Source organism: Rhineura floridana, chromosome 20 (assembly GCF_030035675.1).
Source record: "Rhineura floridana isolate rRhiFlo1 chromosome 20, rRhiFlo1.hap2, whole genome shotgun sequence".
NCBI lineage: Eukaryota > Metazoa > Chordata > Lepidosauria > Squamata > Rhineuridae > Rhineura > Rhineura floridana.
Genome location: NC_084499.1, coordinates 550,817 through 672,712, shown reverse-complemented (window position 1 = coordinate 672,712; position 121,896 = coordinate 550,817). Strand labels below are relative to the sequence as shown.

At 47.9% G+C, this 121,896-nt stretch overlaps 1 protein-coding gene across 15 annotated transcripts; it reads right to left on the bottom strand.

Annotated features, from left to right (window-relative positions):
- Positions 1-4,003: 4,003 nt before the first annotated feature.
- ZNF618 (zinc finger protein 618) lies at positions 4,004-116,217 on the bottom strand. 15 transcript variants are annotated; one of them, XM_061604556.1, is made up of 14 exons: positions 115,779-116,217; positions 66,970-67,013; positions 59,900-60,177; positions 44,563-44,640; positions 43,345-43,383; positions 41,164-41,253; positions 37,361-37,465; positions 34,274-34,363; positions 25,943-26,137; positions 20,450-20,533; positions 15,003-15,047; positions 11,111-11,188; positions 7,587-7,688; positions 4,004-5,737 (listed from the first exon to the last, which is right to left on the bottom strand). In XM_061604556.1, the coding sequence occupies exons 1-14, from the start codon at positions 116,133-116,135 to the stop codon at positions 4,224-4,226; spliced, it is 3,099 nt and encodes a 1,032-aa protein (XP_061460540.1). In that variant the 5' UTR covers positions 116,136-116,217; the 3' UTR covers positions 4,004-4,223. The 15 variants fall into 15 exon arrangements, with proteins under 15 accessions (XP_061460540.1, XP_061460541.1, XP_061460545.1 ...); XM_061604557.1 differs by having other exon boundaries at positions 20,450-20,530; XM_061604561.1 differs by having other exon boundaries at positions 37,388-37,465.
- Positions 116,218-121,896: the final 5,679 nt, after the last annotated feature.

The following is a 121,896-nucleotide window of genomic DNA, read 5'->3' as shown; positions in this document are numbered from 1 at the left end:
TAGTGCATGTCATCTTGTGGCCTTGTATACACTGGAGGAATTAGTGAACATAAAAGTAAGGTTAGAAGAACACTGGCGGCTCCATCAACATCTCACTTCCTGGAATATAATCATACACCAGAGGCTTGAAAGTTCACAGCTATTACACACGTTCACATATCTACTCCTAGAGGGCAAGATTCACCCCCCACCCTCATTGTACCTTGTCAGCCAGAAGCCTATTTTGTTTATTTTATTTAACAAAATTTACATACCACTCAATTTTAGAAAACCTCTTAAGCAGTTTACAAAAAAAATAAAAAATACATTAGATTTTTACCTTGACACTAACTCTTAATGGTCCGTATGAAAAATTACATTTGTCAGCATATTTAGAAGGTCACTGATATTGTAGCAGGATTTGTTTCCAATTTAAAGGATTGTGTTTTCCAGTTTTGACTTTGCCCTTTAAGGGACTGGGTGTTGCAGTTGCCATAAATTCAGTTCAGTTCAGGGCTGCATTTATTCTGCCCTTGGGTTTACGCGAGAGGAGTTGGATGGCCAGATGTTTGGATCTTGATAAAAATCTATTTGACCCTCAGATGGCAAGAGTGACATGTATTTGGTTCTGATTGCAATTTAGTGGGATACGTCTTAAGGACCATGTAGTTCCTTGTCAGAGGTTTATCTTGTAATGGGGGGGGGGGATCTCTCTTTTCTCTGGAGTGGAAAGATTTTGACCTGGCAATGACGCTGTTGTGGCTCAGCAGAAAAAACAACTTTCCTAAGGACTTCATCACACAGTCTCAAAAAAGACTGCACCCAGTTGAAACAGATTTTTATTGGTACTCAGTTGTGGTTTCAGGAACACTGACGCACATACTGTATATGCTTTGGTTGTCTATTGCATGCATAGGGTGAGAAATTATATGCATTTGGTCTTGTTTGTTTGTGGTTGAATAGTTTTCTGTGAAGACAACTGGCAACCCAAGAGCCAGGGAAGGTGTAACTCCACTCAAGGAAGGGATGGAGGAAAGGGGTCCTCAGACAGCATCTCCCTTTGGCTTGCTGATGCTCTTCTTGGCTTCCCTGGGGTGGGGAGAGGCAGAACAAAGCCACTTGCAGCCCTGCCGTCCATTTGTCTGTTTCAATGTCTCAACCTGCTTGCTTTGAGCCAATGCAGAAAAGACACTTTCCCTTAGCTACTCTTTTCTCTCTGCAGTGGGACTCCAGCATGTTAAAGGCTGCTGGGAATGCCTCTACCCCACCCTTGCAGGAGAAAGCACCTTGGCTACCGCAGGCACACCCAACCATGGGGAGGTAGGGAGACTTTTTAAACGCGATTGCTGCTTGGTTTTAAGGATGCTCCAATTAATCAAAATGAATTATTTCAACAGAAGTACTTTCAAAAGAGTTGGCCAACGGTGCTTCCTGTGTATGTGCCCCTTCCAATACTCTCACAGGCATCACCTAAACTCTTGCAGGATACTACCCTTCTCCCTGCCCTTCAGCAGATTAAATTTATTTGGTAAGACTAAGCCAAGGTTACTTTACAAGTATACACCGCCAGCCCACACAAGGGGCACAAGTCCCAGTCGGGGGCAGGGGGGTTGCTCCCCTAATGTACGACTTGCGTGGAGCTGTGAAAAGGTTGCGCTGGAACTGCTGCTCTCAAACTTTGCCCACTCTGGGGGAAGAAGCCCTTCAGCTCAGCAGTTCCCAAACTCCCTGCCCCGCCTCAGGACAACCTGAAAGTTGCTCAGCTTTTATGTTATAACAATTTTAATGTGCCGTGCTAGGTATGATTTTTAACTGTATTTTTACAGACATACCACAGACCACCTTTTGGGAATCCTTGCTCCAGAAGGCCAGGCCATTCATCCAGATGCTGTAGCACTGAGCAGCTTGCTAGAAGTGAGAAGGGATCCCACTTCGGTCGAAACAATCCAGGCAGAATAATCCCAGTCTACTAGGGCCATCATGGGGAAGGGGGGTGTCTTCCACCTATGACCCAGACCAATGGCAACCTATGAGCTATGCTCCCCCGCAGTGGGTCAGTGCATCACAGCATTAAGAGGGAACGCCAGCATCTTGCGTATTCAGGGATGGGGAATTTCCTTCCGCACAATCTGCACTTCCTGCTCTGTTTCTGGGACCTGTAAAGCCTGGGGATAGAAGGTGGGATGGTCCCTCTGAGGGCTCTCCCCAAAGCCATCGCAGTTCAGCTGGAGACAGGTGCAGTCCCCTGTTCACCAGTGGAAGAGGTCTGAAGGCAAGGGGGGGACAGGGCGGCCATGTTCAGCAGCGGCACCGGGGGACTTGGAGGGCAGGGTGAAGTGTCTGTCTTCCTTGAAGGGAGAGAGGACCTATACAGGGGACAGAGAAGTGAGGAACCTGTAGACCGCAGGGAGGAAGAAGCTGATTCCCCTCAAGCTGCCAGCGGCAATGGGTTCTTGTTCTGAAGAACCTCTCCAGAAGGGTGGATGGGCTGGTAAAACAGCCGGCTCAAAAGAGGGCCTCTTTCCCTTATGGTGTGAACTGACAGGACCCTCTGCTAAATCTCTCTCCTATGAAGGACGCCAGGCGAGAAACAGGCAGGAGCAATGAAGGCAGAGGGACTGTGCCAGGGCAAGCAGCCCCAACAGGCAAACGGCTCGAGGCCTTAGATGCCGGAACCACGCGAGGCCACAGCAAAGATTTTAGGCGTTTTCTTATGGGAGATCCCCTCCAAGGCCGCTTTAACCCACAGGCCACAATCAGTCTGACACAGCTCTTTCCTCAGGCTTGAAATATCGCCAAGAGGTCACTTTAACACACACCCCCGGCCAATTGAACTAGCCACTTTCCCGACTGCAGAAAGAGCCAGAGATCACTCAGACTTGCCGCCCGTACCCCTCGCATCTGCCAAATCGTGGCTGCAATTACAATTTGTTCAGAGCTGTCTATCCAGAAGTCCACCACTTGTATGTGCCCACATGTGGCAAAAAGGAAATGGGACTAAGTGTGAAAATAGACAGGCGGGGCAGTTGGGGGCCTCAGTGCCCACTGAGTGCCTTCCTTCTCGAGAAGAGTGAAGTCAGAAACGTCTGTTTGCTGCTTTGATTGAGGCGGTCAGCTATTGCTTTGAATGTGGATATTGTACAGGAATAGAAAAGTAAAAGTTGCAAAGTGTTTGTTGGAGGCCACAGAGGAGGAGGGGGGTGTTTAGAGGTGCAGCTGTAGGCCACTTTGAGGGCAAGGTATTCCCACTGATGAAGGTCCACTCCTGTAATGTGATCTCACCTTGAGCAAGACTGTTAGGACCCACCCTCCAACCCCCCCCCCCTTTTCTTGACTGTGGAATCTACTTGCTCAGAAGCAAATGGTGATCATTTGCGATATACCAGTGAACCGAGAGAGGGGACAGCTGGGGGGGGGGGAATACCTTACTGAATAAACCCAAATTAGTTATATTATTTGCTGCAATAAATTCTCCCAGGATTAAACCACTTTTTTAAAAAAAGGAAATTGCTAGCTATTGAGCTCAAAGAGAGAAGAGTGAGATGAGACAGGAAAAGGGACTGCTCTCTCTTGAAAACAAAAAATCTTCTTTAACAAAATAGTTCCTTCAAGTCTCCCTTCCTGTTCTTTAAGCGCTATTGGTTTTCTGAGACACAGCTGCCTGTGAACTTGCAACATTTTAGGTTCAGAAGGCAGAGAAGGAAAAATGCTCTCGTGGCATACAATTTACTCGTAGGAGCGAGGTCCAGTGTGGATCGGGCCCTGCAGAAAACAGGTTCAATTGTCCCTGGCAGGAGGGCCCAGGAGAGTAGAGGGAGTGGGGGAGAGAAGAAGAGAAAATAACAAAAACTAAAGGGATAACGAGAAACGAGGCATTCAAGTCAACTGAGAAACAGAGCTGCCTGAAGAAGACACCAGAGTGTGAGCATCCAATTGATTTGCCCTCCGGAAAAATGCGAGTGTGTTGTGTCAGGTTCACACACAAATCTGTTGCTAGCACAGAATGACTCTGACCTAGCACTCCTTCCAAACACAGCTTTTTATATACATATTAATATCTATAATATCTATATATCTATAAAAAGCACTTTCCTTTTTTGTTTCCCAGGGCATTCAGAATGAGGTCCACAGTGTTTAGAACTTAAAACTGGATTCTTTGTTTGGAACAGTGTTTTGAGCACGCACGGTGGGGTGGGGGCTTGTTTCAGAGGGCCGTCGCTCCTGCCCGCCCGCCCCACTGAGTTTTAAAGCATGTTGGACTTCAGGAACATAAGCTTGTTCATATCCTCTGGGCTGAGCAGCCGCCGCCTCTTGATCAAGAGGGCTTGTTCGCACATATTTACACAATTGCTTCTGGCCCCAACAGCAGGCACTGCCAGGAGCCAGAAGGCCAGCTTGGCCAGTTTGGTGTGCTTCTGCGTCACACAGGACCAGTACTGAAAGAGGTCAGGGGGGGCTTGGAAGAGGGGCTCCTGCAAATAATCGTAGACTTCGTTTTTGCCCGAGCGGTCTTCCTCCTGCGTCGGGGAGCTCTCACTCGATGTCCGTGTTTTTTTGGCAGACGGCTCGAACTCTGCCTCTTCTGCCCAGGATTCCTTCACCTCGTTGATCAACTCGCACACCTTGCCGATGATCTCCTCATGCTGGTACGGCGGGACTGGGCGCAGCTTCTGCTGGGGGTCCAGGATCATGGCGACTTTGTGTGCTGAGTGGACCTTGAAGTTTTCCTTCAGAGCCTCCAGGAAGAGGTGGCACAGCTTGCTGACAATGCCTGCGTCGTTGGCCTTGGAGGTGAAGAGCTTCTCCAGTTTCACGTAGGTGGGCAGCACTAGCTGCAAGGTTGGCCGGCTCTCACTGCTCAGCTCAATGACCGCTTGCTTCACAGGAGCCAGGATAGCCGCCAGGTTGCTAAGCAGGTGCTTGTTGAGGTTCTGGATGAGGTTCATTTTCTTGGCCCGGCTGTAGAACTCACAGATCTGCTCGTAGCGCTCATGGACAAGCAGTAAAGAGTCAGTGACCGAGTTCCAGCAGGGCGGAGGGGATGTCTCCTCCAGGGAGCCAAAGGTCTCCTTGGAGATGCCTGCCGACCCTGCCAGGTCCTCACAAACGTTCAGCAGCTCAATGACCTCGTGCATGTTGCGTGCCTGGAGAGTCCGCTTGTTGAGCACGCTCTGCACGACCGAATTCAAGGCACAGGCTGAGCAACGCAAGCACATCCCCGCCTTAGAGAACGCTGAAGAGTTCACTTTGCAGTCTGTGACGTACACCGTTCGGATCTCCGACATCACAAACTCGGAGAGCACGTTCTGCACCCAGTGGTGGACCAGGTCTCCGTTATCACGAATGTCCACCCCCTTAATGCCCAGGACGTAACTCTTAATGCTGTTCCCTTCTGCCTGGTATGCTGTCAGGATGTAGCAGGAGTCAGGGCCGATGCTCTGCGAGTGGCAGGTGACCCCGATGCCCAGGCAAGCATTGCTGCCGAGAGCACAGGTAACCTTCACCTTCACCTGGTTATACATCCGGGGCAAATGCTTGAGGGCCAGTGTGTTGAAGTTGCCAAGGATCTCCGTCACTGAGAAAGCACCATAGCGGGCACCGCTGTCAACAAGAGTTTGTGCCAGCTTGATGAACTCCTTGCCACTCACAACGCTCAGCGTCCCCAGGTCAGCACACATCACCCGCAGCAGCCTCTCTGCGATATTCTGCCTCTCCTTCTCAGGGATTGCGCTGTTTGCCAGTGAGCTGCTAGTTGATGCTGCGGGAAAGCAAGAGGTGGGGAGAGGAGTCGTCATTAATCATTCAAAAACTATTATCTACTTTTATGAGAGCTGCGCGTCAGTTAAATCTGCCTGTCCACAAAAACATTATTTCTGAAGCAAGCAATGTAACTCCTTTGTTTTTAGCAGATGAACGTATGGGTTGCAGCATCACCTTGGAAGAGGCACGGGGCCCCTCCAGCGTGAGAGAGAGAGAAGGAAGGGGACACACACGCCTCTCCTAAGTGGTGCCTGCCCAACGCCTACAGGTTTCTGTATAAACCAGATGTTGCAATAATCAGTCTTTTACAATACCTGCCCGATTACTCACGGAAACATCCAAGAGTGCAACCAATTTAATGAGGCAGCCCTCATTTGTCTCCCATCTGCCCCCCGAGGAACTCTGGAACACCACCCACAGCCCTCTTCCTTCATATTTATTATTATTATTATTGTTATTGTTATTGTTGTTGTTATTATTATTATTGGAGCCCAGGGTAGCAAACAAAAACACTAAAAACACTCTAAAACATCTTAAAAACAGACTTTAAAATATATTAAAACAAAACATCTTTAAAACATCTTTTAAAAAATATTTTAAAACATCTTAAACAGCAATTCCAACACAGATGCAGACGGGGATAAAGTCTCTACTCAAGAGGCTTGTTGAAAGAGGAAGGTTTAACACACACACACCCCACAAGGTCCGGAGAAGGAGTTGAGGACAGGAGCAAGGGTGAGTCTCGGCCTAAACCAAAGCTTCCTGGGAATTTGAGCCCGTCACAGACATTTTTTGGCCATGAAATTTTAGCTGCAAAAAAGCAAATGTTTGCAGTGGTGCAGTAAAAGGAAGGCCTGAGATGCTTCATGGGGATGACTCTCTCCCCACCCCACCCCCAGTGACTTTACAGCTCTGAGGTGCGCCTGGCCCTAGCGAGCGCGACCACAGCCAGCTGCGTCAGCCTCCCTTGATGGGCTGGCTGTGCCTGGGCCAGCACTTCCCTCACAGTACGTAGGGTGTTTTGTTCATTTAGTATGCACAAGCAGATCCCTGTGGAAATGTGTGTGCAGAGGTTGTGTGTGTGTATGGGGGGTGGATTGGAATCTGACCTCTCGCTCTGCTCCTCTTCCAGCAACAGCATCTCTGCCCACGGGACTGTCCAGGCACAAGCTGTATGGGCAGCCAACCATCTGTTGGGGATGAGCCCTCTGGCACGCATGGTCACCCAAAGGTGCTATTGAGGAGGAGGAGAGAGATGGTATCTAGGAACTGGCCTGGGACAGGGTTGCACAGCAAGTCACCCACTGTTTCCTGCAGCAGGGAAATTCATTTCAGCACACAGCGCTTCCATTTTTGTTCCTTGGTGCATTGCAATCTCTCCCTCCGCAACTGTTCTATGGCCCACTCTGGAGGGTGAGATTCTGTGGCTGAAAGGACCCCTGCTAGCCCTTTCCTATTCCTCCTCTGAGTGAACAGCAACAGGAGTATTGGCAGAGTGCTACCCTTGCTGCCACTTTACATGTGAGGTGCAAGGATTACTCGGCAAGCCTCTGCTCACTGTAGGCCGGGGATGGGGGTGATGCTGCTGGGCTCTGGCTCCCACAGCCTTAGCAGCTGTCAGGGCCAGTGGTCAGGGAGGGCAGGAGGTGGGAGTCCAGCACACCTGGAAGGCCACAGATGCCCCCCCCCCGCCCCAGGCTTTAGGGTTTAAAAGGGCCTTTTCCCCAGTCTAATTTGCATAGGTAAATGCAGACAGCCTCTGAAGTACCTAGTGGGGGGGGGCAAAGACCAGGGTGAGCCCCTAGGCTGCTGGCCAGTTGCCAGTTCCAAGGCCCACAGGTACCTACTGTTGTTGGCATTGTTCCTTTGGGGCTGGGGCTTCCACTTCTCCTCCACCGTGGCCAGAGGCGAACGGGGCTGGTTCGAGGCAATGCAGTTCTCGTTATCAGCTGAGGGGGAGAAAACAGACCTTGTTTAGGCAGGCCGGAGGATTCAGCTCATTGCACTCATTGTTAAATTTACTTTGGATGTGTCGTTACTGCAAAGAGAGACAGAAGAGCAATATTCCTGCTTCATCCAGCATGCAAAATCCTGGAAATGGATCTCCAAAACAATAACAATCAAAATCTGGGTCAAGTGGGATTCCCTAAGCATCCCTACAACTGACACAAAAAGGGCCCAGGAACCTAGTTCAGTATTGTCTGCACTGGCCGGCAGCAGCTACCTGATCCTTTTACCTAGAAAGCCAAGGATTGAACCTGGAACCTTCTGCATGCAAACCAGGTGTTCTGTGGCTGAGATATTTCCCCCCCGCCCCCCCCCCCAAATGTGTGTATCTTCCCTTTCCAATGGCTGGTCAGGAAGTGAGGCACTGCCCTCGTCTTCACAGTTGCCTGGCACAATTCCCAGAACTCACGCAGACAAATCTGGGGCAACCCATTTACTGCCCAAGTAAGGGCCAAACCCCCACCTGAATTGGGGGAGGGGGGAGCCACTAGGCAGGGAAGTGCCCCCCCTTTCTGGCACACTGACCACACCGGTGACAATTCACACACGCTTGCACATCGCTTACACATTGGCTGCCGATGTTCAGGCAAGGGAAGAGAGAGGTGGGGGCACTCTGCTGATGGGCCCCTGCCCTGGGGGGCCAGCAGCACCAAGGACAAATGTCCCCAAGAGGCTGTGGGTCTGGAGGCACTTCCCCCACCAGACCCCATCTTGTGATCTCAGACCCATTTTTAATTTTTTTTTAATTGAAAGCATTCCAAAGTTACACAGTTTAGAATGTAAACAACGCCCTCTCCTCCCAGCTGTGGCTAACTTTGTTCCGCTGACACCCACCAAGCGAATCCCTTGCACATGCCACACGGTACACATGTAATTTAAAGTCAAAGGAAAGCAGGGAAGGAAGGGGGGAAACGGGGTCCTCTGGGGTCCCCCTGCCCTACAACCTCATTCTGATTGCCAGTTTGAATCTCCACCTAGCTCTAACCCTGCCTTGTTTCCCAGAGATGCCCTTTGGGGTCCCTTTCTCCTCAACAGACACCTCCGCTCACAACTCTTCAATTCTGGGGCTTCACCTCCTTCCTTTTTAACCAGAGGAGGTGGCCAGCGTGGCCACAGAGCTTCCAGCAGCACCCAGGTGGTTGTCAATGGAGACAAAATGCTGCACCGGACAGATGCTGGTCTGGCTCAGCGGAGGCTACTGCGCTGGTCTTACTCCCACCTGCGAGCCACACTCAGAGATGTCCTGCCATACACTTCTTGGCGGCATTACTGGACTCAAATTCCTTGAAACAGTTATGCAGGCCTTTCCCGGGAGAAAACCCCACCCATGGAAGAAGACACCCACCCCACCCCCGCCACAGACCTTTGCAGGAAGCCCCATGACAATCGCTCCATTCCAACTACATGTTCCTATGATCCTTCCCTGAGCACAGTCCCAGCACACGCACTCCACACCAGACATACTATTCATTGTGCATTCATGATGATTTCTGCTCATGATGATATCAGGGCAGTTATACACAATCACCCTTGCAATACTGTTTGCCCCTGCAAAGTTTCTGGGTGGACCCTGGGTGCCCCCACACTGTCAGTGGTTTGCAGGAGGCATTCATGCAGTTACCAGAACTTTGGGTTTGCACTATGAAAAGCGGAAGGAAGCACTCGGTTGCTTTAGCTCAACAAATCCACTTTTTAAAAAACCCAGGGGCAAGGAAATTTCACTGAGAAGTGTGCACATCGCCATACTACCTCCCTGCAAACAAAGCAGAGCAAGTTCTCCATGAAGACTAGAAACAGCCTCGGGTCTGCGTAAACGCTGTGCCAGCCAATCAGGACTACTGCTCAACAGACAGGTTGCCTGGAAGGGCCCATATGGCTTCCTTTCCAGCAGGGCATGCCCGCAGCTTCCTGCTGAAGTCCTGTGATTTTTCATACCACAAATGTTCTACGGCAGCGGTTCCCAACCTTTATGAGTACAGGCCCCCCCGTAACCTCAAAACATTTCATGACCCCCACGTTAATTGTTGCTCCTCCTTGTGATGCCACTCTGGATTTGCACGCAGGCGGAGAACCAGAGGCGGAAGAGAGAGTGAAATCTGCCTGGCAGGAAATTAAAGCCCAATAAATATATAATAAATTTAAATACATGGATCACGCAAGCCTATAAGCAAAATCAAAATAAGAGCAAGGTTGGGCACCGGGGGTGGGGGCAGGTGAGTGCGAGTGGGCAGAGATAGACGAGAAGTCATGCGAAGGGAGAGGGCGGGGAGAGAGGCAGGGGATGGTGTCAAGTTGTGGGTGGGGGAGTGGTCCGGTGGGCTAAGAAAAGGCAGCAATTTAAGAGGTTCAGTAGAAGAGCGAAGAGGAGCAGCCACGTGGGCAGGAGGGAGGGATGGTTGGAGTAAAGTGGGCTGTGTGTCCATTCTAGGTGCTTCCTTTCTTGGTGTAACCTGTGGTGGGAGTGAGACCTCAAAACAGACACACATGGCCCCCTCCCCCCGTCCCGCAGGAGGGAGAAGAGGGAAGTAGATGGTGAGCGCGAGGGTGGAATCCTCCTCAGGCACAGCCTCCTCTCTCTCCTTCCCTTTCTGAGGAAAAGGGGTGAGGAGTGACCTCCCCCTCTTCTGTTCTCTCCCTCACCCCCCCTTCCCCGTAGCCTGGTAATGGCCTGTGTGGGACGGGGAGAGTGTGCCACTGCTGCTGCGTGCCTCTTTCTGTGCTGTTCACATTGCAGGAGTCTGGTGGGTTGTGGGAAGGGGTTGCGAGAAGGCCAGAGAACCCCCCTCCCCCCCACAAGTTGGCCCCCATGCCTGCACTCTCCTCCTCCTGCCATTGCTGCTGCTGCCACTGGTCCAAGCAGCATGCAAGGGCCACCCTTCCCCATAAGGGGTTATGGAGCTGGGAGCCCAGGAACAGCAGTGAGCAGCTGGTCTCCTGGGGGGGGGGCAGGGTGAGGACCTGGGGATTAAAGTCACTCGCAGTTACTCAAGTTTGTTTCAGCCGTCCTGAAAACTTTCTTAAAAAAGGAATATATAACTCCTCTCTTGGCTCTTTGCGGCCCCCAGGATGACTGCCTGGCCCCCCTGGGGGTCACTGTTCTACGACGTTTGTTTTTGGTCCTGCTTTGGTCGTGCCACAGCACAAGAGTTGCCCCTCTGTGCGGCAATAATGCAGCAGCGCTAGAAAAGCATCGCAGAACAACTAATATAAAGTGGCGTGTTGTGTGAATGGTCCAGTGCATTACGGTGTTAATGAGTTGCTGCAGAAGCGCCATGCCTGTCTGGAGGGGCCCAGAGAGAGAAACAAGCTTGTGCCACTGGCGCAGAGCTCCCTCCCTCCTCTCAAGAACCATCTGCCGATTTACCTGCGTGGGACTGCATATGTTCCAGGAGGTTGTTGTAGAACTGGAACTGGATGCCACATGCCCCACAAGTGTACGGCTCTGAAAGAAGGAAAGCAAGAGAGAGTTAGACACAGCCAGGAGCAGGCGGCCCACGTCGGGGCCAAGCCCAGAGAGCCTCGTGGCAGCATCTCCGAGTGCTGCCACTCGCTGCGGCCAACCCCATTTGGAGAAGGGGGGATCTGGACGTGTAGATCTGGCCACCTAGCCGTTTAGGAAGAAAACTCTAGCTAAAGTTCTTCCTGTTTCTCCAACACTGCAGGCTGGGGTTGCCTTTGCCAGCCTCCCAGAGAAATCCAGAACACTGAGGGAGGGAGGATTGGTGAGAAATAATGCTCCACCCCCACCCAGTAGATAACTGGAGATTTGTGAAATGATGAGCATGTGTGGGAGGGAGGGAGAGAGAGAGAGACGGGGGGAGGGAGGAGGGGCGGGCAGGGCGGGAGAGAAGGTTATCTATGATGGTGATGGAGGGAGATGCGGCACCCTCTCCCCACACACTATGCCTAGAGCTCTTTTGCAGAAGAGGCAAGTGATCCCAACTCTCCTGCCTTCTTCATCATCTCCAGCTCAAAACCCATCTCTGTTGCTTTTTGTAATCTACCCACTCCCAACTGAAAGATAACAATTCTTTGGGCTTCACAAGAATGTGAGAGCAGCCATGGATGAGGCAAAACGGGCCCCCCTCCTAGTTGAGCATCCTGTTCCAACAAGATACCCCCTTGGATAGCCCACAAGCAAGACAGGAAGAAGGCAACTGGTATTCAGAGGTAGACTGCCTCAGGACATGGAGGTTCTATTTAGTTATCATGGCTAGCCCCACCACCTCCTCCTCCATGAACTCTTATTCCCCCTTTAAAACCATCTTTTAAAACCCTGCCTCATTCATCATATCTTGTAGCAGTGAGTTCTACAAAGCATGCAGTTGCAAATCTTCATCCTTTGTTCAAAGTTTTGACTCTCACTCCCCTCCCTATTGCTCCCATAGAGCTAAAATTCCCAGAGTTCTCTAGGAGGGGAGACTGGCTGTTAAACTACTCAGGGAATTGTAGCTTTGCGAGGGGAATAGGGGGTCTTCTGACATGTGTCAGCACCCCTTGACAAACCACACTTCCCAGGACAGCCATGGCTGTTTAACGTGGAATAAATGTCTGGTGGGCAGCCCAAACAATCAAGTGGATCGAGCAGCTCCCCTGTGAGGAATGGTTGAGGCATTTAGGACTTCTTTGTTTGGAAAAAAGGCAAATAAGGGACCGCACCCCCACCCCCCCAGAAGATGGTGAAGGTGTATAAAATTATACACGGTGTGGGGGGAAAGGACAGAGAGGTTTTTCTCCTTCTCATATAATACTGGAAATATTCTCATAATCCAGTGAAGCTAAACCGTCAGGACCAACAAAAGAAAGGACTTCTTCATACCCAGTGCATAGCGAAGCTATGGAACTCCCTCCCACAAGAGGCAGCGATGGCCACCAATCTGGATGGCTTTAAAAGGGATCAGACAAATGTAGGGAGGAGGCGGTGGCTATCCATGGCTTCTGGCCACGATGACCAAGCGCTACTTCCAGGGCTGGAGGCAGAACGCCGCTCACTCCCAGTTGCTGGGAATCGCAAGTGGGGAGAAGGGCTGTTCTGCTGCTCTTGCGCGCAGGTCCTGCTTCTGGGCTTCCCACTGGGGCATCTGGTTGGCCCCTGTGAGAACTGGATGGGTCTTCCATACAATGCATAAATATATATAATGCAAGATTTAAGAGCATTTGAGTATTTTAATTCATTTATAATCTCTTTATATGCCTACCTTGTTTTGTCAGGATTTATTGTCAAGGCAATAAGCCACTCATTCACACGTGCAAATAAGCATTTAAAAACAAAAGCACCCCACTCAACAGTCAAAAGGGAAAACAAAACAAAGCAACATGTATATTTTGGTGTACCAAATCACAGCAGCTTTTAGAACAACCCTCAGTTTTACCAAATGTGACTTCCTACCCACGGCGGCTGTTTTCAGGAGCACCCGTCCTGCCCAGTGCCTGGCTACACTGAAGAATGTCAGGTATGGCTACATCTTGCCTTGTTAAACAGTCTTCATAAAGTCAAGGGTGGGACAAGTAGGGAAGCCCACCCAAAAGAGAAAGAAATTCATGAAGAAAGGAAACTCGAGATTCTGAAGAGTGGTGGGATTTGCCTGTCACAAAACAACACCAGGTCAAGGGATGGAATTCAGGAAACCCCAGAACTGAACATTCAGCCATTTGGGAAAAAGTCTTAGGTTGAAGTCTGATTTATGGGTCCATGGTCCATCTGTTAGACGGTAAATTGGAATACAGGATAAAAATGAAAGTGGCTCTCAGCAGGGTCAGTCTTAGTTCCAGCAAAGGTTGAACAACTTTCCAGCTATACTATATTTTCCTGGAGTTGCGAAACATAGCCCAAGTCTATTCAATAGATCTCGTACAGAGGAAGGCGTTTTGCTACCAATTCTGTAGTTCAAGAGAGATGCCAACAAGTCTGAGTGGGACACCGAAATGTGCTACACTGCTTCTAGAAGGGAGAAGTCCTGCATGGTCAGGCTGAAGGAACTGGGGAGGTTCAGTAGGAAAGAAGATGAGAGAGTGCTTTTGCAAACCTTCAGAAGGAAGATACTTTCTTATGATACCCTTTTAAGCAAAGCAATGATTTGACTTGGGGATTTATCTTACGTGTGTGTGTGAGTGTAGAGGGGACAACTCACCACAAGGCTACAGTTCAGTGCGGCACATCTACATGCTGGTGCAAATGTTAGCATTTGGGGCTGTGCCAAAGACAACCTTTCCATAAACAAACACACAACTACCCAACCTGCTGAGACCTAATAAGCGTGCATGAAGACCCACATGCCTTCAAGTTCTGCAATGCCTTCCTAGCAACACACGGAAGCCTGGCGAGAGCAGAGGTTATGCTCTTGGAAAAGATGCAGCCAAGGAGCAGCTGCTTGCCTTGATCGCACCCGATTCCTTCTGAATAATGTTGCCCTTGTGCAAATGATGGTGCCTGCGCATGGCTCTTCTCCAGCAAATTCCCCCTATTTAAATGCAAGGTGTTTTTTAAACCAGGGAAAGCATAAAAAAGCAGCCTGGAGGAATGATGGAAAGAAGTGCTGGAGGAAAAGAAGCATGAAAAGGATGCAAGTAAATTAATTCTTGCGCATTCCTGCGTACCACTGATTAAGGCCATAAACTAATGGAGCTAAAGCAACAGCAATGCCTAGCTGACTGTCTTGCCAATAACTAGCTAACCAAAGATGCTAATTTTCCTACAGATCTGCATAACTTATTTAATGCTATTCCATCAGCTGATGATGTGTGATTTTGTCCAGAACCTCTAACACCTTCTGCATCATGTTGAATCCCCAGCAACACTTACAGGCACAACCTGGTACAGAGGCCCATGATGAAGTTTAGCAACAGAAACAAATACTGGCCTCCCTTACAGGGCTATAGTAATTGTCACAACAAAATCACATATGTTAAGTGCTCTGAAACTTAATTATAATCAATATCACAACACAATCAATCATGCTTGGATTAAACTACTCCTTTAAAACAGAAGGGGGTGCAGGCCAACCATTCAAGGCGTGCTACTAAGCGAGTGTGGCTAAACAGACGGGCAGGGGCTCCACCACGGATGCTGAAAGGCCTAACAAGTGGATTCTTTTCTACTTACACCACTGCTCAAAAAAAAACAACCCACCAACACGAGTGAAACTGATCCTTGACATTACATAAATGAGAAGCAGCAAAAGGCTCTCTGAGTGAGATTTAAGGCTGGATGTAAACAGCCCCTTAGATGCAGCACTATAGACATCCATCACACTTACTTTGCAAAAGCGGTAAAGGATTTGAAACCAGAGGACTGGCGGTTTCTGAAAAAAAGAAAGAGATTCAGAGATTGAGACCAAGGAGAGAGGAAGGGAGAGACAGAGAGAGAGAGAGAGCAGCTCTGCCATCCACAACCACTCCGGGCCCTGCTTATGTGCTCAGCCACACTGGCAGGAAAAGATGAAGTTTAGAGCTGTGGTTGCAGCAGTGCAGCATGTGGGCTGGGCTTTAAAAAAAATAGATGGTTTGCCACTATTCTTATGGTTGGATTCATTTTATTTTATTTTTAGGATGCTGCTTTGAACCTACTTGGTGCAAGGAGGTGTCTGCATCTGATGAATAAAGTCAGGAAGTGCTCGAGCGGCTTGCTGGCCACCCACCCAGGTGGTGCCAGAGCAAGAGAAGAGGAAGCTATTTAAGGGGCATAACTTGTCCTCCTGCAATCCTGGCATCACTTTGATTCAGCACTACTTCTGGCTGGGCTGAGCCAATTGCACTTTTGTGCACTTCCAAAGCTCCATCCTCCTCCTGTTTCTGCACGAGGACCTCCCCTCCGCCTTCCTCCCTGGCAAAGCTTCCTCCTCTTGTAGATGCACAAATGTGTGTGTGCTGATGGTGGGGGAGCACAGTGGCAGATGATCCTGGGGGCGTTCTCTGGGGCACCCTGAAAAGGAGCCGTCTCCTCAGTTAACTGGCCAGCCAAGGAAGTAAGGCAGATGTCCCAAAGAAAGGCAGAATCCAAGAACAGCCCCGCAGGCCAGACTCTTGATTTACCCAGCAGAGACTTCTGAGGGAAATCCTTCAAGCAGGGCATGAAGGCAGCAGCTTCACTACCACCACCACACACATTGCGTGGATCGCTAGCACTTGATATTCCAAAGTAGACTGCTTCTGCACATGGAGGTTTCATTTTGCTAACGTGGTTAAATAGCTGTTGACAGATTTCTCCCCCCCCACACACACACCTATGAATTTATCTGCTCCTCCTTTAAAGGTGCCTCAGCCAGCTGCCATCACCACAGCTTGTGACAGCAAACTCCATAGATTGGGGGAGGGGGAAGATTCTGGTAGCCCCCAAGATATTCCTGGACTGCGACTCCCATAATAGTCTCTAACCATTGGCCATGCTGGCTCCTGGGATTGATGGGAGCTGGGAGTCTAACAACCTCTGGAGGCCCCCACATCAGGCTCCTGCCTCTGCACTAGGCCGCAGTTTGGTCTCGGCAAATAAACTGTTTTACTTGCTTCATAGTTTTGAGGAATTAATTGCAGCTTAATCCTGTTACTTAAAATGCAGAATTATTGCTACTACCGCTGGAAGTTACAGCAGCATTGTTTAGTTGAATGCAGGTTTTGTATTGTGCTTTTCAAATTGATTCTTTTTTGTTGGGTTAGGTAAACAGCCTGGACTTTTCTGTTGAAATACGAATCAGCATATAAGTTACATCAATGAATAAAATGATAAAGACAAAAGGATTGCTAGGACTCCACCAGGGGCCAAGGTGAAGGGCAGGCCCCATGCCGTCTTCCAGGCGTCCCTGGGCCCCACGGCCCCTCGCCACCCCTGGCGCTTGGCCATGCTGCTCCTGGGGCTGATGGGAGCTGCAAGTCCTGCAGCATCCAGAGGGCTCCTTGCAGGCGCTCCATCACTGCCACAAATGAATAGAAGTTGCATGTGAAGAAACACTTCCTTCCCTCCAACCGCTTATGAATTGAGATCCCTAAAACAATCTGCAAACTGCGCCCAGCCCCAAATGGAGCCCTGACAACGGAGAGAGCTGCTTTTTGTTTGAGAATTGTGGAGAGTATTTCATGGGGCCAAGAATCACAAGCAGGACAGCAATGTTGGCAAAGAGGGGGAAAAAAGAAGTTTGGGGGTAGCACGCCTTTGGCAAGGGGGGATATCAAACAAGTTTTTCATCAGGAGAGCTTCAAGAGACGATTAAGCATGTAGATGGCATAAATGGATGGGTGGGTTGGTGGGTCAGCAAGGATCATACGGGTGCCACCCTGGGCTCTTGTTGGGAGGAAGGGCGGGATATAAATCAAATAAAAAATGAAATAAGGCTGCTGACTACAAAAGCCCAGGACTGATCTTGGACTCCAGAGAGGAACCTCTTCTGCGTGCTGCAGGCAGAAAAAGATTCACGCCACTTGACATTTGCACAGTCCTCATCTCACACATGGCACCAGGATAAGCCCACCCATTCATCCCAGCACTGCCTACCCTGGTTGGCAGCCTCTCGCCAGGGCTCCAAAGAGAGGCGCTTTCTGGGACCACCCGTGCAGCTGCCCCTGGGCTGGTGAGAAATCCCTTTGTCTCCCACAGATGAAAAATTAAGGACAAGGAAACGAAGCCCCTTCTAATTTGTTTCACTGCCTCTCCCTAGTTCAGAAGCTTTGGATTTAAGATGCTCTCTTAGGGAAGGACATAAGGCAGCGAACTGTCTTTAACAACTCCTTTTGTCTCTCCCACCAAGACATACGGATCAGCTGCACAGAAGCCCAGACCCAAACCGCTTTGGCTCACTGGCCAAAACAGGCCCGGTAGGGATCTTCATTTGGCTCACACGATGGTTTCCCCAAAACAGTCAGCTGTGGAGCAGGTAAGGATGTGGCTGCAAACAAACAATTGGGAGTTTAAAGTGAGTTCCTGACTGTACCTTTTACAAGTGGGGCTCAACAGTGAGCCCCACCAGGATCAGCCCCACTAGGGAGCTCCACATCGGGGGAAAGGGGTTCGTTGTCAGCGCCAATCAGCTGATGGTTGCTGACAGTGAGCCCCTTTGATGTTACCTGGCCTCCTAATGATGTCAGGTGCTTGACAGGTGGGAGACCCTCCCCGCCTGTCAAAATGGCCCACACAGATGGGGCAGGAGAGGTTGAGATCTGCACAGACCCTTGGGCCTCCCACTCACCCACTTCAGCTGGAGCGGTCCACCCACATTCAAGACTCTTTTTGCACTCATAAGGGCTAGAAACTTGCTTTGGAAAAGAGTGAAACAGAGATTCTCAGGTTGTATGGTGCAACTGAGAATACATGGACCCCTCCTCATGCCTGTGTCATGAGCAGCAATATTTTCCAGTTTGCTTATACAGACATGGAGAAAATGTTAACTTCCTGTGTTTTGGTTCTATCTAGTATAACTGGACTTCTTTTTAAAATAAGGAACAGCTGCCACAACACGCAAATGAATCAACCTGCCAAACAGTTAGCAGCCTCTCTGCCCATGTAGCCCTGTATCCAGCATCTCTGGGACCTCCTGCAGCCCCCGTTATAAATGCACAGAGCGCCACGGAGCGGCATGTGGCAGAGGTTTTTGCAGAAGGAAGTTTGGAGGTTCCAAAAGGATTGGTTAGCAGGGAGTTGGGAGGAGTGGGTGCTCTTCTTCCATACATTGTTTAAAACCAGAGCAGCAAAGTTTGGCTGATTAACTGGCTAAATTAACTGATTCAAAAGTTTTAGTTTTGCTTATCAACCTGAAATATCCTCCTGATTAATTTCAAGAAGCACAAAGAAAACATTATGGTGCAATCCTAAAAAAGAACATCCCAGTGGGGATGTGTTTAGAATTGCTGCCTGAACTATTCTGATCCAAGAACTTATACAAACTGGAGGAAGGAGGCGCCATCTTAGGAGAGTCACCCACCTCCTCTTCTCACATGGCAGAGGAACGCCTCTCTCACATGGCAAGCCTGCTTGCCGTAGCTCATCTATGCATCCCCAGTGGGCCACTGGTGCCATTCTAAGGTATGCCAAAGACTGGAGTTAGGCGCCTCTTCTACGACGGTGCCTCTGCTGCAACACAAGGTGTGCAGTGTGAAAAAAAAGGAAAAGTTTGTCATTCAGAACTGTTTCATTCGTAGGCAAATTGAACCTGATCAGTTCAGAGTTACAGGATTAATCTGGCGACAGGTGTGCCGAAGACCGGACGGTGATGGCAGTGACCTCTGCCGCTGCTTGTGACCTCTGCCAGATGCATCCCTCCATCCAACCCCCACATTCGGACTCCCATTCTTTCAAGCCTTGTCACTCGCACACTTAGCCCCCACCCCAAAAGTCACTGCAAAGGCCATCTCTGTTCCACTCCCTCCCCCACCAGGAGATGCAAGCGGGAGGGAGCCACACTTTCCCCAACGCCTAATGAGGAGATGGAGGTGCATCTTGATCTGCTTCCTCAAAATGCTTTGTCTGCCACTAATGAGCACAAGGAGCCAGACAGGAGTCCCTTGGGGGAGGGATAGTTGCAGGAGACACCCCCACACCCGTGCCAGCCCCACCAACGTTTGGAATAGGCAGAGACGGTGCTGACGTGTGGGAACACTGCATGTGCCCAACCCCCCTGGGCCCCTCCCAAGAAGGAGGCTCACTCTTGCTGCTGCCTCCTGTAAGGGCACCTATACCCCAGCCCCAGCCTGCCCCCATTGGTTGCTGTGGGCCAACAGCGCTGGCTCTCAGGGATCGCCCACCCCAGAGGTGCAGATGTCACTTGCTGGGCTCCACCTGCCACTCACCCCTGCCCACTGGCCGTGCTGGCTGTTGGGAGGTGGGGTCCAGCAACACTTGGGGGGAAGTGGCCACAGGCGTTTCCCTGCTCTGAACTACACATTCAGCAAATGTGCATGGTAGAGCCAGCCCTTCCAGGGCTATACCGCGTCCAAATGAAAGAGAAGTGCATCACTCTCAATGGCCACTAGTCATTCTGGCAACATGCTGCCTCCGGGGTCAGGGGCAATGTCCTGGCACAACACCCCTTGGCTCAGAAACAAACAGAGAAGGGGGGGCGAGGGACTGTGGGCTTTCTGGAGGCCCCTGTGGGGGGAGGGGTATGCTGGCCTTTGGTCTGATCCAGCAGGATTATTTTTATGTCTCCCCCCCGCCATGGAAAGGTAGGGTGCATCAGGGGAAAGTGTTCTAGCCCAGCTTTTCCCCTGACTTGCTAGTCTTCTGTGTGCGGGGAGCTTTCCATGATGTGGCTTTCCCTGCCTGTGTTCTGAGATGCAGGGCTGTACCACGTACTTTCCCAAAGTCCTGTGCTCTCCCAGGCCTCCAGTTGCAGCAAAGTCTCACACTGACCCACATTGCCTGCCAAGCAAGAGTTCAGAAATATCCATATTGAAGGCAAAACACCCTTAACTGAGGCAGGTGCACTAGGAGACTTTCCTCTGCCAGACATAAACCCTGTGCCACCTCCCACAGGCTGCCGTCTGGCGAGATTTACACGCTGAGCCAGTTTAGGAGGCAAGACCAAGCTGGGCCAATTTGCAAAGCTGAAGCAGAAGCAGGATTTTTGGAAAACAACAGCCACTTCGCACGGGCCTCACATTCCCTTCCCAACCCCAGACAATTGCTGCATGCTCCATCAGCAAGACACACACACACCCTGGCAAAAGGTGATGCAGCAGCAGCAGCAGCAGCTGCCAGGTAGGGCGCAGAGGTACTTACCACTAGAGTTTTGGGAGCTGCTGTTAGTTTCTTCAAAGTTGTTTTGCATTTTGCTTTCCATTCTCCGACTGAAAGCACTCTCTGCTGGGTGGGAGAATAAGGGAAGACACAGAGGGGCTGGTGAGTACTGATCCAGGACAAAGTCTCATGGGGGTGGGGGGCGCGAGGGACAGCGATCTCCCTTGGGCCATTAAGACGCACATGAAATTTTGCCTCCCTGTGCTGGAGCTGTTACCGGAGCTTGGAGAGATGGATGATCCCCAGGCAGACCTGGGAAAAAGAGAGGCACACGCACGAGGCACTGGATCTACTTGCCCAGCAGAATGAAGTGGTAGAGTCCTCCCATGCTAGAACAGACTTTACCACTTTCACACACAGGCAAGAGTGACAATATTTATATAAAATCAGTCTTATAAGTCTTGCACAGAGCATGGGTGGGGAACATCCGCAGGCCTCCCAAAGTTGTCAGGCAACAATTCCCATCACTCCTGCCTCCTGATTGGCCTGGCTGGAGCTGACGGGAGCTCGATTCCAACATCATCTGGAGGACCACAGGTGCTCCCCAGCCTTGGCACAGAGTAGGAGCTGATCAGAATTAATGTTTTAAAGATAGCGTATACCTAATACAATGTCAATAATACTGAAACACACAAGTAAATTTACACCCAAATTTAGATTCCCCCCCTCCGTAATAACACCCCTCATCATTTAATTAGAGGGACACTATTTTTTAATATTAAACATAAAACACTTAGGTAGCATAGCCGGGAGAAAAATTCCTCATCCGTCCTTCCCTGCAGGCTACTTTTTAATTAGAATGTCCTATCATTGTTACTAAACTACCACTACCCCAAAAAATCCCCTTCCTTTGCCTTCTCAAGCGATACAGACAATCTGCTCTCTCTGGGGCAGGACTCTACCACTTCATTCTGCTGTGCGTGGCCAGAGGTCCAGCCCAAATGACAGTGGTCCCTGGGCTCCAGCAACTGACTGCCAGTCCATCAAAAGCAAACCCTCCTCCACTTGGGATTAAATGCATAACAAAATAGTTGCCATCCCCCTCCCTTTAAATCCTCTCTCAGTCCTAAAAGCAGATCCTTCCTTCTGAGAAGGGCCTAGCAACGACAACAGTTTTCTGCAATCCTGCCCCAGAGACAAACCGTGTGCCGCAGCAAAGACCTCTCCTGCCCCCAATCTAACGCCTCCCCCATTCTTAGTCTAAGGTTTGCTGAGGTGCCGCCTTCCAGATGCTGTTGGGCCTCAACTCTTGTTGCCATAGCTGATTTTGGCCATGTTAGCTGGGACTGATGGGAGCTGGGAGTTCAGCAACATTGGGGGGGGGCATCATTGTGGCAACTCCTGCCTCAGATGGTCCCCTCCTCCCTCCAACTGACTGCCAGAGTCCTTAGGGAAGTGGGATTTCTAAAGCTGAAGACTGCAAAAGTTGCTCCCTGAAATCATTCACTTAGGAACTCACCAGGTCCAGACCAATAAATGCAAACTCTTCATACATTTCAAAGGGTGCCACCCTGCCGTTTTAGAGGGTTTTAGATGACCCAAGACTTCATGAATTTCCATCTCCCTAAGGGTGAGAATCTTCCCCACTATTTATTTGATTGTCTACATGCAGAGAAAAATGTCCAACTCTTCAAAGCCATGTGGTAAATGGCCTGTTTTTCAGAAGATAATTACTTGTCTTTTAATAAAAACTCCAGCATAATGAAAAGGGAGTTGTAATTTCTTTTCTTTTTTTAAAAAAGCTTAATAAATTTCATTAGTGCCAAATCCAATTGTTTCACAGACTTCTGAATGTCATCAAAGCAATTCTATTGTCAGACTTTGTTTTCAAACTTTTTTTCCTGAGGTTTTCCTAATGGCTAAGCAATAAACAAAACTGGGATCTTAAGGAAAGCAACCGCCTCACACCACCACCCTAAGTCAGCACCCATGAGGGGTCCCCACCATCCCTCCAGCCTCCGGCTAGACCAGGGTGATGGGTCCCCAGCAAGGCAGACCTATCAACAGTTGTTACCGATGAGGGAACAGCCCTTTCCCAAAACTGGTTTACGGCCGAATGTCAGAGGTCCGGGGATTAATGACCAGAGAAGGGTCTCTTCTGCCCCCCATGCCCAGCTTCTGAACATCTGGCTAACCGCTGCCCAGAAGGTATGACACAGGCAGTTTAACTCTTCACTGCTTCTCTCAGCAGGACCACTCAGCACTTCAAAGCCACCAGGGATCTGATGCACTGCTATACATGGCTATACTGCTTTGATGCGTTGATGCTTGTATCTCTTGCTCTGGATAATTATTTGTAATATAATCAAAGCGTGGTTTGTTTCTTGAAGCTAACCCATCCCCTGCAGCTTCCCCCCTCCCAGGCCATTCCTTTTTATTTCGTCTTTATTGCATCCTCGCCACCTCCTCTTCTCTTCGCTCTCCATCCCGCTGGTACTCTATGCTGATCCTTTCCACAGTGCCTCCAGGCCAGCCCCAAGAGGCGAAATCTGGCTGAAAAGGTTCTGGTCCCCCCAGGCACGCCCCGCCCTCGCCAAGCCTGCTTTTCAGGAGGGCCCACCTCCTCGGAAGGAACACAGACTGCGTCTCTGCTAGCCACAGAGACACCAGGAGTTGCCTTGGAGCCCAGCCAGTATTTGGCCCGTCTCACCTGGTACCACCTGCTCTGGATTGGGAACAGCACCCCAGTCCCCATCAGAGACTGGGCGGAGGGGGGCCTTTCCAAACACCTGCTCCTTCACGCTTTGTTGAAAACTGGAGATGCCGCCACTGGGGACGGGGTGGGGGCTTTCTGCACGCAAAGCAGGTGCTGCTCTGCTCCCAGCGATGAGCCCTCCCTGGACAAGCAGCCTGACTGCGGCATGCCCGGCACAGGTAGTTCTGGGAAGAGTGAGAAAAATGCAGAGGGGAACCCACAAGCAAGAAGAGGGTTGGGCATCCGGGAGGCGGTAGCTCGCCACAAGTTCAGCAGACGCAACATCCCCCTGCGAGGGTTGCTCAGGACCTTCCTGAATGAAGCCATTCTGGATGCACAACACCCTGATCGCCCACAGAAGAAGCAGCCTGAAACTGTACAGTTGGAAGGGTCCTGTAAGGCCATGAAGTCCAGCCCCCTGCTCAGAGTGGGAATGCAACTTAAAGAGTGCATGGGGTGGGGTGTGCGAGGGTCTCCAACAGTCTCCCAAGCCAGACCCTCTCTCACACACACATGCCTGCTCAGCTTCAACGAGGCGGCTCCATCATGTGCCCAATTATCGGGGAGGAAGCGTCTGCTGTGGGAGTCATCAGGTCTTACAATATTTATAAGTATGACAATAAAAGCAAAGCTTTGAATTTGTTTGAACATTCAAACATTGTTTGAACATTATATGAAGTGCCTTTATTGAATTATTTTCCCTAATCAAATATTTCAGCTCAACTACTACTTTTTTGGTGAGGGGCTTTTCGGATATTTATACAGTGTGCAAAACTGAAACGACTATTTTTTAGTTTTCTTTACTAAATGTGTACCAAGTAACCGTGCTAAATCAGATTTCCATTTATTAAGAATTCACTCATTTAAAATTTCCTGGAAAACCCACATCACTACCAATAATGGATATTATGGTTGCTTAAACCTTAATTAAGGTTGCTAGTCCACTTGCTCCTATGCATTACACATGGAGAATGACAACCCAGAGGCCCGGCAGGATGACCCCTCTCCAATTTTTAATAGTTCCCCCTCCCACCTCTCTCCTATTTCGTCCTTGAACCACAAAGCACAAGGAAGAGAGTCTGGCTCCTACCCACGTGCAAGGTTGCCAAGTGATTCTCTCCATGAAAGTTCTTTTGCCCTTGTTTGTTCCTCCTCAGACTTGCAGGGCCATGGCCTGCCACTTTGGGAGTGGTCTTAGGCAACTTGGCCATGGGCTCCTCAGCTGTCCCAGGGTGATGGGGGCCCTCAGCACGCTGCTGTACCATGGTGGAGGCAGTGACTACCGCCTCTTGCCTTTAAAGGGGGATAAAACAAAGCTCTCCCTCTTCCATGGATTGATCAGAGGCAAAAGGGGATGACACTAAATGGAACTTCCAGCTATCATGCCTTTAACTCTCAACTCTTTCACTGCCACACTCGACTTTAGTCAAATTTTTTGTAATTCTCTTTATCTGCTGTGTTCGACTTTAATCTGAATTGTTAAAAAAACATTTTCTTTGGTATGGTGACTAAAGTTTAAAAGTTTGAAGGTGTCAGACATAGATCTAGAGTTCAGTATGTTTGACTGTCTTACCAATGTTTTTTCTGAGTGAATTTCAGTGTTTTTCTAATCATTATAAATATATATATATTAGGTGATATACAGTGGAAAGGGCTGTTGGTGTTACACCCTGCCTACCTGTGGGCTTCCTGAGGGCATCTGATTGGCCAATGAGTAGTCAGGTTCCACCTGTAGCAACCAGGGTCCAGCCAGTGGATGGCCTTGCCATCCCCAGCACCAGCTACGGATCCGGTTCCCGTGACTCCTCCTTACTCGACTCTGTTGGAAGTGTCATTACTTTGGCAGGTCATCATCACACACACCCCGGCTGACCCACTACAAGCATTTCTTTTAGAGGATCAGGAATATAAGCCAAGATTCAAGACACTGCTCCAGAGTGCGAACCTCTCTCTAAGTCGCATTATCTGGTGGAACACAGGATGAGGCCCTGAAACACCCAACAAAAGCACGTAGAGGCTTCTCCCCAGTGAAAATAGGCCAACAAGGAGTCTCCCTGCCCCCCTATGCTTGCCCCCCAGCCACTGGCCTGCACCAGACAATGGAGGATGGGTTAAGGGAAAGTCTTAGATATCCCTGGAACTGGGAAAGGTGCCTTCCCCAGCCCCTGACAAAAGTGGCATGTGGGGCTTTGAATTTTCCATTTTTTAAAAAAAATATGACATTCAAATTTGTTTCTTTTTAAGCTAAAGATTATCCTGAGGTCTGGACAATTTCAAAACAAAAAAAGAAAAATCAAGTGATACCTTGGTCCCTTTTTTTAATCTGAAAATTAAATAAATTTAAGGGATTTCCCTCCCCTCCCCTTAAGTTTCTTGTGTAAGATTTTATAAAGGAGCTTATAAAATATTAACAACCTGCATTGCATGATCAACTTAAAAACACTTCCTAACGCCATCCTTGAGCTGGGCTTTTTGACACTGGACGCCCTGCTTTCCTCTCTCCCCTAAAATCGCCTTGGTGGTCCTGGGGAGTCTGCTGCTTGCGTTCCAAGAGCTTTGGGCAGGGAGGGGAATTGACCAGCCTCTTGCTTTTTTCAAGCCACCCCCTGTCCTAGGAAGGGGTCCCTCCCCAACACACAGTCACAGACAGCAAGAACCCTGGGAACAGCCGGGGGGGGGGGGTCACCCCTTTTGGGCACAGCAATTCATGGAAATAGGTGGAGGGGGGGCAAGGGCAGTTATGCAAATTCAGAAAAAAAGAGAGAAAGCGCATCCGGTACCTGTGGTGGCCTTGCTTCCTGGGGATCCGGAATTTGGAGTGCGGAACATCTGTGACTGGGATGCTGGTGGGACCCCGGAGGAGGGAGTGCGGTGGAGGAGGGTGGAGCAGCGGATTATGGACCCTGCCGGCGTTTTTTTGCCCGACTGGCTCGCTTGTGTCTTCACGGCCACGAAGAGTGGAGATCGAGAGTACTCTGGATATGAACACTTAGAACTAGTGCTGGGATAGACAAGTCAATGCCCAGAACCTATGCTCCCCCCAAACCCATCTCTCTGAACTAGGACCCCCACTCTGGCTGCTCCTGTTCTCTGGCATCACCCAACACATCCGAACTTTTCACCTGCTCTGAGGGGCAAATCCCGGCGGCCTTTGAGTTAGCACTCTAGTTCCCTGACATCCACCCACGGGCCATTTGGCTCACACAAGTGGGCCTGGGCACGGCTCTGGGGTGGACTGGCCGACAGTCTCTGAGCAAAGGGAAATGCCCTCTAAGTGGGGCCTTGTTGGCCACACGCCTGGCACAGAGTCCTCTACTCCTGACTTGCAGCTGGAGATGGATGGAGAAAAATCTGTGGGGACCCTCCCAGATCTTGTTGGACCCCAACTGCCATCAGCCCCGACCCCTGGCAATGACCCGTGGGCGCTAGAAGATGGCAGATGCTGCCCACTCATGAGCCTCAGAAATAGCCAAGATGTCAACCTTTAACTGGCTAATCGGCAAGATAAACAGATTAAAAGGTTTTTTAACAGGTTAAACAGGCATCACAGATTAACTGTTTTTAATACATAAAAACTGCAGGGGGCAAGAAGCTGCTTCACCCTCCCCTAGGAAGGAAGGTCACTCCTCAGACATGGCGCTTGCTGCAGCACTGACCCTTCACCATCGCAAAAATAAGAAAGCAATTATTCATTCAAAGCTGCTTTAGTCCTGCGCAGATCTATGCAGATTTAACCACTTAATTCATCAATTAAAACTAATTTGATCAGCCAAGTTTTTTCTTTTTTAATGAGACAAGAGGCCTAAAAAAGTGGCTCCACCTTGATTTCAAATGAAGGAATGCAGAGAGGAGGAGGAAGCCCTCTAAGCCTTTGGGAAGGCCAATGCCTTCCGCCATCCTAGATACTTTTAGATCCTGTAAAGACAGGCTGGAGAGGGCAGAATGTGTCCGGAGGGCGGAGCTCGTGGGAACGGAAGGTCACCAGCAATTCCAAGTGACAAATTCTCATGGAGGCAGATAAAATTACATTAAAACATTTTCCCTTCCTGAGGCAACATTTGGACATAGGTCTCCTGAAGTAAAAAAATCCCAGGAGCCGGGCTCCACTGAGTTCACAATCTGAGCAACAGGCTGCGTCTACCTGTGAGCTAGAACTATCCTGTTCTGCAAGGAAAGGCTGTCCCATGGAGACAGTCTCCTCTTCATGCTTCTGTCCTTAGTTGCCAAAACACCCCCCAACTGATGAAAATCAAGGCAACACACCTGTAAAATTCAACCCCTGAAAATGTAAGCAACATCTTGGAGTTTTTCACTGTCTCTAGAGAAACAATACAAGGCAAGGAACAAATCATCTCATATGTGCATCTGTGAGCTTCCCTGGTTTTTTTTTTTTTTAAGTAACCTGATTGTATAAATGGAACATAACTTCCCAAAACTGAGGAGTTGTGGAAAATCTGCACCATGAAGAGGCCAAAGATTTTATTGTATTTATTTATTAAATTTATATATCTTGCCCTTCCTCCCAGTAGGAGCCCACGGTGGCTGCCCTCCTGTTGCCGGCCCCCCATCCCAGAAGACACGCTTCTGCCCAGCAGGCAGGCTCCTTTCCCTTCGCTGCTTTTTCCGCACCAGCAGCTGGAAAACAAACCTGCAGAGGGACCCTGGGGTGGGGGGCTCTCAGGTGCGCAACATGGCTCACTAAAAAAGTGCACTTTGCTAATCCTGGGGATGAACCATGTGGGGATTTTCAGTTTTGGTGGGGAAAAGGAAACTTAGGGTCCAGTCATATGCCCAATGACCTGGGAGAAAGCCCCAGTGAACTCAATGGGACTTACTTCTGAGTAGACACTTGCAGGAGTTATTTATTTATTTATTATTTGATTTATATCCCGCCCTTCCTCCCAGCAGGAGCCCAGGGCGGCAAACAAAAGCACTAAAAACACTTTAAAACATCATAAAAACAGACTTTAAAATACATTAAAACAAAACACCTTTAAAAACTTAAAAAAAAAAAAAAGAAAACGGTTAAAAACATATTAAAAAGCAATTCCAACACAGACGCAGACTGGGATAAGGTCTCAACTTAAAAGACTTGTTGAAAGAGGAAGGTCGTCAATAGGCCCCCAAAAGATAACAGATATGGCGCCTGCTTAAAATTTAAGGGAAGGGAATTCCACAGGGTAGGTGCCACCACACTAAAGGTCCGTTTCCTCTGTTGTGCAGAATGGACCTCCTGATAAGATGGTATCGGCAGGAGGCCCACACCTGCAGAGCGCAGTGATCGACTGGGTATATAAGGGATAAGACGGTCTTTCAGGTATCTTGGTCCCAAGCTGTATAGGGCTTTGTACACCAGAACTAGAACCTTGAACTTGGCCCGGTAGCGAATGGGCAGCCAGTGCAATTCTTTCAGCAGCAGGGTGATGTGTTGGCGATACCCTGCCCCAGTGAGCAGTCTTTTGCATTTTGCACCAACTGCAGCTTCCAGACCAACCTCAAGGGCAGCCCAACATAGAGTGCATTACAGTAATTGAGCCTAGAGTTTACCAGTGTGTGGTCAACAGTGGTCAGGCTACCCTGGTCCAGAAATGGCTGCAACTGTCTTACCAGCTGAAGCTGGTAAAAGGCACTACTAGCCATGGAGGTCACCTGGGCCTCTAGCGACAAAGATGGATCCAGGTGCACCACAGACTACGGACCTGCTCTTTCCAGGGAGTACAACCCCATCCAAAGCAGGCAATGGACCAATATCTGAACTCAGGAACCACCAACCCACAGCGCCTCCGTCTTGCTAGGATCCACAGTCAGTTTATTGGCCCTCATCCAGCCGCCACTGAGTCCAGGCAGCGGTCAAAGGCTTGCATGGCCTCTCCCGATTCAGATGTTACAGAGCAACAGAGCTGGGTATCATCAGTGTACTGCTGACACCTCGCCCCAAATCTGCTGATGACCGCTCCCATGGGCTTCATATAGATGTTAAACAGCATGGGGGGCAAAATGGTACCCTGCGGCACCCCACACCACAACTGCCAGAGGGCCAAAAGACAATTATGTTTACTGTTGGTAGGTTGACTTTATTGTGATATTCTGTATTTTAATCTTTTGTACACCGCCCAGAGAGCCACTCACTATGGGCGGTTTAAAAATGAAACAAATAAAAAATAAAAAAAAATCACCCAATGCTATTATCTGGAAACGACCTTGGAGATAGGATTGGAACCACTGTAAAACAGTGCCTCCAATACCCATCTCACCAAGTTGGTCCAGAAGGATACCATGGTCAATGGTATCAAAAACCACTGAGAAATCAAGTACCCTGTGGCACCCCACAGCACAACTGCCAGGGGATGAAGTGACAACCACTCAATGCTATTCTCTGAAAACAACTCTAGTCAAACAGTGCCTTCGATACCCATCTCACCAAGTCAGCCCAGAAGGATTCCATGGTCAATGGTATCAAAAGCTGCTGAGAGATCAAGTAAGAATAACAGGGTTGCACTCCCCCTGTCCTTCTCCCGATAAAGGTCATCCATCAGGGCAACCAAGGCCGATTCAGTCCCATAACCAGGCCTGAACCCAGACTGGAACGGGTTGATATAATCTGTTTCATCCAAGAGTACTTGCAACTGCTGCACCACAACCCTCTCCATCAACTTCCCTAAAAAGGGGGTATTTGCGACTGGTCGGTAGTTGTCACAAACCAATGGGTCCAGAGTGGGCTTTTTATTTATTTATTTATTTGTTTTTCAGGAGTGGTCAGATCACCGCCTCTTTCAAGGCAGCTGGAACCACTCCCTCCCACAATGATGTGTTACCCACCCCCTGGATCCACTCGGTCAAATCCCCTCTGCAAGCTTTAATAAGCCAAGAAGGGCAAGGGTCAAGAGGACATGTTGCTGGCCACATCAACACAAGCACCTTGTCTACATCATCAGGTCGCATCAACTGAAACCGTTCCCAAGAAGCTGTAGAAGATATTGCACTGGACACCTCATTGGGGACTAACCCTAACCCTAACCCTAACCCTAACACTACAGTAGATGTAGATGGGGCATCAAGACTGCTATGGAGGCGAGCAACTTTACCCTCAAAGTGCTTGCAAACAATTCACAGTTGGCCTCCGAAGGGTCTAAAACTCCATTTCCTGGAGTTGATGTCAACAGACCCCAGACAATACAGAAAACTCCACTGGACGGCTACTTGAGGATGCGATGGAGGCAGAGAAGTGGGCCTTCTTCACAGCCCTCACCACCACACTGTAGGCACAGTTACGATGTTTTACTTGTGCCCCATCAGCCTCACAGCACATCTTTCACCACTTGCACTCTAGCCATCGTCTAGCCTGTTTCATTGCCCTTAACTCACTGGTGTACCAAGGTGCAAACCAGGCTCCACAATGCCGGAGTGGGCACTCGGGGGCAACAGTGTCAAGAGCCCGATGCACCTCACTGTTCCACAGCTTGACAAGGGCTTCAACCAGGTCACCTACTCTATGTACCGGGAACTCCCCCAGGGCATTCAGGAATCCAGTGGATTCCATTACTCTCCGGAGGTGGACCATCTTAATCTGTCCACCACCCCTGCAGGGAAGGATCAGAGCCGTAAGTCTAACCTTCACTAGAAGTGGTCTGACCAGGACAATGGGATGACATCCACCACCACCCCCATCTGCAGACCACCCCTTCCTCCATCTGGAGCAACTGCCCTATGTGTTGGGCCAGTGACAACTTGAGACAGCCCCATGGTAGTCATGGAGGCCATGAAGTCCCGAGCCGGAACACTAGAGGCAGCCTCAGCACGGACATTGAAATCACCCAGCACTATCGTTCTGGGCTCCTCCAACACCACAGCCGAGATGACCTCTGCCAGCTCAATCAGAGAAGCTGCCGGGCAGCAGGGTGGACAGTACACCAGCAGCAACCCTAGTTTACTGTCTCCTTGGCCCAACACCAGGTGCAGGCCCTCACAGCCAGCTCCAAGACACAGTGGTTTCCTAGTGACAGAGATGGAAGTTCTGTAGACCACAGCAACTCCTCCCCCCCCCGTCCCTGCAGCCTGTGCTGAAGTTGCACCGAGTATCCAGGTGGGCAAAGTTGGGTCAGATCAACTCCTCCCAGCTCACCCACCCAGGTCTCAGTAATGCACACCAAATTAGCACCTTCATCCACGATCAAATCATGGAGGACAGTGGTCTTATTGTGTACCGATCTGGCGTTAAACAACACACACAGGCCAGTGGGCACAACAGATGGGCAACGAGGAACCCATCCATGAGAGGAGTGGCAGCAAGGAACAAGGCGCAGATAGCCTTGCCCTCATCTTCTATGGTAATTCACCACCTCCAATTTGCACCGTAAAGGGGGGGGGCTCGTGTGATAGAGGTGTAACAAAATAATGCACTGGCCGGAGAACACGAGGAGGGTGAAGCTTCTCTCCTCTCTCTCTCTCAACACTTTCTAATGGAAGCAGGCGGGAGACTCAGGACCGATCAGAGAATGGATTGATGGCATTCGCGGCCTGGCTTGGGGGCCTCCCCAGAGACCTCTGATTGGCCACTGTGGGGAGCAGGGTGCTAGACAAGAAGGATCTTCATTTTTACCATCCTACCTCTCAAATCACAAGTGACTCATCGTCTTGCACCCATTGCTTGCCTTCCTTCCTTCTCCCAATCAGACTTACTAGTTTTGCCGCCGCCCCGATGCCTGCAACTCCCCCTCAACGCGAGAACACGACAGCAACACCTCCGCAACCAGTGCATTAACCACCCTCTACCAACCCCCCCAAGTGAACGGCCCACCCCTCAAATCCACACAGGCCTACCACAAAATCAAAATCTAAAACAAACGAAAGCTAAAGTTCTATTGGCCGACATGCATCCCTCCCTGGAGACATGAGCCTGGAGATTGCCTGCCGGCTGGTTGCCTCCAACTCTCCATGGCAGCCTCCTGCAACCTGGTGGAGCCCGGCTCTTTGGGGCCAAAAGTCCAACAGAGCGAGGAAGGCCATGGACCTGCTGGGGGGAGGAGGAGGATGTTTCCGGTGCACTTTGCCTGCCGCCTGGAGGGACTCTTTTCTGGCCTGGCCCCGCTCCTGCTGCCCACTCCTCCCAGCTAGAGTTACCCTGGCCCACCAGCTCGGGCACAGGGGGTAGCCAACCTGACACCCTCCAGATGTTGCTGGACTCCAACTCTGAGCGGTCCCACAGCCTGCGGTCAGGGACAGTGTTGATGGCCGGAGTTGGAGTCCAACAACATCGTCCGCATGAATTGCCCTCTCACTTGTGAAGATCTCTGAAGCCGGCTCAGGTGTCTCTGGCCCAGGACAGCCTTTTGTGCCTGGCAGGGCTCTCTGGCCCCTCAGGTAGAGTGCAGCTCCTTGAGACCCATTTCAGCTACAGAAAGAAAGAGGGGATTGAACCAGGGGGCACTGTGCACGCGAAACAGGGGATCCCCCTGCTGATGCATGGGCACCCCTTGAGAGCCCGCAAGGCCGAGGGCCCTCAATGGCTTCCTCAAGGGGCAGGGCTGGGCTTTCCTGCCCCACTCCTTTTAGCCTTCTGGGAGCCACGGACAGCTCACAGTGGGTTTTTAAAAAGGTAGGGGGTTAGGGGCCGATGCGACCAGTAGTTAGGACCACTTTCCACCCTGTGTGACTTTTCCTGTTGATATTTAGGATGCTGCACTTTTTTAAAAAAAAAACTTTGCTTGATGGGCTGTTTGTCAGTTGCCCCAAGTACTTGGAGCGGTGTAATCCTGATTTAAACAAGTTCATCAGCAACAGGCAAAGGGAATGTGCAGCAGCCTCTCCCCCTGCCCCACCCACCCCGCCTCTTTGGGGTCTGCCTCGCAGCCATGCTATGTGGTGATCACACAAATAAGAGCTGCTTGTAGGCAACCGACACGAGGGCCAGCAAGCCAAGCAGGTGGACCTCAGGGGCCTGAATGGAAGGAGCCTTTGTGGCTGCTAATGGCTGAAACGAGCCAAGTGAAGCCGCCTGGCCCCAGCGTGAAGCCACTAGAGTTAAGATCAGGACAAATGAAGCTGCCCCCCCAAGGCTCCACAGCAAGCACAGCAGCCATGGGATAAAGGGATGGGTACTCTTATGGGTCAGCCATTGGTTACAGAACAGGTGTAGAGAGCAAGGAAACAAACGGGCTGCTCTCACTGGAGGGACAAGGGCTCCCCCAGAGATCTATACAGGGACCAGCCCCCTTCCGCTTGCTCACCCATGGCCTGGAGTCGGGGCAAGCAGTGAGGCGGCCAGGGTTGCCGATGACACCACATTGCTCACGGGAGTTAAAACAAGAAGGGATTAGGGGGAGCTCCAAGGGGCGAATGAGCCACAAAACAGCAAAGCAAGCGCACCTGCCACTGAGCAACGGCGCCCTCCTCTCTTGGGATGAATTAATGCCAATGTGGTCCAGATCTCTATACACACGCCCTATGCACATACACAGACACACACTGGAGTGAGGAAAGCAAGAGACCAGCTGCAGAAGGGGTGAGCCCAGGGCTACAGCCCCACCTTTCCATACTTCCTGGATGGAGATTGCCTCTGGGAACCTTGCACAGAGGAAGCCCCATGGAAACCTCTACCATCAGACACATCAAAGCCTCACCACCAGAGACAGTAAGCCTAAGGACACATAGCTTCAAGCCTGCCCATCATTCCTCCTCTGCTAGCCTGGATTCTGCCCTCTGGCTCCCCACCCCACCCACTTTGGGCCAAATTTAGACTGTAAGACCTGACATTTTGCTTATGTTGTTCTGAAAAAGGTACCTTGTAAACTGAAGGCACAGTAATATTTCATTAATGCTAATACTAAGTAGTCACAGCCAATGAGGGTTGACATTTGCATGTAAATGCAAGCAAGCACATATGTCAAAGTATACTCAAAAGGCACCAACAATTTAGGGTCACGAAAGGCAATGCAGATTTTGGCCTTCTAGAATTCTGCCCGCCCGCCCGCCCGCCCTTCTACGGCCTGTTCTGCCACAGCTTTGCCTTCTCCTGGTCAGCTCATCCCCGCTAACATCCACAGCTTCAAATCCCATCATAGACACTGGGTCCCAGGCCTCCTCCACAGGATATGCCACAGCCAGATACTCACTGATTGGAGCGTGAAGGGCCACGTGCTCCTGATAGGGCGTGTAGTACTTGTACTGCTTGCCACAGAATTCACATGTATAGTTGCCCGTTTCTGCAAAGGAAACACACAAGGACAGACTTTCTGAGAAAGAACTTAAGCCTCATCGCTTTGTCACCCAGACACAGACCGCACTTGGTGACAGTGGCATGGGGTGGAAAAACTTCCACAAACATTAAGGGGCTGGTTGGCAGATAGAAGCTGAGGACTATAATCTGCTTTGCCCTGAAAAGCTGAAAAGCAGCAGCTGCCTTCACGCAACTGCCAAAGGATGGCCGTCAAAGGGACAGCACCTTTTGCAGGGGCCCTTCGGTGGAAGCCAAGGCCTAGACGCTCTGTTTGGCTGATGGCGTATCAGTGCTTTCTGAATCTGAATACCATTCCAGCCAAATGTTGCCACTGCAAAGTTTGAATTGATTTCCCTCCCAAATGACAACACCTTAGCATTCTCTCTCTTCAGGAGTGCTAAAATTAGCATATTAAACAATCTTCAGTGCCTTCACGTTTAACAATTTTAAATAAATTGGAACAATGTAAAGGAAGCACATGCCACTGAACTGTCCTTTCTTTAAATATGTACAAACAATCTGATAAAAAATAAACTTTCAAGTAGCCCTCTGTATGCAGCTGCCCCTCCCCCCATTTCAATCAAATATTTCAGTTCAACTGTTTGACTAATTGGGAAAATGTTTTTGATATATTTATACAATCACAAAAAATTAAACATAGCATACTCCCCACACATTGGGGATGTGCTCAAATTTCACAAAATTTGAATGTGACATCAGATTTCCGATTTATTTGCTTTTTTTGTCCTTTTTGTACTTGCAAATCAGTTTTTTCCAGGTTTTCCACAGATGAAGCAGATTTTTTAAAAGAAAATGCCTCAAAAATATCAATATTAATATCAGCATTTCCCTCAAAATATACATATTAATACTGATATTTCCCTCAAAATATCAATATTGATATTTTGAGGAAAATATCAATCTTTTAAAAAAAATCTATGAAAAAGATTTTTTTGAAAATCGGTATTAATATCCATATTTTTGCAGAAAAAAAACAAATCAGTATTTATCGCAAATAGCGAACATTGATTTCTTACAAAGTAGTACTGGAAGTTCGATGGAGTGAAAATCAAACCGGCACTGAAATGCGGAGCCCAGCCGTACCCCACACGCTGTTTTGGTCACCAACATGCTAAATCAGATTCCGATTGATTCAGGGCCATCTTAGCATTTTGCAAAAATCCCACCTCAGCAGCACCCAGATGGTGGGACTTCCTCCTTGGGTAAATTCTGGCATTTTTCCCCCATCCAGAAGGACCTTTCAAAATTAATTTTATGTCTATAGGTTGAGCAGCTGCAGCGGCTCAGTGGCAGAATCCTTGCTTTGCACGCGGAAGGTCCCAGGTTCAGCCCCTGCTGGCATCTCCAGGTGGGGCTACGGAAGAGAGCGAGAGAGTGCACGCACATGCGCGCGCGGAAATCCTGCCTCAAGACCCTGCAGAGCTGCTGCCAGTCCGTGCAGACAAGGCTGAGCTAAAGGAGCCAAGGTTCAGACTTGTGACAAGGAAGCATCTTATGTTCCTAGGATCCGTGCTGCTGGCTATGCAGCTCTACTTTTTTACTGTCTATTTTCATGATGGTTCTATTGTTTTCACATAATTTTGCAAGCCATTGCATGAGGACATTTCTCTGAAAAGCAAGATGTACATCTATAAAACAATTATTAAAAACACATCACTGTTGATAACTGGCAGACGTACACATGAACAAATGAGCTCTGTAAAAAGTGGGCGGGGGGGACACTTTGGGGAAGGGGTGTGGCTCAGGGGCGCAGGACCTGCTTTGCAGGCAAACGGCCCCATCTTCAATGCCTGGCATCTCTAGGAAGAGCTAGGAAAGAGGCTTCTCTGCCGGAAATCCTGGAGAGCTGCTGACAGTCAGTGTCAACAATACTGAACTAGGTGAACCCATGCTCTGGCATGGGATGTGGCTGCTTCCCACACTGCGGTGCAGGAAGGTTCGAGTGTGGCTGCATTTCAAAACAAGCGGGTGCGAGAACCGGCCCTTCACCTACACCAGCCGTCCTCTACCTGGTGTCACGTGGCTACAAATCCCACCCGATTCAGTCTCCTTCGCCACTGATGGGGCCTGCAGTCCAGCAACACCTGGAAGGCACTGGACTGGGAAGGCTGGCCTACTCTAAAGAAACTCTGGCGCGGTTCAACACAGGAGGGTACTGGACGATTCACCGATCAGAGATAATGTCACTATCCCTGCATGGATTTTCTGCACAGAGTGGGGTAGGGGGGTTAGACTAGAAGACCTTTGATGTCCCTTCCAACTCTATGGCTCTATGTTTTCACAAGAGCAGGAGAATTATCACTCAGCTATAAACATCAGAAACGCTCTTAAAAAAAGAAAAGAAAAAAGATGGAAAGCAAAAGATTAGGATCCGGTCATCCTGAAGGGTCAGGATCCTAGTCTGCCATATCCCACACCAGCAGATCTCCTCCCAAGACGCAACTTTGCTTAACGCCTTTAGGATCAGGAAGATATCCATCTATGGTATGTTGTATTTTCAGCCAGGTATTGCACAAGCAAGTCACGAATACTGGCATAAATACAAACATATGCATATACACAAACACCAATTTTCTTTATAAAATAAACTCAGTGGCTGACAACCCTGCCCCCCCCAGAATATGACATTTCTTGAAGCCGAGACGTCTCTTCCAACCTGCACTCCGGGGCACCTTTCCCAGCCCTGACACCAGAGTGCTGTGGATCGACCCTGGGACCTTTCGTGTGGAAAGTGGGTGCTCTACCAGTGGGCTACCACCTTTTCCCTAAATTACATTATTCTGCCTACATTTGCAACAGACGTAAACTCTGATTCATAAAGACTCACACAGAATCCAGGCACAGATCCCTCCCTTGGCCACAGCCCCAAGATTTCTGAATAGGCCAATCCCTTGCACATAACTTTGGCAGATGAACCAGGCTCGAAACCCCACCCTGTAGACCTCGAAAGCTGGTTAATTACTTAGGTTGCAAACTCGGTAAGTCATACTTGGACCAATCTTCTGAAATGACTCTGGTTCCTCTTCTTTCACTTCTTCCTTGGCAATCATTGCTTGGTCATAAGGGTCTGCAAAAGAAGAGCTGACAGTGACCCGACCGCCGAGTCGCCCAGAGGGAAACCAATGCGGCCCCCGCGTGCCCCAGAGGGGAGCAAAGCCCCTTTCAGCTCTGGTTCTCGAGAATGGACTGAATCTTCAGCAGAATTGGTTAAGGGTCAAGAACGAGAGAAATGCAGGACACTCACTCAAGGAATGCTCAAGTCCCCCCTCTCTCTCCTGCGTGGCCCATGCTGACTGCACCTTTTTTAAAAAAACTTGGACAATCAACCAATTACAAGCAAAAAAGGCATCTGGTAGCCCCTGAAAAGACAAACTAATTTATTGCAAAATATGTTTCCATGGGGAAGAGATCACCTTCATTGGACACAAACTGTTTCATGCCGATTAGGGAATTTGCAGATGATCAATCAGCTGCATGTTAGCCAATTAAATGGGCCAATTTAAATTTAAGTAAAACTTGAATATCCCCAGGGCAAGACATTACCATTTACGTCAACTGAATGATGCCTTTTAAAAAAATGCTGAAGGAAGAGTGGGAAGTCTTCTAAAACCACACAAAAGCTTGCAGTCATTGTTCAAAAGAAAAACCTTGAATATTTTCTCTCTCCTTTCCTAGCCCAGTAACTCACTGGTATCAAAACAGTTTCACAAAAGTAACAAACAAACAATGCTTGCTGCTAATTCTCCACACTGAATAACTCTCATCAGACACAAACTTGCTCTAAATCACAGTCTAACATGGGGCATCAAGACGGGCTTTGCCACCTGCCTGATGAAGCTGTTCTAGTTGCAATGAATCCCCCCCCAAATACCCACAACAGAACCTGATCGTCCAAGAGGACTGACCACCTAGCTGCTGGTCGTATGTAGACGGTCCGAGGGGGGACCACTTCTGCCCATGGAGTCATGCCCATGCTCAGCCAATGCTCCCACTGTGCAGGGGGGGGAGAGGGAGGGAGAGAGAGAGGGAGAGAGAGATAGCTCCTCTCAACAAGAGCTATCTTGGGTGATGCAGCCCTCACAGGAGAAGACATGCAACAGAGAGGGAGAGGGAGGGGGGGAGGGAGGGAGGGAGCTAGCTCCTCTCAACAACAGCACGGCTAAAGGTGATGCAGCCCTCACAGGAGAAGGCACGCAACAGAGAGAGTGCTCCCCACAAATGCCTCAATGGGGCCAAGGATCAGCACTCTCCCAAGAAATGCTAGACCTCCTCAGCCTTGTCGGGCAAGAGCCAGCCCCTCCTGAATGCTTGGCTAAGTGTGTAAATGAAGGAGACAACAAGCTTACCCCCCCCACTAACCCTAACCCAGCTGTCTGAGGCCTCATCCACACTGAAAGCTTGCACAGGACAGGTAAGGGGAGAGAGAGGGAGAAGTGAGGAGTGACATCCTGGCCAACAATTGTGCAGGAATTCCTTACACCCCACTGGAACAAAACATCTCCTATAAAGTGGCTTTAGGGGTATATCTAGTACCCCTTCAAGTACCAAAAAATCAAGCCACTCCCTGGGCTGAGGACCAGCAGGAGTAATTAGACCCCCAAAGCAAAACGAACAGGTAGCTGACCCCGGAAGCAGAGGCTTGTTTAACAGCCACGGTCAACTCCGACAACTACATCAAACAACAGCAGCATTCAGTTCCGTGAAGTCACAACTGAACATCCGGCACAGCTAGGACCCTGGTTGCTATGGCCACGGGGGCTGGAGGTCTGCTTTGACGACCAACACTGCACAGTGGGCTTCCCCTTCTAGATCGGGGGTGGGGGACCTTTTGGACTTCCTGGGCCAAATCCTTCTCAGAGTCTACCTAGCCCTGTGGGCCAAAGTTAACTGCGCACCTGTCAATCACCTGATGTCGAAGACCACAAGTCTTCCAAGCACCACACACAGCAGAGCCAACGCCTGCTTTTCCTTGCCAATGCACCTGTGGGAGCAGCTGATCCAAATGGGGCATCTCTACCAGCCCCACACCTGCCGCCATGCACATCACTGGGTGTGGGGCAGGTGAGTGTGGCTTGGAGGAAACACCCTTGTGAACCCCATTTGAACCCATGGCAGGTCAAGTCTGGCCTATGGGCTGGAGATTCCCACCCCTGTCCAAGATCCAGGTCTCACTGCAGAACACTTCTAGGCTTGGACATTTGCATGAAGAGAACTGCTCCATGTAGGATAAGGTGGTTGAGAACCATTTCCAACCACCAGGAGGCACTTCCTGGTTCATCTGCACCACGGCAAGGTGCTCAAGCACACCCCGCCTGCCTCCTCGCCTACTCTCCCCATTCGCCTGGATAACACACCCTGGCTAAGAGAAGCCTGCAGAAAGGTCATCTCAAAATGTCGCCAGAAAGTACAAATGGATGCTTGCAATTACATTCCCCAGGTCTTATGGGTTAATATCTCTTATGCCATAATCCAAAGAAGAAACTAGCCCTGACACATCGGCCTGCCTTCTGCCAAAATCCACGTTTTCATGGCACGTTAAGGGTCCCTCCCCCCCCCAATCTGGCTCAGACATGGTCAATGACGGGCACCTGCCAAGCATTCCTTCATCCAAAGTTCTTCCTGAATTTTGGGGTTTCTAATTACCTGCCTGTCAACACTCAAGGGGTTCCCCCACCCCACAGCATTCTAATTCTCAGACTTGATACACAGTGCAGCTTGGAGATCCTTTATGTCTCCCCTCCATACATTAATGAGGCACAGTAACAAAGCAAAAAGCAACTTTGCACAAGGATTTTGCACAAGGGTTGCATGAAGGTCCTTTCCATCCAATGTTTTACCCAAGCTCAGGAGCACAGGAGGGCGTCAGGCATGCATTGCGCAAAGCATCCCCCTCAGCGGATGCCAAATACTGGGCTGGTTTGGACAGAAGGGGAAGCCGGCATGGGGAACTGGCAGGGCTCCTATGCAGAGGCTCTCTTCCCTACCCTGTGCCCTCCTGCGACACACCGGATGTCACATGCAACATCAGGTATGGGGGAGGGAGCAGGAAGTGACATAGCTGCACTAGGGACGGAAGGAGGGAGGGAGTTCCACACTGGATCTGCACTCAGTGCTGACCCACTGCTACACAAATTGCACCTGCGAACGGACACTTTGCCTCTGCTAGTCTGCAGAGAAAGAGTGGCTGAATTCAAGCCCCACCTGCTGTCAGACTGCAAAGGGGCTCCCTCTCTGCTCCCTCTCTGCAGGTGATCAGCGCAGAGCACAAGCCCCTTTAAAGCTGTCACCTAACAGCATTATGGCGTCACGTGACTGACAGGATTCAGCACACCAGCCCATCCATTTCCCACTCCTGTGCAAAACCCTAGTTTAGTGGTATACAAACAAATCTGGGTGAGCCTTGGGTTCATGCATGATACCCTCTCTTCTCATCCAGTGTAACCACGAGGAGGAGACTGGAAGTGTCTGCTTCCTGATTTAAAGTAGCTGCAGTTTACCATTACATCCAAACTGGGCCAAACTGTACAGTATTGTGTTTAAACTATGGTTTATTGATCAAACTGTGGTTTCTGATTCTAGTTTGTTTCAATACACCATAGTTTACAGCTAAGCATGAATACTCATGACCGCACTGGAAGAGGGCGTGAGATCAAAGCTTACCCAGGCTCGTTTGTGTAACACTAAACTATGGTGAAAGCCTACATCCAAACCGGGCTGCTACCTTCATCCTTCACTTGCCAAGCAGCCCAAGGGAGCAATACTCACCGTCCACAGCGTGCAGATCTCTGTGCTCTTGGAAACAACTGTAATATTTGTACTTCTTCCCACAAATGTCGCACGTGTACCTAAAATTATCTGTAAGGAGGAGAGAGAGAGAGAGTGTGCAAGGTCTGAGAAACTCTGTGGAAGAACCAAATTCTTCCCCAAGATGTCCCCACGTCACAGACCCTCTCAGAGCCTCCATACTTGCTACACATTATACAGATCTGTCCAGGCACATCTCACCTCAGCCAGAGTACAGCACCAGGGAAAATACCACCAGGAAATATTCCAAGTGGCTAAAAATCTGATTCTACCATTGACAGATCATTTTTCCTAACCTTGCCAGGGTGGGTGGAATTTGTAACTCTTGATGCCTAGAGATCAGAGGTGGAAACCCTTTTTCTTTCCTTTCATTACTGGCCAGGGTGGAACGAGCAGGGATTTGAACCTGGCTCTTCCCCCCCGGGGCTAACACCACAACTGCCCCACCAAACCAGCAAAGTGCCCATTTGCTTTGCACTCGTTTTGGAAGCTCCCTCAGATGCTGTAGTGGTGAAAAGGCAGAATGCGTTACTATTTTTAAAAAATCCATCAACCCATTGTGAGGGACAGAGGGCACTTATGAGGCTCCCAGCAACAATTTATGCCTCCGCCAAAATGCGGGATGGGGGTGGCTGCAGCAGGGCTGCAAACTGCAACACGTCTCTTGGCTCACCCACATTCCTTGCAGGCCTTGGAACATGGCTAACCTTCCTTCCTTCCTGGTATTTATATACCACTTGAGCACACAAAGTGGTTTACATAAAAATAAAAACAACTGAAACAATCACCAACAAAAACAATCAGGTGCAGCCATGGAAAAAGCAAAGCCAAATACAAAACTATTCTTCCCACTAAAACAAACTAAAATCCTGGACAAATAGTCCCGAAACGAGGGCAGAGAAAACACCAGGAAACCTTCCCCAAGTGCATTACGCACTTGTCATTATTTATATGGTACCAGCAATGCACAAGGTGCATCACAGAGTAAACAACAAGCCAAGGGGCTCAGCAGGTGATGTATCTGACCCACAACTTTGGACAGAAAGAGGTGGGGGAGCTCCCCTTCAGCAGCTCACGCCGTGCTCTTGGCCATGACTGTGCTGCCCCCCCCCGTCACCCACTTCAACGCACAGAAAGCTGGCCTGAAACCAAGCCAGACAATCACCCCTTCTAGCCCAGCGTTGTCTAGTGACTCGCAGCAGTTTTAATCAAAGTGCAAGTAGGAGCAAGGAATAAGTTTTTCAACTAGGTTTCTAATTCATAAAATTTCAATGAATAATTTATTAATAAGTTGGCTTGACTAAAGACATTGGGTCACCCAGCAAATGCAATGAGAGAGCCCTCTTATCAACATCCATGCAAGTATTGGGAGTTCTGGAATTAGCCACAGGAGGGACTTCTGCCTGCTGGGCCAAATCAAACCGTAAATTTGCATCTTGTACATTGGTGGGATCAGCAGTCCTCAAACACCACAACAGGCTCAACAGACCAGTTAGGATCAGTAGATTGTGCGCAGGAGAGACCAGCTTCTTACTTTACAAACCTGACGTTAGAACTAATACAATCTTAGTTTGCTTAAAAACAAATGGAGACTCCAATTCTGCATACTTCTTTCAAAAACAGCCGCTGCTTATGAGTACAAAACATCATTCTGATTAAATACTAAAAGGTATTTAAAATTAACACACGTGCAACCCCGGGACAAAAAAGAGCAAACGTGAACACTAGCACGGCACTTTCCTAGTTTGCCCCCAGATCAGCCCCAAGCGCCCCTGATGTGCACACGCCAGAGGACAGGCCTCAGACTGCTGTGGCTGAAGACAATGGCACCTCACAGGAAGCAAGGCGATGGAAAGGTCAGAGCGCGCCGATGATCTGCCTAGGTAGTCTTCACCTGGATGACTCCCAGCGAGAGGCAGAAGTTCTCCTTGGGAGTAAGGAGGGCTGACTGGGTGTGGGGGGAAGCCTTTTCCTTCCCCCAGTTTCTGGACTGACAGCAGCAAGCCAGATCTTTCCCTGAAATCTTTTGACGTTGGAGAAGCCAGCAGGGATTGAACCAGGGACCTTCTGTAAGGCAAACAGGTGCTCCGCCACTGAGCTACACCCCCCCTCGACACATACAGGAAGTTGGTTTGTACTTACTGCCCTGGGAGGCTCCTTCACCCGACGCAGCTTCCGTGTCTATGCAGAAAGAAAGCCCGACTTTAGACATTGCATCAAAAGTCTCCACAGCAGATCACTAAGAGAGCAGGCGCCAAATCCTCGCCTTGTCTCACATGACATATAACAAAAGCCTCCTTATTCAGCACCAGCACCGACACAAGGCTGGCAGAAATCTTGCACTGTCTGGACTCAACTGGGTACCACATGCAGATCACCTGGAGCCAGCCTCTCTTCCAGGGAGCACACCTCTTCCTAAAGGGCATCCTTCCCATTGCCCCTTCCTCTGCCGCACCCAAAGTGTCAAACACCCCCTGGCAAGATTAGGGTTTCCTAACCAGATCTGTATTTATGCTGTGTTGCTGTGGAGGGAATGTGCCATTTCAGGCCCAGAACTGAGCTTGCTTTTCCTTTTAAAGTAAGTTGCTCGTCCTCAACGTTACAAAGACATGTTCTGAAATGAAGAGCAATGCTTGCTGAAATCTCTAGGAGCCAGAGAAGTGGTTAAGATTTCCAATGACAGGTGGGGGGGGGCATAACAGTATCACTGCCCTTCCCCATGAGTAGTAAAACCAACATCAATTGGGCAATCTAGTTGTAATGGCAGATTTATGCCAACAGTGATTATGCAACTGTGCACAATTCATACAGGTGGCAGAATTTAGCGTTTACCAGCACCGAATTTCAACAACCTCAGTGCAAAAATGTTATTTCTTTGTTAGCTTTGGAGTAACTGCCGCTCTCATTTCTTTGAGACACCCCCACCCAAAACTGGGTGCACTTGGAGCTCTCTCAGGCGTCTACAGCATGGCCTCATTCAACTGCACCTCCCAAACTCCTTCTGCCATTTTAAGAGTCTGGCTGGCTGCAGATTTTGGGGCTTTGCTACAAAGCTCAGCAGCCTCTCTTGCCCTCCTCCCTCCCTTTTGTAGCTTTGGTTAATATCCAGCCTGAAGTTGGAAGTTTGTGGACTATTGTGTGATGTGCTCAGCTGGTTCTGATAAATGTCCTGACACCATCTCAATGGTTTTTAAGCAGAGGTGTGTTTGCTAGAGGGACATTCTGGAGCTCCTGATGGTGAACACAAGTCCTGTCTCAGGAGGACCTCTAGATCCTGGGTGTATCACTGTGTTCTTGGGGGAGGAACTGCAATAATTTGAGCTGCATATACTGCTCAACTGGAGAGTAGGCGACCAATACCTCTGTGCGCGCGGACGTGGGTCTGGAAACAATTGTAGTACTTGTACTTCTTCCCACATATTCCACACTCATAAGATCCTGAAAAAGACACACATGGACACATTAGATACAAGCAGACAGAACTCTCCATGCCCCCTGAGCCATGTTGCCCAAAAGCTAAAGCATGCTTACAAGCTGTCACAACCCTGGAGGACTCCAGCAGCAATCAAGACACAGCATCAGAAGCTGCAGAACCTCCAGCTCAGGAGCTGCACAAGGTTTACGGCTCTGCGCCTGGTGGTGCTCCTGATCAGAAGACACCAAGCCAGAGGCTGGGAGACAAAAGCCCACAGAAAAGCCTCCCCCAGGACCAGGGCCTGTACAAGCAGAGTCCCTTGAGAAACCACATGCCTCCCACAGAACCTCACTGGCCCAGTAGCGCAGGGAGTGCATGTCTGCAGGCCAGAGGGCTGGTCCTTTAACTAACGACGTTCTCCATGATGAGGCAGAACCTGGGAGAGGTGGATGGCAGAGGTTGAAAAAGGCTCTGGTTGCTTTTGATCTTTGTTGGAGCGGTCTGTGGTTCTGCCTTGCGCCTAAACCTCTTGGGCTCTTCTGCAGGACATAACCCTTAAGAAAACGGACACCACAAAGTGTGTGGGGGGGAGGACGTGCCTGGAGTGCTATGAGAAACGTCTGTCACATGTGGGGATTTTTGGCTTGGGATGTGAGAGCGATGGGGGGTGGGGGAAGCGGGGAGAGAAACGATCACCTTCTCTGCTACATATAACACTTGGAGGCGTCAATGAGGGTGAGTGGCAGAGGCTTCAGGACAGACAAGAGAAAGGGCTTCTTCAGAAAACACACGACTGTGTAACTCATTGCCTCAAGATGTGGGGACGGCCACCAGCTTAGACCACTTCCAAAGTGAATTTGACACGTTCGTGGAGGGAAAGTCTACCGACAGCTACTGATCATGATGGGTGCGTACCATCCTGCAGGCCCAGAGGGAGGATGCACCCCTGCATATCAGTCCCTGGAGCTCACAAGTGCAAGAGGGCTACTGCGCCCTCTTTCCCATTGTGGCACCTGGTTGGCTGTTCTGGGAAGCAGGAGGCGGGACTAGATGGGCCCACTTGGCCCCGATCCGGCTGCAGCTGCGGCACAGCTCCTCTTGTGCTCTGAGATCCTTCCATATGAACAACAGAGACCTTTCACAGGATGCATTTAACACTAAAGCTAGGAGGTGGATCCCAGCAATGTGGAAAAGTTCCTCTCAAAATAGTCTTTATTTTCTATTAACTATTAAGACTGTTAAAAAGATTCAACCATCTTTCTTATCTTCAAACATTTTTACACAACAAAATTATCAGAACATCTTAAAAATATTATCTAACATCTTTAAAAATAAATCAACAGTTGACTTATTAACTTGCAGCTTTTTCCATTTCTATGGCCATAAACTAAATTTAATTAATTAAGTAAATAAAAGTGATATAGTGAAAACTTATAGTTTAAGCAAAATGGTGATATTTATTACAGTAGGGCCCCACTCATACGGCGGGTTACATTCCGGACCCCCGCTGAAAAGCGAGAACTCATTGAATAGAATGGCGTGCGGCGTCCGAAAACCACCGTAAAAGCGGAACAAGCACCATATGAGTGGGGCTTTAGTCTAATTGGATCTAATTGAGACTGCGGCATCAGCGAAGTGCTGTAAAGCGGGGCCCTACTGTATATCAAAGTGATCCAATGATTCCTTTGGCAATATTGTATAAAAGGAATTTATTGTATATTGTTTTTCTAAATTTATCACTTTCATCTCCTGTTATTCTTGTTTGTGTGTTAGTTTGGCCATAACAACCAAAATTCCCAGAGTTTGTTAAGCCATTCTTGATTATATGGTAGTACTAAGGTTTTTCATTTTGAAGCAATGAAAAAATGCAGCTTGTTATAAAGCACAGGCAGGCTTTCATAAATTAATTCTTGGCTTTCTGTTGTTCCAAATGAAATGCAACAGAAAATGGTCACTTTTTAATTTGTATGTATGTTAGTTTTATTGGGAGCACTTATTTGTGACAGCTCTACAATTTTTATAGTAGAAATTCAACCAAAAAAAGATAATTTTGGCTTCTCCTGTTGCAAGTTCCTCACTCTTTATAGAAAAATTCATAGTAACTCTTACACAAATCATCTAATTAATCTGTCACTTTGATCCCTAAATATTGCATCACTTTTTGCTTCCAATTATATCCAAACATTTCTCCGCCCCCCCCCCATTTTTGTGTTATGTTAATGCCCATTATTCCTGTTTTATCTGTATTAATTTTCTATGTGGACACTATTCCATAATTATTTAAAAGTTTTTCAAGTTCATGCAGTGATTGTTTGGGGTTTGTTATTAACAAAACAGTATCTTTCGCATATAATTTGATTTTTTCATTATTTGTTTTGTTCTTTATAGATAAGGATTCCAATGCAAGGACAAGTAATGAGGCTGACCAAGGACAGCCTTCTCTGGTACCCTTATTTAAACTGGAACCAGAAGTCATATTTCCATTTATTAATCTCTTAGCCTACTGATTTGTGTAAACTGCCTGCTTTCAATGTTCTGAAAGAAAGACGGAAAGGAGACCCATTCCAGATTATCAAGAGCCTTTTTGGCATCAAGAAATGTTAAGACATAATGTTTCTTCTCCGATACTGGAAGAAGCTATTACATGTATGAATCTTCTGATGTCATCACTCCTGCCTTTCTTTAAGAAACTCTGCCTGATCATGGTGTATATATAAATCAACACTTAATTGTGATGTAAACGGTAAGAGATTACCTATGCTGCATCCTTTCCTTCCTTAGAGATAGATACAGTTTGCTTCTTACCATCAATCTGGCATCTTATTAATCACTAATGTTTCATTAATGTATGTATGTATGTCAGCCCTTCCTCCCAGTAGGAGTCCAGGGCGTATTCTTTGAACGTACTACCAAGATATTTAAGAACACTTTAAAGCAGTGGTTCCCAACCTTTATGAGTGCAGGACCCCCTTTGTAAGGCTCAAAAGATTTTGTGACATCCCCCACGCTAATTATTTTAGTCTCTTTTAATTGAAAAAATGGTGCGTGGCAAAAATCACATCTCCAAATATCTCTTTCCATAAAAAGCTCCCTGCCAACAGGGAGGTGTTGCTTTCTTTTCTTAATGTAAAGGTCCAATCAAATTTGTATCCCCCCCCCCGTCTGAAGATGTACGGTGGCGTCCCCAACACCAGTGGATTACAGTGTTGGACGAAGATCCAGGTTCAAATCCCCACCCAGCCAGGTAGCCCACTGGGTGACCTTGGGCCAGACACAGTCTCTCAGTCTGACCTACCTCACAGGGTTGGTGTAAGGATAAAATGGAAGGGAGGGGACCATGTGCGCCACTGTGAGCAACTTGGAGGAAAGGTGGGATATAAATGCAATAATAATTAAATAAATGCATTTCAGCTGCAGTATGTGGACCCCAGCCTCAGCCAACCTACTGAGCTTTTTAATCATCATCAAGAAGCGGCAGTGTGGTAGTGGTGGTGATGCTAAATTGTGAAGACAAGAGGATGGATAGGTTGAGGAGGGGGGTTAGTGCTTTCAGGCCTTGGGATGATCATCAGAACTGATGGCTTGGTTAGCGTGCACTTGGGGAATGAGAGTGGAAAAGACAAATCAGCACATGCACATGCATAGACACACCTGCCCCTCCTACAGGCGTGCATGCATTTGGGCACATGGGAGCAAGGAAGCCCTCAACTGCTGTAGCATCTTGGAGAGATTGGGGGGGACGGAATGTAGGTGGAAGAAAGGGGAGACACTGGCACACACAGCCTCAGAGATGGGGGTTGAGCAAGCCGAGCTTCCTTGCTGCTCCTTGGCTGTTTGGGCCAAAGGTGAGATCTGGGCAGCCTTGTAAATAAGAATAATTTTTAAAAGAAGGTGACAGCGAAGCCGGAGTCAGGAAAGGCAGGCAGGCTGGCAGCCAGGAAGGAAGGGGGAAAGCAGCCTTTCCTTGCAGCCTTGCTTCTTTTTGCTTCACAAAAAGCCCTCTCCTCCTGTTCTGAGTAAGGGTGCCATCATCAGTGACAGCGTGAGGAGATGGGAGTCGGTGACAGTAATCCCCTCTTCTTCCTGGTAGCTCCACCCTCAGCCACCTTTGGCATCTGCCACGTGTTTTATAGGCAGATGCCTGCCCTCAGTGAGCTTGAAAGATGCTCTGGCACATCAGCAAAAGTCCTCCCCTCCTGTTTGGAGCAAGAGGGAGGTGTTATCTGCAGCGGCAGTGGGGAGCAGACAGCATCCAGGTAGTGAAGACTTAAAAAAAAAATCTTTAGTGTTTGCGGCCCCCTCTGAATTATTTTGCAGCCCTCCTGGGAACCACTGCTTTGCAGGATTCCGCTGTTAGACCATATGCAGCAAGCTTTGGAATATGAATCAGAATTAAAAATTCCTTTATTTTTACATTATCTAGATTATTCAATTTATGTGTAATATTTTTAAAAATTACTCTATTATTTCATCTGACATTCTTGCTAAACCATCTTTTTTTAATTAGAGGAATGTGTCTCTTCTGTGGTTTCTTTTTTAATAGGTGTGCTAAAAGCTTCTTTGATTAACTGCCCCATTCAAAAGTTTTAGCAACATTTATAACCTGACAGATCTTTGTTTCAAGTAAGTCTAACTACATTTTAAAAAAAAGTTCAATCTTTCATATATCTCAACTGAAGGAGAGTTTCATATATCTCGACTGAAGGACAGTTTATGCGTCATTTAATAATTACTAATCTCTGATAATAGCTCCCATTTTTGTTGTTCTTGCAACCTCTTGCAGATTATATTAACTATCATGATCCCTTCTGAGTGCTCTGATTCAGACCAGGAAAGGCAAGCACTAAAGGAACAAGGAGATGCATGGGGAGAAGGGAGAGGAGGATGAGATGATGGAACAGCCCCCCTGCCTCTGGATGCGCCTGGCTCTGCTGTTGAAGAGGAGCTCCGGAGGTCACTTCCCCACTGGAGGAAGGGAGGACTCCCAGGTGTGGTCTGATGTGAGTGGGACGATTCGGGGGGGGGGTCCTGGCGTTGTCTCCCAGGGAGAGAAAAAGGGGGGTGCATCCCTCTAGTCATAGCACCTGCCTTCAGGCCACAAATGCCTCTGGGTAAAAAGCTCAGCAGGCAGGCAAGGAAACTTGTTGGAACAACTTCACAGCTCCCAGGCAGCCCTGGAGCCCTTGTTACTGGTCTTGGACTTGAGAGCCTGGGCCCTCGCTCCTAGACCGGGCTAGTTCCTGCTAACCCTTTGCCTTGCAAGAGCTCTCTGGCTGTATCTGGCTCTTCCATGCCGTGTGTCTGTACCGTGAATCCGCTTTGAGAACGCATCGCTTCCTTGCTTGTTATATCTATATCTAACCTGCTGTTGTGTTTTGGATAGGAGCCAGGACATTAACAGGCCTCTCATAAAAGCTTTACTTGTATCCCACAGTCACACTAGAGGTATCATTTATAGCGGGGGGCAGGGAGACACCTTAATTCTTCATTACATTTTTGTACTATTTCAGGGTTTAACAATAGTTTCACCTTATTTCATTACTTTTTTCTCGTATGTAATTCTAATACCATTATATAGCAGGGAGTGGACCAGATCATATCAATCTTTATATCTATATCTATATATTGTTTTCTCCAAGTATCTTTTAACAATAATACTTCCATGTAAGATTTTGTTCTTTTAATCAATGCTATAGAATGTCTGTGACCTTGTCTACTGTCAGATTTATCTAGAATTGGATCCAAAACTGCATGCATGTATCCTACTATGATTACTTATTTGCAAAATCAACTAAAATTTTAAAGATTTTTTTATAGAATTCTGACTGATTTTCATTTGGAGCACATGTGTTACCAGTGGTAAGTTCTCCTACTGGTCCACTTACATTTAATAATATGAACCTCCCACCCAAATCTTTTATTTGGTCTTCTACTACCCATTCCTTTCCTTTTTAAATGTATTCTTATTTTGAAAAGAACTCATGCTTATATGGATATGTAACTTGAAACATGATAACAAATTGCTATTCTATTCTAATAACATAAACAAACTGTAGGGATATATATTTCAATACATAATACACAATACTATCTGTTTGTCCATTCTGCCATATGTACGTTTTGATAGTGTTACAATATCCCAGATTCTTTCAAACCATTCTCAGACTGGAGGCGCTGCGCTTCCCCCTCCCCCAAAACTTTTGCAATGCTTATTTCTGAAGCAACTAATAAATTAAATATTACTTCCACATCCTCCTCTAATACCATACCTTTAAAATGGTTTAATAATTATATTTTGGGATCATTTGATAACCAGTTATCTCAAAAGATGAGATTATAGATTGTAGTCCGATACATCTGGATTGTTGGGCAACTCCACAGAATATGAACATAAAATCTCCAACAGTTACGTTCTACTGTTGGATATAGCTTGCTAACTCTATGGAGGAAATACCACTGATACAGATTTTTTTTAAAAAATAGCTCTACTGATGTAATTCACGGCAACATTCAAACCCAAACTCAATTCCATTCCTCCAAACTAAGCTCCTGTTGTAGATCTCTAGCCCATTTCAAACATTCTAGAGTATGACAGGTAGAACATGCCGGTTGTTCAACAGCTGGTAACTTCTGGATTTTTAGAAGTACTGCACCCCACTTCCAGAGGCTGGGGTCCATCTTTCACCCCACAGCTTTGTCTACTGGTAAGAGATGAATGATAAACTTAAAATAATCAAGCCCTTAACTGGAGATGCTGGGATGGGCAGGTGGGCGGCAAAGATTTGTTTGTCCACTGCTACACAGCAGCCTCTTGGACAATGGGGGGAAACCAAGAAACAAAATGTTAAGTTCTAGATTCTTCCACTGGGTCCTAAAGACACAGGACAAAAATCTTTCTGGTGCCTTAAATATGCCAGATAAATATGCCAGGTTTGCATTCCTGTTTCCAACCATGGTGGTTTTGATCAATAAAGTCATAAACAGCCCAGGACTGGGGCATATGAAGGGAGCTAGTGGGATGTAGAGCTGGATCCTGACTGCCAACACCCTCCTCTGCTGATAAGGGAGGCTGCCCCCCAACTTCCGTGGAAGGGTCAAATTCTCTCCTGGGAGAATGGGACTATTGGTCCCACCCTGGAATGCCTTGCTGGCAGTCCACGACTTAGCACTGTAAATAAAAAAAATGAGTCAACATCGGGGTGTGACCTGGTAGCACCAGAGGGCACAGCCAGAGATACTGCTTTGGCAAAAGCAAGCCTGCAAGAAAATGTTGCTATTCCTTGAATATGTTGATTTTGGACTGAGAAATAGTTGAACTGGGATATTTTGAACTATAATTAAGGAAATTACTTAATTGCTGCAGAAAGAATCGATTGTGACCTTCACGAAGGACACCAAAGCCAGCTTAAAGAATTTCAGTTGAGGTCTCTTACTTAGTACTGACGAAATCATCTTATTTGAAGAACTGACTTTTGGGGCTGAGTAAAACTGATTATTGAGCCATCTGAACTGACTGAATTTAATCAATATTAGATGATATATTAAATGAACTAAATGTTTTTTTAAAAAACTGGACAAATTGCAGTAGGATAAGTTGTGGATGAACTGATTCTGGGTAACTTGATGAAGTATTAAATTAATTAAACTCATTGTTGATATCACTAACTGAATAACAATCATTACAAGCTTCAGACCAATAAAGAATTAATACTGAGCATTGGAATTAAATGTAGATATTAAATCATAAGAAATTCTATATGAAACTTAGGTAACTGATTATAAGTAATTAATTGCTCGAACTTGACCTTGAATGAATTGCTTAACTAAATGAAAAGCAATATATTGAACAGTAAACTAAACTTAACTGGCTGGATGTAATTAACCTCAATTTTAAATGAGCTGTCTAATTCAGGGCTTTCTAAATTATGGTCTGTGGACCACCAGCGGTCCACAAGCTTCAATCAGGTGGTCCATAGATTTGTGGCTGAAGACAGGAGACAGCATATCCATTGTATTAAATATTCATAATGATTTTTAATTGTATTTGTACTGCTTCCTTAATTTCTTACATTTTATTTTATGGTGTAACAATTTCAGTTGTATGGAATTCAAATTGCAATATAATTAAATACAATATACACAAAATAAAAGAAGCAAAATAAATCAAAATCAAAATAAATTAAAAATCATACAGCATCTGGCTGCACCAGGCCAAAGTATCATTAAATGGTCTGCCAAGACCCTCAGTCATTTTCAGCTGGCCCATGGGTAAAAAAGTATGGGAACCACTGGTCACATTTACTGCTTGGATGTGATCTTGAATAGATTATTTTAATTTATTTAAAGAATTATTCTAAACTGTTTGTCTGACAGAATTATTTCAACTTAAATATTGAATTGAAACCAGTCTGTGGAGAAATTGCCAAAACAGAACTGCTTGAATATTGTCTAATAATTAATTGACAAACCAGTTTCCCAATAACTGATAATTATTAGTTATGCGGTACTCCAAATTTAGAGTATCGTCTATAACAGAGCTGATAACCCAATGTAAATATTAAAAAAAACCTAGATTATCATTTATGAGCAATAAGTGAAGAGCAACAAGAAAGCCAAGTGAAGATGGCAGAATATTTTGAGGAAACGTGTGCCAGGAAACATCCAAAGGGGCAAGATTCCAAGGGAGCCAGATAATGGAGAACAAAACCCATTTCCCGTAGACAAAATTCAACAAGCCTCTGCTAGAGAAATAAAATTATCTAAAGAGAGAATGGCTCTGGGTCAACTAGTCAAGGATAACAAAACTGGAGGATGGGATGAATGGGATGACAGGATCATAAAAAAAATCAGGAATTTTATGAGTGATTTACAGGGGAAAATAGAAAAATGGTATTTGAAACTGCAAAAACAACTCACAGTGGTTCTAGAACAAGCAAAGATGCTTGAAAAGTCAATAGGGGAATTAGAGGGGGAAATAAACATACATATTGGTAAATTAATTAACAAAAGAAATGTACATGAAGAATTCAGAAACATTCTAGGAGAAACAAAAGCTAAAAACAGAGAAACGGAAACAGAATTGGAAGCAAGTAAAGCTAAACTAGAGGAAATAATGGAGGGATTATCAAGAACAATATTAAACTAAGAGCCAGATGCACCGAAGGGGGAAATGAGAACATAAGAAGAGCCCCATGGCTGGATCAGGCCCAAAGAGGCCCAATGTAGTTCTCACAGGGGGCAGAGGCAGGAACTCTGCGGGCAGGACCAGAGCACAAGGGCTTTCGCCACTCCTGCGGTTCCCAGCAATCCGTATTCGGGAGCCGACTGTTCCAACCATGGGATCAGAACACAGCCCTCATGGCTAGTAGCCACTGATAGCCTTTATCCACCCTCCATGAATTTGTCTAACCCTCTAAATCCAGTTATCTGAGTATATTCAGCTAGCTAGCTATCTGTATACTGCAAGAATCAAGGCAGCATTTAGACTAGAAGACAAAGTAAGTTCTAATACAACAACAGGAATAGGCTACCTGCAGATGTCTTAATTAAGTTTATACGCTTAAGGATGAAAGACGCAATGGGCTCTAGATACTGGGCAGGAGAAAAACTGATTATCAATGGACATCAGATTGAGGTTTTGGCAGCTAGTCTCCCAGATATATTACAAAAAAGAGAGAAAAAGACCACTCACATTTTTGACATTAATGTTAAGGCAATAAATAAATTACAGATAAGGTGTACCATTCAAGGTATTAGTTTTTATATAAGGGGAATAGATTCCGGTTATGTCGAGAAAGTCAGCTGAAGAACAGAAGAGAGTTTAGCAAAGCATAATCAGAAGAGGAAATCATCCACAAGTGCCACTCCTACAACATAACCAAATCGCCAAAAGAGAAGTCTGAAACGGACAAAAGAACTAATGAAGGCTGCAACCCAGTGGTGCTTACTTCTGAGAAGGCATGTTGGATTGCAGCCTAATAGTACCATCCAATACATGTCTACTCAGAAGTAAGCTCCACTGCGTTAAATGTGACTTACTACTGGATTGCAGCCTAAGTTATCAAGAGCAACAAAACTTTATAAAATAATAATTCTACGAAAATCAAAGTTATTTCTGGTTACGTTTAAACATAAACAAGAGCTGACCAAAATAACATTAACAAGATTCTCCAAGAGATTAATAGTGCAAGGGTGGGAAATGGGATCTGGCACTAGGGCCTGATAGGTTCTCAGCAGAATTCTATAAAACATTTCTCAACGAAACAGAACAATCTCTATTACAGTCTGTCAATGAGCAGTATGCCTAGAGTTATTAACTCCTGGAATCAAGTAAAAATCATAGTGATACCGAAGCCAAATAAATAGCCAACAACTTCAGGCTCAGGAAGACAGAAATTGCCTTTAAATCAAGATTTTAAAATATGGTCTTTGATTACAGCGGAAAGGTTAAATGATGTCACTGAATTAACAAACTGATAAATGTGATAAGAAATGCTCAGGAAGGCAAACTGAGTTGTGCTGTGTTGTTCCTAGACACACAAAAAGCATTCAACAGTATCAAATTATTGTATCTGATGAAGGTCTTGGGATGTTGTAATTTAGGGGACCAATTTAAAATATGGGCATACCTTTCGTATGTTAAACCGAATGCACAAGTATTTGCAAATGGATACCTATCGAATCACCAGACAAGGATGCCCTCTCTTCTCCAGTGTGATTTGCACCTGAACCATGAGCTCTAGCAACAAAACGAGACAGAAGCCCAGGGAGAGGATATGGCTCCGTCAGCACCAAAATATGACTGTATGCAGACAACATAGTATTAACATTAATCAATCAATATTAATTAATCAAACATTAAAATCCTCTCAATTCCTATAGGGAGGTAGCAGGTCTATTAGATAAATATGGCAAAATATATATCTACAAAATAATTACTGTTTTTTGCCCCAATGTGCATCACTTTACACTTGCTTACATTCAACTGCATTTGCCATTTGGCTGCCCACTCCCAATTTGGAGAGATCCTTTTGGGAGTCTTCGCAATCCCTTTTTGTTTTAACCACTCTCATCAATTTAGTATATTCAGCAAACTTGGCTGCCTCACTGCTCACCCCTAATTCTAGATAGTCTATGAACAACGTTAAAAGCACAGGTCCCAAAACTGATCCTTGAGAGATGTCACTTTCAACATCCCTCCATTGGAACAACTGTCCATCTATTCCTACTCTGTTCCTATTCTCCTACTCTCTGTTTCCTAGCCAATTCCTGATTCACAAGAGGACCCCTCTTCTTATTCCATGGGTGCCAAATATTCTTGGGAATCTTTGGTGAGGGACCTCTGGTAAAGTCTACGTACAAGTGTCCACTGGGTCACCTCTATCTACATGCTTGTTGACACCCAAGATTGGTGAGACAGGACTTCCCCTTGCAGGAGCCATGCTGGTTCTGCTTCAGCAAGGCTCACTCTTCTGTATGCTTGGTTATTTTATCTTTAACAATACTTTTCACCAGTCTCCCTGGAACAGAAGTTAAACTAAAAACAGCCTGTATTTTCCAGGATCGCTCCTGGATCCCTTTTAAAAAATTGGTGTTACATTGGCCACTTTCCAGTCCTCAGGTATTATAGCTGATTTTAGGGACATTACATGTTTTTGTTAGAAGATCAGCAATTTCACATCTGAGTTCTTTAAGAACTCTCGGGTGAATGTCATCTGGACCCGGTGATTTGTCAGTTTGCATTTTGTCTAATATGTCTAGACCTTTGTCTCTCATCATCACTGTCTGCCTCAGTTTCTCAGACTCCCTCCCTACAAACATTAGTCCAGGCACAGGGATCTGCTGTCCCACATATTTTGCTGTGAAGAGGAATGCAAAGGATTCATTCAGCTTCTCTGCAATCTCCTTATCTCCCTTTAGCACCCTTTTAACTCCCTTGTCATCCAAGGGGTCAACCACCCCCCTAGACAGTCTCCTGCTACTAATGTATTTAAAGAATTTTTAGCAATGTGCTCCTTGTATTCTTTTTGGCATCCCTTATGCTCTGCACTTCTTTTGTCTCATTTTGTTCTCCACATCTGGACAAGATTTCCATTTTCTAAAGGAAGCTCAGGCCCAGGGGACAGAGGCGGCCCTATATGCCTCCCCTCAGCCCTGCTCCGTGCCTTTTTTTTAGTGCTTTTGCCTGGAATAAATAACCTACTTCACAGGGTTGTTGAGAGGATAAAATGGGAGGAGGGGAGATAGCCGTCTATGCCACCCTGAGCTCCTTGGGAGAAGAGTGGGATATACACTTTGGGGACGGCCCAACGTAGTGCAGCGGACGAACCCCCACTTTGCATGCAGAAGGTCCCAGGTTCAATCCCTGATGGCCCCTCCGGGTAGAGCTGGGTGAGACCCTGCAGGGCCACTGTTTTGCCGGTCCGTGTAGGCAGTGCTGAGCTGAATGGGCCAAGGGCCTGACTTAGTAGACAGCAGACTCCTAGGATGCTATGCTACAATAAAGAAAGCTAGAGCCCCAAAAATATGTGGGGGGAGGGGAATGGAGAAGGAAATAATTTTTAGAAAGGACCGAATATTAATTGGGCCCAGAGAAGCAAGGGAGGCCCAAGACTGTGAACAAGAGCTTGGCTGCTGGGTCTGGCCAAGGGTCCTGGTCTCACAGAAATAAATAAGCCCCACAGAGTGTTTGGGAGGAGAAACAGGAGAGGACTACAAGCCAGGAAGCCAAGAGCACCAGGAAGCGGCGTGGTTGTCCCCCTCGGTGAAGGACAAAATCTCACTTGCTCTTTCATGCTGCCTGCCACATCAGACTTCTTTGGTGGTGGCTGTTTTATGTCCGTGGTTTGCTTTGGGTTTTTTTTGAGGTACCTAGTTATATTCAGGTGGGTGCTTCGTATCTGCTGGGGCACGTGCATGCTGCATTTTGAAACTGTAGATCTATGCCCAAGAATCAGCTCTCAGTGTGATGGTGGGAGGCTTCCCTTAGGCTGGCTCTGCCCTTCCATCTCTCGCCCACAATTTGCGTGCTCCCTGCAGGAAGCTGTGGACTGTCCTCTTAGCCCTGAACTTCGGACAACAGCATGTTGTCATCATTTGGAGGCATGGCCAAATCCAGTGCACATGGCACACACATGCATAATTGCTTTACAAGCTAGAATCCCTGCAATAGTCATCAGATCCCGGTAATCTCCAGCTTTGCACCTGATGAAACTGCTCCAGAAGAGGGAACTCATGTGCAGCTTTGAGACCCAAAATATTACAGAGTCCGCCACACAAACGTTATTGCGATAAGCAGGACCTCTGCAAACACACATATAAGCAGCTTTTTCCAAGCTTTTAAATCAAATTCAAGAAAGATAGCCATGGTTGAACATGGTGCAGCCACATGGAGACAGATTCATCACAGGCTTAGCTATCAAAAGCGACTGCCGCCATCTTCAGGTCTTCTCACCATTTAACATAAACTGCAGGGTTGGAACATCATTTCAGATTTCTAGCTCCTGGCATCCTGCCCCGTGGGAATGTTCAAGCCCTGCGTGTGTGACGTTTTGGAAGTATTGATTTCTCGAATTTTCTTGCTCATTCCCAAGATTCACATCCTGTCCAAGCCTAGCAGAGAGGGCAGTAGTGCCTGCTAAAATCAAATGAAAACATTGAAAGCCCCCTCCCCACAATGGCTGCAAGTTGCCTAGGTTAGCAACACATGGGGTGGGGTGGGGGTTGCAAGAGTTCACTCAAGTCTTAAAACTAAACATAAACATTGTTGAAAAAGATGACAAATCTTACAGGTACCTAAACTATTGTGTTGTTGTTGAATTTTAAATCTATTTTTACATTCTGTTTTAATAGTTTGCTCTACCTGAGAAGAAACATTTACAAGGCAAAGGAGGAAAAGTATATTGGCTTAATTTGCCAGATTCCCTAAGAATATACACCCTCAGCACTTGAATGTTGAAGGTAGACTGCCTCTGAACAGTCATCCAGGTTCATAACCATTGTTAGGCACACCTTCCATGAATTTGTCTAGTTATCTTTGAAAATCTCCTCCACATCTTGTGGCAGAAAGTTCCATAAGTTAATTGCCCCTTTGTCTGCCCTAAACGTACACTCCGGGCCGTTTTGCCTGAATCCTGGCAGAACTCCATCAGGGCTCCTGTTGATGTTTGCACCTGGGGGCGGAGAGAGAGAGGGAAGCATTACAGAGCTCCCCTGCCTTTGTCCTCAGCAGCAGGGGCCATTTTTAAAACCAGCCAGGAAGCTCCCTAGAGGCCAGATGAGGCTCTGGGACCTCCTCCAGAGGCCTATCGTCCACATTTTTCCTTGGGGGGATATAAAGTGAAGGAGCAAAGCACGATCAGGGGAACAAGCATGCCTGGAGCGTCCCCCCTCGCCTTTTATCTGGAAATGCCGGTGCAGCTGGTTTTGGACTGAGCTGAGGATTTCAGGGGGCAGGAAAGTGGGGTGCCGAACCCTTTGCAGGCTCAAAAGCCCCCAGCACCCTGACCACCCCCGCTGTTTTTCTTCCCTAGGGATGAAATATGCTGTTCCCTGCACAGCTAGGGGGGAGGGGTGGCTTTCAACAAAACGACGGGAAGGAACATGACTCCCCAGCCCCTCCTGCACACACGCACACAAGTGAGCATGCACAGCAGCGACATCGTCCCCCCTCCCCCACCCGCTGGAGTTGCCTCACCTGAGAAACGAGTGGGGCTTCAGGTGAAAAGGATCAGAGTGACAGTAAATGTCTAATTCAATCCTATCGAGGAAGCAAATGAGAGAAAGCCTCTCGTTCCCCCTAATAAAAAGCATCAGGATTGAAACTAAGGCTGTAAGCTTAAAATCAGTTAGATTAAAACTGATTAAAATATTTTAATTAACTAAAAAGGCATCCCCAATTAATATTTTAAAAGAAATGTTAAGTTTTCATACAAGCGCTTATAAAACCTACTGATGGTCGAGGTGGTGCTGCTTCTCCCCAAACGGCGCCCGCTGTGGCGCTTTCCCCTCCCCCTTCAAATACGCCATTTTAGTCATATGCATATTCCTTAACTGACTGATTAAGGAAATCTGCATTGATTAATCAAATGAGCTTCAGCCTATTAACTGGGCAACAGCCATACACAGAAACATTCACGCCCCTTAACTGTTTTCATGCACTCAGCCCCCCTCTGCAGCTGACAGTCCCTTGACTTGGTCCCCCAAGCCTAAAGGGTGCTCCCCATCCTCTGCCCAGGGGCCCCAAGCCCACCCCTTTTGAGAAAAAGCCAGTTGGCCACCGACCTAGCTTACCGAGCGTCTGCTGGTTGCGGACACCGCCAATCACCACACAGATCTCTGCTGGTGCTCCACTGCCACCGCCGCTGCCACCATCTTTCACGTTTTTCTTGGGCTCTTTGGTGTCATCCTGCCAGATCACCTCCTCAATGTAATCATCTGGGATCTCCGTCTTCACCTTCACCTCGGTCATGGCCGCCATCTCCTCGCTTGGCACAGACTGAGAGGCTGCCGAATCAGAGCCTTCAGCCTTCATGCTTTTCTGACTCCTCTTTAGGCGCTCCCTTGGTTGGAAAAACAAAACACCATGTTACCAAATGCCAAAGCCAAGAGCCGCTTCGCATTATGAAAAGAAAACTTGAGTTATGAACTGCAGCCAAGCAACAGGGCAGGCAGAACCAAGCCAATGCCGGATATCGCTGCCATGTCTGCGAAAAGTGGCACTCGCAAGAGAGAGGGCGACTCCCGAGGGCAATTTGCCAGGCAGCCCAGGACACCCCTCTGCTTCAGTTGCCTGAAAAAGCACAGGGGGCACCTCTCCCCCCCTTCATCAGCTGAGACAGGAAACGTCCCACTCAAAGTCTTTGGAGGCTTCTCCACCCTGATACACCCCAAATGTTCTGGAGTGCAACAGCCGTGCTGGCTGGGGCTGATGGGAGATGGGGGCACCCAGCTGGGGAAGGCTGCTCTAGAGAGTGCAGGCTGCAGGTCGGAAAGTGTGCAACAGCCCCAAGGCCCTGGACCTCTGTTGAGCCCACCCTTTGGTGAGTGAATGTGTGATGCCTCAAACTGGGAGTCCCCTCGGCACACCAGCAATGGTTCCACTACATGCCTGGTAGTACCAGCCTACCTGGGCATCCTGTTAGCTGACACTCATGGGCCAATCCTGGCATGCCTGGCACTATAAAGCTCCAGCTCCAAAGGCAGCCCTCAGTACAAGCAACTCACCCAGAAAAGCTACCGAAGTGCTGGTGCCCTTTCCTTGGTGGCCACCGCCTGGGATCTACCTCCACCCCCTTTGACCCTCATCTGCTGCTCTGGATTTCAACCTGTGCCCACGAAGGACCAAGACCCACCTCCCCCAGATGCCAGATCCTGAGGGGGACCAGCCTAGGCCCAATGGGGATGCTGCCTGGGGCCCTGCCCTTGTCACATTTAATAAACACCAACGTGAAAGAGGGTGAAACAATCGCCAATGGATGCCACTCAAGGAGGAACAAGGACAGAAAGACTGAGGAAGAAGAGACGAAGGCTGTGTTTCAGAGAAGGGCTCTGAGTGTGTGTGTGTGTTACATCTGACCTGTGTATTATTATCACACATCCCTCCTTGCTTAAGACTAGCCTGAAAAATGAAGCAGCTCACGTGTAGATGCAAAATTTTATTTTAAAAAATACAGAAAGAGCACTCAATTAACAGCCTGAGCTGCTGTAATAACAGCAAGTTGTACAAGTTGGTTTGGCATAAAATTATCACATTTGGTATATTAAAAATACATTTTATTCAAACAATTATTACAAATTGAATTTACTTTTTAAAATTTTTACTTTTTTTGTAACAAATGGATCTACAAGATGCTGAACTATAAGGAACCTCTTTTGTTTTGCCAGTTTATGAGGAACAGGCAAAAACAATTTAGAAAAAAACAGAAGAAACCATCAACTTTAATAACAAAGAAAATTCTTTATGTCTCCACTAGTCCTCCGCAGTGTCAAGCAGACATAAAGCATCCATTCCCATACAAAGAACTGAGAAAAAGTGGGGGGACCAAGATTCAATGAAACATTTTATTCATCATGCTAAAATAAAACATTCCATAATCCATTTTTTTTTCAATTTTCCGGGAAAAAAGCAAAAACGGCTTTGGAAAAAACCCAGAAAAAAACTGTTTTCCCCCCGAATTTTTCTTTTCCCCGGGCCTTCACATCTCTGCTTATAACATCCAAGAGTGGTAAGAAAGGTCAGCTTTATATGGGTCCATTTCCTGGCCATATAAATGCTTTGGCCATTTCCAAGTATACAAGTTGAGCAGGCAGGAAAGAGCGCAATCAGGCTGTGCCCTGCAATACCAAGATCACCTTTCCGCTCACATTGTCTCATTTTGGGAAGGGCCAAAGCTAAACGGCATGCAAATGGTCCCAGATTGGCGTCTCCAAGCAGGGTTGGAAAAGATTCCTTGCCTGAGACCCAAGAGAGCCACTGTCAGTCAGTGTAGACAGTACTAGCTACATGTACAAATTGGTCCGCCTAGGTGTATGCCACCTTCCTATGCTATGAACGGAAGAGAGCCGTTTTCTAAAATTCATCCGTGTGGCTCCGTTGCTGAATCTAAAGAAACACGATATTCAAACTCAGTGCTTCACGTAGCTGGTAAGAGAAGAAGCATTTCCCACTTCCTCCAGGAATCATTCTGGGCTCCTTCCAATTACAAGGAAAAGAAACAGCCGCAACAGAGCACACATCAAATCCATGGGCAACACTGGCATCTGGCGTTTGCATTTTTCAGATGCAAAGCAACATTCCATGAATAATAAAACAAGGAACTAAAAGCTGTTTAGCTACACACATCCCTCCCCCTTTTGAAAAAGAGAAGGGCAGGGGGGGAACCTAATTATAAGAGGATGTTTCTTCCAGCTAGGAATAATTTGTCATGCGGTTCTCAGAAGACAGCAACAGAAGCAACACAGACACACACACTCCCTTCTCCCCAATAGATCCATGATTTTATCTGCAGTCAAATTCAGGCTGGGGGAGAAATAGTTTAGAAGTTCCCAGGCAGGGCATCACATATCTGGGAATTCTATTGACTTAAAAACAATTCTTTTTCTGCCTCTCAAGCACCTCACAAAATTCTACGCAGGAGCAAAACAGCCAGATTCTAAAAGTGACAAGACTCCTCTTAAAAACTAACAAAACAAAACAAGACAGTAGCAAAACCAGGCAGAGAATCACAGCAGCAGCAGCAAAGAAAGAGCAAAAAACAACTGGATCCTGCCTTTCCTTTTTCAGTCACAAAAGGCCCAAGAGAAAAGGTGGAACTTGCATTTGGAAAGATACTAATTACAGAAAGCCAACAAGGAATGGGAACTGATGAACCTCACTGGCCCCCATGGCCAAAGATATTGGCTCAATTTCCACAACGCTAAGCCAAACCATGCTTTAAGTTTGACCGTGCAGGCTCCCAGAGGGGTGCTGCTTCTTCTAGTTTAAGCGTAGGATGTTGTCTGAACCTGGGCTCACTCTAGACCAGCCTTTCCCAACTAGTGGGCCACCAGATGTTGCTGGACCAAAATTCCCATCTTTCCTGATCATTGGCAATGCTGGCTGAGGCTGATGGAAGTTGTGGTCCAACAACATCTGGTGGCCCACTAGTTGGGAAAGGCTGGTCTAGACAAACCATGAGTTGTAAACGAAGGAAAAACCTTGAGTTATATTCAACTAAGTGCTACTCAGAGTAGATTCACTGAAATTAATGACTCTAAGTTAGTTATGTCCATTACCTGAAGGGTCTACTCTGAATAGACCTAGTGCTGAATACCACCCCTTGGTTAAAGCGCATGGTTTATTTGGGGAAGCCCAGGTTTGAGACAACATGCTAGGCCAAACCATGGCTTAGCTCACAGCAGAAGGATCACAAGAGGGCACAGCAGTGATGATCTCCTCTCCAGGAATCTGCAAACTGGAGCTAAGCCAGAGGTGGGGAACCTCTGACCTGCCAGGCCGTTTCCCCAAAACATGGCCACCTGCCCCACAACTGACAACTTATGTGGGACAGGTACAGACATGGCTAGATCAGCTCTGCAATTCATGCCAAAAGGAGTACTGAACTCCCTGTGCATCACCTGATGGATGGGGATTTGAATCCTGCTTGGGGCTTCAACGAAACGCCTTCTGATCACCAGGGGGCTTCTGTTGAAACCCCCGCTAAAATGGAGGGGGAAAATCTTCGTTTTAGCCAAGATTCAACGCAATCCCTGCATGAAGCAGCTGTTTCGGTAGAACCCACTTCTCCTTCCCAGAACAAGGCACACACTCAGGGAAAAAAAACTTGCTGCCTGCGAGGTGCTTTGAAGTCCCAAATTCAAAGTGCCCAGTCGCTGACATCAAGCTGACAAGAGCTGATTGACAGGTGGGTGGACCCATCCACCTGTCAAATTTGGCCTGCGGAGCCAAAAGGATCCTCAGCCTGTACTAAGCCACCGTTTGGTTTCACGTTGAAGTGCCGTTCAGGTCATTACAGAAACGATCCTGCTCCTTTTAGACAGACTGGTGGCTTCTCACTGTGTCCAGAGAGGCAGGGAAGCTGGTTCCATGGGCAGGTGGGGGGCCTGCTCTGCCCCCAGGTCCCCGGTTCAGCCTCCAGCATATCCAGTTTGGCAGATCTGATCGCAGAGGATGGATAAGGCCCGTTCCCTGCATGAGGTCTGTCGGAGAGCTACTGCCGGTCAGAGCCGATGAGACAAACGCCCATTTCTCTGCCTTATCTTATCCAAGGAAGCAGATGGACACAAGAGTTTGACGGTTTCCTTGGACTCCAAGAGGCTTTTCCTTCATTATACCTGAAAGCCCATCTTACCCCTTATATACCCAGCCAGTCCCTGCACTCTGCAGATTAGGCCTCGTGCAGATGCCATCTCATCCGGAGGTCCATTCTGGACAACATAGGAAAAGGACCTTTAGCGTTGTGGCACCTACTCTGTGGAATTCCCTCCCCTTAAATATTAGACAGGCGCCATCTCTGTTATCTTTTTGGCACCTATTGAAGACATTCCTCTTTCAACAAGCCTTTTAAGTAGAGATCTTATACCAGTCTGCGCCCGTGTTGGAATTGCTTTTTAAGATGTTTTTAAGATGTTTTTGTGATTTTTTACTATGATATATTGTATTTTATCTTGTTTGTTCACCGCCCTGAGAGCTATTCTGCTAAGGGCGGTATATAAATTGAAATAAATAAATAAATAAATAAATAAATAAAGCTGGTTTTTTTAAGAGACATTTCCAATATTTTTTAATTTTTAAAAAGTCTTTTGTTTTTAAGATTTTTAAAGTGCTTTTAGTTTTTTGTTTGCTGCCCTGGGCTCCTTCTGGGAGGAAGAGCAGGATATACATTTAATACATAAATAAATAAATAAATAAATAAATAAATAAATAAATAAATAATCATACTAGAACCGAGCTGGGGTCAATCCAAGGAAACGCTGGGAGATTCAGGAGAGAAAAAAGAAAGGACTTCTTCACACGGCGCACAGTTAAACTACGGAAATGGCTCCCACAAGGTGTGTTGAGGGCCATCAACTTGGATGGCTTCAAAAGAGGATTAGACAAATGCATGGAGGATCAAGCTAACCCTATCTTTGATGGGTGTGCTCTGCCTCCACAGTCAGGAGCAACATGCTTCCAAATACCAACTGCTGGAAACCGCAGGAGGGGAGAGTCGCTGTTGCTCTCGGATCCTGCTTGCCACTTCCCTTGGGAGCATCTGCCTGGCCCCTGTGACCCCAGGAGGCTGAACTAGATGGGCTCTCTTTGGCATGACCCGGCTGCCGCAGGGCTCTACTGAGGTTCTGCCCGTCCCACTTGTTGCTTTCTTTATTGTCAGTATTGTCAAGGAAGAGAGGACGTGACAGAGGTGTGTATAATTACATGTGGTGTGGAGAAAGTGGGTAGCAAGAAGATTATCTCCCTCCCTCATAAGACTAGAAGCTGAATGGTGGAAGATTCAGGACAGACAAAAAAGGACTTCTTCACACAGCGCAGAGTTAAAACTATGGAATTTGGTCCCACAGGAGCGGTGGCCTCCAACGTGGACGGATCATACAAATCCATGGAGGAGGAGAAGGCTATCAATGGCTACCAGCCACAATGGCTTATCTGTATTCTACCTCCTCTGTTGGAGGCAGGTCGCCTCTGTACACCGGGGCATACATTTACCAGGGATCATCCGTGAGAAGGTCAGTAACTGCAGACAAGCTGAAGGCCACCAGTCTGGCTGCCAGTGGTCGTGGCTCTGACAACCCCCCCTGCCAGAGGAGGAAGCAGAGATCAACCCAGAGTACCTTTCAGAGCAGAGCGTTTCTCACTCTGAACTGGCTTCCGTCTTTGGGGGCCCCTCAAAGGCAGCCTGCCCGCCACAGCTCACGTTGCTCACTTGCTGCAATCTGTCCCTGTAGGCACGTGTCAGGAGAAGGGGTTGAGGGGGCTGGTCAGAACTCTATGGGGTTCAGAGTGTGTACCGCAAAACTCTCCCCACCAAACTCTTACAATGTCCAGGCGGTCCTCGGCAGACTCCAGAGGGGCGACTCAGGGTCCTTCTTAGGCTGACAGTTTGGAGAAGCAGAGCAGGGAAGAAAAGGAGGCAGTGTGGTGCAGTGGGCCTTCTGCCCCTTGCCTGAGGCAACTGGCTCCCAAAAGAATCAGGAGAGGGCCAGACGTTGTTGTACTGCTTCACCGATAAGCAGAGTCTCCCAAGTGGGGTCCCAGGGCAGGGCACAGGATCTGAAGGGGAAAGGACTTCCCACAGCAGCAATGTCCTGCCCTGAGCCAGGGTTGTGCAGTGGTTAGATTACACCCTGGGGAACATAAGAACATAAGAACATCAGAAGAGCCCTGCAGAAGAGCATCCGGAAAGGGCACTCGCAGCAACAGCAAAGCCCTCTCCATTTGCAGCTCCCAGGGGCTGGTATTCGGGACATTTACTGCCTCCGACGGTTGAGACAGAACATAGCCATTGTGGCTAGTAGCCACTGAGAACTATGCTCAGCTTTGAAACTCATCTCTTGACCTTGGGAAAGTTGCACTCTTCTCAGGCTAACCTACCTCACAAGGTTGCTATGAGGATAAGATGAGAGAGCAAGGAAATTTGTACCCGATCCTGCATAATTTTGGAGAAGGGGCAGAATCAAAATGTAATCAATCAATCAATCAGTCATTCTCTTCTTTTCCACAACTGTTCCTGGGAGGATCCAATATTGACAATTTTGACCAAATTAGTACAGAACCAATAGGAGAAAGTTGCCATCCTCTCCCAACAGTCACGCCATTCACTGTCAGGTGAGATGAGAGGAATCCAGCTACCTACCTGCTGGTGGAGGCCCGGGTACCAACACTGCTGCTCCCCTCAGCCTGAGAAAGAGAGAGAAAGAAAGAAAGATTAGATTTCCTGAGAACTTCCTCTTTTGCAAAAAAGAAAAAAAAACTGTTTAAAGATTTTGAAACGTTGCAGAGAATGCAACACCCACATTTCAAATGCACAAAGGCCATTCAGGAGGACTGCCACAAGTGGCCACTCCCTCCTAGGGAAGCAGCAAGTGCCCCCCCCTTCCATGGGGTGTGCTTTTAGAACAGGAGAGAAAATCCGCAGCCTTTATTTTGAGAGAGAGAACACATGCAGCCTTCTCAAGGGCCCCAGGAAGTCCCAATATGACAAAGCGCTGGTGATAGCTGGTGAAATTTCATATGCTGGGGTTGAGGGCTGACCAAGATATCCATCGGTCAGGTCGTGGGGTCTCAGCCCTCTGCATAAGCACTTCGTCCACATGAGGGAAAAAACCTAACAGAATATATGCTCCCCTCCTCCCCCAAAAAAACTCCAGGTAGGAGAGCCTTGCTAGAATTTGGGGGGGGGGGCTTGCGCAGATCTGCCTTGCAAATCAGTACACAAAATGTTACTATCCCACTAAAATGTCCACAGGCGAAACTGTCCATACATACGCATGCAAGTCATTTGTACTTGCCACAAAGGGAAAAGGATTTGCCCCAAAGTAAATCAAGTAATTGCAAGAAAAGCAGAACTCAACAGCACTGAAATATGCTAAACATACAGAAAGATGTGCGCTCGCGTGTGCCAAAGGGCAGCAATATTTGGGGAAAGGGCAGGGCTGTCGCTCAGTGACAGAGGAGCGAGCACAGGCTTTGCCCACAGAGGGGCCTGGTCCCAATCCCTGGCAGCATCTCCCGGTAGAGCTCAGGAAGACCCCTGGCCGCTGCCCGAGATCCCAGAGAGCTGCTGCCAGCCAGTGTAGGGAATATCAAGCAAGACAGACCAAGTCCAAGTGTTGGGCTAAGGCAGATTCCTACTAACATGACCTCTCCCCTCCCCCCCGAGCTTCAGATGCTCTTCCAAGCAAGAATAGCCTTCCAGGAGGGCCAAAGCTCTCCAACTGTGGGGCAAGGGACCCCTGCTGGTGTGCAACACATTTTTTGGGGGGGGGACTGAGGTTCCAGGGAGCAAGAGGGTTGCACAGGAGGCAACACCAGGAGCCCCTCGCCTGCCTGCCTTCCTCCCTTCTCTGGCTGAGGTGGCCAGGATGCCCTCCCACAGCTCTCTTCTGACACCAGCGCTGCACCTGCCACCAGTAGCACAGATTGCCCTGCATCCAACTGTGGGCTAAGCAACTTCAGCAATCTCCACACAGGATGCAAACTCACAGCGCCAAAGAAGAGGTGGGATGCTCTGGGGGCAGAAGGAGTGCATGGGAGCAACTAGTCAGCAACGCCCTGCCTGCAGGAGGATCCACCTGGCTGCCCTGGGGGAGTTGCCGAAACAGCCGCGACAGAGAAGCTGCCAGGAGGGCTGGAGAGGGTGTCCAGGGAAGTCCTGGTGAGGCAGGGCACGCCTACCACTTGTGTTCGGCTAGTTAAGGCCAGCATGTCCACAGAACCAACCCCAGGAGGGTGGCAGGAGGAAGTGGAGTGAGGAGAAGAGCCAGCCTTCAGGGGATAGGAAGGTAGCCGTAAGCGAGATGTCAAAGTGAGCCAGAGGACACCCCCCCCCCAGCAGACAACCAGTTTCTGAGATTATACAAGCCTATCTTTGCAAATCATAAAGGCTAGAAAGTTTACAATTAAAGTTGAGCATTTCAGGATGAGGCACTCTCGTGGCCAATACCCAGTTCAGCACTTGTGGGTTAAAACCTCTAACGTGCTGAAGGATGCGCATTTTGAACCTCCATCAAAAGGTTCATTCTGCGCACGAAGAACCAAGAACAGTCCAATCCGTGTCGGATCCTGACGAAACCTAGCTCACCACTGCTGTTCCCTTCTGCCGCCCTCAAAAGAATAACCTGTGCTGCTTCTTTCCAAAATTTAGGAAGCCCCATCTCAGCCCCTCTTACTGCCTCAACTCCACACCTTTTCGTTGATAAAACTGGAATTTCAAATAGCTGCCTATAATGTGAAATTCCCTCCTTTCAAAGTTACTAGATAAAGTGCCCTTAAAAAAAACACGTAAAGAAAGAGGCTTTTCTCAAAAACACAGTATTATTTCAAACCTTGATTTTTTTTTCCATTTCAGAATTTGTGTAAATGTACATTAGGAGACTTCGACTGCATTTCATTTTTTCTTTTTTTGCATGGACAGCAGAAACCAGCCAATTCAGAGACTGCAGGGAAAGAGTTCGATAAAATAACCCCCTTTTTTAATTTAAATGCTAATGCACTGAATTAAAATTTAATAACTGAGGAAATTGAAAAGCCAAGCAGGAATATTGGAAATAAATCCAAGCAGAAACAGCTAAAATTAAAAATTCTAGAGAGTGCGAGGATGGAAGCTAAGCTCCTTTATACGATTGCATTCTCCCACCCACCCCAACACACACATGCACAGAGAGAATGAAGGGGGGGAGAGAGAAATCCTATCTCTGGCTGGCCTTAAGGCAGTAAATCGAAAGCTGGGTGATTTATTGTTCAATTTTCCTGAGGGGGAAAAAGGCTCTCTTTCATGCTGAAATATTTCATAAATTTCAAGCCAGCATAAATTCTTAATTTATGGAGGTCATATTCAGTGCATCAGCACAATTCTGAAATCTTAAAGGAATAATGACAACAGAAAATGAAATTGCAATTTTAGCTATTATTTTTAATTCATCACGTGAAAAACTTCCCAAGCACAGATTTTCCAGCTAGAAAATAACAGAGGCCAGGCTGGAACATATGGAGAGGGAAAGATTAAGAATTCATAATTACAAAGTGACTCTCCTCCTTTTTTCCACTTAAATAAGTTTTTGGTTAAAAATTCCCTCTCATTCCCTGCTCAGAAGAAAGTGGAACAGCTCAGCTAAGAAGGCAATTGCTTCAGTTGGTTCACCAGCCTTTCGCCATCACTGATATGCTTATTTCTTATATACTCTTATACAGCTGTTAGGCTGCAGAGAGGCCATCACAGGACCCATAACGCATAGCAATCCATCAACAACTAATGATTTGTCATGCGTCCACAATGGAGGAGGAAAGTGGGGGTCTGGGGGCTCTTAATACTGGTAGACTGCCCAAAACTTGAGGACATTCTGTGCAAAATTACGACACGTGCATAAAAATGAAGCCTTGAGCAAGGACCGCTGGCCACCCCCACCCCCACCCCGTGACATGATGGGATGGGAAGTGGCAACAGGTAAGAGGGAGCCCCAAAATGGGGGACCAGCTACCTTTGACACTCCCTCAGCCACTGCTCTGCTGCATTTTAATGTAATAATTGTATGGCTGTTATTTCTTTTAGATGATTATTTAACAGTTTCTTATTTAAAGCTGCCCTGTGTTGCAGACTGGAGGAAGGGCGTGACAGAATATCACCTAGTAAATGAAAATAAACTAAATATTGTTCATCCCAGCAGGTTGTTAAGAGAACTTTGCCACTTTAAAAAACCTGGTACCTCAGTTTGCTCAATCTCTCCTCCCCTCGCCACCCTTTTTTCCTTTTGTGTCATTTTTTTAGATCGTAAGCCTAAAGGCACGGACTGTCTTCTTGTTGCTTTTTAACTTATCTTTAAGTGGGGTAAAAAATTTTAAAACAAACAAGGCTACCTAGAGAGGGACTGGAAGGGCATTTGGGTGAGGGTACCCTTAGCATTTTTGCTTAAATAAATTAAAATAAAAATGGAAGGACCCAGTTCCCATGCAAAACTAAGCCAAACCATTGCTTAGTGCAGATTTCCAGAGTGAAAACCCCAGCTGCAGGCCTCCTACCTTGCTCCTGCGCTACCTGAAACTAAGCCCTGGTTTGGCTTACAAACAAACATGGCCTCGTTGTTTAGCTCCAGGCAAGCTATGAGCTGAAACCAAGTTTTGTTCTTGGTTTACTACTTGTGGTTTGTCTGGGGGAGACAAACCATGGCTTAGCTGTGGGTAGCATGGCAACAGCAGGATCTAGGGAGAAGCAGTGTAACTGTGATTCTTGCTCTAGAAACCCACGCACTGTCATGAGCCCCATGGGGAACTCTTGGGAGGACTGGTCTGAGGAGGAGGAGGAGGCAACAGCTTGGGATGTAGGGGAGGGGCCCAGTGGTCTGCCCGCTGACAGCCCTGCCCCTCAGCTGCCAGCTGAGCTCCTGGCCCCTCTGAGTGAGCTGCCCACAGCGGCTGATCCACAGCCAGGTCTGCCTCCTGTGGTGGGTCTGTCCACAGGCCAGGAGGGTATGCCAGAGTTTGGGGGAGACCTGGCAGAGTCATCCCCGCCTCTGTTGCTACAGATGTGCCGTCAGCGGCGCAGGGACAAGCAAACCAAGCCCATTTGCCAGCCTAGCCATAGGAGTGCCCACCTGTTTGCCCAGTCCAAGCTGAGAGAACCTCCCCTGCAAAAGTAGCCGTGCCTACCCCACCCTCTCTTAAGGGGATTCAGGGGGCGTGTCAAGTAGCCACCAAGTAGCCATGCTGCGTAATGCCTTGCAGTGATGCTAGACTCTGCAAGCTGGATCTTGACTGATGTTCAAGTCGTGTGCTAAGCTACGGATTAAAGCCCTTGGCAAAGCTGAGATGAGAGTTCCACGTCTGAGTCTGTTGGTGGGAGACGGACAACACATTTGCTTGTTCACAGTAAACCATGGTTTGGCTTAAGCGTTACCTGAGAATTGGGTTGACGTGTGGAGGGAGAAATAAATTATTTACAGCCTCTAGTCAAGAAGGGGTGCTTTTGGGGGGGGGTCTTTTATGGTATATTACTGATTTTAGTTATTACTGTATTTTCAATATTTTCTTGTAAGCTACCGAGGGAATCTTTTCTGATGGGTTGCTATATAAATCTTGTTTATTTTATAGGTGAATTTCCCAAATAAAATTACATAGCTAAAATTTGGTGACAGCGGAAATCTGTGGCTGCCAACTGTTTGGTTTGGGAAGGAAAGTAGTGCTTGCCCACACACGTCCCGGTGAACGTCCAATGGCTGCGACTGCAAAGAGACACCCTTGCCTCATCCTCCACTCTGACCTACATAGCCAGCCAAGTCTGAAAGGGAACCTGCCTTGGGAAACGTCAAGCAAAAATGCTTTAAAACAGCTTGGCCTTAGAGAGAGAAAGAGAGAGAGAGACCCTCTTGTCAAACATACAGTTCTTGGGAACTGTAATTTGTTTTTGACCGTTGACAATTACTTGCAAACTTTCTGCTATGTAGCCATCACCAGCGACTGGGGGATTTGGACCAGGACCAGGACCCTCAGGAGTGGCAACTAAGGTGGTCTCCTTCAGATGGTTCTGACCTCTGACTCTCGTTGCCCTAACCAATCTGGAGGCCACCCCCTTGGCTCTGGCTGCCTGGCCCTAAAAGTCTCCTGCTTCAAATCCTTCGGAGGACGGAGTTCAACTCAAGGGGCAGCCTGGAGACCTACTACAGAGGCCTGGGGGCTTCTTCCGGCACAGAAGCAAATGTGTGCTTCTCACGCCATTGTGACGCTCTGGATGACGGGAGAGGCCCAGGAGACACACAAGACTCCTGACCTGCTCAGCTCTCTTCTCCCCTAGGAAGCAGGGCAGCACATGCCGCCACCGCCCTGCAGGCTCCTTCAGCTACAGCAGCTGACCTCAGGATTTGGGGACAGGGGACACCCTTCCCGCTCTAAATCACCCCCAGGCATCCCCAATTAGCAGAGCACTTTGCAAAGGACAGTGAAGCGCATATTTCTGCCTAACTAGCCATAGGCCTCAAACCTTCCTGAGGAACAGTTATTTACGGATTCATTAACTACTTTCCCATAAAATGTGCAAAGCAGTGTAGAAAGTTGAAAACCACAGAAAACCACTGCAGTTAAAAAAAATCACTAGAAAAAACACCACTAACAAAGCCAATAATGGGGGACGGGGACGGTTGTGCTAGATAAGACAGGTGGGAGTGGCGGTCCAAAGCACCAACGGGCACAAGGGTGGCCAAGGCAAGCTGGTCTAGGCAAGAGCCTTCCTCCTCCTCAGCTGGCAGCCTGCGGCACTCTGGGCCCCTGAACTGAGGAGGTTCCACACAGCCCCCCCGCCTTAACAGCTGTTGGAGAGGCCTCTTCTCTCCTGTGCATTTGTTTAACCCCCCCCTTTAAGTCATCACCACATCCTGCAACAGCTTCATAAATTAATCATGCATTTTGCAGCCACAATTCCTGCATCTGCAAGTCTTCACAGCAACAACTGAAAAGCCAGACAAGGCAACCTTCCCCAACCTAGCGCCCTCCAAATGTTTTGGACCACAACTCCCAGAAGCACCAGCCAACATGCCTAGGCCAAACAGGTGCCGGTTTTAACAACTCCAATTCTGTACTCATGCCCCCAAGTCACATGTTAACAGGATTCACGAAATGTAAACCTTTCTGATGTGCTTTGAGATGCATTGCTCCAAACTGTGCTTCCCCCCACCAAAAAATATCTTGATAATATTGTAATCCAACACCAAGGAAAATTGAATATGGTCACCTATATACATGATGTAAACCAAGCCAATACAGGCAAATTTATTTTACATAATTCTACCAGAGCATTCTACTCTGGGCCCCACTCTGGACATGGAGAGCTGCTTTTGACCAGGACTCTGCCTCACAATTCTATGAATCAAACTGCTCAGGAACAGACAGTGGCACTGGATGCAGAATCCCCACACAGCCACAAATCTCCCTGGGTGACCTTGAGCCAGTCCCTGCCTCTCAGCCTCAGGAGGCGGTAATGGTAAACCCCCTCTGAATACTGCTTACCATGAAAACCCTGTCGGAATTGACTTGAAGGCAGTCTGTTTCCATTTCCAAGGACTCCCATTCACACCGCCAATAAAATCAGCTGGATTCATCCAAGCAACAAAGGCGTCTAAACGAGGAGGTGCTTCTCAGTGGCAGGACACATAACGTTGCAACCAGGAAGTCCCAGGTTCACTCCACAGCATATTTGGAACGGCACAAAGCCCAGTGCAGCCAAGGTCCCAGGCTCAATCCCCGCCAGCATCTCCAGGTCAGGCTGGACGAGATCTCCTGCCGGGAACCCTGAAGAGCCGCCACCAGTCAGTGTAGTGACCGGATTAAGTTAGACGGATCCCACTTGGGATAAGGCAGCTGCTCATGTTCCTCAGAGCCCCAGCAGATGGCGATGCACTGGCACAACGGCGGCCCCTTGCAGGATGTCTAGGCTCAAGCTAAGCTCACTCGAGTTTCCCAGCATCAGGGCTGGAGGTCTGGAATACCAAAGGGCTCACGCTGCACCTCACAAGCAGCAGGGGGCACCTCAAAGCTGTTGTGTCACACTCCAAACCTTGTGCCCAAATTGCAGCGAGCTGTGTTATGCCACTCTTAGCTCCTTTTTAGCCATCACATCACAGTGCCGTGTAAAAAACTTCTAGGGCAGCCCTACTGCTGGAGCAGGCCAAAGGGGCTGCTGCCCGTCCAGCCTGCGGCTTCGCACAGTGGCCAACCAGATGCCCCAATGGGAAGACCTCCAGCAGCGCATGCACACAGCAGCAGCAGCAGCAGCAGGGCTCTCCCAACATGGGATCCCCAAACCACTGGCGCCCAGAAGTGCAGTGGCCCCAATACTGGAGGTGGCTGACACAACGGTCATGGCCAGAAGCCGGCTGAAGCCTTATCCTCCATTAAGGCAATGACAGCCTTACAACCACTTCCGGAGAGGCTGCTGTGCTAGTTCACTCGACTCTACTCTGGCCTTTGACACCTGAGACGTACATTGTTAGGATCCACCCTATTTTGTGATTCTAGCTGTTTTTAATGCTGTATTTTAAAACTGTTGTAGCCCGCCCTGGGACCTTTGGGTGAAGGGCGGGTAATAAATGTTGTTCATCATCATCATCACTTGACGAAGGACTAGAGTCCATGAAAGCTCATGCGTTAATAAATTTGTTAGTCTTTAAGGTGTCACAAGATTGTTGTTTTCATTAGATCATTGATTTTGCTATTCAAAATGAAGATAAAACCCCAATATTCCCAAACATCCACCCATCACATCCCCAAAAGAACCACCAGTTTTTAGGCAAAAACACAAACTAATTTGAACCTGGGCGAGCTCTACAGTAAATCTACCGTGCTGCTGCCAAGAAGGTATCGAAAGAGAAACACCATCCTCAAGACTTAACAGAAAGATAGCACAGGGGCAGCAGGGGCAATCAGGTACAGAAGGAAGGTTGGGAAATTGCAGAAAAGCAAACTGAATCCCTTGCCAAGCAGTCTCTCGATGCAGAAGATGTTGCAGGAAAATTCCACACCTGAGCAGGTGTTTGTAGTTTCCTCTCTTCCCCTGCCCCGCGGTGGAGCATCTGCAGAGCTTTGCCAAAATATGTGACGGAAGATGAAGTTTTAGATCTGACAAGTTAAAAAGTAACTGTCCCCAGGGCAAGATGGCATCCACCACAAGAGCTCTTAAAGAACTCCAATGTGAAACTGCTGAACTATTAACTGAAATATGTAGCTTATCACCAAAACCAGCCTTGCTGCCAGAGGGATGGAACGTAGCCAATTTTAACACCCATTTCCAACCCTTCAAATGGCCAAGGAAGTTGTAGACATCGCAGTCTAAGCTCTGACACAATCCCGTGAGGTGGAAAGGAGAGCAAGACTGGGACTGAACCCCACACAGCCTTCGCCAAGCGGGTGACGCTGGGGCTGGTGAGAGCTGGAGTCCAAAGCATTTGCAGGAGGCTCTTCTTGCCCAATGCTACGCAGTCTCTTAGGTATCCTGTGGAATGTCAGAAAGGGTGCCAACAGTGGGAGGCAAGAGAGGGGCGCCACAAACCTGCCACCGGTGGCACAAGGGCACCCTTCAAGTCTCCTCTGGTGCCCACAGATCCTCTGATCCCACCCCAGCCATGAGGTGGTGACTTCTGTCTCCCTTGCAAAGTACACAGAGGTGAAGGGGGTAGATGTTGTCCCCCCAGTTCCCCTCGGCTAATCGGGGGGCAGAGAGGGCTCTAGGACTGCAGAGCAGCTCTGTTGTTGCATCAGCCAGAAACAAACTCAGGCTGAGCTTTGCTGCCCCCTCCCCAGTCATTAGCCCCACCTGCACTGGAAGAAGCTCCTTGAATGAGAGGGGCCCAACCCAGTCCGACTGGGATGGAGCGTCTGGCCTCACTGGGTCTTCTGCAATGGAGTCCTCAGAGCCTTAGGGTAGCAGGGCCACCTTCGTGAGTTGGAAGGGCATTCTCCTGACAGGCTCTTCCTGTGGAAGGGCTCCTGCAGCTCGCCTTGCCTGCCATTCCCCTCCTGGTCTGCAGCCCTCAGCCGCATCACCAGAAGAAGGGGGCCAGACTGCTGCCCCTGCCTGCCTCCTGCAACTCCAGGCGCTTCCTCAAAGCTCAGGCTAATCCCACCAGATGCAGCTTTTCCCCAGATCCCTTGGAAAAGCAAAGCGTGCACGGCACACTCAGACTCGCTCCTCCACCCCACCCCAAGTCTCTGTATGGGGGTGCAGATCTGAGGAGGAGGGAAGAAGCAACCAGGGTGGGCGGCATCCATGGCACTCCCTCAAAAGCCCAAATGTGCCCACAGGGCGAAAAAGGCCAGCACATTCCTTTTCATTCCTAAAAGCCCCTAGGGAAAAGCCCCCTCCCCAAAGGCCCTACAAGAAGCCTCTGGACTGAAGAGGTCACGTCTTCCTGCAGTTTCCGGGGGCGGGTTGACCTATGTAACTGCCAGTGAAATCATGATTTAAAACGGAGAATTCTTTTTCAAATTTTAACTAAAAGTTTCTCATTTTGAAATTCATATACTGCCTAATCAAGCAGGGATGCTCGGTGGCTCCTATAACAACGGACACACCATGGTTTGCAATGAGGAGGGGCCTTTGTATCAATGAGGGCCCTAGAAGACAACACCTCCAGCACTGCAGCCCTCGCACACTGCAGGGTCGGTGTTTCCACACAGGATCTTTACTCCTGCAGAGACAGGAAGGTTCTTCTGAGCTCCTCTAAAGAAGAGGATGGGTCAAGAGAGTCATGAAGCCACCTGCAAGGTGACTTGGACGTTCCTCTGAGGAGGAGGAAGGTAGCACGGCCTCAGTTCCCAAGGGACTTCCAATTTCCTGGCTATAAACATCAGGACAAGGGAAATCTGCCATCGGCCTGGTCGGTGCCTTCTTGTTTTAACCTTTAAATGCCTGCTAAAATATTTTCTATGCCAACAAGCTTAGGAAGGCAATTAAGAAGATATTTATAGTTCCATAATTGCTGATGATTTCTGATTTTCATTTTTTACATGGTTTTTATTGGTTTATATATGTATGGTTGTTCTAAACTGCTCTGGTTTTTTTTTAATGAAGGGTGATATGCAAATGCTTTATAAATAAATCTGTGGCCCTCCCAGCATTGCTGGGCTCCAATTCCCATCAGCCCCTGCCAGCATGGCCAGCGACGGTGAGAACTGTAGTTCAGCAACATCTGGAGGGCCAGAGGTTCTCTCCCCCCCAAGCTCCATGATCCAAAATATATTGCAAACAAAATGTTAACAATTTATATTTTTTAATGCAGTTTTTAAGAACAGGGAAAGCAGCAGAGGAACAAACTAAGCCAATCTCAAAATAAGAGACCAGAAAGTAGAACATTTTTTCCTCCCCCAAAATCTCAAGATGGAACAATAATTATAGGGCAAAAGACAGTCTAAGATAGCCTTTTAAAAAAAGAGTACGGAAAAAAAGCCAAGCTTAATGTGGAAATCTTAGAAATTCTTGTTGCAAAATAACTCCCATCAGCCGACCACAAAGGCTATAAATACCCTACGATTAATTTCCCAGGCGGGTATAAAAATAAACAAACTCCAAGTTTACCAAAAGGGGGGGGGAATCAGAATTCTGTTTTATTTCGAGAAAGGGCGAGTTTGTCTGTATCCTAGACTGGTTAGTGGAATGTGAAAAATTAGCACAGTAGTGCACAAAAATCGGGAGGGCGGAGAGAAAGAACTGTGTGAGGAGTTTTAGTCTAGACCAGCTAAACCCAACGGGTGTTATCCATGCTTGTTTTTGTAATCTACCCACCACCTTCCCAGGACCCTCATGGCAGCTACAAGCAAGGCACACTTCTGGTCTTCCTGGACCAGCCGGAACGGAGCCAGCGCAGCAAGATCTCTCTGCTACGGAGGCTTGAGGTGAGCAGCACAATAAGCAGAGTTTCTACAATGGGGCCCACCAACACTCTTGCATGGGGGTTCCCAAACTGTGCTCTGTGGACCGCCAATGGTCTGTGAGCTTCATCCAGGTGGGTCCACAGTGTGTCGGTGGATTTGTAGTGGCAGGTGGCACATCTACGACATGAAACGGTCATACTGATTTTTAATTTTGTACTTTTGTTGCTTCTTTCACTTCTTGTATTGAACGTTATTATATTTATTTTTTATTTATTGTATTTATTTATTATTAGATTTATATCCCACCTTTCCTCCCAGTAACAGTCTAGGGCGGCAATTACAGGGCGGTATTACAATTTGATATCTATGGAGTGCAATAAAATACAATATATAGAAGTAACAATACAAACACAATTAAAAACCAGACAGTATCAGACACACTGTGGCATTACAATTACTACAACAGGCAGAAAAACCATCAGGTGGTCCGCCAAGACCCTCAGAAATTTTCTAGTGGTTCTGTGGGGCAGAGGAGTCTGGGGGCTGCTACTCCAGCCCACCACGGGAAGCACTGGCTCATTGCAGCCGCACACACTCCAGGCCAGGGTACTAGTGTGGTGTTCTGCTTTATAGTATTAACAATTTCCAGACAATGGCAGAGTTGCTGGCTTTGGGTTTGATCACTGACGCAGGGCCACCTGAGTAAATGGCAGAGCAAAACAGTTCCAACACAAGGCCAAGTCATGGTTTGTAGAGATGTCTTAACAAACACTGCCTGATGAACTATGGTTTTCGGATGGCTGAAGTGCTGACTTTGTCTTCCTAAAACTCTGACAGGTGCTCTGCCTCAGGACTCCAGACACCAATACCAATAACCAACCCACATTCCACTCACCCAGAGGTGCAGCCACGGAGCACCAGGAATGCAGGGACACCAAGCGAGGCAGGGTCCATACCCCAAAGTGGCACAAGGGTGGCCATGCACCCTCCCTCAAGCAAGCGCAAGCAGGGAGAGTGCCGTGGCCCTCTTTCTAAATTCACTGGAAGAGCACCTGAGTGGTCCCCCCCTTCCCCTGCCCTGTCCTCATAAATGCCTACCCACGGTGCCTCCATGAGGGGGCAGCAACCGTGGAGGTGCCGCCGGCTGCCTGTCATGGAACAGACACAGGATCGATGCAGCTCTTGACTTGCACTCCCCCCTTGTTCCAGACAATGTTGGGTGCTGGTCCTGGTATACCAAGCCCCAAATGACCTGGGATCCGAACGCCTTTCTCTAGCTTATGATCGGAGGCCCCACTTGCTGTATCCCCACTGCAGGCAAGACGGAGGGAGCAAAGGCGAGCGGCCTGCTGCTTCTGGAACTCCCTCCTCCCAAGGGATTTCAGGTCGTTCCCTTCCCTGGCCGTGTTTAGGTGGAACCTGGAGACATTTATATTGCCCCAGACCTTTGGAAGAAGATAAGCACAGGCAGTTCTTATAACTGTCATTTTAATTATTGTATATTGGGTAAGACTTTATATTGCTAGCCCCTGGGCACCTTTTGAGGAAGAAGGGCAGGGTACACATAAATAAAGGCTGCCATCCTTGCCACTCATGTTGCCTCCTCCTTGCTGGTGTGAGAGGGACGTACCTGGTCCACCAGGCTCCAGCTGGCCTCAAGATGAGGTTCTGATGGGGGGGGGGCAGCATGGAGCTTGTGGCAATCTGGGGCTCTGTGGGACTGAAGGGATCCCCATTTGGGATGGATATGGCCACCGTGGCCCCCGAGGCAGTTGGGGGCGGTGGCAGGGAGAACAATGAGGATCTGCTGTGAAGATGCCCAGCAGACAAGTCTGGCAGGCAAAAGAGGGGGGGAGTCGTCTCAAGGGGCTGGCTAGCACATGCAGAATCCTGGCTATTTGCTCACACAGTGCACACCCCATACATACATAAATTGCTTCAGGCACACACTCTCGTAGTGTGTTGGGGCTTGGGGGGGCTCCCCGCCATCCTGAGACCTCCTGCATGTGACACTAGAGCTGTTCCTGTGGGGGTGGGAACAAAGAGGGCCCCCGTCATGTGTAGGTTTTCAGTCATCATTGAAAGGGTGGAGAGATGCCACTTTTAATCAATTAAACTGGTAAGATTAACTGACTAAAACTATTTTAGTCAAATAAAAAGACACCCTCCCCCCCAAAAACAATAGTTGGTCAACAATTTGTATTTTCTAAAAAGTTAATTATTTTAACAGCCTACGAACAGGTGCTCTAAGGAAAGAGGCACTCCTGTGCAAGAGGGCAGGCCTCTTCCAAGGTGGCACCTATGCCCATAAATAGCGAATAGCGAGCTCTCTCCCCCCTCACTACACATCTAATATATTAGTCCTGTGTAGATTTAATTCATTGATTAGGAAGATACAAACTTACAGCAGCTTCAGGAAACGATGACGATCTTGGCCTCGACTGGAACTAAGTCCTGAAGTTATCAAAGCCCCCCAGGCACGAAACTCCGGGAAAACCGTCCTTCAAGGTTTTGCCACATTTTCCTGTTCAGCCCTGACATTGGCACATCAAGTAAGATGGAGTTTGGGGTGGTGGAGGAGATAAATTCCATCACTACCTTTAGGCCTTGCAGCATGTGATTTATCCGGGGGGGGGGGCTGGAAAGTTCAGGAAACAAATGCAACAAAACAGCCTGTGGGTGAGGGCAGAACTCTCCTGCACTCAGAGACAGAGTGTGATCATCTGTCCAGAAAGGGGAAAGCAAGTCCCCATTTTGTCAAGGAAAAAAGAAGAAAGTAGCAAGTAAAAAAGGAGGGCAAAGCAAGAAGCAGGTAGGAGCAGCCCTGCAGCAGGATGAGACCCACAAGGGTCCCTCTGCTCCAGCCCCCGGCTGCTTCCCACAGCAGCCAGCCAGATGCCCTGCCCAAGAAGCCCACGGGCAGGCCACAGCCCTTCCCTATCATCTGTCCCCAGGATCTGGCATTCTGAGGTACACTCCCTCTGACCATGGAGGTTCTACTTTGCTTTCATGGCTTAAAAACATTAATAGAGAAAAGCTCAAGAGTGACCTTTACTCAACAAGACCAAAAGGGCTGTCTAGCATCCAGCATCCCGATTTCCACACTGGCCAACCAAATGCCTCACAAGCCGGGCTTGGAAGGTGACCCCCCCTCTTCCCTCCCCCAAGTGTTGCTTCTCCCCAACTGGGACGGACATGAAGCAGGATGGCCAACCTGTGCCCATGCAGGTGGTAAAAGGGGGGTTCACTCACTTTGGGCTTCCTACCCCCACTGCAGCCTCAGATAAATGACCCCTGCGGGAATGTGGCTCTCATCAGAAAAAAGACTGGCCACTTTTGAAGTCAGAAGCCCAACCAAAAATTAAATGCTTCCACTCCTTACCCTGTCAAATACTGACTCTAAAAAAGATAAAATGTTTTGAGAGCGTCATTTTTAAAGGAAAATATTATTTTCCAAACAAGGCAAGAAAACAAGTCACCCACATGAGCAGATGCTGTTTTTGCATCTCCGCCCAATGCCCTAGGTACAGCACTGCATCTGATAAAACAGTTTGGAATTGTTAGAAGCAGGCAATGCTTGGCTTCTAAAAAATAAATAAAATACAATTAAACACTAGAAAGGAAAAATATCCTAAACAAAGATGTGCTGATTGCAAAGGAAATTAGTTTTATGTCATGATGGACAGTCACCCATCACCCATCACAGAACTAAACTTATGTGATTTTATTGCCATAGGGATGCTGCAATCGGCCCCAGAGCAAACTGACTTTAAAAGGGATTAAGACACATTTACGGAGGAGGGGGTCTACTGCCAGCTATAAGCCATATGGAACCTCCATGCTTAGAGGCAGTCCATCTCTAGAACCCAGATGCTGGAGGGATGCTACCTTCAAGCCCTGCTTGTGCTTTCCCTGGGCCTCTAGCCGGCCTCTGCTGAAGAAGGGGACTCAATGTGAAATGGTCCAATCTTAGGGCCAAGAGCCATTTCCGTAATATTTGACGGTACGGTATGCTTGACAACCTTAAAAAGGCTTTGTTCTCTTCAGGTAAAGCAAGCCCACAATAACGGATGGTAAAGGACACATTGGGGCTTGCTCGAAAGTCCTGGGGCCAATCACCCAGGCTCCAGGGAGCCAATACAGCGGCCACACTGAGCCACTCAGCCAAATATAGCCTGCTCCACCGCTGGAAGTAGGGGGCCATGACCTCCATCACCCCAGCCAGCACAGCCGTGCTGGGCAGCCACAGTCCAAAGCTGGAGGGGGGGCAGGAGCAGCGGCCCCTCCTCATGGTCCGGGCGCTCAGGTCAGAATTCAAGCCCGCCCCAAACCCTTTCTACATCCCCCATACAGCCTCCACTCAGGGATCTTCCCAACTCCCCACTGGTTCTTGCCAACCAGTAAAAACAACCTTTTGGGGAGGATTAAAGGAAAAGGCCCAAACATCTTTTGTTCCTTCCACTTAACAAAAGTCTGGCCCACAAACCCGTCCGTCCTGTTCTCCCCCCCCCCCGACCTCCGTCTGCAAAGCTTGGGGGGGGGGGAGGGAACTGAGAACGTTCCAAAACAATAAAAGGCAGCTGCAGAAACCAAGAAGCCCAAGAGAGAAGCCACCACCACTGGGGTCCAGAGAAAAGTGGCTGTGCCCACTGGGGCTGGCAAGGCGGAAGGCAACGGCAGGGAGCCCAATGACCAGCAGGAAGGCACGTGAGGGGGTGGCTGAGGCTGCTAGAGCAGGGCCCGTCCTCCAATTAGGCCAGCCGCCACTGTTAAATGTAGGGACTGCTTGTGGTGGAGCAGGCCAGGCCCTGGCCCCTGGAAATTCACACACGGCTTCGCTCCTGAGGGGGTGTCCCGCTGAAGGCACCTCCGGGCCTCTGAAGCAGGACATTTTCCACTCACTGCTCCCGGCGCCTCCTCTGGGTCAAGACCGGGATTGCACTGGGGCACCTGTCTGGTCGGCCTCTCCTTCCACTGATCTGGGGGGGGGGGGCTCCTAGGCAGAGGCTGGTCCGCTTCCCCTCCCCAACTTGTTCGGTTCAGGGAGGAAAGAGACACTCTTTCCCCCTCCCCCTTTCCAGTCGGGGCACCCCCTCTGCAGCCTGGTGGTACTTCTCACGAGTCACTGCATCTTTCTTTGGCCTCTGGGCATGTGGCTCTTCTTGAGAAATAAGGGGTGGGAGTTTCACCCCTTCTGCTCTCTTCCCTGAGCCAACGTCATCTTCCTGGAGGCTCCCAGGCTCTCCTCCACGCCCCCCCACCTACCTCAGGACTGGGTTGCAGCCAGAAACATCTGGGCTCTGCAGGGGTGACAGCGCCCCACTCCCACTGCGGAGCATCTGTGGCAGCCTTCCTGAGCCTTTGCACTCCCCACGATAGAGGTGGATTCCACCGCCATGGATTTCTTTCCAAGGCTTCTGGCTTCTAGGGCAGCCACCCCTTGCCCCCTCTAGACCACTGGCATAACTCTCACGGCCACCTCATTTTCCTCATCTACAGGCAGCCCCTTGGCTAGGGCACTCTTCCATCCCTAGTACTACACTCGGGGTCAAATATCCTACCATTTTCTAACCTGTTCCTATTTCTGTACACCCAAAAAGAAATGTGAAGGCCTGGAAAAATTCAGAGGGAAAAGTGGTGGTGGTGGTGTTTTCCCAATTTTTCAGGGGGGAAAAAAAGCTTTGGTGATTGAATTTTTCCAGATTTTCCCCAGGCTTTCACATATCTAAATAAAACAAAACACTTTTGCTAGAATGGGGCGGGCAGGGAATAAAACTTTTCCAGATTTTCAAAAATGTCAATCCAGGTCCACCATTTCCTAGGACCACAATATTCTCAAAAACACACCAAGATTTAGAGCCCGCTGCTTTGCCACCATGTGTGATGGCCACACCCAGCCCCTCTGGCTGCCGGGGGAAGGGGGATCCAGCCGCACCCCTCCAATCACCCCCCCTTTAAGAACATGCTGCCACCAAGTTGCTTTGTTTTTAAGATGATTTATTGATGTTTTTAGTGTTTTACTGCCTGTCTGCTGCCCTGGGCTCCTTTTGGGAGGAAGTGCGAGATAGAAATTTAATAATGAATAAATAATAAGGGGGATTTCAGTAAAAGGGTGCCCCTTATTAATCAGCCCAGTAACAAAAGCAATAAAAACCTTCCTGGCATCTCCCCGAAGGCTCTCAATCGCAATTTGGCTTCAGGAGTGGATGGTGAAAAGAGAGAGACAGACCATGCCAGGTTTATAAAACAAATAGTTTACTAAAACAGAAAGAAAAACGTGAGGACAGATATGCAATACAGAAAAAAATTACAGGAAAACTGTATATTCCCTTTTGGAGCAAATTAACAAAATGGATTAAAACACCATCCTCTGTCCCTAGTCTAAAACAATCCCTCAACTCACCAGGCTCTAGGGAGAATCTTACTCTCGAGTAGCTGCCTTTCCTCTTGGCTGTTGCCTCTATCTCCCAGGCTTACAGAGCTTTTCATTATCACCCTGAGATCCACCTTGGTCTAAAGGCTTGTTAGAGCTATAACCCTCCAGGATGGTTGCTCCTTGATGAAGACTCCCCCACCCCTTGACAATCATACGCCCCACCCGAGCAGGACAGGAGGGGATGTGACTTCCCACACAGAGACAATGGTGGCTACAACGCCTAGATAGTGGTGTCCCCAGGGCAGGTCATGTGATCAGCCAGACCTGGTAATCTGGGCAGGTTAACCCTATAATCCCCCATGATTATAAAAGCATGCACCCCCAGGCACCTGGTTGGCCACTGTGAGAACAGGATGCTGGACTAGATGGACCACTGGCCTGATCCAGCAGGCTCTTCTTATGTTCTTATGTTATGTTCTTATTATATTCCACAAAAAGGCATAGTCCGTATCAACAGTGCAGGACAGCCAAACGGGTAGAGGCGTCTTGCTGCTAGTGCAGCAGTTCCCAAAGTTTTTTCCTCACGGACTACTTGAAAATTGCTGATGGTCTTCGCAGACCACTTAACGATTTTTCTGCCTGTTGTAGCAACTGTAATGTGCTGTCCTGGATGCTGTATGGATTTTCATTCTATTTTAATAGCTTCTTTTGTTTCTTATGTTGTATTTTATTGCATTACAATTTGCATTCCACAGAATTAAATTAAAAATTAGCATGGATATTTAATGTGGACATGCTGTGGACGACCGGTGTCCATGGACCATAGTTTGGGATCCTCTGCCCTAGTGTGGATGCACATGAAAAGGGAGGCGCCACACAATGCCACAGCCTGCAGCTGCTCCAGAGGGACAGTCTGAGGTGCTGATGATGGACTGCAGGATAAATTTGTTTTCCTAACACATATTTTGCCAAAGGGTTATCCTCGCAGAGTTTAAACCAGCAAAGGCCCAAGCTACTGCCCAATAAATGGACACAGCCTACAAGGGAGGCCACAGCACTGCTCAGCAAGGTGCCAGCGAGGGTGGGAGGCGACTTGTGGGTAGCGGGTGCCCCTAAGCCTGGAAACACAGGAGTCTGGCCAAGTGAAGGGGGGCTTCCTGGCTCAGCCCCTTGGCCACAAGACCAGCTCTCGGCTCACACAAACACCAGCCCAGGCAGAATCCATGCTCAAGCTATAGCCCATTTTAGCCCCAATGAGAAAGACAAGTTAGTTTGTTTGCTTGCTTTTTTGTTTGTATCCCGCCCTTCCTCCCAGAAGGAGCCCAGGGCGGCATACCATTCTAACCTTGCACTTCAGAGTTGATAGTAGTAGTAGTAGTATATAAGATAGATGCATCTCTTTGTGATGTGACTGACATGGTCTTGTAGACCCAGGCGAAAATATTTGCTCTGTGGCATCTTCTACAATGGAAGCAGGTGCAAAAATAAAATAAAAACACACACACCATTTTGCTTTTCCACAATTTTCCTGGCTTCCTCAAAGCTCTTTTTACACCTCTGGAATCAAACAAGTCCCGTAGTCTCCCTCGATCTCTACAGCTGATGTACATTAATAATTTTTTAAAATTATTCTTAGGGATGCATCTTTAGCAGTTCCAATCTTCAAAATCCCTCCTTTGCTTGACTTGCCGTAGGTTTACATGCAATGCTAATGTTGTGAGGAGTGTTGCAGAGGAAAGGCTGGGACTGAGCAGAACTTGAGGGGTCAAAAGTTGCGATTTTGAAGCTCAGCCCTTTCCCCCATCAGGGCTTGAGGTCTGGAGCTGAGCAGGCAAGCCGGCACTCAGAGGACAGCGGAGACCATTGTTTAGCAGCTTTCACAGGGCTGGCTGGAGTCCTACTGGCTCCTCCTTGTGTCACTGGATTTTGCTAAATGGGCAGCTGCAACACACATGCTGGCCACCTGCAGTGGGGGTGCCAAAGAGCAGCAGCTCCCTCCTCAGGAGAGTTAAAGGCCCCGGATGCCACTGCCAGAGTCCCTGGGTTGAGAACCCTTGTGGTTAAGAGAGCCTTAGACTCCTGCAGGCAATTTGCAGGAACGCTGCCAGCTGCCTTAGATGGGTCAAACTCATTGTCTCTCCAGTCAACTACTGTGGACTCAAGAGCAGCTCCAGCTCTTAGGAAGAGGCATTTTTAAACTGGGATTGAACTTGGCCCTTTTTAAACTGGGATTGAACTGGGGATCTTCTGCAGCAAAGTGTCCTGGCTACCCCCTTAGGAACCAGATTCAGGATCACTGACGCACTTTTCTCCATCACCTTTAATGCACAAGTGGTACAAAGATCAGACTAACTCCGCTAGGCATTACTGAACACAGCTACTCAAGTGGAGAAGTTGCCATAATAATCTGACTCGCCCCCAAAGACCCCTTAAATAGGATCGGGATGGGACCACTACTTGAGCAGGAACTGTCTCTCGCATCCAGACTGGGCAAGCAACTGGGCGCCCCTGCGAGTGGGCTGCAGGCCAGACTCAATCTGTTCCTGCCCATGCAGGCAATGGCACATCCTTGGCGAAGGAGGCGGAGACGCCTTGGCCAGCTTATCCTCAGGACCCTCCTCCTCCTCCTCCTCGCACTCATCTATGGTGGGAGGGGGGACTGGAAGTGGTTCAGGAGACAGCAGACACTCTGGAGGCGAGACAGCTGGGGGTTCACCTGGTAAGCCTGCCTCACCCGCGCAGCTGCACCTCGGAGATCTTCTCCAGCATCACCGGGACCCCTGCAGACCACCAGGCCCCTTCCCTTGGACCCCGTCCTCCTCTCTGGAGCTGCGTGGCCAAGAGTGCTCCACAGCCTCATGAGACCAACCAGCTGCTCTGCCACTGATCTGCAGGCTCTCCCCAATTAATTAACTAATTAATATTATTCAAGGCAGCCAAGCAGCCTCCCATCCAGGCAGCAGCCGGATGAGAGCAGGCCCTCCTCAGCCCCAGACAGGCCGCTGCATCATCTGCTTTCAGGTCAGGAACACGATTATGCTGCCTGCCCAAACATAAGGCAATGTGGAGTTGGAGAAACCTTGGTGCATCAAGTGTGGCTTTTAAAGGCCAGCCCTGCTCTCCAGGAAGCCCCCCGAGAGAGAAAATCCTCCCCGTTTCCCAACTGGATAAAAGAGAGTTAAGATTCAGTGGCAGCAGAAGGCCTTGGAAAGAAAAGGCCACTGTCTCCCCCCCTGCACCCCCAATACACACCCCAGACTTGTCTTTATCAAAGGAGTAACCCCTCAGGAGTCCTGCTAAAACTGGCCAAATCCCCACAGAGGAGCAGGCAGAGGTGGTCCTTCTGGAGTTTACACCCGGACCCCAACTAGCTCCTCCACGGCTGCTACATTTCTGCGCTTCCTGTCTGCCCCTGCCCTGCTTTTCACTCTTTGCCAGGAGCTCTAATTTAAGCCCATTGAAATGAACACATTTAACCTTTCAGAGAGTTGCTTTCTCTTAATGAATACACAGCAGCTCCCTATTCATTACAGCCAGGAGGAAAAAACAGCAAATCTGATTGGGCTGCATTAAGCCAACAGAAGGAGCCCAGTAAAAGCCACAAGGGGGAAGAGGTGACCCTCACCCCCTAAAATGGCCAGATTATCTGTGGTTCATCCAAACGACATTAAATCTCAGGAAGATGCCAGGTGATTGGACACGAGTTTTGATTGCTGTTTGGGGGGATCAATTGCCTGTTGATCAATTGCCTGTGCACCAGCCATGGAGTTCTGCAGATTCAGGCCCACAGTAAGGCAGACTCCCAAGAGATTCAGCCAGCGAACCTCTGACTTGGCCCAGGACAGCAACATCTGACGCAGCCAAGAAGCCATTCTACATCCACTACACACCCTTTGGCCTCTGCTTGCTCCAAACCCTGCTTGCTCTGGCACAGGTCAAGGGCACCCTCTCTAGGCAAGAGTTCCTGTGGCCCAGACCTCCAGGTGGGAAGTGCAGCTCTGCTGAACAGGTGACGTCACAAGGACAGGATCCTCACCTGGCCTATGCAGAGGCCTCCAATTGCCTGCACACTTACAGGGCCCAACACCTTGTTGTTTTCTGTGTCTCCAAAGGGCTTTGAGATAACTACTTCCTTACAGGCCGAACCACCTAAACAAGCCTTTCCCAACTGGGTGCCCTCCAGATGTTTCGGGCGACCTCGCATCAGGCCAAGGCAGTACAGCTGTATGGTGATGGGGCTGATGGGAATTGTCGTCCAAAAGATCTGGAGGACACTAAGTTTTATCACCCTATTTATTTAATCTGTACGCAGAACATAGCATACGGAAAGCGGAATTGGACCAAGATGGAGGAGGTGTGAAAATTGGAGGGAGAAATATCAATAATTTAAGATATGCAGACGATACCATACTACTAGCAGAAACCAGTAATGATTTGAAAAGAATGCTGATGAAAGTTAAAGAGGAAAGCACAAAAGCAGGACTACAGCTGAACGTCAAAAAGACTAAAGTAATCACAACAGAAGATTTATGTAACTTTACAGTGGACAATGAGGACATTGAACTTGTCAAGGATTATCAATATCTTGGCACAATCATTAACCAAAATGGAGACAATAGTCAAGAAATCAGAAGAAGGCTAGGACTGGGGAGGGCAGCTGTGAGAGAACTAGAAAAGGTCCTCAAATGTAAAGATGTATCACTGAACACCAAAGTTAGGATCATTCAGACCATGGTATTTCCAATCTCTATGTATGGATGTGAAAAAAAGCTGATAAGAGAAAAATCAACGCATTTGAAATGTGGTGTTGGAGAAGAGCTTTGCGGGTACCATGGACTGCAAAAAGGACAAATAATTGGATGTTAGAACAAATCAAACCAGAACTATCACTAGAAGCTAAAATGATGAAACTGAGGTTATCATACTTTGGACACATAATGAGAAGATGTGATTCATTAGAAAAGATAATAATGCTGGGAAAAACAGAAGGGAGTAGAAAAAGAGGAAGGCCAAACAAGAGATGGATTGATTCCATAAAGGAAGCTACAGACCTGAACTTACAAGATCTGAACAGGGTGGTTCATGACAGATGCTCTTGGAGGTCACTGATTCATAGGGTCGCCATAAGTCGTAGTCGACTTGGAGGCACATAACAACAAAAGTTTGGGAAGACTGCCTAAATGAATCCAAACAGCAGTTAAGGAGCCGCCAGCAGGGAAGACTCCACCCCACACACAGACCAGGCAAGAGACGAAAGAAGAACCTAGGAGAACTCGCACAGCTACGGCAGCGTGACAAGCGTGGCAAGAGTTACATCTGTGCATGCTGTTTGCCAATCTCGTGGCTGCGTGATCATACCTACCCAGCCTGTTCAGACACCTTACACAAAGTAATAATGGATGTTGTTTGGTTATTTTATTGTTTGTTTGTTTTGTTTTCTTGATTTATTGTATTGTATTTATACATTGCTTGTTTTTTATCTTTTTGTACACCGCCCAGAGAGCCTTCGGGCTTAGGGCGGTATATAAATTAAATAAAATAAATAAAATAAAAATAAATTCTTACAAACACAACTCACTCATTTTCACACAGCCCTTCAAGACCTCGGCCACAACATTCTCCTTATTGGAACTGCACACCAGGCTGCACTTCCAAGAGCAGGAACATATGCTACTATCCCAGCTCCTGGGTGTACATATACATTTTTAACATTTATAGTGCCCTCGTATCAGAATCATTCCAAAATAAACCGCACATAGTGTAATCAAAAGGCCAAGAGGACAGCAGGCTTGTGATATTTCTATGTAAAATTCAGACAGACACCATCCTTCTCCAATGTATGACCACTCAGGGGTTGCTGAGCTCCAACTCCCTTTTGCAGCCAGCAGGATCAATGGTCATGAATTATTTATTTATTAATTTATTTAATTATCCTGCCTTTCCTCCCAGCAGGAGCCCAGGGCGGCAACAAGGCACTAAAAACACTAAAACATTATAAAAACAAATCTTAAAATACATTAAGACAAAACAGAGTTAAAAACATTTTATAAAAGGGTTAAAAACATTATTAAAAAACATGAATGAGCGGAGTTACGATCCAGCAACACCCCAAAGGTGTCTACAAACGAAACACAAGTGAGACACCCTCTAGAATTCATGGCAAGTATCATTTATTGGGGTTTGTGTCATAACCAGGCAGCAGGCAGAGAGTCCTTAGAGAACAAGCCAGACACCCCACAGGTCTGGGACCTTGAGAAGCAGGCAGGGCCCCCTGGATCCAATGTTGGGGATTCCCTTGAGGAGCCCTCCAGGTTGATACCTGATGAAGAACCTCTGGAAACATCAAAGGAGGAGGAGGAGCCGCCCCCCAGTCCTCAAGTGCACCGGCGCCAAAAGCTTTGGGTCAAGACTGAAGAGCGACTCCACAGTATGTGTCTTATGACCCAGAGTCACCGGTTCACTCGTGACATAAGGGGTTCCTGATACTCCTTCACTGCCAGCAGCTGTGGGGTGGTGTAGGAGGCCAGAGTATATCAAGCCTCCCTCTTGAGACTTCTAGTTGTCGGAAATAACCCTGGTCTCTGGCCCCGTTTCTTTCTCCCTGCCTTGCCGTGCTGCACCTTGCCTGAACTCCCGGTGACCTTGGCCATGGACTGTCTCTGGATCACGTTTGCACCTAAACTGATCCTCTGTGCTTGACTTTGGCTGCTTTGGACTGTGCTGCACCTGCAACCCTGCCCTCCTTAGTGGATAGTACTTTGGTGAAGGCTTGGATCTCCTGTGACTGGGCCCTGAGCCCGAGGGCATCTCCTGGAACATGACAGTTTCCGTGCAACTTCCTCCACTAAAATTATAAAGGAGTATTGTGCCATTTCTAATCCCTGGTTTTTCCACAGTGAATCTGTGCTGCTACCTGGTCCACACACTGACAACCAGCCTGTACTGTCCTCTGAAACCAGGAGATCTTCTTCTCCCTGACCAAAGTTACTGTCAACTTTCCATAACTTTTCAGATCAAGGAACTCTTACATGCTACAGGCAAACCCTCTAGTTTTAAGCCTGAACTGGGCAGCCTGGCACAGCTAGCGAGGGGGGCTTTCCAGAAAGATTTCCAATGAAAATAGAATACTTAATGTGCTTTAAATGTTGTATTATTGGAATGCTTGCAAAAATGTAAAGACAGTAGCATGTACTTCCCTTGCCTTGTTTAAATTTAAAGGTCAAAAAAGGTAGTGCAAAATGTTGACACTAATAAAGAATATTAGTGAAACATCCATAAATCTTAGGAATCCAAAAAAACTGCTTATCGCCAAGAAACATTATTTACAACTTAATGTAATAACACTGTATTTGCTTTGATTCCATTGACAGATTCCATAAAGGAAGCCACAGACCTGAACTTACAAGATCTGAACAGGGTGGTTCATGACAGATGCTCTTGGAGGTCGCTGATTCATAGGGTCACCATAAGTCGTGATCGACTTGAAGGCACATAACAACAACAACAAAACTGTATTTGCATTTTGTTACTAATGAACTTACAAAATGGAAAGATTTCTGTGGAAAAATAAAGCACTTTATTTTTCCACAAGTTTTCTGTTGAAAAATAAAGCACTGGAAAATTTTCTGCAGATGTTTTTCTGACCCACAACAAACTTTCCCCACAACAAACTTTCCCCACCTCCCACCTGCAATATGGGTAAACAACAATGTGGGCAGACTGGGACAGAGAGCAGACTGGGACAGGAAATTTCCTGCAATGCACAAAATGCAGTTTCACAAAATTAATCAGCAACAAAATATGTATAAAAGTGCAGTAAATTGGGCAGTTTCAAAGTTGTACTTGACTATTGCTTGAAAGCAACTCATCCTCTCACACACATATACCCCATTATTATTATTATTATTAATATTATTATTAGTATTATTATTATGCAGCGGCTGCCATGCACAGAACACTTTTAGCAAGTGAAAGGGCAGCTCCGACTCAACAGGCCCACAGTGTGGAAATGAAACAAGAGTGATCACAGAGGAAGGAAGCGAGGGGGGGCGCAATACACAGTTACTTCAGTTACACATCCTTCAACTTAAACCTTTTAAGTAGATGCCTTTAGCCCAGTCTGCATCTGTACTAGAATAGTTCTAAGATGTTTTCTTTTTCTTGCATTTGCACTTGTCATCTGCTCCTTTTGGGAGGAGGGTGGGATACAAATTTAATAGCTAAAGGATATGTTAGGGAAGGCTGCCCAGTATACCTGGAGCCCTCCAGATGTTGCTGGATGCCAGCGCCAATGATCAGAGATGACATGGGGCATTTGAGTCCAGTGAACCTTGGAGGCTGGTTTTGGGTCTCGGGGGCTGAGCTCCAGGTAGGAAAGGAGGGGTGAGGAGATTATGAAGGGGGTGAGAGCCGGCATCCCGCAGACTTCCTGGGATGCTGTTCAAATACAGCTTGTTTGTTCGCTTGCTGGAATTTGGCATTCTGCTCTGGAGTATGACTGACAGTCCTCCTGTGTGTTTTGCACAGGAGGACTGTCAGTCATACTCCAGAGCAGAATGGGATTTCTGAAAGGAGACTTAGATCTCTTCTGGAAATGACAAAATGCATGCTTGCTGACGCTGATCTACCCATATATATATGTCCACTCAGCCTTCCATCTATCCGTGGTCGGTAAAATGAGTACCCGGCATATGCTGGGGGTAAAGAAAGGCCAGGGACAGAACTGGCAATCCCACCCCATATATATGGTCTGCCTAGTAAACGTCGCAAGACGTCACCCTAAGAGTTAGAAACGACTCAAGTGCAGGGACACCTATACCTTTAAGTGTGCTTTGTTCGAAATCCCCCACTCCAAATATTTCTGTGCAACTACCCTTTCAACTAATGGGGAAAAATCTGCAATATATCTACAGCATGGCAAATTAACACGGCACACTTTTTAAAATCTCATTTACTAATTCAAGCAACAAAACATGCAGGGGCGACAGCTGCCTTGAGAATCGATTAAAAGGCAGGATTGTAAATGTTTCAAATCAAACTATTAATAAGTAAATAATCAGATCCCAATGGATTGAAGGCTTTGGAGAAATGTTCCCAACACTTTGTGAGAACGTAACATTGCTACTTCCAGGGTGGCTGTGTGGCTTGAGATGTGGTACATAACATGTTTTTGGTGACCTCTGTGGGGGAGGGCCAGGTCAGCCCCATGGCAGGTCAGAAGGGCGAACTTGTCTAAGGAAACATTGCACCAGATAAACCCCAAGGCATCTTAGGGACGCTCCCCTTGCACAGACAGGAAAAGGATCAAGGAAAAGTCCAGGTAGGTGGAATCTAATTGTCGCTGGATAATTTGCAGCACTTTCAGTTCCTTTTCTGTTGACTGTGTAATTCTCCCTTCTCAATCCGCCCTCAGGGAGGATGCACTGAGGGGCTCCCCAACCCCAACCCACCCATGTCCACCTGCAGGCAATCCAAGGATAGAGGCAAGGTCTCCCCTTGGGGGCAGCCTGTCTTCCCCTGGTGGCGAGTGGAGTTGTCTGCTTCTCTTTCTTTTCCCATGTCAGCACCCCAGGGCAGTCACTGAGGGCCCAGCGGAAGCATAGCTATGGTGGTGCCTGTCGTTGCGGCCTTCTTAAGAGCACAGATGGAATGTATGCACAGGAGCCCCCCCCCAGAATAATTTGAATTTTAGCCATTAAAAAGTGACACAATCTGCAGAATCTTCCACCAAACACATTCTGACTTTTGAAAACGGAATGCAGAGATCACAAGCGAGCATCCGCTGGCTGGCCGACCACAGGGAAGGGCCCAATGCTCAGATTCTGGAATATTCTGCCCCGCTCCTCCACTTACTGTGAAAGGCCAAAGTGTCGCTGGGTACCCAAAGCACATCCCAGCAATTACCATTTTTTTTATTTTCATGGGAACAGCGGCAACGAGAACAGAAATAATCCACTGAGGAGATCGTGACAGGAGGCACAACTATTTTGCAGTCTCTGCAAACCTGAAAATTGGATATGGCACCTTTGCAATAAATATGTTTTTAAAATGCGAAAAAGCAGCTCAAAATCTGTTTTCTGCCCACATCAGCCCCCTTGAGCTTCAGCAAGCGTGAAACAAAAAGTGATAATAGCACAGAGGTTGCCTCAGATATTGAAGCACCCAGGAGCTACAGACCACCAAAGTCTGTGGGGGGGCTAGGGGAAGCCTCTACCCCAGTGGAACCTTTGGTGGCCTCCAGATGTTGTTGGACTCCAACTCCCAGCAACCAGCATAGCCAATGGTCAGGGATGATGATGGGAGATGGGCTGGCGAGGGGGGGCAGAGCCCCCCTAGCAGTACATATTATGGCAACAGGAATAAAGAGCCGAGAAGCAATCACTACAAAAGCAAATATGACCAACGCTTACATACAGCTAAAGTAATCATTCTGCAGGGCGATGGAAGGACACACCATCCTTGTTTAGAGATGGTGTTTGTGCTGCAGTGTGCACCATCACCCCTGCCCCCTGTGTGTGAGAGAGAAAGGGGAGGCCAAGGAGTGGTGAGAGCAGAATTATTGTTTATTAATTTATTTATTTATTAATTAAGCTTATAAACCGCCCGACTAGCAATAGCTCTCTGGGCAGTGAACAAAGTACAGTAAAATCATAATACAATACCACAGGACAGAAGAACCCTGCTGGGCGAGACCATCTACCCCAGCAACCTGTTTCCAACAAGGATGGGCTGATGCCTCTGGAAGATCACAAGCCTGCCATGAAGGAATCTGCCCCCGCCCCCAACGTCCCGTGCTCAAAGGTACACTGCATCTGAACATGGAGGTTCCTTTCAAGTGTCATGTGCCATCGCCTCTGAATACACACGCAGCTGGGTCCCAACTCCCCAGGTCCCTGGCTGTTGGGGCTGGCGTGACCTGGAGGGCCCCAGATGTTCCCCAGCCATGGCACAGGCTGTCTCTTCAAAGAGCCCCCCAATCCTTTTCTTCAGAGCACAGCCTAAGGCAATTGTGGGGACCCTTCAGCCCTCCAGATGTGGCTGAACTGCAGCTCACATCATCATCTGTGGCCATTGGCCGTGCTTGCTGCAAGGGCTGATGAGAGTTGTGGTTCAGCAATATCTGGAGGGCCAAAGGTGCCCCACACCTGACCCAAGCCACATCTTCTGGGTCTCTGCAAAGCTCTGGAGCCATAATGGTGCATGGGAAAGAAATGGAAGGTTCAGAACTCCACCTGCTGAGCTCACCAGGGGAAACACACTTGCCCTGAAGTCAGGGCTGTGGAGTCCGAGTCAGGAGCAATTTCGGGAGGAGTCGGAGTCAGTAGCAATGTACTGACTCTGACTTCCAAATAAATTTTGATTGACAAGAAGCAATTTTGGGTGGAGTTGGAGTTGGACAGTAGAAAAATAGAGGAGTCAGAGTTGAAGGTTTGGTGTACCAACTCCACAGCCCTGCCTGAAGTCATCGGAAGGAGCCGATGGCAGCACAGAGTGGATCATGGAGCATGGAGGAAGAGTCCTATGGTACATTTCCACCTCGGGCAAAGAGTTTCTGCTGTAACCTGCAGAGCAGAGCTGAGGCCGCTGACCTCTTGGCCAGCAGAGGATGGCGACAGAGCTGTCCTTGGTGAGCCAGCAGCATCAGGCCACAGAATCTGGGACCAGGACACAGAGTGCCACGCTCAGGGAACTGTAAGAGGACTGTCTGTGCTCCCCTGCATATCATTTGAGACTAGAAGCTCCTCAGGGCAGGGACCTTGGGCATGAGTGTGGCTTTTTATAGCCTCCTGATCAGCAGCAATTAGCTTGGCAACACCACAGAACCCTAGAGCAACAGAGTGGGGCCCGTGGCCCTCCTCCAGATGCGCCAGGACTCCAACTCCCCTCATCCCTGAACAAAGCCAATGCCGGCCAACGGGGTTAGAATCCAGCAACATCTGGAGAAAGGCCACAGATGTCTCCCTGCCCCTTCCCCACCCTTGCACCTGACTGTAACAAAGCCTGTTGCATATCCTTTCCTGAGTGCCTTTGTCCAAGAACTAATTTTGTAAAACAGTGAAATGTATTTTTCTGTGGGGGAAAAATCCCAACAGTGAAACCTTTTCTAGGCAAATATTCCAACTCAGAAAAATGCCTGCCCCAAACCACTGCTCCCACCCGAGCTCTGACGGATGGGGCACAGCGGAGACAGACAGCCTGTTGGCACTGCCCTCACTGACCAGAAAAAGCCACCCTCCCGTCCGAGTGAGGCAACAACAGGGTCGCGCTGCAATAGAAAAAGAAGCAAAGCACACAGATACAAACCATCGCTTTCTAAGAAAGGGGGAAGAGGCACAATTAAAAGGGGAAACGCAAACAGCTGAGCAACCATCTTTTCTGGATTCTCAAGAATAAATGAGCAGGAGAAAAAGATTAGTGTGGAAACCAACACCCAAAGAGCAACATGGTCCTCAGTTTTAATTCAGGGAAATGAACAGTTTTAAAAACCTGACATTGGAAGTCCTCGTCTCTAGGAATTCTGGCATCCGAGTCTTCGGGGTGCTGCAATTCAGGGTCCCAATCCATCTCCAACAACTCAGGTCCTACACCCTGGGCTGAAAAACACGCCCTACAGGGCCAGATTCAGGTTCTGCCCTGGATTGTCCCTGACGCTCCCCTCCACTGCCTTCGCCTCTCCAACTCCTTCAAGACTGTTAGCTGAGCCTTTCCAGCCTCTTCTCCTCTACACGCACACACACACAACACAGAGACACATGCCCTGGTGCGAACACCCACTCCTTTGTATTGGCTTTGCATGGGAGAAAGTCCCAATGAGGTTTGTTCAACCACCAGCCATCAAATACTAATACTAGGACCCTCCCCAAGCCAATTTCCAAACCATTGCCTCCTGTGAGTGAATTTCCTTGGCCTTCTGTCCAAATACATCTCTGAGCATCTCAGATAACAAAAGATCCCTTCCCATTTTATTTGAGATGAGATTTTTCGCTATTTCTTTTTTAGCATCCCCAATTATCCTTTTAACTGCTCTTCTGCTTATTTTTACAGATTTCGCCGGGGGGGGGGGGCTCACCAGATTGTTTATGCTTTTAGAAAGCTGCTCACGAAATCTGCTCGTCCTGCTCACAAGGCCACTTTTAGGATGTTGCAAAATGGGGCACCTCTCTCAGGGTTCTCCATTCTCCTTGCATGCATTTCCCAAACTTCAAAAGTCTTTCCAAGATAATTTTTCAGTCAAGCTAATATAACATGTTGTCTCCACTGCATTCGCTGGGTGCATTTCATCATATCATTGGATGCAATGCTGAAAACTGAAAAGAAAATATTGCCATTGAATGTCTACTATTTCCCACAATGCAGTTGACTTTGCAACGTTCTGAAATGGAAGCAGCCACACAAGCACAGGAGAAGAGCCTGGCTGCTGGATGAGGCCAAAGGGGGCCCATCCAGCGTGGCATCTGGTTCTTATCACAGGAGCATCGAAAGAGACCTTCATGCAGCCCAGCAGCGCTCCCCAACCGGATGCCCCTCAGATGCTTTGGACTCCCATCCCAGCATTGCCAGGGTTCGGATTAGGGCAGCTGGGTGAGGTTGGGCAGCCTGGCCTGCAGCAACTGGCAGGAGCACTCCAAGAGGGCCCTTCCCCACCCCTACCTGGAGACGCCACTGCGGGCCAACCCTGGGCTCTTCTGCATGCCAAGGAGGTGCACTGAGCTATGGCCCGTCCCCCACGGGGCAGCCTCTCCTTCCCCTCCTGCAAGGGCCTGTCATCGGAGGATGAGGACGCAAGAGCTTGGTAGCTGATCAACAATTACATTTATTACGGTACATTTGAACAACAACACCCCTAAAAGAGATATGCCAATATTCAGGGCAGCACCAGCCTGCCCCAGGCCCACAGCACCGTAACCCAACTCCCCATGCAGGCAGCGTGGGGCTAATAAGCCCACCTGCGCCCCCCACCTACCTCTTGTGTCGTGTGAATGACACGTGCCCTCCAGACATTGTGGACTACAACTCCCATCAGCCCTGCTAGCACAGCCAATTGTCAGGAAACATGGGAGCTGGAGTCCAGCAAACTTCATCTAAGCAGTAAAATAAAAAATGAGAGTCTTGGAACAGAGATTTGCAACATGAGCTGGAATTTAGGACATGCATAGCTTGAGGCAACCCCAATTATTATTTTTTTTTAAAAAGGGACATATTTCTACATTTCTCACCACAAACAGAGGACTCAAAATGACCCCCAAATTATTTGAGAACTTCCAGAATAGAAACCAGACAAAACTAGGAGACACACAGCCCAATATTAGTTCAATTTGCTCTAAAATGTGGTTGCTGTGTTTTGACAGCAGATAGATTTGATCCTTTACTGGCAGGAAATTTGTTGCTGGGCTCAATTCCTGGGATTAAAATTCCTGGGACTATGCACCCTCCTGGGCAAACCTGCCTGAGCTCCACAATCCACTGCCAACACCCTTTTCCAAGTCTCTCCATTACTGAACACAAGGCCGGCAGGTGAGTGGGCACAAGAAGTACAGCCTTCTTCGTAGTGGCACCCAAAACAAAGAACAGCCTCCCAGGCGAGGCTTGCTGGGCCCCATCACTGCCTACTTTTATTTCTAGTAAGACTTTTATTTCAGTAAGACTCACCTACTGTTGTCCTTGACTTTTTAATTCTTGAATCAGGCCATTTTAATGAGGTTTTTATTTTTTCACTTTAATATACAAGTTTCTCTTTGTTGTTGTTACCTGCTTCCTATCTGCATAAATGTCAAAAGCAATTAAGGGGATGGCTCTGAAAATATCAAATGAAGGCATCTGCAAGTCAGTTCCTTGATACGGGGGACTCAAAAGAAGTCCACTAGCACTAGCCCACTGCCCCTCCCCCCTCTGACACATCCTCATCACTCAGCTCTGCAGCCCTCCATGTATTGGGGGCCAAATCACACAGCAGCCATCCAGTCCCACCCACCCCAACACATGGAGGGCTACACAGCCGAGCAGCGAGGAAGAGTCCAGGGCGAGGCCCATGGGGCTGGTGCCCATTCTACCACTTCTGTATACCCCCCAAAATGATTACACAGAACTTCCAGGACACCTAGAAAGCAAAGCCTTGGCCCACACATAGCCCAGAAGGGTCCAATCGCTGCAGGAATCAGGAGAACGGGGCATCTTCTCACCAAGTGGACAGAACTTAATCTTTACCTCATCAAGACCAGGATTCCAAACCTGATTAGTGAGCTGATCAGTGGGCTGGGGGGAGGGGGCTGCTTCCAGTAGCAGACACAAACACATATCTCAGCTTGAAAAATGCAAGCTGACTTTCCCAGCGTTTTGCAAAGAACTGAAGTGCACAGAATAACGTTATCAAGTCTACTCTAGCTTTATGAAGGACAGCAATTTTAATGCTGCCTCAGTATGATTCAACAGAATTAAAAATAGGAAGGCCGCATACATTTAAATGACACTCACTGCTAATGCTAAAAACTCAAATCATCCATTAATTGATTCCAGTCACAAGAAGCACACACAGACATGCGGCAGCCATGCAGCATGCTGTCAATGGTGAAGCTGCCAGTTGTTTGCCACGGAAATTGTGACTTAGAAGTTAAAATGCCAGGGATGGTGACAGCCCCAGTGGGCGGGCTAGGGAACAGCGTTATTGAATTAGCAGAAAGTGAGGTCCAACGACTTCTTTTTCTCTACAAAATGTCAGGGTTGACATTTTCAGATGATCACTAAAAGACCGAGACCAGCAGGGCCCTCCTCCAGGAAGGAAATGGCCCCCATGTTCATTTCAGCTGCTTCCCAAGGACTGGCAACTTCAGTACTGTTTACTCAGAAGCAGAGCCCACTGAATTTAATGGAGGCTTTTCCCCAAGTAAGTGCGCAGAGGGTTACAGCCTCTTTCCCTAATAAAAAATGTAGTTTAGAAGGTGGAAGAGCCAACCCCTAATAGGAGCCCCCACCCCCTGCTTTTCCATAGGAATCACCATTCTGGACGCACCTCCCCAAATCAAAGTTGGTTAAACCAAGAGCAGTGACTCTTCCAGAGACACAGCAGTCAACTCTGCTGTATCGGAAGGGGCTGTAGAACCTAAGAACCCCGATTATGCAGGCAATGGTGCCACTACATTCAAAGCAGGCTGAATCTAAGGAGCACAGTCAGAGAAGTGAATCAGGGCAGAGACAGCGGCAAATCCTCTCCGGATGGGCATTGTAGGCCTCCAGCTATTTATTGGTGCCTTGTAGTGCGCTGGGAGTGAGGAAGCTGCCGCAGCGAGTCCAAATACGGATCCATCTAGCTCAGTATTGTCTACACTGGCTGGCAGAGGCTTCTCCAGGGCTTCAGATAAGAATCTTTCCCTACCCTACCTGGGACATTTTGCATGCATAGCAGCTGCTTGGCCACCCGGCACTCTTATCTCAGCACATGCCAGGCATCTCCAACAGGTTGAGAATGACTGCAGCAGCTGAAGAACTCCCAGGAGCACTTGCTCTCCACCTCCCCTCCAGCCAGAAGGTAAGGAAGTCACACCTTCTGCTAGCTAGAATTGAGCCCCTCTGCCATTGCATCTTGCAGGAAGAATGGGAAATGTCTGCCGTTTGAAATCCCTCTTCTCTGTGCTGCTTTCTAACAGCACCAAGGCATGCGCGCACCCTGTGGCGGTCGGCTGGCACTTCTCACCCGAGGCAGAGGGGCACAGGTTCAACATCAGAGGTTACAAACAAGCACAGAGAGCAGCCAGGGGGGCACCCTCATTGCTATTATTGGCTTTTTTTACTCATTTGTCCAGCCCATCTCTTGCATCAAATACTGATATACATGCAATAAATCCAACAGTTTCCATCACAAACACTCTTGGTGTTTGGTATTTGCTCCATCCTTTCTGTGTACCCAACAGGGCATTTTAAAATCTGCAACCCTTTCTTAAAAATAGGTTTAAAAAAAACAAATCAGCAGAAAACTTTATAAACGCATAGTGCAACCCTCTCCATTTACCCAAAATTCCCACCAAGTTCAACAGGAGTTGCTCTCTGATAGGTGTACCTGGGATTGTAGCTGCAGCTACCAGAAACACCCAGTGCAGATGAGCTGCCTAACCTTCACTCCCACATTGGCAAAACAATTAAAATGATACTGGCATACCTTTCAAGTGCCCAAACTACATTTTGGCCATGCTCAGATGATTGTGAGTCTTTTTGCTTGCACGCACAACCCCTGTGCATGACTGAAAGAGCAAACCAGGAACTTTTCCATTAACTATAGTTTCATCTGAATCAGGAAACTATGGCTAACAGCTTCAGAGGAAGCCAAACTATTAAGGCAACTTCAAACCATGGCTTAATATCCTTGTTCTGAACCCATTAACCATAGTTACCCAGTTTGATGAAACAGGAAATGATACCTCATGGAAGATTTCCTGCCTTGTTTGCTGACTTGTGCAAAGTGGCTGGATACGTCCGGGCAAAGAATCATTCATACCTCACCTTATTAAGAGAGATACGATTCTTAGAACACAGTATGGACCTGAAGTACTTGGGCAAATTGAAACGTGCTAGAATGATGCTCATCCTCCCAAAATGTCTTGGTGGCTGCAGTGTACTTTGTTTATTCATTTATAAATATATTTGTATACCACTATTTCATTTAAAAACATCAAAATGGTTTACAAAAAAATCCTGTACAGTAAAAAAACAAACATTAAAAATACAGTAAAAACCGAGGTCAACTATTGCAACTACTTTCCACCTAAGGCACAAACAGGGGTGCCAACAGAATTTCCTGGGCCCAGAATGCAGATGCAGTATGCAGATTGGGTCCCCTACATTCTCATCCTCCACCACCCACCTCCCTGCAATCTATTGGCAAGAACTGCTGTTCATGTACATATATTACCAACATAGTTATTTTGAATCCACAGTCTTGCGTTTATTTAACAGATTTTTACTCGCCTGTCAGTTCCTGCCCTCACAAGGCATTTTCAACAGTTATAAATAGTTCAAAAAACATAATCATATTATTATTAAATAACATGTAGACATCAAAGTAACATTACAAAGATAGGAGCAACTAAAAAACCTTGCACAGCTTGACTGAACCAACTCTCAGCCTAACCTACCTCACAGGGTTGTTGTGAAGATAAAAGGGGAGGGAGGACCCAGGAAGGAAAGTGAGGTGCAAAAACATCATGTCATGTCCACAAACCATGAACGCAGCTTTCCCAATTGGTTTAACTGCAACATTCCAGATATTTTACAGCAAAATACCAACAAAAAAGCACTTGCCAACATACAGAGAACATATGCAGCTTGAGTGAACCAACTCTCAGCCTAACCTACCTCACAGGGTTGTTGGAAAGACACACACACACACACACACACACACACACACACACACACACACACACAGAGGAGATGTAAAAATAACACACCTCATATAATAGCTTATTGTCAAAACCAGTTGGTCATTACAGACCTTTTTAAAAAAAAAAATCAGTATTGGTTTCCCCACCACATAACAGTAATGACACCTAAGTAACCCTGTCTAATTGCTTAAAAAATAGGATTGGGGAGCAGGGAGACAGAATGATTTACAATCTTTGTATGTCTACCCAAAAGTCCCTTGGTTTGCAGCACAATCCTAACCATGTCTACTCAAAAGTAAGTCACATTGAATTCAATGGGGTTTAATCCCAGTATGTGAGATTAGCATTGCAGCTTTATTCCCAGAAAAATTATAGGATTAAAGCTTCACATTGGGAACATTTTATTCATCATGCTAAAATAAAACATTCCAGAATCCATTTTTTCTTCATTTTTTTCAATTTTTCGGGAAAAAAACAAAAATGGCTTTGGAAAAAATGGGTTTTTCCCAAATTTTCCCGGGTTTTTTCTGGGCCTTCACATCTCTAGGTCAGAATTAATCTCACTCGGAGGTGGTTCACTGGAAGTAGGCAGAGCAGAGACTCATACAGAGATCTGACAGGGAACATCTCCAAATGATGGGTGACTTTCCTGCATCTGGAGTAACCAGAGGCTCCAACCACACCTGAGAAGGCACAGGGCAGAGGCGGAAGGAGAAACGGCAAGGGCAGGGCAGACTCACACAAAGGCAGAGTGCGCAACCTTCTCAGCAGGCAATGCTTTACAGGGAACACAGGAAGATGCCTTATCCCAAGTCTGAACAAAAAAGGGAAGGAAATATACAGGAACCAATTAGGCAAAAATAAAGTGCTGTTAATATGAACTAGTACAAAACTCACAATACTAAGAGTAAAACAATCTGATGAGCTACCAAATAAACATCCTTAAAGTGCTCCACCATAAAGTATTCTAATTATTCCAGTTGTTAATTAGCTGCCAAGTGGATACAATTAAATGCTCCAAATATTCCAGTTGCATTTCCTTTCCTTGTTTGTTCACATGCTGGGGACCTTCATCTCTGGCTGGTTGCATCAGGTCAAGCCATTGGTGCATCTAGCTCAGTATTGTCTGCACTGACTGGCAGCCGCTTTCCAGGGTTTCAGGGAGGGGACGTTCCCCGCCCTGCCTGGAGATGCAACAGGGCTGAAGCTGGGCCCTCCCGCATGCCAAGGAGGTGGCTCAGCCGCTCAGCTGCAGCCTCTTCCAGCTCCCAGGACCCTTCAGGGTGCATTTGTCATGACACAGAACACAGCCCAGCGCACCAATGAGGATTACGGTGTCAAGGGTCACTGATAAAACTGATTCAGGCCTGAAGAGGCTGAGGAATTGCAATAGGGAGAACCTGACACAAAAGCAAAACTCATTAAGAAGAAGAAAGGACAGGAGGAGACCCTGCCTGCCTAGGGTAGCAGTCAGAACACACAAGAAGGATCAGAGAGCCCCCAGTTCAAATCCCCCCTGGCCATGAAGTGGCCATTGGGTGACCTTGAAGAACATTAGAGAACCACCTCAAAAAATGTAGTTCTCTCTCTCTCTCTCTCTCTCTCTCTCTCTCTCACACACACACACACACACACACACACACACACACTCTCACACTCACACACACATACACTTTGGCACATTGAGGCTTTCAGAAAGGGTTTAATGTTGGAAGATTCAGGATAGACAAAAGGAAGTACTTCTTTACTCAGCGCATAGTTAAACTATGGAATTTGCTCCCACAAGACACAGTAATGGCCACCAGCTTGGATGGCTTTAAAAGAAGATTAGACAAATTCATGGAGGACAGGGCTATCAATGGCTACTAGCAATGATGGCTGTGCTCTGCCACCCTAGTCAGAGGCAGCATGCTTCTGAAAACCTGCTTACGGGCTTCCCCCAGGCACCTGGTTGGCCACTGTGAGAACAGGATGCTGGACTAGATGGGCCACTGGCCTGACCCAGCAGGCTCTTCTTATGTTTTTTTTTTTAAAACAAAACTTTTTCTACCGGAAAAAGCAGTGACGTGCATTTTCTGGAATGGGAAATTTTCCCTGTGCAAAGTATGCTAATTTCCATCGGGTAATATGCATCTGAACATTTTCTGATACCTTAGAGCTGGGAAGGAAACATCCATGGTGGGCCCTGCAGATGTTGCTTGGCCCCCGTCATTTCATTAATTTGTTATATAAAAATATTTGTCTGCTGCTATTCATAAAAAAATGAAGGCGGTTTGCAAGAATCACATCTATTCTATTTACATAATAAAATCATGTGCATTTTTAAAATCAGAAATCACTAACTGACTACTGCAGGCAGGGATCTCCTCAATACCCTGCGTAAGCCCGGGGACAGAAAAGTTTTCAGCAGGCATGAGCTAATTTAGCATTTTTGTTTTACTTGTCTTTCAAAAAGAAAGCAAATTTTTTTTTGAAACTGACACACTTGCCTACTATTGTATTGCTACTAAATGTTTTCTGTATGAAAACTGAAAATTTTCTGAGAAATTGGACACTCTTCCTCCAGGATACAGAGCTGCCACACTGCACTCTCCCTTAGCAATTCATGCAAATTAATTGCGTTGGAAAAAATACACAACACTCTCTGCTCCCCCTCCCCATAGTCTCCAAAGCTCTGCAAAGGGGGAAAGGAGACTCAGGTTGCTGCCACACGAACCCTAATCGTTTCTCTGTGCATAATGAATGCAGTAAAAACCATCGCCAATGGCTCTACCCTAATCTCAAACCAAAACACAAAATAAAATAAAAACTGGCTGTTAATGCAAAGGCATTTCCAGGTGCAGCTGGGATGCTACGCAGTTGCTCTTCACAATAATCAAGTAACAGGGAGGGGTGGAGAAAGAGGGAATTTTAAAAAAAAAGATTTTGAATCTATTTACCACATTCATATCCCACAAATTTATGCACTGTATTAAAAAGCCAGATTATAGTTTCAAATTCTTCAAAGAGAAAAAAAGGAATTTTTAAAATATTTTTCTTTAAAGTTCTGATTTCCATTGATGTCACAGCAGTCTCCCAAATTTACATTATCAAAAAATTATTTGTCTGTCAAATGCAATACTAAGGCTCTGTGTTTAACAAGTGAAGACTGAATTAGGAAGAAAGCAAAGTAAATTATTCCAGAACTGCAGCACAATAACTGGTTGCTAATAGTGTGCAAATAATCCTGATTTCAAACGCTTCCCCTCAAGAGTGTGCAGCCCCTTGCCTTTCAGGAACTTAGACAGGGCCCTCCGCAACATCAAAAGCAACCTTTGAAGTTAGGCACTCATTTTCCAGCACTCTGTGACTGACCCTGTGACTTACCATTTGTAATATTCACAAACGTATCAAAGGATTTGCAGGGAGGGGGCAGCTGGTTTTTAACATGGATGGGCTGGAAGGAAGTTCTCGGTTGTTAAGCTGGCCTTCCCCAATCTGGTGCCCTCCAGAAATTGTAAAACAGGCAGCAGCCACCATGGGCAACAGCCAGGGATGATGGGAGCTGGGTCCAGCAACATCTGAAGGGCACCACTGGCAGAAGCCTGCCCTAAGCCAAGGAAACCTTCGGCCAATATTAGCCTTACCGCCCCCTGCTGACACCCCTCCTCCACAATTAACCCATTAATCCAGACTAAACGGTGCCAAGGGAAGAAGCAGGATGGAGCCTCTCTGAATTTATCAGGTGGGGGGATTATGCGCCAGCCCAAACTTTAGACAGACACTTTATTTTTATTGATATACACTCTCACTCTCTCTCTCACTCTCTCACACACACATATATATATTGATATACACTCTCACTCTCTCTCTCTCACTCTCTCTCACTCTCACTCTCTCTCACTCTCACTCTCTCTCACTCTCTCTCACTCACTCTCTCTCTCTCACTCTCTCTCTCTCTCACTCACTCTCTCACTCACTCTCTCTCTCACTCACTCTCTCTCTCACTCACTCACTCTCTCTCTCACTCACTCTCTCTCTCACTCACTCTCTCTCTCACTCACTCTCTCTCTCACTCACTCACTCTCTCTCTCACTCTCTCACATATATATATTGATATACACACTCTCTCTCTCTCTCACACACACACACACATATATGTGTGTGTGTGAGAGAGTGAGAGAGAGTACACACACACACACACACACACACACACAAAAGAAGCTGCTTCATACTGAGACCCTGGCTCAGGACCACCGACACCAACTGGCAGGGGCAGCAGCTCTGCAGGGTTTCAGGCCGGGATCTCTCCCAACCCTGCTTGGAGGAGCCGCTGGGAACTGGACCCGCAACCTGCTGCATGCCAAGCCGGTTGGCTCTACCGCTGAACTGTGGTGGCCCTTCTGCCGCTTCGGATTTCAACAGCAGTTTACAAGTGCCAACAAGAGTCGTTATAAAAATGTAATATAAATTTCACATTCAAAGCTAAATAATATTAGTAACTACTGCTGCTACTGTAACTACAATAATAACAACTCCACATTTTAAGTAACATAATTAAACAACAATATCTCAACACAATGCAAAAGGAAGAATCACAAAAGCAAAATTGTAACACCAAACATCAAAAGACATGAAGATACATCACCAAAATGCAATATAATTATTGTGTATATCATGTAGAAAACCTCATAAATATTAGCCCCACAGAATAAAAAATATTAATGCAATCAATATTAATATTGATTAATATTAATTAGCCCCTTGTCTAATATTACAGAGGACGCTGTCTTAAAATGCGTCAGGTCACTGGCCCCGCCAGCCCAGTACTGTTTGCTCTGATTGGCAGGTGCTCCACAGGGTCTCAAGCAGACAGGAAGGCCTTCCCCACCATTTGCTACCAGAGAAGCCACCAGGGATTGAATTGGGCCCTTCTACTTCTGCAGGCAAGACATGTGCGTGCTACCATGCCACTATGCACATTATCAAATCACACCTCTGAGGGGAGGCACAGTCTGGCCATAGGGAGACAGGCAGCAACTCTCCCTGAGTGGGGAAACTATTCCCAGCCTGGTCCCAACTAGAGACCACTCCCCACTTTCTTCTGCCATCGTCCAACGCATCGCCGTCTCCATATATTTTTTTTAATTGATGGGAGTCGTTTGGGAGGCAATGTTTTTCTAAAAATATAGTAGGAACTTGACAAATAAATATGTGTGACTTTCCAAGGTCTCAGTCAGAGAGTGCCCCTTCACCCAACACCTGCTATACAGTCGACTTTCTGCATGCAAAACAGGTGCTCACACAGGAAGCTATGGCCCCTGCCCGCAAAAAGATGTGGTCCCTCTTTCCAAGGACGTAATGGCTTGGTTAGAATTCAAACTCTGAACCTCTTGTGTTCTCAGGATGTACTCAATTCTCCAGACAACACATTCGGGGCAGGACACGTGTTGACAAAGTGCTCACAGCCCCTTCGTCAAGCCATCTGGTAGCAAAAGGCTTCATTTGTGCAGGCCTAACATTGTATATTAATATATACATGTTAAGAACATGCAGCAAAGTAGATCAAAGAGAACATACAAGGTTAGAAAGAGCCTGTTGGATCAGGTCAATAGCCCATCTAGTTCAGCATCCTGTTCTTCTCATGGTGGCCAACCAGTTGCCCATGGGAAGCCCACAAGCAGGACCTGAGCACAAGAGCAGCGCTCTCCCCTCCTGCGGTTTCCAGCAGCTGGTATTCAGAAGCATCCTGCCTCCAATCGTGGAGGCAGAACATAGCCATTGGGGCTAGTAGCCACTGACAGCCTTATCCTCCTCTTTTAAGGCCATCCAGACTGGTGGCCATCCCGGGCTCCTCTGGGAGCGAGTTCCATAGCTTCACTATGCGCTGGGTGAAGGACTTTCTTTTGCATCCTGAATCTTCCAGCATTCACCTGCAGTGGCTGCCCATGAGTGTTATGAGAGAGGAGGGAAAACTTCTCTCTATCCAGTTTCTCCATGCCATGCATGATTTTATACACTTCTGTCATGACACCTCAGACTCGCCTTTGCTCTAAACGGAAAAGCCCCAAATGCAGCTACCTTTCCTCATAGGGGAGTCGCTCAATCACTCTGGTTGCCCTTGTCTGAACCTTTTCCAGCTCTACAATATCCTTTTTGAGGTGAGATGACCAGAACTGCACACAGCGTTCCAAGGATGGGCTCATCATGGATTTGCATAATAGCATTATTATATCAGCATAATGATCCCTAGCATGGAATTCACCTTTTTCACAGCTGCCGCACACTGGGTCGACATCTTCATGGGGCTATCCACTACGACCCCAAGGTCTCGTTCCTGGTCAGTCAACACCACTTCAGACCCCATCATGTGAAATTAACATGTGCTGGGTTTATTTACCCCAACATGCATCACTTTGTTTACATTGAATTTAGAAGAGAGATGTTAAAACTGAAGTGTGGCATATTCCTCTTTCTTGCACCCTGAGAACTCTTGTTTCCCTTTCTTTCCCTTACTGTTGAAACTAAGAGCAAGGTTTTCAAACATACTCTGATTAAAATCTGGTAGAGCTGCATGGAGTATTAGCATGTGTGCAGGGGTACGCAGTTTCAGATAAAATCCCACTCCTTCCCACCAGCACCATAGTCCTTCAGACGTAAGCAAAGACCTTCCCTAGTCAGACTAGCCTTCAACTTGTCTCGCCAAATTGGCCATCCAGAATATGAATCCAAACCCAGCCACCAAAAAGATCCTCCAAAGAAGGACTGTCAGTATTTTTTACCTGTCTCTGTTCTGGGGCCTCTAAGAAGACTGATCTGCAAAACATTAGCAGGGGGAAAGGCCTTATTTCTGTGCAGCAGAAGCCAACCCCAGTCAATTTTCACAGAACAAACTATCAAAGAGCAGGACAGAGCTCCAACCTTACAAAGTTTCAGCAGATTTAGGGTTGTTTTTCCAATTAAAAACTACCCAAAGCAACACAATTCAAACAATTCAAACCCAATTATTGTTGTTCGTAATCACATCGCCTAACAGTGTCGTCCCAACCTGATGTCCACCAGATGTTTTGGACTACAACTTTCATTGACTCCAGCAAGCATGGCTGTATGATGCTGGGGCTGATGGGAGTTGTAGTCTGAAACATCTGGAGGGCACCTGGTTGGGGAAGGCTGATGTAAAACAACATTAAGAATCCGAGCGAAAATGAGTTTGCAATCCTACATTTAACACAGGAGAGGGAAAGCGATGGGAAATGCAAAGATAGATGCAGATGGCAGCTTGGCGATGTTGAAGTTGGGGGCAAAGGAAGGGGCGCAAGCAAAGGGGCTCACAGGAACCTGGGGGGGGTGAGAATGGGGCAAGGGAGCACAGGCCTTTGCCAGCAACTGCAGGGAGTTCATGGATAGCTACTGGTGGGCAGGGAGAGGAGGCAGGTTGCCCTTTGGCCGAAGACAAGATCCCAGTTGGCTGCTTCTACACATCGGAGAAGAGCCAAGAGCAGAGACAAGCCACCCATCCAAACCAGCGCTGGTTCACAGGGGCAACTCGACTAGCATACATTTTGGTGGGCTCTGAACATTTCTCAACTGCTGTGGGGCCAATGGCTATCCACTCGAGAGCTGGAAAAACATATCACAACTGCTCTGCTGGAGTAGGCTGAAGGCTGCTCCCATGCAGCCAGTGGGAGCCAGGTGGTGTAGCAGCAGAGGGTAGGACCTGGGAGAGCCGGGTTCAATCTCCACTGGGGCATGAAGCTCACTGGGTGACCTTGGGCCAGTCGCTATCTCTCAGGTTAACCTACCTCACAGGGTCATTATGAGGATAAAATGGAGAGGGAGGAGAACTATGTATGCCACTTTGAGCTCCTTGGAGGAAAAAGTAGGATACAAATGTAATAATGAAATAAATAAATTAAATAAATGAGCTTTGGGGCCAAGTTCAAGCTGCTGGTTTTGGTGTACAAGGCCCTATATAGCTTGGGACCAGGATACCTGAAAGACCATCTTATATACCCAGTCGATCACTGCGCTCAGCAGGTGAGGGCCTCCTGCAGGTACCATCTCATCAGGAGGTCCGTTCTGCGTGTAGTGGCATCTACTCTTTGGAGTGCCTTCCCCTTAAAGATCAGACAGGTACCATCTCTGTTATCTTTTTGGCGCCTACTGAGGGCCTTCCTCTTTCAAGAAACCTTTTAACTAGAAACCTTATCCCAGTCTGAATCTGTGTTGGAATTGCTTTTCAAGATGGTTTTATTGTTTTATCACTTTTTTGCCACCATGGCTCCTTTGGGAGGAGGGGCAGGATATACATTTGATAAATTATTATTATTATTCTCTGGTCAGTCAGTATGTTCTAGGGAAGTTTACAAAGTAGGTGCAAAGGCAACAGACCACACAGCACCTGGCATTTAGGGGTAGAGTTCCTCTCAACAAGAAGGTTCCATTTAGCTCACAAGGCTAACAGGTCTTTCATGAATGCATCTAATTATTTCTGTTTTTGATGGACTACAACTCTCATAATCAAGGTTGACCAATGGCCACGCTGGCTGGAGCTGATGGGAGTTGGAGTCCAACAGCTTCAGAAATGCACCAAGTTTGCTGCTCCCCCCCCCACTTTAAGCCACATTCAGCTAGTGGCTATCGCCACATCTTGCCAAAGCCATCACAATTCTCAATTCCGCCATGCCAATAGCCAATAGTTAGGCGCCAGCTGCCCTGGGTTTAAACGCCAACCTTGGAAACTGATAGGGGAAAACATGTCAAAATTCCCCTCTGTTCATTCTTAAGCAATGGAAGCCTTGGAGCAGGAAGGACCCTTCCCAGCCAGACTTCAGAAAAGCACTCAAAAGAGGGGGGAGTTCCAATATTCCACTATAGTGTAAAAATTGATGCCATGACAATCCCTTCTTGTACATATGCAAACATTAGTTATCTGCAAACAAGCTGACCTTAGGCTGCAATCCTGAACACTTTATAGCAGGGAGTATAAGCCCAGTGAATACAATGGGACGTCCTTTCATGGAGCCCTGCAATTATCCCTTTCACAGGAGGATTAAAAAAACTATTTTCATGACAAAAACAGTGATTTGCATGATGTTCAGTGTATTTCAAGAATGCAACACCATTGGGGCTTCTGTCACACAGAGAGCCAGGCTTGAATTGCCACATGGCCCTGAAGCTCACTGCCAGCACAATCCTGTGCTAGCATGTGGACTCTGAAGTCAGTCCCAAAGGCAAGGGTTAAAGATGATGAAGTTTGCTCAACATGCCAGGAAAAAGCACAATCATACTTTGGAAACTGAAAAAGACAGTAACTGCAACTCTACTTGAAGACAGGCATTATCTTCTATCACCTTCTTCAAAGTGGCAATAATATCAATATTATTGCCAATAATAAATATATCAGTATTAGTCTTAAGAATAATACTTTATTAAGAGTGTTTATTGTAATAACTTATTAAGGGTATAATAATTACTTTATTAATGTTTGCAGTAATATTAGTAATTGTGTCCATATTAATATTATTAGTAATAGCAATGAATGATAGCATTCAGATTATTAATAATATTAATGTAGCATTTAAGTATTGTATCTCTGCAATTCTTACAACAAACCTGTAAGGTAGTGCCAGTGTTGCTGTTATCCTCTTATTGTGGATGAAAGAGAGAGCACATGACTTGCCTAAGGCCATTTGGTGGGTTTGTGGCAGAGGCAAGATTTAGTTAAATCACGGATATCCCAGCTCAGCACCCAGGCCTCCAAAGCAAAAGAGCAGGAACAGGTGCCTCAGACATGAAACATTAATGACAGTTTTGCCCCTGCGGCAGCAGCTTCAACTCCAGCGACGGCTGAAAATAAACTAGCGCCACACTTTTTTAATTAAAAGGCCCCGTTCCCTAGAGTATGGGTCAGCAACCGGCCCGCAGGGTGGCCAGGATGAGGAAAAGGGGGCAGACCACAGCCTCGAGACTCTGAAAATGGACTGGGTCAAGTCCCAGAGCCAAGCTGCTCATCTTCCTAGAAAAACTCCTCTTTTCCCATACTGGGAAACTGAGGCGGGGAGTATGTGGCACCCCTCACGGGTGCAGCTTTAGACCCTGAGCTTCCAGCCCTATGAAGGTCACTACTGCAAGCTGCAGTGCCTTCTGTTTTTCAAAAAGACATTACATTGTAAGCAGAGCTTGTTAAGTATTTATAGAAAATACCACACACACCCAAATGCACAAGCATTCACATGTAATCCATAGTACTGTTGTTGGAAGAGGGGCACCATAAATGGGGTCCATCCACTCCCTAGCCCTTAAATGTCCCTTGGCCCAATGGCATCACACCTCCAAGCCACCTCCGGCTGACATAATCTAACATGGGCCTCTTTCCCAAAGAGCCAGCGCAAAAGGGACCGCTTATTCTGAATCAAAATAGAATTGCTCCGTTTATCACCATCCCAAGACCAGCCATAAATCTTGCTCCCATTTCTCTCTCAAATTCCAGCAGATCTTTTAAAAGACAAGGAGGGAAAGGCAAAACACACAGCAACTGGTCACATGGTACAAATTTTAAAAAATTAAAAAAGGAAATTGGAGACATTTTTATGTCATCTTAAAATTGATTTGATGCTATGGCCCATCCAGAACACCATCAATAAATCAGTAATCCAAAGCCTGTTTAGTCCAGTTTAAGATAGCAAATATAGCTGATGCCAATATACGACCAGTTAAATGCATCTCCCCCCGCTCCTTAATTCTCTCAAAAGCAGCATTTTAGCCTCCTCTCTGCTAGAAGCCAACAGGAAGAAGGATTGCAAAAATTAAGGCCATTTTGGTGTTTCTGAAAATTGTTTCTTTTACTGTTCCAGAAGCTTCCCTAAAACCAAAGATTCCCCCTCCCATTTTGGGGGTGGGGGAGGAAGAGAAGGAACAGGATTGGTTAGAGATAGAATCTTAAATTGCACCCCCTTCACGCCACTAAAATACTGAATTTTCAATATGCAATTGCAATTCAGAGGATAATTAAACAGAATTTAAAAGCCATCAACTTCATTTTAGGTTTTTTTTAATTTTTCCAAATTCTGAATTTTTAAAAAATAAAATCAAGCCAAAAAAAAGTTTTAGATTTTCTAAAACATTTTTCTGAATTGAGGTTCTTTGATTGGGGAAAAGGATTTAAGCTGCAGAACACTGTTCTGTTCCAGCACAGAAACGTCCCTTTCAAATTCACTGCTGCAGCTGTGGAGTCGGCCATCTTGATATTTTGTTCCCATTTTAAAGTGGAGACTCTGCAAGATTTTTGCTTTCTTTCTTCCTTTTCCCCCCTAAATTCAATGTTGACCTGATCTCTCTCTCCCTCCCGTTCTTTTTCTCTTTCTGCCTCAGAAACAGAAGCTACAGGCTTTTCCACAGAGATTTTAAGTAAAATTTTCAAAAATTACAGTCTCCTTTTAAAATGCTGAACAAAAACAGAAAAAAGCAGAGGGAAGCAACAACCAAAACCTCAGAAGGCAATTTTGTCACAACAAACTCCTGCAACCAACCCAGAAAAAGATACAAAGCTAAACACAAAGTCAATTAGAAAGAATATTTCACTGTATAGATAGGGGGAGGGGAGGAAAAGGAGGAATTTTTTTCATATCTTAAGCATGACTTAATTTTGCAATTTTCCCTTTTTTAAAAAATCTGCAACTTCACATCTGCAGTTTCCCCAACTATTAGTGTTTTACATACATAATTAACATAATGGCATATTTTATACCACAGAACTATTATGACATAATATCTGGACTTATTTCATTGTGGAGGCAAAACGCCCACAAAAGGGTCCCCCCCCCGCGTTGCAAAAAGCCTGCAAATTCAAGGCTTAAACGTGCCAGAGTCACCAGCTTCAGAAAATCGGGCATTTCAGAACAAAAGGCTTCACCGAAATCTGAATTTAACCCTCTGTGATGTGTCACGTTTGGCTCCTGTTTTAAAGAGGGTGACTTCAAAGAGATTTGCTTAAAACCACAAAAACATATCTCCCCCCACAATAATATTTGGGGCGTGTCCACAGAAGATTTCCGATAACATATCGGGGGTAAATGTCAACCAACTTTTAACTGGCATAACAATGTACCTAACAGTTTTTAACTGCTCAATCGGTTGAAATTTGCAAGAAGTGCAATTCCTAATTGCTTCGCAGTAATTCAGGGCCCCCGTCCCGTCCTCCGAGCTCGCCCCCTTCCCCCACCTGCCCTCCTTCCCCGGTGCAATCAGCCCGAAACGGGGTGTTTTCGCCCAGGGAGGGGCTCCATTTCATTCAAATCCAAGTTTAATTTAATTTGCATATGAAGAAGGCTGCTACTCGAGCCCAACTCCGCGAGCCCCCCCCCGCCTCGCCCCTTTCCGGGAGGAGAGGTCCCTCGAAACTCCCGCAGCCGCCAAGCCACGGAAACTTTTCCTTCGAAAACGAGAAATTACGAAAAAAATATTTCCCTTTTTCTCCCCCAATTTTAATTTCCCTTTTCCCTCGCTCTCGCGTGCGAAATAGCCGCCTCTAGGGGGCGTCGTGGAAACAGGGAGAAGCCGCGGCCGTTTGGCGGAAAAAAAGCCTCAGAAAGAGACGAGGGAAGGGAGATCGGGCGCGGGGGGGGGGGAAGCGGAAGGGGCCCCGATCCGGGCAGGGCTGCGGGACTCGAGCTCCTTCCCCGCCGGGGGTGGGACGGGCCCGGGGGAGTGTAGGCGCCTTGGCATTCCCGACCGACCTGACATGGCTGCGGCGGGGCGGGGGGCATTCGCTTTTGTGGGGCCCGATCCAACCCGGGCGGGCGGGCGGCCAGGCAGGCGGGGGCTGGGGGGCCAGGGCGGGGCGCCCGCCTCCTCCTCCTCCGTTCTTACCTGCGCCGAGGCGGCTCCGGCTGCGTCCTCGGGAGCGGCGTCCAGGGCGCCTTCCCCCGCCGCTAGTGCCGCCGCCGCCCCGTCTGCCGTGGAGCCCTCCTCGCCCGGCGCCTGCATGGGGGAGGCGAGGGGAGGCGAGGGCGGCTCCTCCGGGGCCGACCCGCCGCTCTCGCTGCTGCCGCCGCCGCTGCTCCTGGTCCCGCCGCCGCCGCGCGGGGCACAATGCGGAGCGCCCGCCGCCGCCCCCGGGGCCGCCGCCTCCGCTGCTGCTGCCCCTGCTGCTGCTGCCGCCCCCGGCGCGGCACGGCTGGGCGGCTCGGGCTCCTCCGCCCCCCGGGCGGGCATGGGCATGGGCATGGGCTACTGCCTCCGCCGCCTTCAGCGCCCCTGCCCGGCCGACCCTCGCCGAGCGCCGGGAGCCGGAGGAGAGCGCGCCGCCGCCCGAGCAGGAGCCGCCGCAACCAGCAGCGCCGTCGCCATCACTGGAGGGGAGGGGACTGGGGGGGCGGACGCGCTGTCGTCTCCTCCCCCTCCGCCGGGCCCTCCTCCCCTCGGCGGCAGCAGCCAGCACTGGCCCGTGGCGGGGCTCCGCGAGCGGCTTGCTTTGCGCAGGGGCAGGACTCCGGAGCGCTTCAGCCGAAGCCGCGGCCCCGCCGCCTCGGTTCTTCCAGGTGCGCCAACTAGAGCTCCGCGCAAGTCTTGGCTCCAGCGTTGGGGAGAAAGTCGCCCGGGGGGGGGGCAGGGCGTTCGGCGCAGCAGACCTTCCGAGGGGCCCTCTCCGGCAGCAGCCTTCGACGCCTTCACCGGGACCTGGGGCACCTCCTACGGTGTAAATCGTAATCCTCGCCCCAGCAAATGTAGTAAAGGTACTTCAAATAAATTGGCATAGACTACACGGACGCGATTCCGACTGAACATCAAGGGCGCAACTTCCTCCGGTGTGTCGGCTCCCCAGGAAGTGTTGGGGTCCAGCCTTGTGACCCAATCCTATGTGAGTTCCAGGGAGCCTTCTGGAATTTACTCCCTAAGTAGCTGTTTTTAGGATTGCATTGGATGGAATTGAGAGTTGTTTATTCATTTATTAAATTTGTTAGCCACTTTTCTTCACAAAAGTGCACCCAAAGCAACTTATCAATAAAAAATTAAAACCAGTATAAAAAGTAAAACAGAACAAACAGTTAAAAAACACAATGCTAAATGTTAAAATATAACAACCCATCCCCGGAAGGAGGCTGTAGCATCAAAGCCCTTCAAAATCAGTGAAATCTAAAACTCTTCACTACAGTCAAAACCAAACACAGGCACACCTAACAGAACCTTAGAAACCCACCAAATAAGTAAAATAATAATTGGGACAGCACAAATCAAGGGGCAAAGTCCTGAGTGAGGAGAAAAGGTATCACCTGGCACCTAAAAATGCATAGAGATGGTGCCAGGCATGCCTCCCTGTGGAGAGTATTCGACTATTGGTAGCCAGTGCAGGTGTGCCAGAATTTGTATTATACATGCAGATTGGCTGACCCCAGTCAACAATTTGGCTGCCGCATCCTGCACCAGCTGCAGTTTCCAAACCATCTTCAAAGGCAGCCCCATAAGAACATAAGAAGAGCCTGCTGGATCAGGCCAGTGGCCCATCTAGTCCAGCATCCTGTTCTCACAGTGGCCAACCAGGTGCCTGGGGGAAGCCCGCAAGCAGGACCCGAGTGCAAGGACACTCTCCCCTCCTGAGGCTTCCGGCAACTGCTTTTCAGAAGCATACTGCCTCTGGCTAGGGTGGCAGAGCACAGCCATCATGGCTAGTAGCCATTGATAGCCCTGTCCTCCATGAATTTGTCTAATCTTCTTTTAAAGCCATCCAAGCTGGTGGCCATTACTGCATCTTGTGGGAGCAAATTCCATAGTTTAACTATGCGCTGAGTAAAGAAGTACTTCCTTTTGTCTGTCCTGAATCTTCCAACATTCAGCTTCTTTGAATGTCCACGAGTTCTTGTATTATATTATGAGAGAGGGAGAAGAACTTTTCTCTGTCCACTTTCTCAATGCCATGCATAATTTTATACATTTCTATCATGTCTCCTCTGACCCGCCTTTTCTCTAAACTAAAAAGCCCCAAATGCTGCAACCTTTCCTCGTAAGGGAGTCGCTCCATCCCCTTGATCATTCTGGTTGCCCTCTTCTGAACCTTTTCCAACTCTATAATATCCTTTTTGAGATGAGGCGACCAGAACTGTACACAGTATTCCAAATGCGGCCGCATCATAGATTTATACAATGGCATTATGATATCGGCTGTTTTATTTTCAATACTTTTCCTAATTATCGCTAGTATGGAATTTGCCTTTTTCACAGCTGCCGCACACTGGGTCAACATTTTCATCGTGCTGTCCACTACAACCCCGAGGTCTCTCTCGTGGTCGGTCACCGCCAGTTCAGACCCCATGAGCGTATATGTGAAATTCAGATTTTTTGCTCCAATATGCATAATTTTACACTTGTTTATATTGAATTGCATTTGCCATTTTTCCACCCATTCACTCAGTTTGGAGAGGTCTTTTTGGAGCTCTTCGCAATCCCTTTTTAACAACCCTGAACAATTTAGTGTCGTCAGCAAACTTGGCCACTTCACTGCTCACTCCTAATTCTAGGTCATTAATGAACAAGTTGAAAAGTACAGGTCCCAATACCGATCCTTGAGGGACTCCACTTTCTACAGCCCTCCATTGGGAGAACTGTCCGTTTATTCCTACTCTCTGCTTTCTGCTTCTTAACCAATCCCTTATCCACAAGAGGACCTCTCCTCTTATTCCATGACTGCTAAGCTTCCTCAGAAGTCTTTGGTGAGGTACCTTGTCAAATGCTTTTTGAAAGTCTAAGTACACTATGTCCACTGGATCACCTCTATCTATATGCTTGTTGACACTCTCAAAGAATTCTAATAGGTTACTGAGACAGGACTTTCCCTTGCAGAAGCCATGCTGGCTCTGCTTCAGCAAGGCTTGTTCTTCTATGTGCTTAGTTAATCTAGCTTTAATAATACTTTCTACCAGTTTCCCAGGGACAGAAGTTAAGCTAACTGGCCTGTAATTTCCAGGATCCCCTCTGGATCTCTTTTTGAAGATTGACGTTACATTTGCCACTTTCCAGTCCTCAGGCACGGAGGAGGACCCAAGGGACAAGTTACATATTTTAGTTAGCAGATCAGCAATTTCACATTTGAGTTCTTTGAGAACTCTCGGGTGGATGCCATCCGGGCCTGGTGATTTGTCAGTTTTTATATTGTCCATTAAGCCTAGAACTTCCTCTCTCGTTACCACTATTTGTCTCAGTTCCTCAGAATCCCTTCCTGCAAATGTTAGTTCAGGTTCAGGGATCTGCCCTATATCTTCCACTGTGAAGACAGATGCAAAGAATTCATTCATCATGTATCACGCATTGCAGTAGTCCAGCCTAGAGGTTGCCATAGCATCGACAACAGAAGTGAGGCTATCTCTGGTCCACCATTCGAAGGGAAGGGAAGGCACTCCGCGCCACAGAGGCCACTTGCACCTCAAGTGAGAGTAATGGATCCAGGAGCACCCCAAACTGTGAACCTTCAGAGGGAGTGTAACCCCAGTCAGAGTGGGCCACGACCCATCTGTACAGTCTAGAGAACCAGCCACAAACAGCACCTCAGTCTCTGCTGGATTCAGCCTCAGTTTATTGGCTCTCGTCCAGTCCATTAGCAAGGCAAGACACTGACTGAGCACAGCCACTGCCACACCTAAAGGAGACTTATGCTAACAACATCCTCCAAAATCCCAGATGACCCCACTCAGCGGTTTCTTTACATAGCTTGGGGAAATCAGAGCAAACCTTGCGGGACCCACAGTGAAGGGCCCGAACAGCATTCCCCAAGCACCATCCTCTGAGAACGACCACCCAGGTAGGACTGGAACCATTGCAAAGCCCACCCCCAACTTGGACAGCTGCCCCAACTGTGGTCAAAGGTCTCAAAAGCCACTGAGAGATCAAGGAGAATTAATGGACATAGGTGACCAGGGTGACCAAGGCAGTTTCCATGCCAAAACCAGGCCATGCTCAAGAACCTTGCCCAAAAAGGGAGATTAGTAACTGGCCAATATTATTTAAATTTTCTGGGTCCAGAAAGGAGTTCTTAAGGATTGGTCTTACTACTGCCTCCTGTAGACAGGCAGGGACCACCCCGTCTCCCATGGAGGCCTTGATCACCTCCCTGGCCAGGTGGCTGTCACCTCTCTGTTGGCTTTTCTCAGCCAGGAGGGGCAAGAGCCAAAGAGTTTGCCTGGACCAAACCAACCACCTTGCCCACATCCTCGATGAGAGGGTTTTACTCAGAAGGAAGCCCCGCCTTGCCACATAGGGCTTACTCCTAAATAACTCTGCAAAGCTTGGCCGCGGGTTACCACTCTGGTGTGGGTCCAAACAGAGTAACTTGAGACAACCCTCAGCCCTTCAGGACTGCAAAGAGCTCTGCTTGACAGCAGGCAAGATCCAACTCAAAGAACATCCTCCCAGCCCATGGCCTTTCCCTTCAGCCCTCTGCAGCTCACATTAAGGCACCGGAAATCACTCTTGCCTTCCCCCTTGACTCAGATCAAGATCCAAAATTTGGGGAAGTTTAATGTTATAGAGAGAGCCAACCTGGCATAGTGGTTAGAGTGTCGGACTATGACTTGGGAGACCAGGGTTCAAATCCCCACACAGCTGTGAAGCTCACTGGGTGACCTTGAGCCAGTCACTGCCTCTCACCTTCAGAGGAAGGCAATGGTAAACCCCTTCTGGTTACTGCTTACCATGAAAACCCTCTTCGTAGGGTTGCCATAAGTCCACCATCCAAAGTCAAAGCACTTTTGAGGCCCCATGATTCCACTGAAGGACACTGGGAGGCGGGCAGGGCACGGCACGGCACCCAACAGGGCAGAGCCATCTTCGTCTAGGTCTTTTGCCTTCATCCTCCTCCCTGCTGAGTTGTCGAAGGGCAGGACATCTGCTTGGCATGCAGAAGGTCCCACTCCAACCCCCAGCATCTCCAGGTAGCTCTAGGAGAGACCCCAGAGTCTGACACCCTGGAGAGCCGCTGCTGCCAGTCAGTGCAGACAATACTGAGGTAGATGGACCAAGGGTCTGGCTCTGGGAAAGGCAGTTTCCTGCATCTGTAAAGGGTCCTTTTGCTCTTTCAGATGTCGCTGAACCACAACTCCCATCAGCGCCTGCAGCAAGCATGGTCAATGGCCCGGGATGGCGGGAGCCATAGTTCGACAACACATGCAGGGCCAAGGGCTCCCCACAGTTGCCAAAGGTCACATTGGGATGCAGGTGGGGGCTGGCAGAGGGTGACGGGGCAGTGCCCCATTTGCCCTCCACTGCAGGCAAGGATGTGCTTAATTCTTCCACAGGATGTGAATGTGGTTTTAATTTTGGTTTAGTTCTACCCTAAATATTTGTTACTGTCTGCACCAGTAGGTGGGAGGAGCAGCTTCCCTTAGCCTGTGGGGACCCCACCTTAGGAGGTAAGCGGGTGGTCTAAGTGGCTTAAGCATCCCAGGAGGCGGGCAACCTGCCGGGTCAAAGACGACGTGTGGTTCACCTGACTGGCTTCTAGTACTTGGTCTTCTTTTATTGACCACTCGTGCTTAAAAGGTTTTTCAAGCTGGGGATGGTTTCAGTACTGCTACAAGGACCTTTCACACTACATCCCAGTTTTTCCTGGACATCATAATTTTCTTACCCACCTGCCTGGCATTAAGTCCCATTGAAGACCATAGGACTTGCTTCTGAGTAGACATACTTAGGATTGCCTGGCCAGTGGTGCACAGTATCTTACATGAATGAAACTGTGGTTCCCGCCCCATTTTACCTTAACAAGCCGAAGAGGAAAAGTAGGCAGAGAGACAGTGATTGCCTCAAGATCAGCAAGTGAGCTTTATGGCTGAGTGGGGATTTGAACCCAAGTCTCCCCTACCCTAGTCAGATGCTCTAACTGCTAGACCAGGAGTCCCCAACCTTTTTGGGAACAGGGTCATACTTAGCAATCTAAAACACAGTTGTGGGCACCACTAAATACCCATTTCACAGAAGAAAAGCACAATGCTCAGATCTC

Bases quoted from the DNA above. Each gene is read 5' to 3' on its own strand.
- ZNF618 (XM_061604556.1), bottom strand. From the start codon at position 116,135: ATGCCCATGCCCATGCCCGCCCGGGGGGCGGAGGAGCCCGAGCCGCCC. The intron at 15,048-20,449 runs GTAAGTACCTCT...TCTTTTTTTCAG, and splicing joins CAGCTCCCAAAACTCTAGTG to AAACCGCCAGTCCTCTGGTT. The intron at 7,689-11,110 runs GTAAATCGGCAG...TCTCCCCCTCAG, and splicing joins ACATATGCAGTCCCACGCAG to CTGATAACGAGAACTGCATT.